The sequence below is a fragment of the Patagioenas fasciata genome, chromosome 5, assembly GCF_037038585.1.
Source record: "Patagioenas fasciata isolate bPatFas1 chromosome 5, bPatFas1.hap1, whole genome shotgun sequence".
NCBI lineage: Eukaryota > Metazoa > Chordata > Aves > Columbiformes > Columbidae > Patagioenas > Patagioenas fasciata.
Window position 1 is genome coordinate 23,299,842 of NC_092524.1, and position 144,179 is coordinate 23,444,020.

The following is a 144,179-nucleotide window of genomic DNA, read 5'->3' on the forward strand; positions in this document are numbered from 1 at the left end:
TGAGATCTGGATGTTGTTCTTCACCCTGAAGAGCTACAGAGGTGTTGTTTTGCCAGAGTATTATGTGAACTGATGGAAACCAGAAGTTTTTCTGAGGTTTTGATGGGTCTTTGAAATAATCCACATAGAAAAAATGTTTTTAAAAGTATGTTTCAGGTTTCAGGTCATCAGAATATAAGGTGGGAGAAAACTCCCCTGTACATTTCATTGCAACAATGAACAATCTACAATAGCATCACTGGATGTATTGAGAAAAAAAAAAGAAAAAAGACTTGTTATTTATGTAGTAATCGAATTTTGTGCTAATTCTGCCTTTCAGTGTGCCTAAAGAGTCCCAAGTGAGAGTCACATGTAAACAGACTAGAGCAGTAGAGAGTCCCTGGAGTGTGACAAGGGTGTGTAGGTTAAAAAACAACAACAAAAGCCCAAACAAAAAACAAACCATGTTTTATTTAAATGTGTAAAGTACTTGGAAGGGAAAAAGATTACATTGTACTATGGCAATACAGACAGAATATACCATAACAAGCTCATTCATTGTAATGAATTCAGGCTACTTTTTCCAGCCTCCTAATCCGCTCAGTCACACAAGTCTTTGGGAGAGGCTTACCATCAATTTCTCTAGGGGACTCCACAATACAGATTAATTTAAGTCAGATTTGCTGCCCTGTTTCTGTATGTCAAACTCAGAAGCAGAGCATCATCTTACCACCAGGGGAGACAGGCAAAATATGGCAAAACTTCTCATGCACTAAGACATTCTGTCATGGGTTAAGTAAAAGTAGCCTGATGGAACATTTGATCCTAGGAGAAAAACCAGGCTGTCTGCCTTAACCTTATCCCAGATATGGCTCATCACTGGGATGAGAAGCCTAAAGCAGCAGAGACTGAAAGGGATATGATAGTAATAAAATGCCATTTCCAGACAAAGCTTTCTATTTCAGGTTCTTCTCAATCCAGTCTTTGAAGGGAAGAGCTTTGGTGTAGCCACTGTAGAGTTCTAGACTGCAAGTTTTATCATAACCCCAGCTCACTAATCCCATCAGGTGCCACCTTAGCTCAGGAGATGCTTTTCCTGGCAAAGTTATGGCTGCAATCCCACCGGTCTCAGCAGGGCAGATATTAGAAAAGGCTGTGTGGTCTCGTTTGGCACAGAACATGCTGTCAGTGACACTGACTTGTATCCCATTATCTTCATACTGTTGCTCACACAACAGTGAGTCCACCATCTGAACAGCTCCCATGCGGATTGTGTCATTCTTGTATCCAGGATCTTTAATGTCAGCCAATACCTTCCAGCCAGTAACCATTATTTTTAAATACTCTGTGGATGAAGTCAAGTCATGAGAAGATGACAAGCAAATGGGTTGAACACGACTGCTGATTCTGGCTTTGTCCAAGAGTTTTATGATAGCTATGTCAGAATCAAGTAATATAGGGTCATAATTGGGATGCACTATGATGGCAGAAATCTAGGGACGAAACAGAGTAGGAAGAATTGTAGAGTTAATAGCAATAGCAAGTCAGCAGCACTCTCCATACTACTATAATGCATATTAGTTTATTTTGCATACTTAATCTGTACCCTTCACTCACAAACTGTTATGTCACCGTAGTGCTCACTGAAATGAGAAATGTGTGAAAAGATCAAGCATCTTCTGACTTTTTTTTTGGCTTGGGTTTCAGGACAGTTCTTATTGCATGAAACTCTTTGTAATGAAAAGTAGTCAAGGATATTTTCAGCAAAATGGGAAGTTAATGTACAGTTCAAGTTTTTCTACTGTTTACTGAAAAGATTTTACTTGTTTACCTGTTGTGTCATCTTAAGCATGTAGATTTTGAAGGCCTACTCTCCTTTTGAATTAAAATGTTATCTTCTTATTGAAATTCAACCATCTTCCCACCAAAAAATACATTACATAATGTTGGGGCCAAACCTTTACTGCTAGGTACCTTGATGAAACACTACAAGAACAGATAGGATTCCTAAAAGGAAAAATTGTAAAAAAATATTTCCTTACAGAAAAATCTGAAAAATCTGGAATTAGAGAAAGAAACTGAAAATAGGGGGAGGGAAAAAGAATCAAATTAACTATGATTTTTTGTATAAAATCCATTAATTAACTCACATACCCCCACTCCAGAAAAAGACACACAGACAAAATTGCTGTATTTCTCTTCATTTTGACTTCAACCTTTCCAGTTCTACTTGAAAAAAACAAACCCCTCTGGTGAGCCTGAGGTGCTATTTTTTGAGCTGGAGTCAGACATAAACTTATTTTGAGTTTAGAGCTATACAGCCCTGAGGCTGAGATGTGAAATGTGCTCATGGCATCAAAGCAGCATCTAGAGCACAAGTGTTTCCCTCATAAATTATACTGATCGTTTTTGACAGCAGCTGCCATCTCTTTCTACCTTTTTTTTTTTTTTTTCTGACAATATCACTCAAGTATGACTCATGTCATGGAACCTGAGCTGTTTTCTTAGTGATCTGTGTTAGGGGGTGAAAATATGAGTTGGACAGTGTCAGGGGAATTTCATAAACTACATAAGGCATATGCTCTCCTTGTGCCACGACAGTCCTATCAGTTGAGTCTTTAGATATGCATTTCAAAGAACAGTGTGTAAAACAATAAAGGTTAAGCTTTTTCTCCCTGTACAAGACAGATGTGATCAGCATCTGTCTTTGCTTTTCATTTTCTGCTCCCACAAGACTTACCCGCAGGTTCTGGATGGTCTTTTCATCCCTGTCATCATCTCTGTAGAATTTCCCCAGAACTACCTTGAGCTCTGCTGTCTTGAGCACAATGATCTTGCCAAGGTCAGTGACACAGTGAGCTGCCACCACCACAGTGCGCTCATTCACCAGGGCCCCGCTGCAGATAAGGATCCAGGCCCCTTTCTGAAGACTGTTCTCCTTCACCCCATTGGCCATCCGATAGATTGCAGCTTGCCAGGGCCACCTGATAGAGGTCACTGTCTTCTGAAGGGTGATGTTTTCTGCTTTTCCACAGACTGAGGAAACACAACACAATATGTACACAACAGCTATGAGGCCCTGGAATTGGACAAGTAAGCAGCTGATGCTGCTGATGAAGACTCTTCTGGGAAGGCAGAGTCCTCTAGACAACCTAAACCCCACATGAAACCCAACAAACCCATTAGAATCACACACATAAAGAGAAAAATAAGGGTAGTTGTCATAGGTGACTCCCTTCTGAAAGGAACAGAAGGCTCAATATGCCAACCTGACCCAACCCACAGGAAAGTCTGCTGCCTCCCTGGGACCAGGGTAAGATATGCTACTCAACAACTCCCCAGGCTGGTAAAGGTCCCCTGACTATTACCCGCTGTTGGTCATTAATGTTGGCAGGGAAGAGGTAGGAAAAATAAGTCTTAATACAGTCAAAAGGAATTTCAGAGCTTTGGGGCAGCTAATTAATTGTTAAGGTGGTTTTTTTTTTCGTCCATCCTTTCAGTAGCAGGCAGGAATATAGACTGGAACAGGCAGGCCCAACTAATAAATACATGGCTCCATGACCGCTGTCATCAACGGGATGGAAATTTGGGTTTTTTGACCATGGGTGGTCAGTTCTTCACCACATCATCTGACATCCAGTGGGATGCACCTCACACAGAAGGGAAAAGGGTGTTTGCTCAGGAGCTAGCAAGGCTGACTGATAGGAGTTTGAACTAGTTTGGAAGGGGGAAGGGGACAGTACCAGGCCAGTCAGTGATGAGCAGTGGGATGGCACACCAAAGCTTGAGGAGACACATGACAGTGAGATTCCTCAGACTGTCTAAATCAGCTTCTTCTTGACTGCATGGTTTGGTGCTTTTGTATTTCGGGTGTGAGCTGCGGTTTAAAGCAGAGGGAAGAGCAGTTTCACCATGAGCTGTTGCCAGGGTGATGGAAGAGTATCAGCGTGAGCTGCGATAGGAGCCTGCTCACTGCTGCAAAGGGGGATGCTGCTGCATGGTGTGACTGCCACACAGATCAGGTTGTGCTGTGTGCCCACCGCTTTTGTAGGTTCTTTCATTATTGTTGTTACGACTTGTTTGTTTGGTTGGTTGGTTTGGTTTTGGTTTGTTTTTTTTTTCTTTTTTTTTCCTTCACTGTTCTATTAAACTGTTCTTATCGCAACCCACGAGTTTTGCCTTTGTTTTCTGATTGTCCTCTTCGTCCCACTAGGGGCAGGAGGGAGGTGAGCAAGCAGGCCGTGGTTTTAGCTGCTGGCTGGCAGGGGACTGGGACTAAACTATGACAGGGCAATAACAGGCCAGTCGGTGATGAGCAGTGGGATGGCACACCAAAGCTTGAGGAGACGCATGACAGTGAGATTCCTCAAACTGTGCCATGAGGTGAAGGGCACAATCAACCACAGTTGAAGTGCTGCTACACTGATGCACTCAGCACGAGGAAAAAAACAAGATGAATTAGAAGCCTTGGCCCAGTCCCAGGGATATGATATAACTGGCATTAGTGAAACCTGGTGGGATGAGTCCTGTAACTGGTGTGCCATGATGGATGGCTACAGGCTATTTGGAAGTGATAGGCAGGGTACGAGAGGCGGGGTGGTGACACTGTAGCAGAGGGGCTGGAATGCATGGAGCCGGCAGTTTGCCATGGCAAAGTTGAGAGCCTCTGGGTAAGGATTAAGGGACAGAAAAATACAGCAGAAGTCGTTGTGGGTGTCTACTATAGGCCAGCCAGCCAGGAGAACAACTCTGGTGAGTTATTCTTTAAGGAACTAAGCAAAGCCTCTAAGTCATCTGCCCTTGTCCTTATGGGGGACTTCAACTTGGCAGATGACAACTGGGAATATCACACAGCTGGCACCAAAAGGTCCAGAAGATTCCTAAAGCATCTGGACAATAACTTCTTGGTACAGGTACCAAGGGAACCAACCAGGAAAGGTGCCTTCCTAGATTTGCTACTCACTAACAGAGAGGGTCTCGTGGGAGAAGTGGCAATTGGTAGCTGCCTTGGCCACAGTGACCACGAAGCAGTCAGGTACAAAATCTATGCTAATAGGAGGAAAACTGCCAGCAAGGCCTAAACTCTAGATAGGAGAAGAGCAGACTTCAGGTTGCTCAGAGAACTACTTAGTAAGATTTCCTGGGAAGAAGCTTTTGAAGGTGCTGGGGTCCATCAGTGATGGTCACTTTTTAAGTACCACCTACCAAAAGCACACGACCAGGCAATTCCAAAATGCTCAAAATCTAGCAGGTGAGGCATAAATCCAGCTTGGTTGAGTAGGGATCTTCTTCTTGAAATACGGTGAAAAAATAAATTATATGGTCAGTGGAAGCAAGGTCAGGCATCATGGGAGGACTACAGAGATGCTGCTCACCACTGTAGGGAAGGAATTTGTGTGGCCAGAGCTCAAATAGAATTGAAGCTGGCCAGTACTGTGAAGAACAATAAAAAAGGCTTTTTTTGATACGTTAATGGCAAAAGGCAAACTAGAAATAACATTGGCCCATTACCCAATGAGCATGGTCACCTTATTAACAGGGATATAAACAAAGCAGGGATATTTAATGCTTTTTTCACCTCAGTCTTCAACACTGAAGATGGACTGGAGGGCGTCCATAGCCCTAGGCTAGCAAACCATAGCTGCATGAACAATAAAATCCTAGTCAATCTAGAACTTGTACAGGATTTGCTACTCCAGCTAGATCCCTATGAGTCAATGGGGCCTGATGGGTTTCATCCAAGGGTACTTAAAGAGCTGGCTGATGTCATAGCAAGATCTCTCTCTGTGATTTTTCAGTGCTCCTGGGAATCTGGAGAGGTCCCTGATGACTGGAAGCTGACAAGCATCCCAGTCTACAAGAAGGTCAACAGGGATCACCCTATCAACTACAGTCAATCAAAGGAGGTGATTATCCTGCTCTATTCTGCACTGGTGTAGACTCCCCTGGAGTGCTGATTGCAGTTCAGGGCACCACAGTAGAAAAAGACATAAAGGTACTAGAGAGTTTCCAGAAGAGGGCTGCAAAGTTAGTGAAGGGATTGGACAGGAAGCCATATGAGAAGTGGCTAAAGCCACTTGGTTTCTTCAGCCTGGAGAAGAGGAGACTGAGGGGATACCTCATCATGGTCTACAGCTTCCTCACAATGGGAGGAGGAAGGGTAGGTGCTGATCTCTTCTCTCTGGTGATCAATGACAGAACCCAAGGGAATGGGAGGAAAATGTGCCAGGGGGGGTTTAGGTTGGACATTAGGGAAAGTTTCTTCACCGAGAGGATTGTGGAGCATGGGAACAGGCTCCCTAGGGAGGTAGTCACAGCCCTAGCCTGGCAGTATTCAAGAAGAGACTATACAACACCATCAGACACATGGTGTGAAATGTGGAGTTGTTCTGTGCAGGGACAGGAGTTGGACTTGATGATCCTTGTGGGTCCCTTCCAACTCAGGGCATTCTGTGATTCTGTGAACCAAGAATGAGGTACACCTTTCCCCCACCAATGAATCTGAATTTCACTCTTGATTCTTAATTAGCATGTGCTAAAGGGAGCCAAACTGCTAAGGTTAGCATGAGAGACAGCTTTCTAATTAACCTCTGTCTCCAACCTGCAAAATTTTAATATGATCATTTTATATAGCTTTTGAAAAACACCTTTCAATTTTTCTGTTATTATCTGAATTCTTGGGGAAGTAGGAATGTGGATTTAGCACTTGAGCAGGTGAATTTTCATGACAAACTTATCAAACTGCACTATAATGAGATGACTGTATAAAGAAATGGAAAGAACACCCCTGATTCTTGCTCATAATAAAACACCATAAAGCCAGCTGTGCACTAAAACTCACTCTTAGGCAGTCTCAGAGTAATTACAGGGTCCTCTCCTAGAACTGACCTTAGCACAGATGAGTTCATGCCCATGAGAAAAAACTTGTGTTACAACAAGAACCTGGAAGCAAATGCATCTATATCAACAGCCATCCTGGGGAAAAGAAAAAGCTCTGCTGTCTTCTAGGAATACATTACTCAGGCTCAGACCTGGGGTAAAATCTCCTCTATCAGGAAAGGTTTACTTCAGTATAAAGGTTACCTCATGTGGTCACATTTTTTGGTTAGTCTCCTTTAGAACTTTTTTTTTTTCCCTGGAATCTAGTGTGCACATGTCCATAGTGAAAATGATTGAATGAAATACTTTTCAATACCTGACATCATCTCAAAGCAAAACCACAAACAAGAACTCTCAATATTTGCTTGATGTTAGCATCTACTTTTCACAGTATGCCTGATGTCAGTAGTGGCTTGTACCAAATCTTGTGATGTTCCTACCCTGACTTTGTGCACTAGTTTTGGATGAGATTTTATCTGGACTTACAGATTGCAATATGAACCCTTCCTTAGCAGGGTATATTAGAGGAAGAGCCTATTTTAAATGCAGACTCTGCATTCTATTGCTTAAACTTTTATGCTTCTGTTAGCTGTGTGCTGAAGTATAGAGGTGAAAGAAAAATCACATTTGCAGTAAATAATACAGGAAAACATGAGGTGATAGTAGGAAAATATTTTCAAATCAGGAAAGAAACTCACTACACATTTTGTTCAATAAAAGACTAGAAAAATTGATGGCTGTCCTGGTTTTGTTAAAAAACAAATTTCTCTTTTAGTGAATTTGCCTGTCAGCGAAAGCCCTCATGTTAGCTGCACTTTGCTGGAGAACCAGAAACATGTTTTGGTAAACCTAGCAATGGAATGCAAACTTATTGATAAGCACGGATGGACATCTCATGAGAGGGACAACAAGAAACCAGTGACCAAGAAACTGACCAACTGTGTATAACATTCCATTCATGTGAATACTTCATATAAAAGTGGGAGATCACGAGGATCTCGTCCCTTTTCCCTTTCCCCTTTTTCCCTTCTGCTTATGGCCGACATTAAGAGAGGACCTTGCTAGTTGTCCCTGCGAACTGAGGCCTAGTGAGAGACTGAATCCAGCTCCAGTTGGCTACAGAGTCTAATCCAGGACTTTGGGGGTTGGCTCTGCAGTTGCTGAGACTTTCAAGGTTGGTTTTGTATATTTTGTATTATTTTCTCTATTCTTATTAGTAGCATTAGTAAAACATCCTTAATTTTTCCAGCTCTCTTCTCTCTGTCCTTCTTTCCCTCCCAATTGCCTGTCCTTAGTTGGGGGTGAGGGGAGGAGGTTAACAATACATCTGCCAGGGTTTTATTGTCATCCCGCAATCTAACTCTCAACAGATAATTGGTGCCCAACGTGAGGCGAGAGAAAGGGGTAAATTTGGAGATTTTTTTTTTGGCTTTTCTACTGCTCTGACGTACCTTTCAATTTTCTTGGCACGGTGCCAACTCTTAGAGTTGTGATACTCGCACGTCTGTTTGCTTCGGATATTATTTAGTGGTATTAAGGCAAAGTGAATGACATTGATTTAAAGATGTTATGGCATAAGTTGTATCAGTTATTCTCTACATTGTGCTCACTGATTCCTTATCTCTGTTGGTGTTTCCTTCTGAATCGAAGTATTCATTATATAACAACAAGAAACTGGACAGCAGTCATGATGATACTGTGCGGTTTGGCACTGGTTTATTTCATTATACTGAAGCCGCTAATGAATTTCTACTCACTTCTGCTTTACCTTGAAAAGCCTCCAGGAGAGATTAAAGAGCAATACGACTCTGTGTTTGCTAATTGGTCAAGCGAATCTTTAGAAAGGCTGACTAACCATACTTTCGTTTTTTCGCTAGGACAGTTTGCAAATGTTTTAGAGAGCTTTGAATATCCTTGGAGCTTTGATAGAACTGTGATGGTGTTATCTGATTTGCTGAATGTGTGTCAGTTTGTGTTACTGTTAAGAGAAATGAGGTTCAATAGGAGGTTTGCGTCTCTTTTTAGTCCTGAGATTTGTGGTGCACCTTCGGAAGTTTTAGCAAAAAGCACTCCTAGCCGCTCGAGAAAAAGCAAAACAGCGAAAGCTGCCACTGCAGCCACTGCCCCCGCAACCGCAGCTTCACAGGCTGAAGCTACAGCTCCTCCGCAGAGCTCCTCTGCCAAGGTCGCTGCAGATAACGTTACTTCTCCAGCCTCAAAGGCTAACAAGGCAGCCCCTCCTTCTTCACACACTGGTCACTCTTGCTGCTATAACCACAGCAATCACTGTGACAGTCATTCAGACTCTGGAAATGAGTCAAATGATGGTGAACCCATATCAGCATCAGTTGTCGGTTGTAAAAAAGTCACTAGAAAGACTACTCGTGCAGCAGGTGATGGCACAGGGCCAACATCAACCCAAGGGGCATCATCAGGACAGGGTGGAGACGAAGTGACCAACACTTGGTCCTTTTCTCCAGGTGAGCTGAGAGAGCTGCGAAAAGACTTTAGTCGTCGTGAAGGCGAGAATATTTTAACCCGGCTGCTCTGATGCTGGGACAATGGGGCAGAAACAATTGAATTGGAAGGTGGTGAAGCCAGGCAGCTGGGATCTCTGTCAAAAGATTCCACCATTGATAGGGCAATTTCAAGAGAGTCTAATGCCACTACCCTCTGGACCCGACTCCTGGCAGCTATGAAAGTCAGATTTCCCTACAAGGAAGATTGTATATCCAAGTTAGGCAAATGGAATACTATGAAGAGAGGTATCCAGTTCCTGAGAGAATTAGCTGTGCGAGAGATCATCTATTTTGGACCAAACAGCCAAGAGAGGACAGACCCAGATAGAATCAATTGTACACGACCTCTGTGGTGCAGATTTGTACAAAGTGCACCACCTGCATATGCTAAGTCATTGGCAGGAATGGTCTGGTCAGCTGGAGGTGTACAAAATATTACTGAAGTAATTGAGCAGCTCTGGGACTTTGAGGACAGCCTTGCTGGTTCTCTACGGGCTTGTGTCTCCACTGTGGAGAAACTGTGTGAAAAATCTGATGACCGGTTTGAAAAGCTGTTGCAAGAAATCAAAGAACTCAGAGAAGACACGTACCATTCACGACCTGTACGAACCTATGTTTCAGCTATTAGGAGAAGGCGTTTCCAATCTTGAGAGAGAAGACAGAGGCAGCGCACAAAAAGAGGTTCACTGTGGTTCTTCCTACATGAGCAGGGAGAAAACATGAATAAGTGGCATGGAAGACCTACCTCAGAACTTCAGGAACGAGCACGTGAAATAAAAGGAAAAACTCCTAGGAAGGTGGCTGCTCCAGTTTACAAAAGGAGCAGAAGAGATTCTGATGCTCTTGAAGGAACCTCTAACTCACACCCAGAGACTCTGCAAAACAGGAATTAGAGGTGCCCTGCCTCCAACCAGGTGGAGGAAAGGGATAACAGAGTTTATTGGACTGTACAAATATGATGGCCTAGTACAACACAACCCCAGGAGTACAAAGCTTTAGTGGACACTGGTGCTCAGTGCACTATAATTCCTTCTAATTATAAAGGAACGCAATCCATCAATATTGTTGGAGTGACTGGGGGATCCCAGGAACTGCCTGTTGTAGAGGCTGAAATGAGCCTAACTGGAAAAAACTGGCAAAAGCATCCCATTGTGACTGGTCCAGATGCTCCATGCATCCTTGGCATAGACTACCTCAGGAGAGGGTATTTTAAGGACCCAAAAGGGTATAGGTGGGCATTTGGTATAGCAGCTGTGGACACTGAGAAAATTGAACAGCTGTCTGATTTGCCTGGTCTTTCAGATGACCCTTCTGTTGTAGGACTGCTGATGGTTGATGATCAGCAGGTGCCAATTGCTACCACGACGGTGCATCGCCGGCAATATCGCACCAATCGAGACTCTTTGATTCCTATCCAGAAGTTGATCCGTCAGTTGGAAAGCCAGGGTGTGATCAGTAAGACTCGCTCACCTTTTAACAGCCCAATATGGCCAGTGCCAAAGTCTAGTGATGAGTGGAGACTAACTGTAGACTATCGTGGTCTGAATGAAGTTACACCACCACTGAGTGCTGCTGTGCCTGACATGCTAGAACTGCAATTTGAACTGGAGTCAAAGGCAGCCAAGTGGTATGCTACAATTGACATTGCTAATGCATTTTTCTCTATTCCTGTAGCAGCAGAGTGCAGGCCACAGTTTGCTTTCACCTGGAGGGGCATCCAGTATACATGGAATTGCTTGCCCCAGGGGTGGAAACAGTCCTACCATCTGCCATGGACTGATCCAGACCACACTGGAGCAAGGTAAAGCTCCAGAACACTTGCAGTATATTGATTACATCATCGTATGGGGTGAAACAGCGTAAGAAGTCTTCGAGAAAGGTGAGAGAATAATTCAGATTCTTTTGGATGCTGGTTTTGCCATAAAACAAAGCAAGGTCAAGGGACCTGCACGAGAGATCCAGTTTTTAGGAATAAAATGGCAAGATGTCTGTCGTCAGATCCCAATGGATGTGATCAACAAAATTGCAGCAATGTCTCCACCTACTAATAAAAAGGAGACACAGACTTTCTTGGGCATTGTAGGTTTTTGGAGAATGCATATTCCTGACTACAGCCACATTGTGAACCCTCTCTATCGAGTGACTCGAAAAAGAACCAATTTGAGGGGGGCCCTGAACAATGACAAGCCTTTAAACAAATTAAGCGTGAGATAACTCATGCGGTGGCCCTTGGACCAGTTCGGACTGGACTACATGTTAAAAATGTGCTCTACACCGCAGCCAGAGATAATAGACTTACCTGGAGCCTCTGGCAGAAAGCACCAGGAGAAACCTGAGGTTGACCCTTAGGTTTTTGGAGCTGAGGATACAAAGGATCTTAGGCCAACTATACTCCAACTGAAAAGGAGATACTAGCAGCATATGAAGGAGTTCGAGCTGCTTCAGAAGTGATCGGCACTGAAGCACAGCTCCTCCTGGCACCTCGACTGCCGGTGCTGAGATGGATGTTCAAAGGAACGGTTCCCTCTCCACATCATGCAACCGAGGTTACGTGGAGTAAATGGATTGCACTGATCACGCAACAAGCTCGAACTGGAAATCCCAATCGCCCAGGGATCTTAGAAGTGATTACAGACTGGCCAGAAAGCAAAGACTTTGGGATGTCTCCAGATACAGAGGAAGTAACACGTGCTGAAGAAGCACCACCGTATAATACGCTTTCAGAGACTGATAAGCAGTATGCACTGTTCACAGATGGATCCTGTCGTCTTGTAGGAAAACATCGAAGGTGGAAAGCTGCTGTGTGGAGTCCCACACAACAAGTTACAGAAGCCACTGAAGGACAAGGTGAATCCAGTCAATTTGCAGAAGTGAAAGCCATCCAGCTGGCTTTGGACATTGCTGAATGAGAGAAGTGGCCAATACTTTATCTCTATACTGACTCATGGTTGGTAGCAAATGCCTTGTGGGAGTGGCTGCAGCAATGGAAGAAAAGTAACTGGCAGCGCAGAGGTAAACCCATTTGGGCTGCCACACTGTGGCAAGACATTGCTGCTCGGCTAGAGAGCCTGCCTGTGAAAGTTCGTCATGTAGATGCTCATGTGCCTAAAAGTCGAGCCACCGAGGAACATCTAAACAACCAACAAGCAGATCAAGCTCCTAAGATTAAAGTAGCTGAGGTGGACTTGGACTGGCAACATAAAGGTGAACTTTTCCTAGCTCGGTGGGCCCATGATGCTTCAGGGCATCAAGGTAGATATGCAACATATAAATGCGCTCGCAATCGAGAGGTGGATTTAACTATGGACACTATTTCACAGGTTATTCAGGAATGTGAAACTTGCGCCGAAATCAAACAAGCAAAATGGTTAAAGCCTGTATGGTATGGGGGGTGATGGTTAAAGTATAAGTATGGAGAAGCTTGGCAGATTGATTATATTACACTTCCACAAACACATCAAGGTAAGCGTTATGTACTTACAATGGTGGAAGCAACCACTGTATGGATGGAAACATATGCCATACCTCATTGTCCTGATTTTGTTAAAAAACAAGTTTCTCTTTTAGCGAATTTGCCTGTCAGCTAAAGCCTTCATATTAGCTGCATTTTCCTGGAGAACCAGAAACATGTTTTAGTAAACATAGCAATGGAATGCAAACTTATTGATAAGCACGGATGGACATCTCGTGAGAGGGATGACGAGAAACCGGTGACCAAGAAACTGACCAACTGTGTATAACATTCCATTCACGTGAATACTTCATATAAAAGTGGGAGATCACGAGGATCTCGTCCCTCTTTTTCCTCATGGCTGACATTAGGAGAGGACCTTGCTGGTTGTCCCTGCGAACTGAGGCCTAGTGAGAGACTGAATCCAGCTCCAGTTGGCTACAGAGTCTAATCCAGGACTTTGGGGGTTGGCTCTGCAGTTGCTGAGACTTTCAAGGTTGGTTTTGTATATTTTGTATTATTTTCTCGATTCTTATTAGTAGCATTAGTAAAACATCTTTAATTTTTCCAGCTCTCTTCTCTCTGTCCTTCTTTCCCTCCCGATCGCCTGTCCTGAGTGGGAAGGGGGGAGAGGGAGGGGCAAAAGGGGCAGGTGGCGGGAAGAGGAGGTTAACAATACATCTGCCAGGGTTTTATTGTTACCCCGCAATCTAAACCCTCGGCACTCATGCTACAGCCTGAAATATTATCTTGGGCCTTGAAAAGCAAGTCCTTTGGCGACACGGTACGCCAGAAAGAATTAAACCAGACAATGGTACTAATTTCAAAAACAGTATTATAGACAATTGGGCCAAAGAACATGGTATTGAGTGGGTATATCATATTCCATATCATGCACCAGCCTCTGGGAAAATTGAAAGGCACAATGGTTTGTTAAAAACTACACTAAAGGCACTTGGTGGTGGAGCCTTTAAAAACTGGGATTCACATTTAGCAAAAGCCACTTGGTTGGTCAACACTAGGGGATCAACCAATCGAGCCGGGCCTGCCCAATCAGAAATTCTACGTACTATAGAAGGAGGTAAAGTCCCTGTAGTACACATGAAAAATATAGGAAAGTCAGTCTGGGTTACTCCTGCCTCAGGCAAAGGCAAACCCATTCGTGGGATTGTTTTTGCCCAGTGACCTGGCAGCACCTGATGGGTGATGCTTAAGGATGGAGAATTTCGGTGTGTGCCTCAAGGGGATTTGATTTTAGGTGAAAATATGTAATACTAAACTGCATGATGTGAATTGCCATATTAACAGTGTTTAATAAGTGTTTTTCAGATCAAGACAGCGATGATGAAACCAGAGCTAGCTTCTTTGAGTGGTGCCTGACAACTTCTTCGAAGTTGATGTCTTTAACCCACGAACAGTGGTCATGAGATGCACTTGTAACATTTTTCCTGCCCTGGGAGTCTGTTGTGGCAAAATGAACTTAATGAACTTTTTCAAAGGATGGTCCACTGATTAAGATTAATTACTCCTGTGTATATATGTACATATGTATATATATACATATAGTAGTGATTAATTAGATTGTATTGATAAATTGTATTGATAAGGTTTAAATATTCAGTGAATGGCATATTATAAGGGGTGGAATGTCCTGGTTTTGTTAAAAAACAAGTTTCTCTTTTAGTGAATTTGCCTGTCAGCTAAAGCCTTCATATTAGCTGCGTTTTCCTGGAGAACCAGATACATGTTTTGGTAAACCTAGCAATGGAATGCAAACTTATTGATAAGCACGGATGGACATCTCACGAGAGGGGCAATGAGAAACCGGTGACCAAGAAACTGACCAAACTTTCCCTCCCGATCGCCTGTCCTTAGTTGGGGGCAGGGGGAGGAGGTTAACAATACATCTGCCAGGGTTTTATTGTCACCCTGCAATCTAACCCTCGACAATGGCAAATTACAGTGCTGAAAGCTTGATCCCTTTACCATCAACTGGACAAGTTCTACTGATGGATAAAAAGAGCCTTAAAGCTTTATTGCTCCTATCTCCCAGCTGTAAGCATAGGCAGTCTACACCAATGGCACTCTCTAATTATCTAACATGAATATAAATCCTGTTCCCCTGTTCCCTCAGAGATGTATGCATTTCTTTTTCCCTTGGAGACTCACTCGGAATACACACAGGGGCTCTCCCACTCCATTTTCCTGTCTTCAAACAAGTCCTCCTGCTGCTACCCAGGCGGCGGTAGAAAGGAGAAATGCACTCATACTGAAGCTGAGTGTGCAGATGTTGGTACCCTGGGGGCAGGTCTCCAAATGGCAGTGCTGGCTTCTTGGTTGGATAGATTTCAAGCTTTTCCTTGATGACTGCAGATGAGTAAAGTTGATGCAAAGGTGTTTCCCTGTTTCAAGGTACAAAGAACACAAGCTAATAATAACAATAACAATAACAATAACAATAACAATAACAATAACAATAACAATAACAATAACAATAACAATAACAATAAAGCAATCATTATAGCATTATCATCAGCTGTGTTAAGTATCATTTAAAAGCATATGAAGTTTGCGTGTGAAAGAATAAGGCAAAAATGTAATTCCAACATACTTAAGCAATACTCCCATTTACATGCACCCCAGCTATTTAATTTACATTTATATACATACATGCATACATAAATACAGGTACATTTATAAATTTTCTGTTTGTGTCTCTTTTTTTTTCATTTCACAGTTTCCAAATTGCAACTAGTTGCCTCTAAGTGTAGAACAGCTTTTGCCATTCACAAAAAGACTGGAGATACCATGTTTTTAAATAAAGAAATTACACTGGAAGTTGGCACTGCTGTAATTAATTCTCACTAGAGAGGAGTTAGGCACATCTTTTCTCTAGTGAAGATTTTAACAGGCAGTATTAGGAATCATTTCAGGTTAAATCATGTTGGTAAAGTTGCTTGATTTAGCAATTAACAGAGATAATTGCCTCACCACAGAGATTTCATAATTGCAATAATCACTAAGCTTCCATTTAGATTTTGTACTGATTAGCTGAAACATGGCATATAATTTAAAAAAATAAATATATGCACCAGCCTAGATATGGGCCATAAGCTTGACTACAGTCATCTTCATCATTTAGAATGTGTCCCTTGTTCTAATGCTTAAAAGCGTGCATCTACAGAAAAAAAAAAAAACACAAACAAAAAAAAAAAAAACCACCACAAAATTACACAAAAAAACCCAACTATTTACATCTGAATAATTCAGCAGGAAATTAATTATCCTTGAGATTTCTGGTACTTTCTGCATCCAGAAAAGCCATAGGAATTTTTTTTTAATGTGATAATTTCATTTTTGATTACAGAGAGAGACAGACTGCCTCCATCATACAGAATCTGTGAGGCGATACATAACAGCACTCAAGAAAAGTACAATTATTAAGAACAAGACCAATGGCAAGTTTCTTGCATTTTGGAAGAGGGATAAGAGCTGCTGTGTTCATGCTTAGTCTGCCAGGGTTCCATTCCCTACTCACATGTGAACTTGCAATATTGCATCATGCACACTTTATCTCACCTTTAATCTATAAAACAGAGATCCTACTTCAAGGGAGAAAAACAATCCACAAACATGAGATGCCATCATGATGCTATGGAGGTGGGGGCATGTGTGTGCTCTTGTAAACTGGTGTTAATATCTGAAACATTTACCATAAAATGACCCATGTTCAAAAGTGAATTGAGAAATTTAAACAAGAAAAATCTCCTGATGGCTACTAAAGCCTCCTAATGGCTTCTCAGTGTCGTCTCTACAATCATACATAACAGAGCTGGACAGTGGGAGAGTATTAGGGAAGTGCTTGCCTAGTTCCCAAAGTCTTCTCTAGGCATCTGCTACTGGCCATTGCCAGAGTCAGGATATGGCTTGAGCTGGAACTTTATTCTGACCTGGTATGGCTGTTCTTAAGACCAAAGATGAGGACAGTTCTTGCACTATATCTAAAAAGAAATTAATCATGTACTGCAAAAAAAACCCCAACCCCAAGATGAGAAATTGCTACTCAAACAAAAATGAACCTGAACAATTCAGCATAACTAATTCAGATTGGGTTTATTTCAAGAAATCAGCAGAAGGGTAAGCTCAGATAGGGTATGATCTTTGATTTCTTCCTCTGCTCCTGCTCTACTTCCTCCTCTTCCCCGTACCCATACCAAACCCAAATTTATATCAATGGTGCTATATTGCTTTTGATGGTGAAACTTACTGGAAGCAGATTGCATTGCTATACACACTTCTCCCGTATGCTCTCCCCACTTATTTCTTCCCTAAAATGGCACATGTTCGTATTTTAAGATCCATCATTAACCCCAAGGAATTGTTCTCAGACTGTTCTTGTAGCTTGTCACAAGCTTGCAAACCTAATTCCGGCATTGTTCAGTACTTTGAACATCTCTAATGTCCATTGCTTCCTGGTTTCTTCCAGCAGCTTGCAAACCTGTGCTTAATCAGGCCTCCCCTCACAGCAGCTCTCATTGCTTGGTCATCTAGTGGAGCTGTAGGAATGGCTGCTCAGACAGGCTGAACACACAGGGTGGAAAAGAGAGGAGGGGAAAAGTAATCACATTTTTTTCTTTAAGCTGTAGTTGAGATACTGCATTCTTACCTTGACTGAACTTGCATTGGAAGCACTTTCTGTCTCACCAGGTCAGACATCTTAGGCTCTCTGCAAGCTAGAAAAAATACAATGTTGCACAGTACTTTTCCACATTCACAGCTCAAGGGTTATGTTTTATACACATTTCCACTCCTTCTCTCACTAGATATAGTGGACTGAAAAGAGGCAGTAATTATATGCATTAAGATAAAGACAGGCCCTGAAACCTAAAGCACTAGAAAAATATTTCCCCACAGACTGCCAGATCCATCCTGTTTACAAGAGTGGAAGCAACTGAGCATCTTCTGCACTGGCACTTCCAGACATTGAAGAAAATGTGTCCATTAGTGTGTCTGAATTTCAGATTTACACCACTACAGTTCACGGTTTGAAAATTAACAAGCTTTTGCAACAACAGAATTACATTAAAAAAATACATAATTTCCATCTGTGTAGCCACACACAGCTAATCCCAGTGACTCGACAAACAGAGCAAGGCTGCAGGATGTTACAGACTTCTAAGAATCTGTTTGCTTGTGCACCCAGGTGGAGACTCTGATTCAGAGGAACTCTTCAGAGTTACCTGAACATGCACAGAATAACAGAAGGGAGGTCCAGAGTTTCTAGTTTTGTATATTCAGTTTATTTAAGAGCAGGATAAAATATTCGGGTCTATCAGTTCTAATGACTGCCAGTATCTCCTTCTTGCTGCACACAGTGGAAGAAAAGGAATCTTGCATGATGGATTTTATGCCTGAACACTTGTATTCTGTGGGATTTAACAATATGTAGCTCTTAGTGATTACTGTACATGTTAACCTTTATGTCACTATCAAAGTTAACATGATGTTAACATGACGAAGTTAAAGATGCTTTCCCCATATTATTATAATCAATAAAGATGCTTTCCACAGATGATTAGACACCTCACGGAGAGAATATTTCCATCTGAAATAACAGAATAAAGCAAATTCTGCAGGGCACAGACATATTTCCTTATATTATCATTACTTCAGTTAAAAAACAAATTAAAAAAACCCAATTGCTGAGGGAAAATGAATTTGGCAGCTCCCCAGCACAAATTTATTCATCCATTCGAAGTTTCAGACATGCTTAGAGTAGCTTCAGGTCAACAGCAAAATTCCCTTTCTAGCAAAGTATTTAAAGATGTGTGTCAGTGTTTTAATGAATACAGATAGTTTAGGCATGTCCTCAAATAGTTTTCTGAACCAAACCTTCAAGGCTGTAATCTACAGGCTTGGCCTTTCTACTATCATCACTGGTCCCATTGACTTAAAAGTATTCTGAAAAGTGAGCTGGGCCCTATGATGAGGCAGTTATTTCCTTCTATTTCAGTTCCCTCCTGATCTTCCTTGATGTTGGTCTTATACAGGTTTGATTCTAGAATGAGGGTGATAAGTGCCTTAAGGAACATTTCATTCCATTTTAAAGATGGAAACATCTTCTGGAATCACTGACATCTTCTTTAGCTGATTTTATCAGCCAGTAGAGCTGCCAAACTACCACTCTCAGTATCAGGTGTCAGTCAGATGGCTTATTCTTAGAAAAAAAATATTGTTTGGCAAGTGTAAATTATATAAAATGAACTCCAGTAAAACCATAGCAGCTTTTGTGAGTTGTTGTAAAAAATTGTATACTACCTTTTATGCAGATTGGCTGCTTCCCTGACCATTCTCCATCATCTTGGCAAGTCCTCTGTTCATTCCCACTAAGAACATATGAGTTGTTACAAAAGAAAGCAATGACTGTGCCAATTTTTGCATAGCGTCCATTCAAGAGCCCAGTGTCTTCCACTACTCTTCTGTAGCCATTGAGGGGCCCACCAGGATCTGAGCAGTTTTTTTCATCTAGAACTAATAATAGGGGGAAAAAATAGTAACCATATTATCAAGTTCACAGCATTATTTTCACCCATCAGATTGTTCAACATTTTGTTCACATGTTACTACACAATCTACACTTTACTAAAGATCCCTTTTCAAGACCCATCTGGGATCTCTGTCTTCTGAAAGATCTGTAATATGCAGATATCTGTTTATAATACATACTTTAGTCTACACTGAAAGCGTAAGATTCTCAAATTCTTAAAAAGACCCTAAAACATACATGACAATCCTGAAAAAGAACCTTGACTTTACATGATGTTAATGTCCCATTAACATTAGCAGGGCTACTTCAAGAGCAAGTGCACTTGAGTTATTTGCAGGAAACAGGCCCTTGGCATTCTTTTCCCTTTTCTGTGTTTTCAATACTTCGCTGGACTTGGATAATAAAACTAGACAACTGAATTTTCTTTTATGTTTGGTTGCATTTTGGTTTCTTAGCACTGAGAGATCACAATAATCCAGGGAAATGGAGGAATGTAAAGAGAATATATATACACACACACTTATTGGTACTAAAAGCTCACTATGGAAAGCTTACTCATGACAGGTTCTGCCTATAAAACCTCTTTTACTTCCTTCTTCCCAATATTTCTCCCTTCTTTTTATTTGTTTTTGTGGTTTTGGTTGGTTTGTTTGTTTGTTTCTCTCAATAAGCTTGAATTTTTGACCTAAATCTGGATGACAGTATTTCCTATGTGGTCCTAATAAATGCTTTTCCCTATATTTTTCACTCCTCTGCTTTTTCTATTTAGCAGCTGAAACGTTACTTTTTTTTCTTTGGATTTTATCTAAGTTTTCTTGTCAGGCTGACAGTAGCATGCAATTCTGTTTCATTCCTCTATTTAATGTCTCATTTGATGATAACCAGTGAACATCTAGTTTGCACAGCCACCGTTGGTGCTGCTCTACTTATAGACGGTCAAGAAGACTGAGACATATCAATTGACCAAAAATGACCTCTTCATGTCATTGAGTCAGACTCGGATGCCTAGCAAGCAGGTCAGCTTCACAAGAGCACCAATATATAACAAAGCACTTAAACATTTATTTAAATCCCTGTGAAATCAGCACTATAATAGTGCATGGGTATGGCTCTGTCCTGTTCCCCTCTCTTCATGTCACCAGATAGAGTCCAGCTCAGCAAAGCATGTAAGCACATAGCTAACCTTAGCAGTACCTGTTCAATGAAGAGCATATGATCTTAGAGTATATAATTCAAGCTAAACATGCATTTCAGTGCTTTCTTTAACAACATTGGATTTTAGCATATGCTGAAGGTTGTATATGTACTTAAACAATTTTCCACAGGAATCATATTCAGTAAACAAAGATGTCCAAACTTCCTCGCAACCAGGAGAAAGGAAGAAGCAGAACCCTGTCTCCTTTTAATTTGTCTCCATTTTTCTTCTCTGTACTTCACAGGCTTTCTCACTTGTGAACCAAATCTGACAGCTCAATAGCAGGTAAAGACTACAGGGAATCACCCACAATATAATGCTTTATTTGCAAGTTGCTTTCTGCACTGATACCTAGTCTAAAGGCATCATCTGATGAGTAGAGTGTGTGTTTCCAAATGTACCTAGACTTGACCAAACAAGACAAGTCAAACAAGTCATCCTGTGCTTATCAGGAACTTGAACAGTAATTTTCTTCTTCCCTAAACTCAGGGTTATGACATTTTTAATGGACTAAAAACAAAGATAAAACATCTGGGAAGGAGAGACCCAAATTATACCACCTGGAACTTCAGCAATAGCCAAGTCTAGAGATGGATCTTTAGCCAGAAACTTAACACAGCAAGGACTTTAGCATAATCCTGATATTACATTTACTGCAACTGGACACATTCTGTCTAGATAGAAGAATGCCTATTGCTTGCTCTTTCAGATGAACTTATACATAGCTGTTTCAAAACACTCCCCTCCAAACTTACATAGTTTGCCACAACACACTTGTAAAAGCACTTTTCCAATTGATACAAATTATTCTGGAATATGGAAATAAATTTGTGCAATACAAAACAACTAAAGAAAAACTAAAAGTCTCTTTGGATGAGAAGATGGGGCTTGGAATTTCACAGCTGAATCAATGTGAATGGTAGGCATGCCAGCTTGCACAGCCAGAATGAATGGAAGTTTCCCTTCTATCAGTTTTTATCTTGGATGGGAATTTTATTGAAATGAGAGTATAGTCTTTGTGCATGTAAGCCCATCACAGTGCACCAGACTTCTGCAGAGAATGTATCAGAGGTATATAGTTATGGAAGCATCTATTCATTGTTGCACAATGTCCCTCACTCGGTTTTAGTCCTAGACATTTCCAGGCCGTGTGTAAGATGGATGTAAGGCTAAAATCTGAGAAAATTATTTTTCAGTCATTTGATGTTTCAGTCATACCTTTATATAAGCAGGTCTTGTAGGATGGCCTGTAGCAGAATAAAATGAGAATCCCTATTGCTTCTTAAAGACAGGAAGATGAAAGAACATCATGTTAAGCCATGCATCTACCAAATTTCAAGTGAGATTTGGATATTCTAGTTTCATGTGAATACATTGGTTGAAAAAATTGATAAGAATCAAAACTTAAAGTGACCTTACCACATTCAGGATGATGTGTTGACCAAGTCCCATCAAGCTGACAGTAGGCAACATGGCTGCCTTTTAAGCTGTAACCTGCGTTGCACTTGAAGTAAACCTGGGCCCCGTATTTAAAGTCATCTCCTTCCACAATACCATGAGCAGGAGCACCTGGAGTCCTACACATCACCACTGACAGTTCAGATATTTCAAAAAAATCCACTTTATTATAAAAACAGGACTGCGTTAGGATGATTCTTTATTTAGAACATTAAAAAACAATTAAATGGGCACAGGAGTCAAAATTACATGACAAGTATATACTGATCTTTAGAAAGTTGTTTAGATGTCAGTTCTACACACACATATACATCACTTTTCAAAACATATCTAGATCTATGCAATTCAATGGGATTACTCAGAAGTGTGAAGTGATGTGCAGAAGCGTTTGTGTCATTAGTGCTCATTTACTCAAAATATTAGTACTTAAAGCACTTTCCAACCTTAAGAGAGGTTTTGAATTAACTACCATGCTGGGTCAAGAAAAAAATTAGATACTTAAAAGCTTTATACTGAAATTTTTTCAAATTCTTCTTTCCAATTCTATATAGTTTTTCAGATAACCTCACAGAAATATTTTTTATCTTTATTTGTGTAGATCAAACATTATCGTAATGACATTAAAAAGGAACCTTGATATTTACGAAACTGTGATATTTACCCTTTCCACTGGGTTTGCTCTAATGGGAAAATACTTACATACAACTGGTCTATTTAACTACCAGAAGCAGTACATGGTAGATTAAACATTGTAAGTAAGATTTCTCTGACAACATCAAATCAGCCATGATAAATCAGGATAAAGGCCCATTCAGCACAGAAACCTATCTTCAATGGCCTAAACAGTAGATTTGATGGAAGAAATATAAAAATAGAGCAAGCATACAGAATACTTTCCTGGCATATTCTGGCAGCATTCATCAATCAGCCCAATTCAGCTGAAGGCCTATCTGAACTATAATGGTATTTTTGGTAAAACATACCCTGGTGATTTTTTTTTTAAACATTAATTTGTCTGAGTATTTTCTAAACTCACCTGCATACTTGGTGTCCACAATATCCTGTAGCAATGAGTTCTACAGACTGTTGTGTGAAAAATACACTGCCTTCTTTGGTTTGGTTTCTAGCCTGACACCTGGAAATTTTATTTGATGCTCTACTTTCTCTGTTATGAGAGACAGACAACATCCATGCTTTATTCACCTTTTCCAAGTTCCTTTGTAAGACCAGTTATCTGTATGTTAAAATCATATGTATGTATTTCTGTAGGTAGAAATTACAACTATGTAGGAAACACAGGTTTCAGTATCTACACAGTTATCCATCTCTCTTTGTGTCTCTGGCTTTGCCTGGTCATTTGTTGTGGAAAACTGCATAGGAAAGGATTCAGTGCAAGATTTAGAAATGTGTATTGGGGTTGTTTTACCTGGGAGCTATGGTACTTCACTGAAGATAGATAGGTGAATACAGATCATCCCTACTTTCTGCTTTTAGAATTTGACTTTTTATGTTTTGCCTTGTTGTTAGTTGCTTACTAACCTACAGCCAAATTTTGATGCTTACACTTCTAGAAGAAAATTTTTTCTAAAGCCTCAACCCTCTAATCCTTCCACAGAATACATATTAATGCATCTATTTATATGGATTGTGGGCCATCCAATTATTCACATAGGAAGAGATCCTTGAGCAAGAGTCCTAAAGCAGCAGCATTCACAAGAACAAGACTCCACAGAAATTCCCGTCATTTTACGGATTACTACAAACATCAAACAATGACTCAGCAGAACAATTCGTGCATTAGTAAACACAAGTCTTGGAAAGAAAAACTGTCTAACATTTAAGCATTAGAGAAGGGCTCAGACTCACTGTTCCAAATCAAAACATATCGACTTAGGGGAGCGCAACATTTCCTCTTGGTTGCAAGTGTCCTGCAACACTGTCATCTTTAGCGAAAGAATGATGATAAAAATACAACAAAATTAATTTCTAGCTGTTGTGTATTGATAAGGATCATGGCTGAAATATTGTGGCAAAACTAGTTCCTCCAGTCCCAGGACTGTCAAAGGCTAAAAGGAATCATGCCTCAAATACTGTAGCAGGAGATGACACATTCAGCAGAAGGGTAAACTGCGATTTGCATATCAACGACCAGCTAAAGAGCCACAGCCCAGGCTGTCTGACTGATACCAGGGGATGTGCTGGTATGCCCAGCTTGGCATACAAAGGGGAAAAGCTGAGACCCTTCAGCATGGCCTGACATTGTCAACACTTGTCGATCTTTTGCAATCACCCCTTCCCCCGACTTCTGCATGGCACAAAAGTGAAAAGCTGAGACCCTTCAACATGGCCCAGGACTTGTCGAGACTTGTCGATCTTTTGTAATCGCCCCTTCACCCCAGACTTTCCTCTACTTGGAAAGCTATAAAAAAGCTCACCTAAAACAGCGCTGGTAGGGAACCCACCATTCTGAGGACCTTCCGCCCACCAGCCTCGCCACAGAAAATGGACCAGACACTGGAGGACGCTGCGCTCCTGAACTACAAACCCCAATATCCTCACCATGGGACACCAGAGGCCATACATCATCATACAAGTCTTGTCATCCATGCTGCAGAGCCGTAAGAGTGGCTGGGTCCTTCACCCTCTTCTTTCTTCCTTTCTCTCTGCTCTTTCCTTCTCTCCTTTTTTTTCTATACCCGTATTTCTTTGTCTCTCCTTCCATGAGTGGTAATATATTACTCTCTCTCTCTTATACCTTAGTTTTTCTTCCCTCTCTACCATTCTCTTTCTCTCTTTTCCTCTTGAACATATGAGAGTAACATCATCTTAAGCTCTGCTGTTGGATTCTTGTTAAGTTTTGTATTATAGCGACTAGTGGTTGCCAATCCATTGCTCATGGAAGGACTTTGGCTGTTAATGTATTAATAAGTTCTGTAATATCATAAAATACTTTTGCCAAGCCACTATTCACTGTAATTAGTATTCCAACATGTACTTTTAGTAAAACTCATAATTAAATTGAAACCCTGGAGTGATTGTCTGTCATTCACCTGGCATAACTACGCAGAATTAACCCAGAATTAACTCACACCTGATCTCATCTGTTGAGTCAGGGTACGTGTCGCATTCAGAGTTAACTCATCCCTCACCCCATCTGTTGGGATGGGACACTAGCCCTTGACGTTTCTCATGTGAAATATAAGCGCACACACATATACATGCATATATATATCTACATATGTGTATGCACAAGCATATTTATTAATAATGAAAGGTAAATAACGGGAGCATAGATTTTATAGGTGTTTTAAAATCTCAGAACACTTCTCTTCCCAGTCATGATCTTTGTATTCCCAGTCACTTCCTCCATATTTTTCTCTGAACAGCAATTCAGTTTACTAGCTTTAAATTTGTCTCTTTCAATGTAAAGTCATATTCAGTTTGTCAAATGAGAAAAGAAGATTATTAGAAACATCTGTGTACCACTCAGAGTTCCCCTTTTTATCATAAATAGAGGTTTTCTGATTTGTTTGTGGTCCGGTTCAGTTCTGCAGAACAAATGTTTTGATACTTTTGTGTTCTAGGTCCACCCTGGAAAAAAGTCACCAAGCTACAGTTGCTTTTTTTTTCCCACAAACTAGAAGTCTTGGTTCTTGTTCTGTTTCCTAAGTGACTAAGAAAGTTAGTTTCTAGTCTGTTTGATTTGCTCTGGTTGCCAGACTTTCTTTGTGCCAGTGTGACCCAGCTGGAACAACTCTGTTTTTATTTATGATGTAAATTTAGTGTTTTGTGCACAGATTAATTTAGTACTGGAACTATGGCCTAGAGTACAGGATATGGAGGTAGAAGGTCATGAGATCTAATAATAGCTTTGAAACTGTGGCCAAGGGTAAGTTGCTTCATCTGCTTTACCTGGCAAATGAGAGCACCCCTCTCCTCACAGGGATGTTATAAGCATTAGCTCATACCCACTTGTGTCACAGAGTCACCATGGGTTTTTTCTGATGGAAACCCAGCTAAGTATTGTTAATAGATGTATCCCTTTTGTTACCCATGCCTCTTTGTGCTAATTGTTTGTTCTCTTTTGACACAGGATCTTCCCTCTTGGTCTGTCCTATTCTTTAAACTTTGCCACCAGAGGCACAGCTGCTCATTTTATTTTTTCTTTGAATCATTTTTTAAGTTAATTCTTTCTCTCTACAAATTAAATGTGGTTTTGAATCTTCAGGTGTTCCCTGCATCTCAGTACCACAATTGAGTTCTCTGTTTTCAGCTCTATTATTTAGCTTGAAATCTGCATACAGTTTCTCTAGTACCTGCCTCTACTCCTTTGGTTTGAGCGCTATAGTTTTTTTTCCCTCTTCAGTTTGATTTGCCTTTTATCCCCTTCATGTAATATCTTTCAGGCAGCTCTTCTGCACCTTTTCACTTTACTTGTGAACACGTCAAGCAACCAAGTTTTCAACAGTTATTGTAAAGGGAATCCTAGCCTCTGTGTGCTTCATCCAAATCTCTCTCATCTTTTTGTGGATAGCTTCCCATCAAGAGTGTGAATTTGACTTGTTCTTACATCTTTCAGAATATACAGTATGTTCCACTAAATTTTAGGACAGGCTCCTTTGTTTGACATATTTTACTAAAGTCTTTCAACATTCTCTCCTGGTAAGACTATATGCAACTCTCCAACAGACGTATCTCCCAAGCCGAAAAGAAAGGAAAAGAACATTTTGTAGATGTTATTCATACCTAAATCTGCCTTTATGTTCTGGATACACACACTAGCCATAAAATCCAGTCGCTGACCTGAGTCAATCCTCTTCAGTTTCTAAGTTCTCTAAGATATTTGATATGATTTCAAATTCCCTCGCCTAGGTAGGATGGGCCTTGATCCTGCCTCTACTGAGTATTCTGAATATCAGTCCTCCTTCTCTCTGTGGTCCAGCTTTCACAGTCATGTGGGCTGGATCCCCCTCACAGCTTTCCACCCACCCACACTCATCCCTACTCCACCTTATATTCACCCCCAGCTATATCTGTGCCTGGTCTAGCCTGACTTCTACAGCAGGAATAGTGCTGTGAACCATTTGCATAGCACTTCCTTGGGAAGCAGGTGATGGGCTGGCCAGGAGCACTCAATGGGCTTGAACTGTTGTTATGCCACTACTTAGACTGCTCTGCTCCACATGAAATAAATGATTCCTACTGCCCTGTGACTCTGGCTTCCTACCTTTAAGGTGTCTTGACATGTGATCTTGTGCTGTGTCTGGCTATGGCATTACTTGTCCATAGCAAAATGAGAGAGGAAGGTGTAGGAAAACCTCTCTTGATAATCCATGGGAGGGCTTCCTCACTGAAATGGCAGTGGTTAAAGAAAGAATTGGCATCATAGAATCTTAGAATAGTTTGGGTTGGAAGGGACCTTCAAAAGTCATCCCTGAAATGAGCAGGGACATCTCCAACTCGATCAGGTCGCTCAGAGCCCCGTCCAGCCTGGCCTTGAATGTCTCCAGCGATGGCACATCCACCACCTTTCTAGGCAATCTTTTCCAGTGTTGTTACCACTCTCATTGTAAAAAACTCCTTCCTCATGTCTAGCCTGAATCTCCCTTCCTTCGGTTTAAAACCATTACCCCTTGTCCTGCTACAACAGGATTCCTGCTAAAAAGTCTGTCCCCATTTTTCTCACAGGCTGCTTTTAAGTACTGAAATGCTGCAGTAAGGTCTCCCTGGAGCCTTCTCTTCTCCAGATTAAACAACCCCAAGTCTCTCAGCCGTTACTCATAGGAGAGGTGTTCCATCCCTCTGACCATTTTTGTGTCCCTCCTCTGGACCCTCTCCAACAGGTCCATGTCTTTTCTGTACTGAGGACTCCAGAGCTGGACACAGTACTTACAGGTGGAATCTCAGCAGAGGGGCAGAATCACCTCCCTTGATCTGCTGGCCACACGTTTTTGATGCAGCCCAAGATGCGTTTGACCTTCTGAGTTGCAAGCACACATTGCTGACTCATGTCCAAATATTGCTGGCTCATGTCTACCCACAGGCCTTATCAACATTTCCCTAGTGTTAGTGCAATGCCCTCTGAATAGCAGTCACTGCCCAGCTTTCCACAAAATTAATATCTTACGTTTTCTCTCAGTGTACTTTGCAAAGCAAACAGAGGAGGAAATGAAAGACAAGGTAGAGACCTTCAGAAAGAATTATCTGTTAAATGGACCATGAAATCAGCAATATTCACCCAAACTGTAAGGTTTGAGACAACCTACCTAAAGGTGGACTCACTACCTACAAGGTAGTTGGAGAGAGATTTTTTACAAGGGCATCTAGTGATAGAACAAAGGGTAATGGCTTTAAACTGAAAGAGAGTAGATTTAGATTAGCTATAAGAAACTCTTCACGACAAACTGGAACAGGTTGCCCAGAGAAGTTGTGGATGTCTGGAAGTCTTCAAGGCAAGGTAGGATGGGGCTTTGAGAAACCTGTTCCAGTGAAAGGTGCTCCTGCCCGTGGGAGGGGCTTCGAACTAGATGATCTATAAGGTTCCTTCCAACCCAAACCTTTTTATGATTCTAAGATTCTATGAACCCTGCCAAAATGGAACTAAGAGTGTCGGAATTTCAGGTTGCAGTGTTCAGTCTCTGCACCTTTCTCTCCACTAATAGAAGATCAAACTCACCAGGAAAAAGACAAGGTGGGTGCAAAATTCTACTATGAGATGGTAGTGAATAGCCAAATATGAATTACACTCTTTCAAGGTTTGCCAAAAAGAAGTCTGAGCAACCCAGAGACTCCATGAGGATGAGGCTGATCCCATTATTCATGCCATGGTGTTATCACATCTATAAAAATTCTGGTGAATTTGTATCTAGAAAACAATATGAAAACTGGAGAGATTTCAGGGAAAGGTGAAACTATAGGGAAATATAATCCTGAGAGTGATTAAGAGCTAAGAATGACCACCCTGCTCATGCAAAAGCTAAAAACTACAATAATCTAAAAGCTAAAACCAGAAAGGATACAGTAAAATATTTAAAGGAAGACAAAGAGACAGGATAAAATTAAGAACAGGAGAATTCTTATTTAAGAAAAACTCTGTAAAAGTCTAATTGACAAATGTTTGAAAGGCATAGTGAGATGTAAGGGGAAATTACGAGTCTCACTCTAAAATTTAAACTCCATCTAAAGAAAACAAAACAGGAACAGAGTTCAGAGAGAACAGGGCAGCACTAGCAATCCCATTATAAGTTGAGAGACTTTTTTTTGTCTCAGTTTTTCCGTATTTTCCTACACAATGTTATTCCTGGGAAGGTCCACAATTAATCTATACAGGCATATAGGTAACCCTTGTCACTTTAGGGTCTGAGACAAGCTTTGGCCTGATACAACTCCGCATAGTTCATAAGAGAACTAAGTAGGAAGGCATTAGACAAGGTGGCTACAAGCACCTCTGGCAAAAATGCTCAGTTGTGACAGTCCAGTTGTTAGAATAAAAACCAGAGCTGCCTCAAGTGTCTATATAAGTAACTCACAGATTCCTGAAAAAACTTATTACCCTTCTTGCCTCTTACTTTGGTGTCTTGGAAAAAAAGAATATTTCTGTCCCATATGAAACATTAAAATGGCTCTATATTTCACAGACAACTTTCTGCAATCTGAGAAACACTAGACTAGAGGAAGAGTATGTTCCTGAATTTTTAAGTAAAATGTTCCATTATTAATAAAACTAGTGCGAATTCCTCTCCCTTTAAAGTATATGTAAGAGTCATTCTTCAGTTTTCATGCCCATTCTATCACCAGTGAGATAAATTAGATGAGCTACACTTTTCTTTGTTCAATGTTTTTCAAATCCTACTTAATGGAATTACTATTTGCTTTTGTCCCACAGTTCATTAAATGAACAACTTTTTTTTTTTTTTTCCTGCTGCCTTCCTCTCACCTGGTTCCTCATTAAAATATATATCTCCACACACATATAATACATTATCTCTAAATTCTGCAAAACGTTTCATTGATATATTGCATGCCTGAAGCAAATCCATCTCTCACTGCTGGTACTAATAAAAGGTATACATTTCCATTTTTATCCCCCCTGAAATATTTGGCACAAGAGCCTGTAATTGTATGGAGTTTTGCTCTTAATTTGCTTACAGGATTTTTTAATACTGCTAGTGCTAAAGACATTTATCCTGTTGCATATTCCCAAGTCAGAGTTTGGCTTTCAGGCTGATCTGTGCTAATGTATATAGCACATTTTGACTACATAGTAGTGGCTCTAGGGAGCATTTTTCTATGTATTTGTAAAATTGCTTCATCATAAGGTGTGCTAGCATGCTCACTGGAGGCTAAACACTGAAAATGGCCATAGAAATTGCACTTGGTAACAAGTAGGGGCATAGAACAGCTTCTGCTGCTATGGATCTTAGTATATGTCTTCTGTGGTGAAAGAGAGCACTATGGACTTTGGGAATGCAGGTGCCACCATCCTAGTCAAACTAGTCTAACCACTCTCAGAGAAAGCCTCACAGAGACTGAAACTGAAGAAATTTAAACTCAGAAAAAGGACATTTTGTCAGGAGAAAGCCTTAATGACAGTCTTTTCTCCAGTGAATGCTATCATGACCCAGCATGCTGCTAAATTCCACAGCAGCCCCTGAGCTGTGCAAGGAACCTCAGCATCAGGATTTTGGATCCTGAGATTTGGGGTTTCCTTGCTACACAGCAGTGGCTGGCAAGTGCTCTGGAGTCAGAGAACCTGGAAGCCCCAGAAATCACAGCTCCAAAATGCTGGTGCTAGCAGAAGCACAACATGCAGAGTACGTGGAAGTAATATTTTTCTCCCTGATTAAGAAAATAATAATTAAAAAAAAAAAACAGCAGAAATATAAATTTCTTTGAAAATGTTTTGCTGTGAGACCACCCTAACAGAAAACTGTAAGGAGCCATTGAAGGAGGAATGTTGTTTTTGTAACTGTGGATCTCAGACCTGACCCAGCAGGTGGGGACTGAGGGACATCTGGCTATCGGACCTTAAATGTAAAACAAAGCCTCTTTGCACCCATCATGGAATGCAAACCAGTTCCTGTGGTCAAAAGTTAAGCTATGGGAGGAAGGTTAGTCAGAGAGCCAAGAAATCATATATTAAATAAATAAACAAACAAATAAATAAATAAATAAGGTAGTTAGAATTGGCATAGTGAGAGAGGTAAACTGAGGTAGACATTTGGGAAGCATCAAGTAGTCTGTGAACTCTGTACCCAACCAATGGGGAACAAAGGAGGGAATTTGCAGCTGGGATTACAAATAGTGGCTTTTGCCCTGTTCGGGGTGCCTACCTTTAGGTAGAACACGTGATTTTGCAAAAACATAAATAAAATATGCTTTGCTGAGAGATCCTGCCTGAACCTATTATATTGGCAAGATATTAGTTTTTTTACAAATTTCTAACTACATGCACTTCATGCAGAGTTTTGCAGTTGCTGCCTATGGCCAAGACTGCTGAAGTCAATAGCGGTAAATCCTATAAGGTTTGACTTTCGGCCTGCAAGTCTCTGATTTGATCACTTCTATTTCAAGGGGAAGTCTGACTACATGACTACTGAAGTATCATTATATAACAGTTCTTAAAGCTTATATCTGCATTTCCAAAGCTTTTTATAAAGTTGGTGTCTGTTTGCATTGTACTGCTGGGGAAGCTATAGCACAGAGATATCCAGTGATTTCCCTGACGGCAAACAGTGAGTGAGTGGCAGAGCTAGGATCAGTCCAGTCATCTGATATTCTTACTACCTTTACATTTAAACTGACCCAGCTTTGTACAGAAATCAGCATTAAATAATATATTAAATTATTAAATTTATATATATATATATTAAATTAAATAATAACATTACATAATCCACACATTATTCTCAGCAGCAGTGTTTTGTACAAAGGTGATGGAGCCATATGAGAGGATAAATCTCAGTGTGCCTGAATGCAAAACATGAGAGTTAAGGGGGGAACCAGCTGTGAACTTCTTAGTAGTTACTGCTGGGTGTTGTGATGCCGTTTGCAAATCCCTGTGAGTAAAGATCTTTTCTGAATTCAGACTTACAGAATTTGTTGTCTTCACTCATAACAGTGCTTTCCTAATCTTAGCCCATGATCTCTGTCAGTCCATGTAAATCTCTGATACCATTTATTCCTACACTTACCTCTTCTCTCCCCAGCATGCATCCACAAGGTGAGGATGTCCCGGGTTCTCACAGGGTTTTCTGGTAGAAAAGAACTGATGTGCGGGAGGACTTTGATGGCTCTCCTGAGACATCATCCCTCTGCAGTTTGGCATAGCAGCACAGAAATGGTTAATATCCAATACATAAGCCCATGAAGACTAACTTCAGCTAAAGGCATAAGGACACTGTTTGTCAAAATGTTTTTTGGAATGTCTGTGTCCTCAAGGATGGAATGAGGTGAGGGATTTCTGGAGGTCGTGGCTCAAGTGTTCAGGAGAACTGTTTTTTTATTCTTTCTCATAAACAATAAGCAGGGCTTTCAAGCAAGCATATGAATTTGGTGATGGATTTGATCATATAGCCCGCCAACATCAGGAGGCATCAGGCCATCCTTCCATCCTGCCATCCTGAGGCACCGTGTCTCTGCAGTCTCATCTGTACAGGGCTGCCAGACCTTGATGTATCAGGTCACACACAGTACAAGGCAAGAGCCCTGACTTCAGATTTATGCTTTAGGAGTCCCAGCATTCTTTTCTGGCTCCTGTCTGCCTTTAAGGTTCTCTGCATGCTAGAATCACATGCTGGGCACATCATAAGTCTGCTGATAACAACATTGGATTCGTGAGGTCCTGCAGCACCTCATAGAGCAAGCTGTATAAGTTGTGGTAGGTATGTTCTCTCTGACACTGCTGGCACTCTCCCTGAGCCTGCAATCATTTCAGCACAGGCTTTGTTCCTACAAGTTGTTCTATTCACAGTGACGGAACTTACACTCAGGAAAAAGTCTGGCATCTTCTGATGCGGCTCTCAAGGTCAACTCTGAGCTCAAGCTCCTCTGAATAAATGCTAGCAAACACTGTGGGATTCATCATAAAGACATTAACCTTCTTGCCACCACTTCCCTGAACCTCTCACCTCTCCTGTGCTGGAGATCACTGCTGACTAAGAAGCCACGCACTTTACAAGCAGCCCAGCTGTTCTCTCGTAGACCCTTGCAAGAGATGGATGTAAATGAGAGCAGGAGAGGCTCGATGGCATTAGCTTTACTACATGATCATCACCCTTATGGACAGTAGGAACAGACTGCTGGGAGCTGAAGCGCTTTAGAGGACAGGTGCTCTTGGCCAGATGAGCAAGGAGCACAGTGGCAGCTACAGTAAGTTCAGCTGCAGAGCACGAATCAAGGAGGAAAAGGGGGGACCCTGGAGTGAGGGAAACCCACATACAAGCAGAGAGAAAGGCCAGAAACTGGCAGACCTCATGAGAGAGGCTGATGCAGTGGGGGATTTGCCAGGAGCAACTGCAGGAGATTTAAATGGACCCTATGGAGTACAGCAACAGAGCAAGCAAGCAGAGGTGTGGCAGGTAGCACAGCAGTTTGCATGAAAGGGCATGCGGGAAGGGCAAACAGGGAGGACCCTGCCACTTTAAACAGAGGCTACGAGGCTATAACCCATTAGCAAGGAGCTAAGTACAGCAGAAGACATGGTATCCACCCATCAAAGAGCTGGGCAGACAGCTGATGCTGATGATGGAGACCCTTCTGGGAAGGAGGGGTCCTCTAGGCAACATATGCCCCACATGAAACCCAGCAAACTCATTAAAACTCCACATGTAAAGAGAAAAAGAAGGGTAGTTGGCATGGGCGACTCCCATCTGAAGGGAACAGAGAGCTCAATATGCATACCTGACCCAACCCACAGGGAAGTCTGCTGCCTCCCTGGGGCCAGGGTAAGAGATGTTACTCAACAACTCCCCAGGCTGGCAAGGTCCCCTCACTATTACCCACTGTTGGTCCTTAATGTCGGCAGGGAAGAGGTAGGAAAAAGAAGTCTCGAGGCAATCAAAAGTAATTTCAAAGCTTTGGGGTGGTTGATCGATGGCTCAGGTGCTCAGGTGTTTTTCTCCTCCTTTTAATAACAGGTAGGAATATAGAATGGAACATGGAGGTCCAACTAATCAACACGTGGCTCGGAGATTGGTGTCATTGATGGAACTTTGGCATTTTCGATTATGGGATGATCAGTTCTTCACCAGGTCTTCTGACATCTGATGGGAGGCACCTTTCCCAAAAGGGGGAAAAAGGTGTTTGCTCAGAGGCTAGCAAGGCTAATTGATAGGTGTTTAAACTAGATTGGAAGGGGGAAAGGGGCATGTGCTGGGTCAGTCAAGATGGGGTTAATTCCTACACTGCCAGAACATTCAGATAATATATGCAATATAAGGTTAAGATCAGTTATAAAGCCAAGAGAAGCCATGGGTGCACTCGCTCTCCTGCTGACTAGCGAACAGTGAGTGGTCCAGATTGGCTTCTCCATCAACAAGTTTGGTGCTTTTATATTTCAGGCCGGGGGAGAAAGCAGTTTCAGCGTGAGCTGCAGGAGGAGCCTGCTCACTGCTGCAAAGCCAGGGCTGCTGTGTGGTGTGGCCGTGCGGATCAGGTTGTGCTGTGTGCCCATTGTTTTTGTAGGTTCTTTCATCATTGTTGTCATTACAGCTTGTTCCTTTTTTTTTCCTTGGCTGTTTCATTAAACTGTTCTTATCTCAGCCTAGGAGTTTTGCCTTTATTTTCTGATTCTCTTCTTCTTCCCACTGGGAGGTGGGGAGGGGTGCACAAGCGGCAAGTACAGTCCTTTTTGGTGAGCCAGGCAAGAGAAAATAAAAGGGCTGGGATAACAACATAGCTGACCAGAGTGTATTAAAGTTTACTCTATTAGTTAAGTGGTCACGATGTTTCTTTGTCCACGTGGCTGAGCCACCTGAATTCCAATGTGCCCTATGTGTTCCATGAAGTTCTGTTTATTACATCTGGGGAAAGGATTTGGTTTATCCTATTGCTGCCCTGTATGATAAAAGCCTATGAGATCGTGATTTCATTTCTTACAAGCCTTTATTGGTATTTTTATAAGATATTATTGATGTTTCCATACCTCGGGTGCCACCTCTCGGAATTGATTAGTAATTGCACCTAGTCTATGGAGAAGATAGAGGGGGGAGGAATTTTCCCTCGTTTCTTCACCTTCCTTTTCTCCTCTGGCTTAGGTGCAACAGATTTTGAGGATTTTGGACACCCTGGGGATATTCAAGCTAACATGCTCTTGTTTCTATGTCTTCTGAATACGTGCCAGGTCATATACAGGTTTATAAAAAGATGCGTTAAGTATATCACGCATAGATTTGCCCTGAGGTTGGATGATCATGGGTGGAACGGTGTGTGGTTTGGAGTTTCACTCCAGAACAACTGCAGGAACCTGATGAGGTGACAGAATATTTAAAAGGAAAATGCTCTGGCTACTCCAAAGGAGCACAACTTACAGCACTGTGGTGGGCCCTGGCCAGTATATACCAAATGCTGCTCAACACCATAGAGCACCCCCAGTGTGAAGAGGCAGGTAACAAACCAACAGTCACTACAGCTACTCCTACCCTTGTGCCGAACACTGCAGCTGCTCAGACCCCAGTAACAGGCACTGTGGCTACCCAAACCCAGGCAGCAGATGCTGCAGCTGAATCAAAGAACCAACCTGTGTATGTATCAGTTGCCCCTCTCCAGAAAAAGAAATACATAAAGAAATCATTTTGCTTAGTGAGAGAAGATGATGACCCAGCTCCATCACAAGAACAGGAGGAGGCAGAACCAAAGATACTCACCTGATTTCTATCCCCAGGTGAGCTGTGAGATATGCAAAAAGATTTCGGCTGCTGGGATGGCGAGCACTTTGTTACTTGGCTGCTTTGATGCTGGGATGGAATAATGGTGCTGGTAGCATGGAACTAAAGGATAGGGAAGCCAAGCAACTAGGATTCCTGTCTAGGGATGGGGGCATTGACAAGGCAGTTGGAAGAAAGACACAAACCCTCAGCCTCTGGAGGCAACTTACGTCACGTGTGAAGGAAAGGTACTCCTTCAAGGAAGACACTACCTGTCACCCAGGCAAGTGGACCACTATGGAAAAAGGTATCCAGTACTTGAGGGAATTAGCTGTTCTGGAGATGATATATAATGACACCAATAATGGTGATTTACCCACAGATCCCAAAGAAATTCCTGTGGAGTGCACTATTATCCTATGTCAGCTCATTGGCAGTAATGTCCTGGAAAGAAGGCAAGGAACAAACAATGCATGAATTGGCTGGCCAGCTCCAATGATACGAGAGAAGTCTATCTTCTTCCCTTTGGGCTTGTGTCTTGGCTGTGGAGAAACTGCCAGATGCACTAGCTGAGAAATTATCCCAAGAGTTCCAGTATTTCGAAGACAAGTTCCACTCCCCATCTGTGTGGCCTAGGGTCTCAGCTACTTGGAATGAGCGTCTCTCCAATCAAGAGAGAAAATACAGAGGGTATAAAAAACAGGGCACCCTGTGGTTTTTCCTGCATGACCATGGAGAGAACATGAGGAGGTGGGATGGGCAACCTACCTCAGTCCTAGAGGCATGGTTACATGAGTTGAAAGGAAAGACAACCAGAAGAGGGGATTCTGTCAGGAAAATGCTGCCCCAGTTCCCATTGGGCAGTTCCCCAGACAGAGCAGAAGAGCTGATCTTGCTTCTGACCTTCTTGAAGGGACTTCTGATTCATTCTTGCAAAGAGGAAGCAGTGAGTACCAGTACCAGGATTATAGAGGCCCTGCCTCCAGCCAGGTGAAGAAGAGGGATAACCAGGTGTTTTGAACTGTGTGGATTTGATGGCCTGGGATACCAGAGTCACAGGAGTACAGGACTCTAGTGGACACCAGGGCCCAATGTACGCTAAATCCATCAAACTGTGAAGGGGCAGAACCCATCAGCACTTCTGAAGTGACTGAGGGATCCCAACACTTTATATTAGTCACTGAGGTGAGTCTGATTGGAAAGGAGTGGCAAAAGCACCCCATTGTAACTGGTGCAGATGCTCTGTGCATCCTTGATAAAAATTGCCTCATAAGAGGACATTTTAAGGACCCAAAAGGGTACTGGTAGGATTTTGGCATAGCATCTATGGAGACAGAGGACATTAAACAGCTGTCTACCTTGCCCGGTCTCTCAGAGGACTCTTCTGTTGTAGGACTGCTGAGGGTCAAAGAACAGCAGGTGCCAATTGCTACCACAACAGTGCACCAGCAGCAATGTTGCACTAACCGGAACTCTCTGATTCCCATCCATAAGTTGATTCGTCAACTGGAGAACCAAGGAGTGATCTGTAAGACTCACTCACCCTTTAACAGTCCCATATGGCCAGTGCGGAAGTCCAGTGGAGAGTGGAGATTAACAGTAGACTACCATGGCCTGAATGAAGTCACACCACCATTAAGTGCTGCCGTGCCAGACATGCTAGAGCGGCGATATGAACTGAGTTGAAGGCAGTCAAGTGGTATGCCACAACCGACATTGCTAATGCACCTTTCTCTGTTCCTTTAGCAGCAGAGTGCAGAGCACATTTGCTTTCACCTGGAGGGGCACCCAGTATCCATGGAATCGACTGCCCCACGGGGTGGAAACACAGCTCCACCATTTGCCATGGACTGATCCAGACTGCACTGAAGCAGAGCAAAGCTCTGGAACACCTGCAGTACATGGATGACATCATTGTGTTGGGCAACACAGCAGAGGAAGTTTTTGAGAAAGGTGAGAGGACAATCCAGATTCTTTTGCAAGCCTGTTTTGCTATAAACCAAAGCACAGTCAAGGGACCTGCACAGGAAATCAGATTTTAGGAGTAAGATGGCACTTGGTTTGTTCAGCCTGGAGAAGAGGAAACTGAGGGGAGACCTCATTGTAGCCTATAGCTACAAGGGGAGGAAGAAGGGTAGGAGCGGATCTCTCTCGTGACCAATGACAGAATTTGAGGGAATGGCAGGAAGATGTGCCGGGGAGGGTTTAGGTTGGACATTAGGAAAAGGTTCCTCCCCCAGAGGGTAGTGGAGCACTGGAACAGGCTCCCCAGGGAGGCCCCAAGCCTGGCAGTATTCAAGAAGAGGCTGGACAACGCCTTCAGACATATGATGTAAACTTGGGTCTGTCCTATGCAGGGACAGGAGTTGTACTCAATGATCCTTGTGGGTCCCTTCCAACTCAGGACATTCTATGATTCTAGGGCTCTCTGAAAAAAATACTTCCTGGAGGTGGTATATGTTTATACAGGTCATGCCTGTGGGAGCTGGTGATGTCTAGCATGCTTGCTTGTCTTCTTTGTTTTACTTTCTAGACCTGGCAGGCTCTGCATTTTAGGTGAAAAAAGGAGCATGGTTGCAATTTTTATAGCTAGAAATTAGAAGACATGTTTAGAGTGTTCAGGTTTGGGTTAAAAATTATTTTTTGTAAAGAAAGGCTCTCAAAGCAGAGAACAAATACATGCAAACGCTGCAGCAGATCTTGTAGAGGAAAGGGCAAGGAAACCACTGTGATAAAAAGGTATTCACAGTGATGGCAGTGTTTTCTGGAATAAGAAGATTCTCAGACCTTGAAGAACAAGAATGGTCTGAACAGCTACAGCTACATGCCCAAACAGCAGTGCTCTGCTTGGTCATGCCTGTCATCATAGGCTCAGCTATGAGCGCCTGAGGCTTTAGGTGGGTGTCTTCAGAGGTACCTCCAACCTCTATGTTATCACAGGCAATTTAGCCAACAAGGCTAAGATATAATTATATCAGCCTAGTAACTAAAAGAGCAAATAGGTGCCTAAATGTTACTTACAAACTGGCCTTCAGTATCAAATACAAGTCCTGGAGGTGTAACAAGGACTATTACCTAAGAGTGTCCCCCTGCATTGCAGTAGCTTTCATTCAGGTTGCTAGCAAGGGAAGATTTTGGATAAACTATCTCTGCTCTCACCCGTATTTCAAAAGGGAGGAAACTCTTCACCCTCCTTCATGCCCCTTGCAATGCCCCAGGGCGCATACGCCCAACTCCATGCCCAGCTTCAGCCACAGCTCATGCAGAAATACTGGGACAGACAATTCACCACAAAGGTTTTTTACCTTAATTTATCTCCCATACTCCGGAAGTTCAAATATCCTCTCATTTTTGCATTTTTCCAGTCGTCACATTAATCCTGGAAAAATGTCAAAGAAAACCATAACAAGAGCAGCTGATCAGCTAACCCCAAGTACCAGAGATAGCAGATTCCAGTCTTGCTTGCTGGGCCTCTTCACTTCTGTATCAGCTAGGAATAATTACACAAAACTATGATGTAACCTGTACTGAAATCCAAATCTTTTAGTTCCCTTCCAGCCAATTGGAACTCACCCCTGATGTTTTCCAGCTCCTTGCTTCTGTGAATGAGAACATATCCATGTAAAAATATGCTTGGATCACCCACTGTGATTTATTCATCCGGAGGCAATTTGGAGGTTGTTGCTTACAATTAGCCACTTGATCTTCAACAGCTTTGTTCCTAGCCCTTAGAAAGCTGCGTCTCTGGATACAACATTTCCGGTACTTGGATGGCCTATTTAATTACACAACTGGGCCTGTTTGTGCCTGGGATACTGGACTGAGTGAAATCCTAATGATCCTTAACATTCACTTTCTCTGTCAGTGGTAAGAATTAATACTTAGAAAAAGTTCCTCAATGTGTCCCTTGGAAAATATAACAATATCACACTGCAAAAGACAGCACTATCTGTTATGCTCATTATTATACCATATTACAAAGGAGAGTAAATCATCTTGAGGTGTTTCATTTTGGAGATGACAGCTTTCCAGCTAAACAGGGATAAGCCCAGGCAATGCTGGATGAGAAAGACACTCAAAAGAAATGCATATTGCTTCAAAACAATGTTTGTGAATGTGCACTAACTGTAACAGAAAAGCACCATTTAATGATACATATTGACTCCACTGTAGCTGACGGAATGGTTCATTCAGCCTTTTGCAGGGATCTGAGCTGGATTTCAGAAAGAAAGGAAGATCTGGCATTGCCTGTTTAAAACAAAGAGATGGAAATTACCAAGTATTAAGGTGAGAGTGTAGGGAAAAAGACAACAAAAGTAAGTAAAAAGCGGGAGAGTATTAAGGATGTAACAGGGTAATTTGATTGGCTGTGAAATGCAGTTCCTGAGCTCTTGAAGAAACTGAAGAGGAGTATGGGAGCCATAACAAAGAGCAAGTGGGATACTGCCTGGTTATTTGTGTCATAATTCCTACCACCTGGGGCCATTCTGCCTTGGCAGTGTTTTGCATCAGCTGCAAACAGCATGTAATCATGCCCACAAAGGGAAGTAAGGTAGCCTGACTCAGATGTTTGAGTGTAAAATCCACAAGGAGGAACCAAGTCTTTGAATGAACTTTGCGGGGAAAAGAATGAAACTGTCAGCATTTAAGCATGCTGGCTATTCTAGCAAACTTTCAAAGTAGTTTTAAGGTTACCCCAAAGCACTGCAGGAATGTGCATTCTGCACCAGCAGCCATGTATCAGTAGTCTTCAGAGAGGACTAGGAGTGGTTAGTGGCATAGATCCCAAATCCTACTCCAGGTCCTTATCTCATTTTTTCTAGCTCAAAAAAAACCCCAAAAGATATATCTCCTCCCGCTCAGCTAGGTGGCAGGAAACCTATCCATCTGCAACTTATAACCATATACCAGCCCCCTGTTATCTCTGACCTTTGCAAAAGGTGAGGGTGAGCTTAAAGTGTGCTAGTGATGCAGAATATTTTTTTTTGCCTTCAGGCAGTTATTCTGTGCTGAAGAGCTGATTTATGACACACATTAGAGCAGACCTGTCAGGGAGACTTAGTCTCCTAAGAAATTCAGTGATGAAATGAAAGGGAAAAGTATCTTTGTCCCATCCAGGGTGGCAAGAATACCTGGAATTTAGCTTGGTCCAGCCTACTCCTGCAACACTGATTTGTTGTTCAACACAGCAAGTCATATCAGGGAGAATCCCATGGATGTTTTTATCTCTAAGGCATGTTAGCGGACTGAGGAAAAAGCTCAGAGTTGTTTTCAGCTCAGACAAATGGAGATTCCCTGTGAATCCATTTAATGTGGTTTAGAAACACACCTCTTTTCCTATGGCAGGCCTGTCCTTGGATGGATTACTTTAACAGACAATTTCTGATCTGTTTATATTATAGCAATGTCTGGGGCTATGCTCTGGGCAGAATACCATGATTTTGTACAAGACATGCTTCACTTTCTGAAAAACTGAAAAAACTGGCTACTTAATAGACACTGAGAAAATAACAAAAGGATAAGAGAGGAATTGTCAATAAAACAGATGTCTCTTCTCTTTCAGCCTTGCTGTCATCTACACTTACTCATTGGAGTTTCAAAACACTATAAAAGTATAACGAATATGATGAAAATATACCAAACACTGCTAAATGGTATGAGCAACTTCCTCTCAGAAACTGTATGACTTGCTCAATTCAACAGACATAGTGACAGAGCAGTCCTAGAAACCAGTTTTCTGCAGGATGATTCACAAGCAGCAGTTGTTTAGTGATTGCTTCAGATGTGTGTAGTGATTTCCATCCTCAGCCATCAACCTAGTTTTCCTCTTAGGTGTTTCTGTTCTCCTATGGGGCATCTTGGCTATTTGTGTAACAGGAGCCAAGCAGCTTTAGTTTATCACTCAGTGAATTAAGACAGATCAAAACTGATGTTAGGTTACCTTTAAGCACCAGAAATAATGTATGGTGGTTTAGCAGTTGCTGTGTGAGCAGTTCCAGCATCCTTCTAACCAAGGGAGAAAACTCCAGGAAATATACCGAAGCGAAAACTGGTAGCAGAAATCTTTACCTTCATCTCAAGACAAGCCCTTCAAATTCACGCACTAAGCACTAAACAATACAGATCTCACCTCATAAACACATGGTGTTCCTGGAAAGCAGCATACTGTGGGGCAGTATGGGGCAGCAAGCATAATGTCCTAGCAAATGTCTAGCCAGTATCACAATGTTCTTCTGATCAGCTCAGGAGAAAAAAGAGAGGGGATTATTCTACCAGAACTGAACTCTGAAGGTGACTTATTAAAAACCTCTCTGATGAATGCAAGTACTATTTTCTTACTTAGCCCTGCAGAGATAGGTGGGTCAATGAATCTTCCTGTATGACTGCACTGGCCATGTCTTCACTGCTGCATTATCTCATTATAATAAGGACTGCTCATAAAGAGCAGTTTAACCAAGTAATACTGCTCATGGCACAAGTAGTGATACTATGTTGCCTCTCAGAGGGAGTCCCAGGAAGGTCCTGGAGAACAACTCACCTCTGATACCATACTGCATGACAGGCCAAAGGGTAGTACCGGCTTAAGCTGTAGCCCTAACCCCTAACGGGTCTGCAAAATATGAGAACTGCCACATTCCAGTTAAAGGCTTTTGCTAGTGTGTGAGTTTCAAGGCAGGTAAATCCTTGGATTGTGATAGTGAAAAAAGGCCACTAGCCTTTACTCTTTAGCAGCTACACCCACCCTATACACACAAGACTATAGTGAGGACAGTAGAAATGTGATGGAAAAAGAGTGGCATTAATCTCATCTCTTAGACACAAGTGGGGAAAAACTCCATCCCTTTAAAAAATCTGTAATAAGCTATTTTCCACTGGAAAGAATAAACAAAACCCAGCAACCAACCAAAAGTCCAGGCCAGAGTGGCAGGAAAGAGCTCAGGGGCAATTGGTTATATCTGACGTTCTCAACTGTAATCATGCAATGTAGGCATGGTCTAACACGTGGCACAATATATATCAGTGATTATAGACAGTGATTATGGCACTCCTTGAAACCTATTACTGAGAATCTCTCTGGCAAAATTTAAAAAACACTCCAAGCATTCCCTTAGAAGACTCTGCCTTAGATGGCCATGGTTAGGTAAGAAAACTAGGCTTAATGTCCAGAACCTTTCATCAATGCCTCATCTTTGACGCTGCTGGGATTAAAACCCAGTCTAGCCTATGCCAAACACTGATAGCTGAACCCATTTCTCCTATAGCAGAAAAAAGCAGGGGGTGAGGGAGTGCTAATGCTTTCTCCCTATCTTAAATGTCAGTCAATCCATTGAGGGTAAGGGCATCCCTAAGAACCTGCCCAAGTCGCAATTGTATGTGGCCAAGAAGGATGGAAGGAGATTATATCAGCAGTGAGGAAGAGCCTGAAAGCTATATTCAGAGGCCTGTTGGAACAAGTAAGGCCAGCCCTAGCCACATCAAAGCCTACAGCAAGGAGTTAGTTTATATAGCTTAGTCAGTTGGATTAGACCCTTCATTAGGATGCAGAACAAACTTCTTCTTGGCAGACAGGAGTGAGAAACAGAATTAAAATGGAAATCAGATCTGCGCCCTGAAATCCTTATTCAGCATGAGTTCCTCTTGTTTGCATAGGAACTCTAGTTCGCCTGGCTTTGTTTGACATAAAGATAACAGGAAATTTCAAGGCAGGATGAGGTCAAGGTCCCTTGCTTTGGGGCCAGCAAGCCCTGAGAGGACTCTTGAGTTAGGACACCCCATCCTAGGAGGATAGCAGGCAGAGGGGGAGAGCATTTGCCATGGCATGTCAGCAGTACCCTCTCTCTTCAGCTGCATCTTCAGCAGGCAAGCTCAACAGTGAAACTTTGGAAAATACTTTCTTAGTTGGAGTTGAACAAGTAGTTGTCAGACTGTCATTGACACTCTGATACTTGAGTGGATGCTTTTAGCATGCAGGGAAAGAGGATGAGGCCACTGGTCAGCTTGTTAGTTTTTCCCTAACATGCTTCTTTTGAGGAAGCTGCTGTTCTGTTTCAGGCTAAGAGAACAAGATGATCTGGTTTTGTTGTTGCTTTTTTTTTTTTTTTTTTTAATGCCTGTGATTGCAGGATTATTTGCATTAAAATCCACAGAATTCAGACAGAAAAGCCTGAGTTTGACCTCAGTTATGTCAGCATGGTTAAGGGGTCACCGAGAGGGGTATGCAGGGGTACTGAAAATTCAGTTTAAGATCAGAAAGAAGCTCAAGCATTTAAAATAGGAATTAGTTTTCTCTACTTCCTCTATCACTGCAACAAAGCATGTTTATGTGTAAGAAGCTATTTGTTGCTGGTCTCTAGAACTTTATTGTGTTTTAGGGCAGAAGAAAGAACAAAAGATCTCACTCTATTAGTTAGCATTTGCTTTCGAATTTTGTATATATATATATATATTTTTTAAAACAGTCTCTGGAGCGAAATCAGACATATTTAGATAAAATATTTCTTGCCCTGAAACATGACTGATGGAAATATTAACAACTGTTAGAAAGATAGATGCCTGCATTTCACTTTGTGCTGTTGAAGCCTTTAAATCACTATATTAGCCCCTTAAATGGTAAACAAAAATACAGTTTCCTGGCTACCACAGTAGGAAAGAGACTGCTATTTATAAGCAACCTGTGCCTTTAATTATTTTATTAATATTGCAAATTGTAACTGACAGAGCAATTAGGGCTGAATATTACCCCAGGAAAGCAGCTTGACTAATGTTGATCATCCTGTTAAATTGATGGAATTTAGTTTAACACAGGAAAAAATAGGTTCCTTGTGGTTTATCTCATTAATGTGATTTCCATTATTCCAATGGTGAGTCCCACACATTTAAACTAAACTCGGTAATGGACAGAAAGACAGAGCTGCTTTGGAATGGTGAGGGACTTAGAAAATTTCTGATTCTGTCATGAAATGTCAATTTTTGAATTTTTTTAATTTGGCCTTAACTTATCCCTCAATGAGATAATCCCACAGTGTCCCTTGCTCTGAAGTATGTCCCTTGGATTACTTTAAAACCCTCAGATCTATCTGGATACCTTCTGTTGCATCACCTCAAATCTACATGCACTTAACATTAAGGAGCTCTAATTTCCTTCTCTCTTATACTTACTTTTCATCAACATAAATCCATGGACATTAATGGGACTGCAGTTGACTTGCTCCAAGAAAACCAGACTGAAAGAATTAGACTCATAGTGTCCAAAGTCATACTCAATATTCTAAAAGTGACCATTTAATGATTGTTTTCTGCAGAAATGAATATATTTCCCTTGAATATACCTTACAAGACAGTGCTGTTGCTGCAAGACCTAACAGGCAGAAAGATTCTGAGCATGACACAATCTGCCTTTAACATTTAAACTGCAATGCTGTTCAGGAAACTACATGACTAATTTTTAAAGAATTACAGCCACAGATATTTTTTCCAGTTCTTCTGTTTGTGCTTATAAAAACAAATCAAACTTTAATTTTCTGCCTTTTGCCCTCCAAACACTGAGAAATACTTAGGATGCCTTTTAGCAAAACTAATGGAAATACCTCAAGAAAAAATTATTTTAAGACAGAGAGAACACAGATTTGCCATGATGTTTTCCCACTGCAAGGTTGGCTATTCACATACTAAAAAATTAAAAAAAAAAAAAAACAAAACAAAAAAACCCCCCAAATAACAGTCGACCTTTAATTATGTTGTGGAAGGTAGCCATATAGGTGCTGGAAAAAATGCTTCCTAGCATAAGCAAAAGTCAAGCATAAAGCCACAAACATAATAAAGTACCAGTATTTTATCCACCTAAACTTTTCTTTCACAAATCAAATTACAGGATTCCTGTCAAGTTAAAAATCTTACCGTATCTATTTTAAGTGTCTCTTCCCTTTTATTCTGTTACTACCTATACCCTTCATTGTTTACAGTAAGACAGAAGTCTCTCATTCTATTGCTTTTTTGCTACCTCCTCTGTTGTTTGCTGTGTGTGCTGCATGTGTGAAGTTCCTACACCGAAATTATAGAAGAAAACTAGTAAAAGAAAGTGAGCATCATTTCTTGCCTTGACTGTAGCATGGAGCCTGCCAAAACTAGGGTTGAAGTTTGCTGGAAATTTCATTAATTTTAAGTTTAGTCTGGTTCTGAACCCGATTGGAAGATTCTATTTTTTAAACTCTTTCTTAAAGACAGGAATGGAACTAATCTCACTGGGCAGTTGCAAAAAGCTTGGGAGTTTCCAGTCCCTAAATGACCTGCTAACCAACTACTACTTAGCAGAAGAGCCAGCCACATTAGCCCTGAGGTCAGAAACTCTCAATTTTCAGTAACTCCTTCCCTACAGAAAAAAATACCAGGAATCTGCAGTCTGGCAGAATGTGGCATGCTGTTCAAAACCAAAACTCTTTCACACTTACAGAAAATGAAAAACTACCTCTTCTCTGGTCTGCTGGGAGAAGAGTCAAGTTTTATGAGCTGTTTCTGGATCTGTAGAAAGTGAAAGGTCTCTTTGAAGAGAAGCTGCTAAATTAATGTATACAATTATTAAGTTACAAAAGATGTACCCATCATTAACCAATTGAAATGATAAATGCTTTCTAACCACCTGCAAAATGAGGGGATATTTTTCAGGTTTTAGATCCTTCTGCATGACAAGAGGGAGACAGAAAATTAAGTAATACAGTGTTTAGAAGCAGAGTGCTTAGCTTGTTTGACTAGTAATTAATAGATGTACTATAAGTAAGAAACTAATTATAAATAACTTCATTAAGTATTACTTAGTATAGGTACATTGTATGTTAGAAATTTCACAAAATTGTAACTAATATGTGATAATTGTGTGAATATGAGAAACGCAAGTGCGGCCAGTCGTTGGAGCACTTATGAAGAATAATTCCCAGAGCTCCCCAGCGCTGTCAATAAAGAACACCTGCTTAACAGTATAATTGACTCTTGCTGTTAAGTTTATTTCTCCATTTCATCTTATCTCAAAATGATCCATGCAAGGAGGTCACTATGATTTAACTCCTTCAGTGAAGTAAAAACAAATACAGGACAGAAATCCACTCCTGACAATGGCACACGTGGGGAAATATTTTGGCGAGGTTTGGTGTGTATTGGCTGCTCTGACACAGAACTCAAAACTCTGGAAGCAGCCTTACAGCCAGAATAATGCCTCAGCAGGGCACAGTAAGCCATGCTTTCTGTCTTGGGTCAAATATGATCCCAAATGGATTTTACTAGTATCACTGAAATCATCTAGAGTCAGCTGGAGCTCTAGCTCAGTGACTTTAAATATTGTACAATGCTCCTTCCAGCTAGTAGAGATTATATGGCCTTTCTTATAGCATATACTACACAGTTCTTACTCCTTTTTGGTCTTTCAAGACCTGTTAGATGAAGACATTAGCTCAGGCATGAAGAATTAAAACACTAGAACAGACAATTTATTTGAACGCCTTTGAACCTAGTTATTTTACGATTCACTTGGCAGCACAAAACCAGGTGTGTAACTATACATACAGTGAGGACCGCCGACACAGATGTGGACAGAATCTACCCTTTTCCAGTTTTTTTTATTCCAAGTCTATGTCATTCATGGTGCCAGAAATCTCTCTTTCAGGTGGCTGTAGTGAAGACAAACTTCTTAGGCCTGACTCTGGCTAGAGCATCAAGCACAGGGTTCCACTGGGGTATGTGCTTTTAGAAGAGAACAGCTGATCCACGCAATGGAAAATAGCAGGCAGGTATATCTCTGTCTGATAAGGCTAGTCCATTACAAGATTTCTTGTGTGCTGTTTCCAAGCTCCAATTCTATTTTACTTTTTTAAACACAGATACAAAGCTCAGTGCAAATCTTCACAAACTGCAAGCAATGTGTCTTAAAAAATGCCATAGGAAGCTCAGTGCATTCTCTGACACTGTGGCTGATGTAACCTGCATCTTATTGACACTCCTAACAATTAATGACCTACATCAGTGACAACCCTGAAGACTGGTCATACACACAGTACCCATACTCACAGTTTTCACAGCGATTCCCCGTATAGCCAGCCAGACAGGCGCATTTGTAGGTACTGCTTTTGTCTAGAATGCATGTTCCATCATGAAGACACGGAGATGAAGAGCAAGCTACAGAAGAAAAGCAAGATGTTCATGGTGTCTCACAAGATGGAGGTCCTGTCAATTTTTCCTCATGATGCTTGTGTCTTGTGGTAAATTACATATTCTGGTTAAAAGTTAGGAAGATAAACTAAAGGGCCTAATGTATGTCAAAAAGACTTTTGTTGTTCTTTCTTACTTCCTGGAGAGGGGATCTTATAGGGATAGGCAGTTCTTTTCCCAGCATTCATCACTAACTCTTACCATTTTCCTTTAACTGTATTCAAGTGGTGAGAAAGGTGTGTGGAAGAAAAATTATTTACAGTGACCTCCAACAGTGTTTAGAGCTTAGCCTAAATTAAATAAGTTTAATATCAACCTACATTTCTCCTGTCATTCATCTCAGAGTTTACGGATATGTTCTGGGATTCACGGTTCTGGCAGGTTTTTTAGGTCTTGGATCTTGTCATCCCAGATCTTTGGAGTTGCTTTGCCCCTGAGGAGCACTTCTTTGGTGTTGGGCTTAGAAAGCTCTAAGTGGTCATGGTGACCCTAGGTCTGTCAGGTAAGCTCTTGCACACCACAAGTCTACCGGTGACACAGATCAAACTGTACAAATTTGCATAAATTAGTATCAGAATGTGTAAATGTACCATTTCATATCAGCAAATTCCACTGTGCAATAACACACACTTTTTTTTTTTTTTTGTGCCTGCTCTAAGTGGAGGTGAGCAGAACATAAATTACTCTCAAAAATACAAAGAAATAATTTCCATTTAGATTATTTTCCAAACTGATTGTGGGTTTTAGCAGACAGGAAATAGAACCAAAAGTAACTTCAACACCTGAGAAGTTCAGGATCTGATGCCCTGCTTCAAGTCCATCTTAACAAAACAAGAATCTACAGCAAAGTCCACATCTGGATCCATATCAGAAGTTGAGTTCAGTTTCAGCTCACATTGACTACGAAACTCATTCCTTGCCATCTTAAAGAATTATCTTACCATGCCTGATGATTTATGGATTAAACTTTTAAATCAAAATTGCTAGAAAGGTTTGCGTTCTAGTTAATATATAGATTATCTTTGTCCTTCCATGCTAAATATACTGATTACTTTGGTTATAACAGAAATATGAAACTTTGTACCAGCTGTTGAGTGTTGCAAACACAAGCAAGTAGCCTAGGGGGATCTGTGGTGAGGCTGTATACTATTCACAGAATCACAGAATCACAGGATGTTAGGGATTGGAAGGGACCTCGAAAGATCATCTAGTCCAGCCTCCCTGCCAGAGCAGGAACACCCAGATGAGGTTACACAGGAAGGCGTCCAGGCGGGTTTTGAATGTCTCCAGAGAATGAGACTCTACAACCTCCCTGGGCAGCCTGTTCCAGGCTCTGTCACCCTCATTGCGAAGAAGTTCCTTCTCAAATTTAAATGGAACATCTTGTGTTCCAGTTTGTACCCATTACCCCTTGTCCCACCATTGGTTGTCACCGAGAAAAGCCTGGCTTCATTCTCGTGACACTCACCCTTTACATATTTTTAAACATTAATAAGGTCACCCCTCAGTCTCCTCTTCTCCAAGCTAAAGAGACCCTGCTTCCTCAGCCTTTCCTCATAAGGGAGATGTTCCACTCCCTTCATCATCTTTGTTGCCCTATGCTGGACTCTCTCCAGCAGTTCTTTGTCCTTCCTGAACTGAGGGGCCCAGAACTGGACACAATATTCCAGATTTGGTCTCTATAGGGCAGAGTAGAGGGGAGGAGAAACTCTCTGGACCTACTAACCACACCTTTTCTAATACACCCCAGGATGCCATTGGCCTTCCTGGCCACAAGGGCACAGTGCTGGCTCATGGTCATCCTGCCGTCCACCAGGACCCCCAGGTCTCTTTTCCCTACACTGCTCTCTAACAGGTCATTCCCCAACTTATACTGGAACCTGGGGTTGTTCCTACCAGAATGTAAGACTCTACACTTGCCCTTGTTATATTTCATTACATTTTTCCTGCCCAACTCTCCAGCCTGTCTAGGTCTCACTGGATGGTAGCACAGCATTCTGGCATGTCAGCCACTCCTCCCAGCTTAGTGTCATCAGCAAACTTGCTGAAAGTGCACTCTAGTCCCTCATCCAAGCCATTGATGAATATATTGAATAGTACTGGTCCCAGTACAGACCCTTGAGGCACTCCACTAGATGCAGGCCTCCAACTAGACTCTGCCCCATTGACCACAGTTCTCTGGCTTCTTTCCTTCAGCCAGTTCCCAGCCCACCTCACTACCCGATCATCACGTCCACACTTCCTCAATTTAGCAGTGAGGATGTTGTTACAATTAAAGCATTCTCTCTGCTGCAGTCCAGAATCAGGAGTTTTCCTTGCAAAGACTTCACTTGAAGCACAATCTTTGAGTCTCTTATATCCAGATAGATAGATAACACATATGGTTTTATCTGGAGGTTGCATGTGGTGATGTAATAGCAATTAATACATGGCTGGGCAACTAATATCTTTCAGGTCTCATTAAAGACTAAGATCTGGCTAAGGACAGTAATTCATTTGTTAAAAGGAATATATATGTGGCAATTATTCTGTATCGAGCTAATGTAAAAGCTGAGAAAGGGAAGGAGAAACAGAAGAGCTTGTACAGACTGATATTTTGTAGTCACTGGTTTGAAGCCAGTGAACTTTCAGCTTTGCCCTTGCCCCAGCCTTATTTCATGATTCTGTAAAAGTAAGCATGTCAAGGGAACAGGGGAAGTGCCATATACTGTCCTTGAAAACACCTGATATTCAAGAGCACAAAATATTTTTATTTTTAAAGGAGTCTTATTTTCCTGGCTTCAGTCAAACAACATGGGACAGTACTACAAAAGTTTAACCTATGTTGTGTCAAAAATTGCTAGCTTGGGGTTACAGAAAGTAAAGCATAATTGAAATTCAATTACAAGCTTTCATTTAACTAGATCCAGTGTATGTTTAATCCCTAAGAGACTCTGATGCTCTTTCATCTGCCCCCCATCCTTCTCATCTGAAGTCTGTCGAGTGACTTCTAGTCATTCATGCCATTCCATTTGACACTTGGTATGGGATGCAACCCAACACCTGCATCCAGACAAGGTGGGGCAGCAGGTTGTGTGGTTTCGTCCTACATATGCAGTGACTTTTCCTAAAGGGAATATAGGCTTTGCAGCTTATTTTGTAACAATCAAAACCTTTCTGGGAGTTAAACTGGTGACCTCTGTGCAGTCAGTGCCACTGCTTCAGCAAGCAACAGTCTTCAGTCCTCTCCATTACACCATTAAGGTGCTGGGGATATCAGATCAGATCTATGGCCTGGTCCATGAACTGTAAGCATAAGTGATGCTGCTGTTCTCACTTGCAGCACAGGAAATTGCTCTAGCAAGCCCTGTGCAATCTGTGTCAGGGACCTCAGCTTTTCCGTAGTGCTGTGTACAGAGGGAAATTTCAGAGGAAATGCTTCAGTTGGCAATGTGCTGCCAGAGCTTTCAATCCTGTGCTACCACCACTTTCAATTCTACGCTGCCTCATGCACACCGAATTCTTTCTCTAAACTGTCCTGCCGGCCAGGTTAATGCTTCACATAAAAAGACACTGGGAGTATTTTAAAAGCCTTTCACTGCAGCCACACATTACGCCAGAATAGACTCATAATAAACTGCACAATAAGACCTCACAAACTCTAAGAAGCCCTTTGACGTGCTCTGTGTGGATTATGATACCCAGCCTCAGAATAATTACAATGGAAAATGGGACGGAAATAAAGTGCTCAACAGTATTCAAGTACCAAGCGTTCCCTGCTGGGCAGAGAAAACAGAATCAATTCAGCTCACACTACATGAAAAACGTTACTTCCTTGAGTGCAGGCAGCCCTTATGCAACACAGCCCGGACCACATTCATTTGTTCTATATCACCTCTCCTCTTGCAAGCCGGGTGAACTATCAATAGCTACCTGCTCCTGCTATGTTACTAATATAACTAATGTAAAATTTGAAGAATAGGGAAGACTAAGAAATGGCATAGGCACTGCATCCAGCAGTATGCGCATTTCAGATTGCTAGTTACACTCCTGGTCATTGTTAACAGCTGATCCATTGTAGGTTTTTGTATTACCTCCTGAGCCAGATATAACCTGGATGACCTCATGAAATATAGGTCATCAGGATGTGCAGAAGGCAACTTCTGGTGAGTCTCAGATCTTGCAGGGTTGATCTAAGGCAAAGCAGCACATTCTGATTAGCCTTCTGTGTCAGGAGTACTGTAGACAGATTTGATCAAAATTCCCTACATAGCTAAACAAGGAAGATTCAGGAAGAGCGGAGAAGCTGCTTCAAATGCAACAGCAAAATGAGGAGCCAGCTATACTTCCAATGTTATTTTGCAGCCAGAAATAAATGATGGAAAGCAGTGTGGGGGACTCAAGTACTGAGTACTAACAAAAACACAAGAACTCTGAAGCCCTGCTTCTGACATTGATAGCACTGAGTTTATCACAGAATGGGAAATGCCTTTTTATTTTCTCAAATAAAATAATATGTTCTTTGTACACACTTTTTAAAAGTCCTAATGGTATAATATGTGAACCAACACAGGAGTCATGTTAGGGCATTTTTACAGAGCTAATTATTATGCTTTGCATCAGGTTTTTGCTAATTGAGACAGTGAGACATGCTCCTGCACACAGCATTAAGCAATTCTACAATTGCAGATACACATGCCCCTTCCTCTTTTTCCTTCTGTGCCCATAGTTCTCAGATTCAAACAGAAAAGCCTCACAAACCAGCAGATTTCCTGTGCTGGCTGATGTCCTTGTTCCTCACATGGGTAGAAGGAATTCAGTCTTTGTTGGAAGAGTCTCACATTCTCATGCCATCTGACAGCTTTTGAATCTTCCCTGCACTGACTTTGTGTAAGTTGCAATGCAGCGAGAGAGATTAGTGAAACCAAATTAATGAGAATGATGGCATGTTCCACTTTCAGATTATTTTACCTGTAATTTCTTCAAAGACAGCATGAAATCCATCAAAGTTCTTGGATCCATCAGACTGGAAGAAGACATGGAGTGAAGACCCAGTGCTTCGGATGGGAGGTGGCCTCTCATTTCCACAGAATTTCTTAATTATTCGGCTGTCCAAATTGTCCCCATCGCGAACTTCCACATAGTCATACTGGCACATGTAGTCAAATTCCAGGCTCAGCATGTAAAATCTTGGAGAACAAGGACACACAGTCAGGCTGCATACTCTGCACCCTGACTCTGACATTTAGTTATGTTAGTGCCTCTCCTCCCTCAGTGAATCAACAAGTCACTAACCACATGAAGTCCTTCTTGCTTCATCTTAATTTTTGCATCATGATCCTTGGGAGCCAACTCAACTCTACACAGTTGCTCCACAAGAATACTTCAGTGGCAGAAGGGTGAAGTCTAAATTGAAGTCATACAGTCTGCTCACGTGCATCAGGTTCCTAACCACATTACAATGTGTTCTGGTTTTGTTAAAAAACAAGTTTCTCTTTTAGTGAATTTGCCTGTCAGCTAAAGCCTTCATATTAGCTGCGTTTTCCTGGAGAACCAGATACATGTTTTGGTAAACTTAGCAATGGAATGCAAACTTATTGATAAGCACGGATGGACATTTCGCAAGAGGAGCAACGAGAAACTGGTGACCAAGAGACTGACCAACTGTGTATAACATTCCATTCACGTGAATACTTCATATAAAAGTGGGAGATCACGAGGATCTCGTCCCTTTGCCTTTTCCCTTTTTCCCTTCTGCTTATGGCCGACATTAGGAGAGGACCTTGCTGGTCGTCCCCGCGAACTGAGGCCTAGTGACAGACTGAATCCAGCTCCGGTTGGCTACAGAGTCTAATCCAGGACTTTGGGTGCTGGCTCTGCAGTTGCTGAGACCTTCAAGATCGGTTTTGTATATTTTGTATTATTTTCTCTATTCTTATTCATAGCATTAGTAAAATATCTTTAATTTTTCCAACTCTCTTCTCTCTGTCCTTCTTTCCCTCTCCATCACCTGTCCTTAGTGGGAAGGGGAGAGAGGGAGGGGCAACAGGGGGAAGTCGGGGGGAGAGGAGGTTAACAATACATCTGCCAGGGTTTTATTGTCATCCCCGCAATCTTAACCCTCGACACAATGTTAGAACTTTCACCTAGGGTCAGACACTGTAGGGGGCATGTTTCTATCATGGCTGTTTGCTAAAAATTGTTCTAAATGAAGTTCTAAGTACTGAAAGTAACAGTATCAAAGACCAAGGCTTAAAAGTTATTTACTTTGTGATGTTCAGAAGTCAGCAATTAGGGGTACAAGGAAAGCTTGGGGGATGTAACAAAAGCAGAAATAGGCAGAGAAAGGGAATCTGAAACACCATAGCACATTTTGCATTAGAAAGCAAAATGGTGCTGTGTGAGGCTATTGTTTGTCAACAGCAATGTTATATGATGCTGTTTGAATTCATTGGGGTACAGTGCCAAAGCATCCCACCAGAATATGAACAAGAAACAGAGTGAGAAACACCAAGTGCCTCTGGAGAATAAGCAATGGCCAGGGGCGCCTTGGCACAGCAGATAAGAATGAGAAGATTGGAGAGGTCATGCTACTAACTGTTCAGTAGAACATTTTATAAATGAAACTGGTTGTGTACTCAATCTTCCTGAGAATTTCTAAGGATGCAGACATGCGTATTTAGGATTAGGCTAAATGTCCCACATTGCCTATTCCACCATGGGCCTAGTGATTTGCAAAGACTGCATTTTCAAACCAAAGAGGTCAGACAAATTTCAGATCTGCTGCTGGATCCCGTGGTGTGAAGACACAAGACTATAATGGAGCCTACTTCTTGCTCTTCTCTTCTTGGGACTCAGGGCCCCAGGTTAGAGAGGCCCCCACGTTATGTGAAATTACCTTTCTTTGACAACTCATGAGCTGACTTAAGAGGCCTCTTCACTCAGTAACCTTTGTTCAGGTCATATGGTTGGTTTTAGAGCATCAGGAGTACACTACATAAAGAGAAATGAATGAGCAGTAGTAGGAAGCTATAGTAATGGAGCAGAACCGTTCATTTTTAAATCATCTAGTGGAATGTAGAGTAAGAAAAACATAACACCTGCTTCTAATATGCATTACAGTGAGATCAATTCAACTTAGCTTTGCATAAAGTGCATGTGTTGAATTCTATTTCTGTCAGGTTTGCCAGAGACATTCTCACAGGCATTATGTTATACACTACATCTTCAAAACATTCTTTCACTGGTAGATCATACCCCGGGGACATAGCCTTATGGAAGTTATAGAGCAATACAAATTAACTTATTCATTCTTGACACACTTTTCAGGTTAAAGTTTATCCTGACTCAATCCTAAAAATATTTACTGGTTCTCTGAACTGATACATTTCTGATTATAATTAAGCATGTGTGTAAGTACAAAAGGAAAATTTCTGGGATGCCCACCATGTAATAGGAGCAGTAATATTTACAGATGTAAAGGTAAACTCTGTGTAGCAGTGTGTTCCTGAATAAAGAATATCAAGAGATAAACAGAGTGAAGGCACAGAATGGAAGAGTCACACACAGAATATTGGTTTTAATTGTTTGCTTTCCCTGCTTTAAAAAATGACAAAAGCAAAGTGGAAGATGTAAAAGGCATGGGGGTTCTGATTTGCATTTTATTTAGCGTATCTTAGCATTGAAGCAGATACACTGACTGATGACATGGAAAACCACGATTAAGACTCAGAACAGGCAGGCAGGGAAACCTGCCAAAGCTTTTCAAAACCTCTTGGCTATGGCCCATTCGATGGGACCCTTCACAGACCATAAGGTCTATTGCTGTTTAAATCACAGGTACAGGCATGTCAGGAATGTCAGTTCCCTCACCTGTGAAACTGTAATGGAAATGCAAAGTATTGTATTGACTTCATCTGTGTCTGCAGTGTGAATACATTCACCAACCCCTCTGAAGAAAGATTCTAGCTAAAGGAAAATATTTAAAACTGCATTTCTGCTGAGGCATTAAAGAAAATTATTTAAAGTTGTGAGATACTTCTACTGTGGTACAACATCCCTGATATGGCTGAGGCTGAGGGAGCCTATACATCACAAGCCAAATTAAAAATGAGGCTGGAAAAAAAAACAGAGAAAACAAACTACTGCCACAATCTGGGCACCATTTATCAAAACAGCTCTGCTTAAACAACTCCCAAAGGACTGTGTGGCACAGCTTGAAGCAAAGGAATATGTATCTGTGCTCCTAAGAGTTTTACTCTTGCAGTCCTGTGTAAGCAGAGACAAACCACTTTGTTTCCCTTCTGTGTCACATTGTCCCCATCTCTGCCCTTGCAAGCCATCACAGCAAGAGGAAACAGGTTTTGTGCACAGAGAGAATGAAGAAATGAGTTATTTTGTTTGCAGTTGTGCTGATTCAGAGCAATGTTGGCTGTGCACTACTGCTGTAAGCAGAATTAGCACCCACAGAGGGGATCAGTGTGTTTATATGAAAATACAACGAAGGCAACGGATTCAGCATGATGGCAGACCCAGAAGGAAGACTGTGGTGGCCTGCTTAGTTGTACCTGCTTTTCTGTGTAGGAATGGCCTAAAGGAGAAGTTTTAGGCTAAATGTACCAGTTTTGCACAGTATCTAACTGCTGAAGTACCTCAATGGCCAGCTTTGAGGTGCTCCACTTCGAAAACCTCAGCTCATTCAGAACACACTCCAGGGTTGCCTAATGTGAGGTAGATATAGCTCCTCAAGTTCTCTATTTGCCCTGGAGGCTTCCTGCTGTGCCTCCTGACTTGCATGGTGGCAGGATTAAGTGTGGACATTCAGGACAGTTCCTGATCTTTCCCTAGAAGTGCTGTATCACCTGCTGGGATCTTTAGGCACCCAGACATCACAGTCAGCTCAGGCTGAGCACAGGGCTTTAGGCTTCTCTAGTGCTGTCCAGCTGAGATAAATGAAGTTGCTGACAACAGAAGGTTGGTAGCTCAGGGTTTCCTCTTGGAGATTTTCACAGTTGGAATGTAACATTATGTCACAACAAGGAGATGCCTAGTTTTGTGTTTGTTTAACTGTAGGAAGGATGGACACAGGGAGAAAGAGAAAGGCACTCTCTGAATTATGCCCCTCATGTTAAAGTATTGCATCTTCTGGTAACAACAAAAGGAAACAGAGTGAACTGTACAGATCTCATGTGAGACTAGCATATTCCTAGCATGCATGTGAGAGGCTCTCAGAGTCTAGAATGGAGGTCTGATTTCTCAACAGTTAGTACATCTGTTAGCTTACATCACAGCACTTCTCATTCCCCTGCCTTGAGAATCTATAAGAATCTCCTTAGTGCAACCACAGTAAGTACCGCTGTTATATCTAGTGTCCTTTGTTAAAATAGCCTTTCCTCCCTTTCTTGTACCTTGTGCTTGGTGCCACCTGGCTGTCAACTCTACACAAAGATAGGTGCATTCACTAGTGATTGTGCATGCACAGGATCCATTTCCACCGCCACACCCACCCTCACAAGAATGAAGACAGAGTGACAGCTGTAGATCCCGAAGCACTTTTTAAGACTTAGAATTGACAAACCCTTGTTGAGAAACATAAAAATACCAGATTACCATCTCCCTGAGCTTGTACTGCGCAGATCATACACATAGCCATCATCTTTTAAAAACAAGGTAAGTACACCTCATACTTCCAGACACTGATGCAAAGTTGTGTCATGAGAACAGAATCTCCTCCTCACAGCATTACTCCCATGTGTCACCTTCACATTTCTCCAGAGTCGAGAGTCTCCAAAGTTATCCAGGCAATAATTGCACCTGCTCATAACTACAGAGTAGGCTTGCATTTGCAAGTCTGAAAAAAGGGCACTAATGTGGGAATGCCACAAGCTATTCTATTCAATTGATTTATCTTCTTCTCATTAAATATTAAGTCTCTCTTTAAACATATAGGAAGAAATCTGTTTGTGTATCTAATATAGTTCTTTGGCCTGGTCTCCAAAACTGGTGAAATACTGATGTGAAAGCTTTAGCTGCTGTTTTTATTATATTAGCTAGTGGGTTTTGAATACAATCCCCTGCCAAGCTTCCTGCTGCATGTGTGAGCTCCCTGCTACATACACATGAAAAGAGTATTAATTACCCCAACTGGGGGCTCTCCTGCACTAAGCAGGATACTCAGTCAAGAACTGTAAGCCTGAGTCAGCAGGGACAGGTTAACAGGTCTAAGCATACACACATCAGAGGACCAATGACTTGCAGGAGAACCAATCACATCCTCCAGACATAGGAATGGTAAAACGAACAACTGAGGCTAGTAGTGAACAGGGCTGGTAAAAGGAGAGAAAGAAAAATAAGAGAGGGAAAATGTTTGCTAAATGCAAGGTAGGTCCTATCAACAACTCTCTCCTGGCATAAGTCATGATATTAAAATGTTTCTACAGCTTTTATTCAAAGAATATCTCAGGCCAGCCTAGTACATTCGTCAGAAAATACCAGGTGCTTTAGTGTCCAGGTCTTGAAGAGACATTGTGCCCAATACCTGAGACATTCTCCTTAGCATCCAGCTGTCCCAAAAGGGAACTGAAGGCACAGCACTGACGGTTTGTGCAGTGGCTGCCAGTCACAAGCTAGATGAGGGGAAAGAGCCAAGGCACCAAATGCAAAGTGGTGGCTCCCAGCTGTTGATCCTCAGTACTCTTGGTTATCCAAATGCCTCAATGACCACCTGAAACCAGTGCTGGCTAAAAGTCAGTATGACCCACCTTAATTCAATGTTAAATCCAGCTTGAACATGAATAGTCCATTCGCATCGTGCATTCAGTGGGTAACCCTCCAGCAAAATATGACCTCTAGAAGCCTGAAGAACCTGTCCACACCCTGGGGACCAAAGAATAAAAAAATCTGTGTGGGGGACCTTTAAGAGATATTTGAAGAAAATACATGGAGAAACAACACTGGAATGAGAAAACAGGGCGGCTTAGGAAGACACACACTTTTTTACATGGCAGTATATAAAATAATGGAACAGCCACACAATGATGACTCTATTAGTGTATTGACTAGGCTAAGAGCACTCCTAGAAAAGTTTTGTTGATTGTTTCTCCCTGCTTTGCAATGCAGCCCCATTAAGCCATTTCTTACAGCTTTCGTCCTACTCTTGATTAGCCCACCCACCCACTTGGCTGACACTCCAGCTCAGAACAGTTTTGCTGGATCTCATGGTGACCCACGTAATCACAGTATCACAGTATGTTTGGGATTGGAAGGGACCTCAAAAGATCATGTAGTCTAATCCCCCTGCTGGAGCAGGAACGCCTAGGTGAGGTCGCACAGGAATGTGTCCAGGCGGGCTTTGAATGTCTCCAGGGAAGGAGACTCCACAACCTCCCTGGGTAGCCTGTTCCAGTGCTCTGTTATCCTCACTGAGAAGAAGTTCTTCCTCAAATTTAAGTGGAACCTCTTGTGTTCCAGCTTGATCCCATTACCCCTTGTCCTATCATTGTTTGCCACTGAGAAGAGCCTGACTCCATCCTCGTGGCACTCACCCTTTATATATTTATAAACATTAATAAGGTCACCCCTCAGTCTCCTCTTCTCCAAACTAAAGAGCCCCAGCTCCCTCAGCCTTTCTTCATAAGGGAGGTGCTCCACTCCCTTAATCATCTTTGTTGCCCTACGCTGGACCCTCTCCAGCAGTTCCCTGTCCTTCTTGAACTGAGGGGCCCAGAACTGGACACAATATTCCAGATGGGGTCTCACCAGGGTGGAGTAGAGGGGAAGGAGGACCTCTCTCGACCTACTGACCACCCCCCTTGTAATACACCCAAGGATGCCATTAGCCTTCCTGGCCACAAGGGCACAGTGCTGGCTCATGGTCATCCTGCTGTCCACCAGGACCCCCAGGTCCCTTTCCCCTACACTGCTCTCTAATAGGTCATGCCCCAGCCTATACTGGAACCTGGGGTTGTTCCTGCCCAGATGCAGGACTCTACACTTTCCCTTGTTAAATTCCATCAGGTTATCCCCCGCCCAACTCTCCAGCCTGTTCAGGTCCCACTGGATGGCAGCACAGCCTTCTGGCGTGTCAGCCACTCCTCCCAGCTTAGTGTCATCAGCAAACTTGCTGATAGTACACTCAATTCCCTTGTCTAAATCGTTAATGAATATATTGAATAATATTGGCCCCGGTACTGACCCCTGAGGCACTCCACTAGATACTGGCCTCCACCTGGACTCCACACCATTGATCACCACTCTCTGGCTTCTCTCTTTAAGCCAGTTTGCAACCCACCTCACTACTCTATTGTCTAGACCACACCTCCTCAATTTAGCTGTGAGGATGCTGTGAGGGACTGTGTCAAAGGCTTTACTGAAGTCAAGGTAGACCACATCCACCGCTCTGCCATCATCCATCCACCTTGTTACATTCTCATAAAAGGCTATGAGGTTGGTCAAGCATGACTTACCCTTGGTAAAGCCATGCTGACTGCCCCTAATGACCCTCTTATCTCTGATATGCCTTGAGATGACACCAAGGATAAGCTGTTCCATTACTTTCCCAGGGACAGAGGTGAGGCTGACTGGTCTATAATTACCCGGGTCCTCCTTCTTGCCCTTTTTGAAGACTGGAGTGACATTTGCTTTCCTCCAATCCTCGGGCACCTCTCCCGTTTCCCAAGACTTGGCAAAAATGATGGAGAGCGGTCTAGCAATGACTTCAGCCAGCTCCCTCAGCACCCGCGGATGCATCCCATCTGGACCCATGGATTTATGGATGTCCAGACTATTTAATTGTTCCCTAACCCAGTCCTCATCGACTAAAGCAAACTCCTCCATTAACCTGGCTTCATCCGGGGTCTCAGGGGTACAGGGTTCCCCAGGACAGCCTCCAGCGGAGTAGACAGAGACAAAGAAGGCATTCAGTAATTCTGCCTTCTCTGTGTCTTCTGCCACCAGGGGACCCACCTCATTCATCAGTGGGCCTACATTGCCTCTGGTATTAGTTTTATCTGCTATGTATTTGAAAAAGTTCTTCTTGCTGTCCTTGACCCCTCTCGCCAGCTGTAATTCTAAGGAGGCCTTGGCTACCCTAGCTGCCTTCCTACATCCTCTAACAGCAGCCTTATATTTCTCCCAAGTAGCCAGTCCCTGCTTCCATGACCTGTAAACTCGCCTCTTCTGCTTGAGCATACCCAACAGATCCCTATTCAACCACGCAGGCCTCCTGGCTCCCTTCCTCGACTTCCTACGTGTGGGGATGCTCTGATCCTGAGCATGGAAGAAGCAATCTCTGAATGTAATCCAGCTCTCTTGGGCCCCTTTTCCTTCAAGCAGTCTTGCCCATGGGATTTCCCCCAGCAATTGCTTGAAAAGGCCAAAATTAGCCCTGCCAAAGTCCAGGCTTGCAATTCTACTTCCTATTCTGTTCCTGACACACGAGATGCTGAACTCCACCATCTCGTGGTCACTGCAACCCAGGCAGGCCTCAACCTTTACTGCTTCAACCAGACCCTCTTTGTTAGTGAGGATGAGATCCAGCAGTGTACCTCTCCTCGTCGGCTCCTCCACCATCTGCATGAGGAAGTTATGATCAATGCACTGGAGGAACCTCCTGGACTGTGGCTGGCTTGCTGAATGGTCCTTCCAGCAAACATCAGGGAAGTTAAAATCACCCACAACAACCAGGGCCTGTGACTGTGAGGCCACTCTCAGCTGCGCATAGAAGGCCTCATCAACTTCCTCAGTCTGATCTGGTGGCCTGTAATAGACACCTACAACAGTATCACCCCTGCCAGCCTGTCCCTTGATTCTGACCCATACACTCTCAACTCGTTCCTCATCCGCTCCTGGGCAGAATTTAGTACATTGCAGTTGCTCTCTCACATAGAGAGCAACTCCACCACCACGCCTGGCTGGCCTGTCTTTCCTGAAAAGGGCGTAGCCATCCATGACCACATTCCAGCCATGTGAACTGTCCCACCACGTTTCTGTAATTGCCACCAGAACATAATCTCCCGACCGAACATAGGATTCTAATTCCTCCTGCTTATTCCCCATGCTGCGCGCATTGGTGTACAGGCATTTCAGGGAGCGAGCAGAGCACACCAATTTCTCCCTAGGGGCACAGGAGGCCACCCGGTCCTCATCTGTTTTAGAATGCTGCCCCACTGGGGCAAGCCCAACTACAACCCCATCCCCCTTCGAGCCTAGTTTAAAGCTCTCCAAATGAGCCCAGCTAATTCCTGCCCCAGCATCCTTTTGCCTCTGCGAGATAAGCCTTTCCCGCATAACACTGTCTGGACTGGAGCTTTATAAAACCAGCCATTATCAAAAAAACCAAAGCCCTGCCTGTAGCACCAGTCTTGGAGCCAACCATTTAGAGATTGAATTTTCCCATTCCACCCCACATCGTCACTTGAAGAGGGAAGGAGTGAAGAGAAGATCACTTGAGCCCCTGAATCTTTCACCATCCTTCCCAAGACCTTGAAGTCATTCTTCATTCCCCTCAGACTATGGGAAGCAACTTCCTCCCCATCTGTCTGGAAGACCAGCAGCAGGTAGTAGTCTGTCGGGTGCACCAGTCTGGGGAGCTCTCTAGCAATATCCTTCATCCGGGCTCCAGGTAGACTACAGACTTCCCTAAGATGAGGGTCAACCCTGCATATTGGGCCCTCTGTTCCTTTCAGAACGGATTTTCCTGTTATAATCACCCTTCTATCTTTCTTATCAGAGGTAGTCTTCAGTTGTGTAGTCAACCGCCTCTTCCTATGTGATCTTGTAGGCAGGCTTGGCACCATCTCCTCATCTACCTCTTCTTCAAGATCCAGGGCCTCAAACCTATTACGGAGGGGCACCTGGGGAGGCAAATCAGGCAGGGAGGGGGGCTGCCTGTGATGCCAAACTGGAATAAACTTCCAACCCTCATCTTCTTTTAGGTCATTTACCTCTGCCCAACAGCGACAAGGGTGGGGCTGTCTCAGGACCTCCGCCTCTGTCCGAGAGGGCAGGAGGTCCATCTCCTTTTCGGGGGTACCTCCCTGGGGCTTTTGCGACCGGCACGTAAGGGTGTTACTCCACCAGTCGATCTCCCTTTCGCACTCCCTGATGGACCTCAGCGTCTCAACCTCCTCCTTAAGCTTCACAACCATGTCGAGCAGATCTTGCACCTGCTCACACCTCACACAAGTAGAGTGCTGGCCTCCCTCCTCTGGCAGCAGCAGGCTCTGGCACTCCTTGCAGCCGGAGACCTGAACAGCCACCGTTCGGGACAGAACCTCAGTCTGCGTTGCCACAGTCTTTTTGAGACATGCTCTCCTTCTGGAGGCGACCATGGTCATCAGCAGTCTGGGACGCTGGCAATAAGTCGGTGGGAATGACAAACAACAAGTGCTCTCTGCACCCCGCTGCGCTAGCTGCCACACCCGCTGCGCTAGCCAGTTGCTTCTCTCTGCACCTGATGGGCAGCTAGTCGCTGCCCTCGCAAAGGTTTTTTCAAGGCAAGGTGAGGAGGTGTGGTCGCCGTCACCGTGGGAACGCCCCCCGCGACGTCAGCCGCTCTCTCGCAATGGCTACCGGGGCGTCGGGGGGATCAGGACCGCCGGGAGTCACGCTGTCCCTGTACGTTTCCCTCTGGGCTTTCTAATCTCGGCTAAACCTCGTAGTCGACTGAACCTCGCCGGCTCTGGCTCTCGCTGCGCTGGCTCCGATCAGCTGACTCAATCACTGAAGCTGAGGAAGATGATGGGAAAGTGTTAGAGGTACATGATCACTTGAATTAGCTTGAGTGAAACAGTTAGAGCAGGAGCTGTTGCACCAAACAGCATCATTTCAGGGCCTTCACAGGGAGACTCTTGGAGGAAAAACAATTGATGTATTCCTAGAGGAGACATCTGTTAGTCCTCAGGATTCTCCACATCACCCTTACATGTTAATGCCACCATGCCAATGGAGACATATAACCATCACAGCTCCTCCACCAATTACTCGATGTAACACGTGTATAATATACAGCCCTTATTCCTTCCCTCAGGTTCATTCCTATCCTTTCTCTCTTTCTGTCTCACTCTGTCTGTGTCACTCTCAGCTTTTCACCATACTATGAAATGTACTCCAGTGCCCAGCATCAACAGAATAAGATGAAGTACTCCAGTCATTTGTGCCCAGTCTAAGAAAACCACCAGAGGACCTGAACAGATGGCAAAGTCATGTACTGAGGAAGCAATACCTCTTCCTGGCTATCCTGCAGCTGCCCCATGGCAGCTGTCCAGGGATAATTGTCCTAATTCCTCATGTTGGATGCTGAACATTTTTAGCCCAGAGAATCCTCTCACCTTTGGTAACCTCTCTCTTCCCCCAGCTATAAAATACAGATAATGGTATTTTCCTCTGTGGAAGAAAGTTGTTTAGTGATTTTTGTAGAGCCTTCTGTGATCTGTAAATGCAAGTGCTCGCAAAATGCACAGTTAAGTCATTACACACCAAACAGAGTTAATTTTTCACTTTCTACTTTCGTGACTACATCTTTCTGAATAGAGTCTTGTACATGGCTACATTCCCTGATAAGCTGTCACTTGCTTTGCTGGGGAATGAGACTGTATCCATGCACCAGAAATTGCAATTGAGTCTAACAGCATCACCGAACCAGGGGACTCTGGTAGGCTGCACACCACAGATAATAAGGATAAGTAAAAAGACAAATGACCCAAAAGACCTCCACGGCAACTCTCTTGCTGTTTTTTACCTCTTTAGTCCAACAGAAAGCCCTGCTCCTTCCATCTGTTTTCAAAGGGGAACCCTAAACTTTTAACAGGTAACACAATATGAATGTTTCCTACTGAAAAGCTGGGGTTTAACACTTGTCTCAGGACCCTTCCTTCCTTTGGGAAAAGAGGGTGATAATGATTTGATTTGGTGATATACCAAGCATCTGCAGTTTCCATTGATCTTAATGTCTGGAAATCAGTCCTGCTGCATCTAGTCTATAGGGAAATGTGAAAACTGCAGGTCGATTACTCCTCTTTCTTCTTAAGAAAATGTTGTTCAAATGAAATAACCTTTGTTCATTTACTCTCAGTTACCCTTAATTAAGTAAGACCCAAGGAAACAGAAATCCTGCTCAGAAGAGTTCCTCAAAAGTGTTTCATTGTCCTCTGTGGCTTGCTTAGTTCCCCTCTGTAAAAGGCAAGGATTAATGACTGTGCCCAGCAACCCCATTAGGATTCAGCTAGTACAGCAAGATCTGCTGTGGTGCACTATAATGCTTCTTCCCACAGCAAGAAAACAGGACCTTGTGCCGCCAGTGGCTCCTGCCTCAAAAACAACCTGAAATCTTCAGATGGTTTGACGGGGGCTTGGACCACCTCAAAAGAAGTTTCCTTTTTGTTCCATAGGGCTTTTGCGTTTCCAATGCTTTTAAGAAAGGAAAGCCAAAGAACTGATGCAAAGAGATACTTTTGTGCACAGCATACTAAACACACTCTTCTCTTTGCAGTGGTACAGCCTGAACTCTCTGAACACTAATGCCAAGGAAGTAGGTTTTGCCAGCAAAGCAGGTGGTCCAGAGACTAAAAAGGAGCCATTCAATGACTGCCTCCAAAAGAACATTCTCAGATTTGCTACTGCCCTTCTCCACATGAAGTACCTTTGCAATAACATCAGATCTGTGCTCCTGTATCTCTAGCCCTTCTAGCAGAAGTTTGGCTGACTCTCATACGAACAGTTCAATCATCTGTTGATCAAAAGGAGTATTTTCTCCTCCCATTCTGAATCTGTGGGGGACCTAGCAAGCTCTCAAAAACTAATTTATATCCTAAATACGAAAGCTGGAAAATTCTGCTTCATTTACAAAAAGATAGTCTACTTTGGCAGTGTCAACATCCTTGCTCTGTTCCTGTTCCTGGAAAAAAAGGCAGCTTTCAGGGCCACAGTAAGATTTCCTCTAAGGCTTGTTACTAACAGAAAACAAAACAATTTAGGACATCTCTGAGTTGCAGCCCACACAGACCCATGGGTCAAAGGAGGGAGAGGTCCTGAGGAGACCTCCAGCAGGAACTCATTATCTCCTGTTAGAGTGCTACAGCATAGATGTGCAGAAACTTTACTGGTATTCAGAAACAGGCTAATATGGGAAGGTAGCTGTGACTTGTCACACCTTGTTGCTACCTGTTACTTCCTGGTCACCAGTATTATGTGAAACACTAGTGTGTGCAAAATCTCTAAAACTAGAAATACTGTTATTTGTCATGGGGACCACATTTGGATAGCAAAGCCAAGAACAGCTGTTAGATAACACCGCTTTCTCTCCTGTGTTGATGGAGTATGTGTTCTCAACAACATGACAATCAGAGGTTGACGAGGGCTGTTGGAGTGCATGATAGAGAGGAAAAGGTCATCCAGGGTCATTTTTCTTCTGGTTTTAGATTCTGATGTGCCTTTTAGGGTATAATAGTTCAATCCAATAAAAAGTCCCATTAGAAAATGTTCCAGTACCAAATTAACTCTATTCACTGTGGTTTTTTTTCTAATAACATTACTTTGGACTACCCTATACCATCTGTCTTTTTAATAATTGATCCCTTGGCTGTTTTTCAGCCATGTCCATGCATCCAGCAATGCCACCAGACAGTATGAACAGGACAGCCTCACAGGCCAGACCATACTATTTCTTCCTTGCCATGGCCCTCCAGGCACATTGCCACTTTTTCTAGAAGTTCCAAGAAATCGCTCCTAGGAGCTCATGCTGCCATTTTGTTTGCAGGCAGCTCCTTGACTGCTGTCCTATGGCTGAGGCAGCACCACTAGCCCATGGAACTGGACAGTGCACCTCAGAGCTGCTGGGCTGACCTGCGGGCAGGCCGCACTGCTCTCCACACCCACCAGTGCGGTATTAAATAGGCATTAATCTTGCCTATAGGCTAAACTGCAGCTGTGCTCTTCTGCAGAACCGGCACTGATCCCCTTCTGCCTGCACTCGCGGCCGTTCTGCCATCTGGTTGACAAGGATGGGACCTAGCGCCTGAGACTTGGGTCGGCCTCCTCCGGGGCCTCCGGGCGCCACCTAGCGTCAAGTGGCGGTGGTGCCGCGCGGTGCCCGCGGGCAGGCCAGGGCGCTTTAGGGAAATGGCGCGATGGGAGGAGAGCAGGAGGGGAGTTCCAGTATGATCAGGTCGGGCCGGACCGCGCTCGGGGCCGTTCCTTAGGACGTTCCGGTAGTGACGGGATGAAGCTGGAGGTCTGCTCGCTCGCCGCCGGGACGTGTGCCCGTTTACGGCGGAGACCGTCTGAGCCCTGGCGCGCTCGGCCCCAGGAGCAGGAACCCGGGGCCGGGACCGGTGGTCCATGGCAACGCCTCCCGCGGCCCGCGAGAGGGAGACAAAGCCCAGCGTACCTCTGGCGGTTGTGGCGGTGGGTCCGCCCCGAACTCTGCCGGGTGCCCGGTGGCTGCGTGCCAACACCTCCAGCACCCTCCGCACCGCTCCCGTGGTCTGGGCAACCACCCTAACGCGTTCAGGCGTGGGAGCGGGGTGTGAATCTGCACACAAGTTGCCCTCGGCGTAGGGAGAAGGCAGACACGGGCCTTGCTGGGCGGGAGGAAGTAAAATCTGAGGAAGAAGCTTCATCTGGGGGCGCCTTGCGAGGGCAGCTCTGCCAGGAGGAGCCCTCTTTTCTGGGCACTGCAGCAACGCTGGTTCCCACAGCAGCCGACCTGTTGCGGAGTGAAGCTTTGTGTGCAGTTTGTGTGCATGACCAGCTTGGTCAGAGCAGGTCCCGTGGGTCATCCATGTGCTTGCTAGCAGAGGGCACCAGCATTTGCAATATAGGGTGAAGTATATAAAATACGTCCCCCAATTACTATGGTTGTGCTCCTGTGTGTTACTGGGATTTATTGGCACTCTACCACTGGCGAGGCACTCTGAGCAGGCTGCAACATTCCAGATGTGCCAAAGAGAGATATTTCCTCCTTAGCTTTCGAGAATGTATTGTGTTAGCACATCCACTGCTTGAGCAGTTGGTGCACACTGTTGTTCAAAGGCTACTCACCAGCCGTCCTCCAGACCCAAAGCCACATACATAGCTGTGAGCCTGCAGGCCATCACGGTTATAGGCTGCTTTCCGAACATGCAGTCTCTGCATGCCTGAGCAAGAAAAAAATTGAGATAGCCATGAAAACCAAAGCAAGGGAGCTCAGAAGTGTGCTGGAATCATAACTGTTCCCTGTGTTCCTCTTTAGAAATGGAAGAGAAAACAGAACTATTTGCCCATTCTATCCTGCCTCTGATACACTGCAGAACCTCACTAAAGAGTCCACATCCTCAGTGTCACACTGCTTCTCTCAAAAGAGCTGGTAGGAAAAACACTATAAGACAAAGCTCTGCAAAATTTCATTATTGCAAAAATGTCCAAATAGACTGCAGTGTGAGGGTGCATTTGCTTTAAAACAAAAGTTGGTAAAGCAGGCTGAAATATACTGTAGGCAGCTGATCTACTTAGGCAGAGTGAAGAAGGATTAGATAATCTAATGATTCTTTCTTGGCTCTTCTGTTATAAAAAGTGCCAGGGGAGCTCTAGCATCAACTCAGAGCAAATGAGACTTTAAAGTGCTATTGGAAATCACACTGTAAACTGCAAGGGACACGGTTTATCAGTTTCCGAAGCACCAAGGTTGAGTTAGCCCTGTTACTGAAACATGTTGATTGCCCATATTATGCTATTTGAAGCAATTATTTTATTTTGTTTACTTTTACCTCCTGAGTGGTCATAGGCTGTGCTGGGAAAGCAGGTTCAATTGTTGCTTTAAAATTAGTGACTAAGAGGATACAAGACTAAGGTGTGTAGAAGAACAGGGTAGGAAAAGTAGATTCTACTTTCATCCTTTTCAGCAATGTGAGCAAAGAGACATTCAATAAAAACTGAAAAAGGGTTGGTGAAAGCCTATACCTTCACCAGTGGGAAACTGGTAAAGGAAATACGAGTCTTAAACTGTATCCAATTAGCTTATAGAATTCATTATTGAAAGGTAGCATTGGGACCAACATTTTAGCAAAATCAAAGAAGCAGTACCTTTTGTGCACTGCCAGGAACAAAACTTTCAGATAGCACGACCAGAACATGAAACGCTGCTGTTAGCACTTGCAAGACACTGTTTTCCAGAGCTGTCTTGCAGTGCGTTGAGCTGTGTGAAGGAAGGAGGGGACACTGGGAATTCCTTGAGGCTGGTTCTGCAGCCCAGGGATTGAAGGACAGCAGAGGAGAAGCTCTTTGATATAGCTCTTGCCCTTATAAAAGTTTATGTTTTGCTGAAGGCCTCTGAGGAATTGATTATGCTGAAGTATGCCTGAGAAATGCAGAGAACAGATTTCCAGAGTCACAGTAGTTAAAGTTTCAAAATAAACCAAAACAAACCGGAAGTTTAGTACGGTTATAATCTCCCATGACTTGGGGCCTGGGACAATCCATAGCAGATGAGCACTGGGAGAGAAGTTTTTTCCCACTGTAGATATGCTTACTGCCTAGTTGTTTGCCCTCTTCTGCCTGTGACCTTTGCAAGAGTCACTGTACAGGGATAGCTGGAAAAGCACAGCACAACTCTCGCTCTGTCCCACCACTCCCTGTCCCCAACATGCTTCCCTGCCCGTGTAGGACACTTACTCATGCAGTCACCTCCATACCAGCCAGCTCTGCACTCTGCACAGTAGATGCCCTTGATATAGAAGTTGTCAAGCGTCCCTCCCCAGGAGCCATTGCGGCAGGACTTGCAGTTCTCAAAAATGGTGCAGCCTGAAAGGAGAGCCACTGCATTAGAGGAAAGCCAAAGTGGATTGTCCTCTGGGGAGAGAAGCAGTCTCTCTCTCTTTTCCACAAAAGATGCCAATAACATTAGTGACTGCTGTGGTGCTGACAGCTTCTCTGCTTAGAACTGCACCCAACCTCCACCCCAAACCCTAGGCAGCTCAGACGCTGAGATTTTGAGCCAAAATACCAGCTTGACTTGTCCAAACCTCTACATCTCATTGTTCTGACTGTAAATGCCTCTCTCAGAAGTCTGTGGATGCTGGTGCCACTTAGGCCCAGCCCAAATGATTCTGATGTTTTCTAACCTGTTCCTGTCTCCTCTTGCTCTCACTTTTCACTTTCCCCTTTCCTCCTTGCTACCAGACTTCCAGGTCACCTCTCCCTTCTTGCTTTGGGGATGCAAATCATCATTGAGCACGTACAAAACACTCCTGGTGTGAAGCCAGCTGCTATGTCACCTTTTGGCATTTCCCAAGCCTTCCCGAGATGCCCTGAAGACAACACTGCTGGGAGAAAGTGGGTTTTTTTCTGGCAGCAGTGCTACTTGCTGCGGGGGCACCTTGCCAAGTGTCTTTCTGCTGTCAGCAGAGTGGTAGAAAGAGTTCCTGAGGAGATACAAGGCAATCCCATGCCCCAGTGAGACGTGCCTGCCCTTGCTGATCCCCTGCCCAGCAGCTACCATTATGTGCTGATGCCTTGGCCAAAGATCCGATGTGAGGGCAGTGTAGCCCCAAGCATACCTGGGTGGATTAAGCAGGAGTCACACTCATTCTCCTCATTCCTGCAGCAGGGAATGCTATAGCCCACTCTTTCTTTCTGTCCTGGGCAGATGCACTGGATTTGGTCATATTCGCAGCACTCTCGGCACATGATATTCCACTCGGCACCCGGGCAGTTTTCATTGATCACTGTGTACTCTGCAAGAGGAGAACAGAGAGGGGGACACACAGAAAAGATCCACTGTCTGCCAAGGATTGACAGGATCTATTATTCAGCCATTTGTCAGATCATGTATGACTTGAGGATGGCTGAGGTCTTCGGCACAAGAAATATCAAACTACATGGTAACATTGGGGAGGTCCCATATGATTGGAAATTGGCGAATGTTACCCCAATCCACAAAAAGGGCTGCAAAGCTGACCCTGGCAACTACAGGCCTATCAACCTGACCTCGGTGCCTGGCAGGGTTATGGAGCAGATCATCCTGAATGCAGTCACACAGCACCTTCAGGATGGACAAGGGATCAGACCCAGCCAGCATGGGTTTAGGAGGGGCAGGTCCTGTCTGACCAACCTGATCTCCTTTTATGATCAGGTGACCCACCTGGTGGATGAGGGGAAAGTTGTAGATGTGGTCTATCTAGACTTCAGCAAAGCCTTTGACACTGTCTCCCATAATATACTCCTGCAAAAGCTGGTAGCCCATGACTTGGATAAGTGCACTCTCTGCCGGGTTAGGGACTGGCTGGAGGGCCGGGCCCAGAGAGTGCTGGTGAATGGGGCTGCATCTAGCTGGCGGCCAATCACTAGTGGTGTCCCCCAGGGGTCAGTGTTGGATCCAGTCCTGTTTAACATCTTTATTGATTATTTAGATTAGGGGATTGAGACCATCATCAGCGAATTTGCTGATGACACCAAATTGGGAGGGAGTGTCGACCTGCTGGAAGGCAGGAGGGTTCTGCAAAGGGATCTGGATAGGCTGGAAAAATGGGCTGATTCCAATGGGATGAAGTTCAACAAGGCCAAGTGCCGGATCCTGCACTTTGGCCACAACAATCCCTTGCAGCACTAAAGGCTGGGCACAGAGTGGCTGGAGAGCATTCAGGCAGAAAGGGACCTGGGGGTACTGATTGACAGGAAGCTCAACATGAGCCAACAGTGTGCCCAGGTGGCCAAGAAGGCCAATGGTATCCTGTCCTGTATCAAAAATAGCGTGGTTAGCAGGACAAGGGAAGTGATCCTTCCCCTGTACTCTGCATTGGTGAGGCCACACCTGGAGTATTGTGTTCAGTTCTGGGCCCCTCAGTTCAGGAAAGATATTGAAGTGCTGGAGCGGGTCCAGAGTAGAGCAACAAGACTGGTTAAGGGACTTGAACACAAGACCTATGGGGAGAGGCTGAGGGAGCTGGGGTTGTTTAGTCTAGAGAAGAGGAGGCTTAGAGGTGACCTCATCACTCTCTATAACTACCTGAAGGGAAGTTATAGCCAGGTGGGGATTGGTCTCTTCTCCCAGGCAGTTAGCAATAAGACAGGGGGGCATGGACTTAAACTCTGCCAGGGGAAATTTAGGCTGGGTATTAGAAAGAAATTCTTTACAGAGAGAGTGGTCAGGCATTGGAATGGCTGCCCAGAGAGGTGGTGGACTCACCATCCCTGGAGGTTTTTAAACTGAGATTGGACATGGCACTTAGTGTCATGATCTAGTAAATGGACTGGAGTTGGACCAAGGGTTGGACTTGATGATCTCTGAGGTCTTTTCCAACCTAGTCGATTCTGTGATTCTGTGAACATGCAGACAAAATGTCAGCTCAGTTTGGGTGTCTAAAGAACACATGGGAAGTTTTGCAGTGCCAGCCAGAGGAGGCAAACAGACCAGAGGGAAGGTATTTGTTCACTTCAGTCTTTTCTCTGCAAGGCCTTCTCACTTCTGTGGTGAGAAAAATAGTTTTAAAAAACCACAGAGTACGATGTCACATGAGCAACTCTTCTTGAGATAGCAGGACTGATTTATGGCCTCATATATAGTATAGATTATTTAAACTATAATAGCATGATTTGGTCATATTTCTGTTTGTGAATTTGCTACTCTTGAAGACTAGATTGTCCACTAGAAATGTCAAATTTTGAGGCTGGGTGTTAGCCGGTTTCACTCTGTATTTTCACTGAGAAGCACAAGATGTTACACTCCACTGCCAAAAGAAACAGGACTTTTCACTATTTTTAAAGATTCATTTTGTCTGGCATTTCTAGTATGGTAATATTATTAATATATTTTTGTTATTTAACATAGCCTCATTTGATTGTATTTAACCTATGCTGGAAATAGCCTTTTAGGAAAAGACCTCAGACTGTGACTCCAGACTGCCATAGAAAGTGCAGATCCCATCTTTCTCCACCAGCATGACTGACACTCAGTTGTGGTAGGACAAAGGGCAGTGGGTTCAAACTGGAACACAAGAGGTTCCACTTAAATTTGAGAAGAAACTTCTTCTCAGTGAGGGTGACAGAACACTAGAACAGGCTGCCCAGGGAGGTTGTGGAGTCTCCTTCTCTGGAGACATTCAAAACTCGCCTGGACACATTCCTGTGTAACCTCATCTAGGTGTTCCTGCTCTGGCAGGGGGATTGTATCAGGTGATCTTTTCAGGTCCCTTCCAATCCCTAACATTCTGTGATTCTGTGTGATACATCTTACCACACATGACTGAAAATAACTGTTTCTGTGGTGTATGGTTGTCAGGGGTTTTACTCCTTGCAGAAGGAGGACTCCCCAAAGTCTGAGTAGTAAATAACTACTCAACACTCAGGAGCTTTTGCAAAGTTTCCTTCAAATTTTCATGGTTCTCAACTCAAGCTAGGAATCTAATTTCTCTTAAGATTGCTAGGCTTGTTAATGAAATGAGTTGTAGCTCTAAGTTGCTCATGAGAAATTGCTGTCTGTAAAATGATTGAAATGTTCATAGGTGAAGCTGCATGTCTCCATCCTTGGAGGAAATCAAAACCTGGCTCTTGCCAGTTTGCAGGCAACATAACATAGCTTCCAGGTTAGTACTTATCTGAAAGAAAGGCTGGAGCAGATGACCTCCAGAGGTCCCTTTCAAACTAAATTACTCTATGCTTCCATAAAATACTATGCATGTGTTTATATGTGTGTAGAGTCTGTGTACATGTGCACATTTATCTTTATATGTAGAGTTGTGTACACAACAGGGTCAAAAAGCAGATGCCATACTTATTCTTGGTGAATCAAATGGGTATATTTGTAGCCTAAGTTGCATTTAAGGTAACATTTAGTGTTAAGAAGGGAGCAACAGATCTTGGCCATAAAGAACTGTAAAAATAAGTTTGCTGCCACCTGGAAATGCTGTTTGCTCACTTCTTGCCCTTGTCTCAACTAAGACAATGAAAATAGACTGTCTTATTTTACTGACAATTTAATTCCTTTTCAGGTTTTCAGGTACTGCAGTTTGGGCAACGTATGTAGCCTTGACAAGGAAATTTATGGATTTGAGATTTTTTTGAAGCCATCATCTAGAGTTTTCTTCACAGAAATAATGAAATGTATTATTCTGAACTTTTGTAGAAGCTATTATTTAAATAAATTTGTGTGAAGACTTTATGCACCTCCTTAATAACAGCAGGATCCCTTTTGTTTTGCCTAAGTATCTCTAGGTTACTAAACAAAAGGCAAAGGAAACTTTTCCCTCAGAAATTTAAGAGGGAGATGCACAGAGTCACTAGCATGTGTAATGAATATTTGTTTGTGTTGCTGAGCTCAGCCTGGACTCCAGGGAGGAAGAGGCATAGCCCCCCTCCCCCATGTGTGTTTGGGGAACGGCAACAGCTGACAGCTCCCCACACCCACACTTGGCCATTATTAGCCAAAACCAGAAAAGAATGAGGCAGAGAAGAGCAGGAGGAGATTTATTGAATGAGTAAAATACTGGAAGACAGGCCTTGGCCAGCTGTGGTAGAGATAATTGTGGCATACTCTGTGGTCCTGGCTTTTATAATCTTTCAAAGCAGGCAGTCTGACTTGCAGGCAGTGGCTGTGTCTCCCAGCACCAAACACAGTCCAGAAAGTGGTGTGACCTCATTTGGGGAGAAGCAGGAAGAAGCTTCTTAACAACCCATGCAAAATATTTAACTGAAAGGAACAAACAAGTCTCTGGACAGGCAAATAAACAGTGGATTATTTTATGGGGTTTTAATGATGGAAGAAAAGCCCATTAAATCCAGGCATAAACAGCACACATGGAAGCAGTTCCAGATCATAGAAACCGAGCAAGAAATGGCTGCGTTGGAAGGCACCTGAACCTCTGGGGAAGACACAGGAGGGAAGACCTGCTTGGTTTGGGATCCTGACAGAGCACAACGCAACATTTCACCTGATGCTTTTAATCCAGCCTGAGGGACACGTGAGATAGGAGGTGAGCACTGCGGCATAAGCAGGGTGGCTTGTAATTCTCATGCATTTCCATGTTTGGATGGCAAAACTTCATGCTTTTCACTGACATCCGCACCTAGCAAGACCGCCTAGTCCCTATGGTATATTTCAGATCCTAAAGGCTGTTCAGTAATTAATTTTGTAGGATGGTAGTAGGAGGGGATATTGCCAGTCAATGTCCTCCCTGTTAGCAGCATCACTCTGAGGGCTGAGTTACAGCAGTGGCAATTCATCACAGTGACCCTACCAACTCCCCTGCTCCCCAGTGCTGAGCCAGGGCTTTGGAGGAGCCAAGTCCTCGCTAACAGGTGGGCCCTGAGCTTCCTCTGTGAAAACTTGCATGCGGGTGGTTGAGCCACAGCAAGGAGCAGATGCAACAGGACCATGGGGAGAGGTGGGCTGGCTAATCCTGCTCTGGTCAGCTGAGCCAGCACTGGGAGCTGAGCTGCTGAAGACCGTATGGAGAGCATCTACAGAGGAACTGGCACTGAATGAAACGCACAGCCAATTTTCTGAGTAATTTAATGCTTACTGACTTCCCCTGTAAGTAACAGGACCTCAGTTTCTGCACAGATCCTCAAGACTGCAAAGGCAAAACTGTCAGCCTTTGCTCTTGGTTTTGACTCAGCTCAGTGACTGCCTTTTTAAGTGATGCTTGCTGCCTGCCTCTGTATGTTGAAACCACAGAAGCCAGTAAAGGGAAGGAGTGGAAGTAGGTTACTCCTGGTGCTGCAATAGCCTGAAGGGTAAATAGTTTTAATCTGATGGACTATCAAGCTTCCACTGTTTGGTTCAATACAAGGTCTGCTGGAAAGGATAGTGATGGATCTTGTGGGATATACAATGAGCCCAATCCAATCTCTCATTCAAGGGAAAAGGAGAGACCTGTCAGGGATGGAAAAAAGTCTGATCATTAAAGAAAGGTATGCCTCAGAGCTCAAGGACAAAGGAAGAACTGCCAAAATCCAAGCTGAATTTGACCTTGCAAGGGATATGAAAATAATAGCAAAAGGTTCTGCAGTCATATAAAGAAAAAAGAAGATCTGAGTACTAAGGGCCAGTACTCTTCAATGTCTTCATAAATTGCTTAGACTCAGGACTTGAGGGATAGCTTAGTGAGTTTGCTGATGGCACAAAACTGGGGGGGAGCTGTCAACACTCTTGAGGGCAGAGTGGCCCTGCAGGAGGTTTGGTCAAATTGGAGAACTGGGCAATCACCAAACACATGAAGTTCAACAAAGGCAAGTGCCAGATTTTGCACCTGGGACATGGCAACCCTGGCTGTACATACAGACTGGGGGATGAGATGCTGGAAAGCAGCTCTGTGGAGAAAGACCTGGGGGTTCTGGTCAACGGCAAGTTGAACATGAGCCAACAGTGTGCCCTGGCAGCCAAGAGGGCTAACTGTGTCCTGGGGTGCATCAAGCACAGCATTGCCAGCTGGGTGAGGGAGGTGATTGTCCCATTCTACTCTGCACTGGTGTGGCCTCACCTGGAGCACTGTGTGGAGTTCTGAGCGCCACAGGATAAAAAAGATATCAAGCTACTGGAGAGTGTCCAGAAGAGGGCTACAAAGTTGGTGAAGGGTTTGCAGGGGAGGCCCTATGAGGAGCGGCTAAAGTCACTTGGTTCATTCAGCCTGGAAAAGAGGAGACCTTCATCATGGTCTAACAGCTTCCTCACAAGGGGAGGAAGAAGGGTAGATGCTGAACTCTCCTCTTTAGTGACCAATGACAGAACATGAGGGAATGGCAGGAAGATGTGCCAGGGGAGGTTTAGGCTAGACATTAGGAAAAGTTTCTTCACCCAGAGGGTGGTGGAGCACTGGGACAGGATCCCCAGGGAGGTAGTCACAGGCCCAAGCCTGGCAGCATTCAAGAAGAGACTGGACAACACCCTCAGACACATGGTGCAAACTATGGAGCTGTCATATGCAGACAGGAGTTGGACTTGACGATCCTTGTAGGTCCCTTCCAACTTGGGACGTTCTATGAGCTGAAGGTAGGATGCTTGTTCCTATTGGAAACTTCCCTTTTCCTTTGTTACTACATTTCAACAGCCCTTGTTCCCTGGTGGTAAGCTCTAAAGTGCAAAATAGAGCCACACTCCACACATCCTGAGTCGAAAACTCTGCTTCTTTCACCATTTTCTTGTACCAAACTTTTATATTCCATCTTTTCCCTTCAGGGACAAGCTAGTTGGACCACAGGCCCAGAGAGCTGCATTCAAGTGTTCATGCCTCTACCACATTTCAGATCAAGTTCTAGTTTAAACCTCGTTCTCCTCTGCATACACCTTCCTCTTGCCCTCTAAACATCACACAGATTCCTTTTACTATATCTTTTTGTCATAGTTGGATTTAAATTACAGGCAATCTATGCCACAAGTCAGGGTGGTTTTAGCATCTAAAGCAACCTGAAGAAGTCTGCCCTAAACCTCCCCCTACTTCAATTTAATCTCTGTAATAATGAGTTGGCATTTGTGTTCTTATTGTCAGCACTGTGGCCTTGTGTCTTCATCCGAGAAGGGCTGTGACAGGATAGAATAGCCAGGGTAAGACTAAAAGTGAGAGGTTGACACATTACCTTTCAGGCCTTGATTTCTTTCTGGGGTAGAGGAGCTTATTCTGGCTGGAAAAATTATACTAGTGTGATCAGGAAGAGATTTTGTTTCTTCTATGCTGCAATACAAGGAACGGGAACGGTAATGAATATACTGACCTTAGAAGAAACAGATAGGTGTACTCTATTAATAAATGGCTCCATGACTGGTGTCACCACCACAATTGTGGCTTTTTTGATAATGAGTTGGCCTACATGGCACCAGGTTTGTTTTCACATAGGGACAAGAAGATCTTTACACACAAGCTAGCAGGGCTCATTAACAGGCCTTTAAACTAGATATGATGGGGGAGAGGGATGTAAATGGGCTCACCTGTGACATGCTGTGGGATGAGACAACAAGGGGCAAGGTTAGGAAGGCTTTAAAAGGATGAGGTTGGGGGTGGAGTCCAAAGTGGTGATGCTCACACAATCATGTCCAACTAGGGAATATGCCAGATCAACCAGAGCAGCAACAAATATTCATTATCTGCCTCCTAAGATGACAACCAGAAGGCAAACCACCTCAAGGGTACACATGGCTGCAGTGGATCTTTCTGCACCCTTCAGAGGAAACCCGCATGCTTGAGTACTTCCCTGGAGTGTCTATACACCAGTGTGCATAGCATGTGGAATAAACAGGAAGAATTAGAGATCTATGTGCATTCACAGGGCCATGATCTCATTGCTATTACAGAGACATGGTGGGACAGTTCACATGACTGGAATGTTGTCATGGAAGGCCATGTACTTTTTAGGAAAGACAGGCCAGCAAAGCAAGGTGGAAGAGTTGCATTTTATGTGAGAGAGCAACTCGAGTGTCTTGAACTCTGCCTGGGGGATATGACAAATAAGTTGAGTCTTTATGGGTAAAAATTAATGGACAAGCTAATACAGGGGACACTGTTGTGGGTGTTTACTACAGCCCACCTGATCAGGAAGAGGAAGTTGATAAGGCTTTCTACAAACAGCTGGAAGTAGCCTCATGATCACATGCCCTGGTTCTCATGGGAGACTTCCATCACCTTGACATCTACTGGGTGGGCAACACAGCTAAGCATGCACAGTCTAGGAGGCTCCTACAGATCACTGATGACAACTTTTTGACAGAGATGGTGGAGAATCCAATGAAGAGAGGCATGCTGCTGGACCTTGTCCTAACAAACCAAGAAGAACTGGTGGGAGATGTCATGGTTGGGGGCAGCCTCAGCTGCAGCGACCATGAGATGGTGGAGTTCAGGATCCTGCATGGAGGAAGCAGGACAATAAGTAGAACTAAAACCATGGACTTCAGGAGGGTGAAATTTGGCTTCTTCAAGGTCCTGCTTGGAAGAATCCCATGGGATAGGGCTCTAGAAGATAGGGAGGTCCAAGAGAACTAATACTCAAACATCACTTCCTCCCAGGCAAATTAGTTTAAAATGTAACACTGAATATATCAGACTACTAAACCCTAATCTGAAACATAAATCATTCAATACTTCCACTGAAACAGTAAATAATAAATTCTTCAGGGAAGAGATAATCTCGTGGTTCACTGTTTATAAAACTCTCAACACATGGAACTTCTGATGACTGGCACTCCAATTTAAACAATAACAATCTATTTTAAAATGAGGAAGATGTCAACAACCAATGGATCCCTATGAGGAAGAAATCAAGAAAAGGGAGTAAGAGGCCAGCATGGATGAGTAAGGAGCTCCAGTCAAAACTCATGTGGAAGAAGGATGTTTATGTAATGTGGAAAAAGGGACAGACCACTTGGGAGGAACATAAGGAGACTATTAGAGTATGCAGGGATGCGGTGAGGAAGGCCAAGCTGCTCTTGGGAACAAATCTGGCCAGAGATGTCAAGGACAAGAAGGGCTTCTTCAAGTACAGCAACAGCAAAAGGAAGTTTAGGGAAAATGTAGGTCCGCTGCTGAATGAGAAGGGTACCCTGGTGGCAGATCGCACAGAGAAGGTAGAGTTACTGAATGCCTTTTTTGCTTCCGTCTTTGCTACTAAAACCAGCTCTCAGGAATCCCAGACCTTAGAGAAAGAAGAGAAAGTATGGCAAAAGGAAGACCTTCCCTTGGTTGAGCAGGATCAGGTTAGAGATCGTTTACACAAACTGGAGAAGCAGCTGCAGTATTGAAATTAATGACCACCTAACATGCGAATGTGCTTGTGTTATAAACATGGAAGAGTAGTGCTGGACCTGTCTCAGGTGCTTGCTTGCTGTAATGGTGTGAGACCTGGAACATGTTGGGAGTTTATTTGTAGTTAATTTTGTCCACACAGACAACAGAAAAACCCCAAGCTTCCTTCTCAAATTTTACTCCTTACAGCTCTTCACAGTGTGTAGTCAAGCCCTAACCAAGAACTGTAGATGCCCTCAGGCTGCCAGCCCTCTGTTACTGCTGATAGCTTGTCTCCCTGCCCTATGGCCTCCTTCCCTTATTGCCTCTGCACCATGTCCCTGATCCCACAGGAAGGAGAGGGGTATCCATGTCCCCAGGGGAGCTCATGCTTCCAGCAGCACCCACATGGTCCTATGGTGGTGAGGGCCCCCTCTGGGCCAATGGAGAGCCAAATCCTGAGCACCAGCAGCCTTGTAGGGACTCCTGGGAGCCCCTTGAGGTGGCGTCAGGGTCAAGAGTGAGTAATGCCAGCTTTTCTCCAAAATAAAGAGCAAGTCTTTTTCCCTTTGTCCATGCTAGGAACCTAAACATGTGAACTGAACTAACCAATTTGGTAAGATTGAATGCATCTGGATGTGTCTGAGTGCATCTGGCCTCCACTTAACTAGACAGAGGCTGGATGGGGAGGGGAAGAGAGGTTGGAAAGGGTTTAGGCAGAAACACACACGCACATATACATTTTTAAGGAAATACGAGTCACTTGCACTTCAGGTTTACTCCAAAAATCAGTTCCCAGACCTCCCTGACTCGTGCCCCCAACTCTTGAGGCAGGCCCTGTGCAACTGGGTATGATAAATATGGATAAAAATTGGATACATCTGTGGGGAGGAGGCAAAATGATATTTTCCAACCTGCTAAGGCCACTGCACTTTTGCACTGCTCCCCTGTCTCTGGGTGTCCTTCCCACTGCTGCCAGAGTGGAGCACCTGGCCCCCTCCTCATGCTGCCAGCTGTGTGTTGGGCAAGTGACTGTGCCAGCTGCTCCACCAGCAGCAGGGCAGGTGAGGCAAGGAGAGGAAAAAGAGGAAACAAGGGGACAGCTTTCCTCCATGTGTCCCTCAGGCCCTTCCTGCTCTGCTCCTGGCATGTGAGAAGCTGGTGTCAGAGGGAACCAGCATCCTCCCGCCCAGTCTTGCAGCTCCACAGCACTTGTGTCCCATTGCTTGCTGTTGTCCTTCCTCCTGCCTCCCCTTATCACTGCTGCTGCAGCACCCAGCAGCCCAGTCCCCCTGACCCCCAAGCAGTCCACTGTACAGATTGGCTTCTCACAATGAGAGAGACATGCTGTTCCTGCAGCAGGAGTGGTTTGTTGCCCGCCTAGCTGCTTGACAGCTGCAACCCATGCCTAGGGCTGCTCTGTCACCAGCAGGGCTATTTCTGTGACACCTCAGCACATGCCACAGAGCCACCTTGCCTGGCCAGTGTGCAAGTGACAGGCCACTGTGAGGACAATTAGGTGCATGTGGGACAGCAGTGTGGAGCAGCTCTTTGTGCTCATGCCCCAGTGGGAAACTTTGGCAAGAGGCCAGTTTCTTGGAATGGCTGCAAGTGCTGGTGGCCAGCCTGGGAGCTAGACACTCCTGGTAACCACATGTCGCCTATATCCTGGGCCCCAAGGGGCCTGCAGAGAAGGGCACTACAGGGGCAGACCCTTTGCCATGGCCCCTGGGAAGCGAGCTCCGAAGCACCATCTTTGACACTAATTATTTGTAGCTGTCACAATCGGAGTGCCTATGTACCTGACATCTCCTCCAGTAAGAGGCACTTACCTTGCCAAGAGTGCTGCAATCTGTGGTGGCTTGAAGGGTGGGTGGTTTGAGGGCACCTCACCTCCCAGTCCTTAGGGCTGCAACTCCTGAGGAAGCAGCCTGTGATGCTGACAGCTAGCTGCTGCAAGCAGCTCTGGTTACCTCCAGGTGTAAACAGCCCACATTTGTGGCCCTTACAACAGCCAATTTGCACTCAACAGTAAATGCTTTTTGCTTAACTTTATCAAAAAGAAACAATACATGCTGGTTCAGCAGAAACTGGAGCGAGGCTTGAGTAAAAAAAAATAATTCTGTTTAACGAGGCTTTACTTTTGAAAGAATAACACTGACAGAAGTGAAGCCCAGATCGGAAACAATGTGTGGCTTTTGTTTTCTTTTTTCCTCCCTTGCCTCCATTCTTGTTGTTGGGGCTGGAGAGGAAAGTCTCTGTCTTGCCAAACTAAACAAATTACGCTTTCCATTTCAGAATTAAATACCTTCTAAAATCACCATCTCCTTAGCACTGAGCATTGAGAAAATAAAGCAGTAGTAAGCAAAGTGGTTGCATACCCTTTTATTGATGGTCATTGGCAAACAAATCCAGCCTGTTGTTTCTCTTTAAGGGTATTAAGTTTGCCTGGAAATCATCCCTGGGCAAACCTCCCCTGCCCCACACTCCATGCCAGCAAGAAAAAAAAATAAAGCAGAGCTGCTTCTTTCTATTATTACCATCCCTGAAGATCTCTCTGCTTCCCATGACAGCACATGAGATCAAACCCCTCTGACCACACTGAAGGAAAGGGACTCATTTGGCTGTGCTGGGAACACACACACTCACGGTACCTCTTGGCAAGCAGGCGATGAGCAGGAGCTGGAGGAGAGCGAGTCCTACATGTGTCCAGGGGGCTCGATCCATACTGCCCAGATCAGCGCAGCAGCGTGACTGCTCAGGAAGAGTAAGCAGACAGTAAACAGCTTTTACTGGGACCTCACCAGCTTCAGGCTGAAAGGGATCTCAGATTTCAGACCTCAGCTCAATCCCATCCTCACCAGAGTGGAACTACCTTCAAGAGATTTCTCAGGCATCCAGAAGCACGACGTCACCCCAAACCTCTCCAACTGCTGCCTTAACCCTTTCTGGACTCTGGCAGCTGATCCCTTTTATGATGGTTTCATTGGTTCAGTGTTCAGCTCTGAGATACTGATTTTCATCTCAGAAAGAAAGATACTGTGAAGGGGGAAGAAACAGAAATATGAATATCTGTTTATATGAGTCATCCCAGTTGCTGTGGGTGAGCTGAAGTTGCAGACATCTCCAGAAGGAGGCACATCATACATGCTCCCTTTGGGCTTGCATCCTGAGGTACTGCCCCTAACCACGGTGGGGCTAGGGATGGGGTGTATGCAGAGAGGGATTCCTGGCCCACACTCCTGAAAGGGCAGCCTGGCCAAGTGACACGTTCCACTTTACAACATGCTTAAAATAGCCACGCATTTTTTATTGTGGGGCAGATGAATGAATGAGGCTTACTAAAAGTTCACTCCACAGTGGATGAAAACCACAAACACAAAAGGAATCACTTAGCACACACACACATAAGCTAGTAAAAAAACTTTTTATGAAGTCAATTTCTGCCAGGAAATGCAATTTTGGCAAAACTTAAATGTTTTGTCAGAACATGTTGATATTGAGGAAATGTTCAATTCAAACAAAGGAGATCATTTAATTTGGATTTTACCTTTTTTTTTTTTATTATTATTATTTTCTATCAGCACATACTACTGATTTTACCTCATCTTCAGCCTATATTTCATAGCAGCATACTTTATTTTTTTAATAATTTTCTTGCACAATACTATCCAAAGGTAATATTTCACAGTTCTAAATCAGACTTTCTCAAGTTGTCTCTGAGTAAATGTAATGATGACACCAGGAAATATAATTGCCACCAGGAAATATAATTGCATTACTCTACAGTGCTTAACTTAGCTTGGCAGCTGGCAAAATCAGTTTAGTTGGTGGATCCACTGCCTCCTTACAGAGCAGCCAAAGAAGTGAATTCAGCCATGATCCCACAGATTTGCACATGTCCTGTTTACACGACTTGTCTGGTGGGATGTAGCTTTAGCCCCAGGAATGACTCCGGGCAGCTCACACAGTGCTCCTGTATGCACTTCTTGCATTCCTTTTAAGAGGCAGGGACCAAACCAGGCTGATCACACCAGCCAAATATTTCAGGCTGTATGTAATCCTCCATGAAAAAAAAGCAAAAAGCTCTTAACCATGTGTGTGTGTTGCTGAGGAATCTCACTATAGCATTTGGCTGCAAAGTTTGTATCTGCTCTATTGCTAAACATACTGAAGTACAGGCTTGAAAATTACATTCCACTGAAACTGAATTGTGAAACAGAGTGCTGCAAAAATTGATAGAGTCATCAGATTCTGATAGTTATTTTAAAATACCCTGTAATCAATTTCAACCTAGAGTAAAACAAGTCCTTTCATAATTAATAATTGACAATTGAGTGAATAATTAATGTGTAATTAATTCCACTGACTTGTATTTTTAATAATCTGCCATCATACCTGAGACATGAAAACACTGTGTGGTCCACTCTACAAGAACAGAAAGAGAACCATTTTGTGGTGTGGAAAAAAACTGAGATGCAGGGAGATGACTGAGATGAGATGAGATGAGATTCATATTGTGAAGAAGTGGCAGGTGAAGAAGGGTCAGTAACTTCACTCTCAGTATTGGAAGCTCTGGACTGTTCTGCTCAATGAAGAGTAATTAGGGATGAATGTATAGTTCTGAATAAAATCAATTTGGACTTGAAATAAAATCGCTGTCTCGACTTTTGAAATTTTAGTGAACTTTTTATGTCACCCCATTTTCACAGACCTCTGAGATATCCTGTCTCTGTTACTAGAACATTACCAGAAAACTTTCTTCTTTTGTGACTTCTGTTCAGATTATTCCATCCCAAATGGCCCTGATGATTTTCCAAAGCTCCAGAGGTTCTGCTGGAAGGAAATCTGTGATTTTCAACATTATTCATTTATGCCACTACAGATTGGTTGCCTTTGCAGGACATCCTTCTTACAAGAACATTTGGAGCTAATTTCTCTCTCTTCTCACATGCAAGATTCTCACTGAAACTGATGGAGTCTTCTGGCAAAGGAAGAGTTTAAACCATCTGAGCTCAAATATGCTTCCAGCAGGGTTGGTGGAGTTATGTCTTGAACTTTAGTGACTGTCCAATAATACCATTCCACTCAAACAAAATCTAATTAAACCATTTGAAAGACATTGTAAAAGAAGATGGACCCATTGAGAGGCTGGAAATGGCTTGTATTTCAGAGGGAAAATAAAATTAAAATGCAATTCAGACCTAGAGCTTTAAAAGTAGCAGCAAGAGCAGTCAATGAAAGATTAGCACCAATGCACAAAGCATTATTGTCAAGTAAGGGGTCCTTTTAGAGGAGAGATGACAAACTGTTTGCCTTTAGAATACAGCTTTTAATAGAAATCTCAGTCCTTACTGTAACATCTGAGGAACATTTTTAAAGTCTCTAGGAGTGTTAAGAGTATCCTTGGCCCTTTGGGCTTCAAGTTATGCCAAACGTGTGCAGTGTAATATCCAGCATTTATGAACCTCTGTAGAACTGTGGCAGCCTACCTACATAGGTGTCACAGTTTAACCCGAGCTAGCAATCACAACAATGTTAGCTGCTTGCTCACTAATCCTCACTCGCCCGAATAGTGGAGAGAATCAAAAGGGAAGGGAGAAACTTGTGGATTGAGATAAACACAGTCTAATAAATTACCAAAATAACACTACCATACCACTACTACTAATATATTTTAAATGGAAAATAAAATGTAAAATAAAAGATCCTCAGTGCAATTCCTCATGAACTCTGTCCACACTGAGCAGCCAGTCTCAGGAAGAGAACACCCTGTCCCTGAACAGCTGATCCCAGAGAGATGCAAACTGGCAGAATGGCAAAAGGCTGAACTAAAGGAACTCCTGAACAAAACTCAGTCAAAATGGAGCAGAACCAGAACTGGTCTCCATCTCTGCAGCTAGAAAATCTGACTCCTTAAATATGAAGCATGATGCTAATGGTGTGGAATATTCTTATTGAACAGTCTAGTTGTCAGTCAAGGTTTGCCCCATCTCTTCCCCCTTCTCAGCTGCCTCATGCGTGCAGGCAGAGAGTTCAGAAAAACCTTGGCTCCCAGACAACAGCTAAGATAATAGTAAGCTCTTACATTTTCTTTGTTCCAACTCAAAAGCACTGGAAAGTTACTTGAAGAAAAACATTATTCTGTCCTGGGTTGTTATCTTCTTGTTTTCAAACTAAATCCAAACAATGACCATGCTAGCTATGAAAAAGAATAGTTTCTAACTGCATGAAGAAAATTAACTCACTCTCAGTCAAACCAGCACAACTGGCACCTACAGGCAAGGGCACTTTGTGTACCTTTTCCTGGTCTGAACTCCACCAACTATTCCCATCTCTGTGTGGGATGTTAATCCTCAGTGAGACAGTCCAGAAAGCTAAATGGGTGAGAATAAGAGAAGCCAAAAGAGGTAGTGCCAGCACACATTGGGGTCCCTGACCTATGGGACTTGTAATGACAATGGTAATGCTTGTATTTGTTAAAAAGATTTTGTCAGGAAATTCAAGGAAGTTTTAAATTATTCCAAATACATTTCTGGGCAGATGATTAGTAAAGTATGGCCAGAAAAATATGGCTGATTAATTGCACCTAACAAGCAATATTTTTTTTTTTTCAGCTGTTATTTCATGTCTTAATCTGTCATGATGGGTTTTTTTAGTGAGGTGTTTCACCTTTTATGCAGTCTGTGATGATCTTCACTGTAGCAATGCATAAGAAAAGATATCGGTGGAAGATTTGGTTTGAAATTAAAACTAGCCAGTAGTCAAGCCTACTTAACAGTCAGTCAGACACTGATATTACAGTCTAAGTGGGTAACAAAAAAGGGCTGCAATTACATATTTCCTTACGTGGACATGAACAACCCGTAGATTAAGTCATTCTTATGATATACATTTTTGCTTCATAGATTAATAAATAAGGCTTTCTAGGATAATGAATGAAACTTTTAGTCTGTATAGCATATTCAAACTGATCACCAAAACAACAGAAGCACAGAAAACAAGCAACTGTTTTGATTTTATTGAAGTTGGGCTTATGTTTTATGGTCTCCGGTACACGCGAATCAGCATGGAAGCCAAGAAGAGAATGTGGTTTTGAGACACCTAACCATGCTCCACCTAGAAGGCCAGACCAGCATGGCAGCATGAAGTCCAGCCAGATTAATGGGTGCATGAAACAAGGGTCAGAAAAATGTAGGTTGGAAGTAATTGGTGGAAGGTCAGCTTTTCAAAGATGCTGAATGTCTGATTTTCGAAACTGAAAATGTAAAAGTGTAGCATTTCTGGAAATATGATTCACATGAGCTGTAACTGTGTTGCAGTTAGATGTAAGATGGAGTGATGTAGATTTGAGCAGTACTGTCTAACAAATTAAGAGCTTAGTTTGAAGTGCAGGCTTTTTGTGATCTCCTTTTCTCCTTTCATTGATCCCCATAAAAACTGAAATTAACGCTCACTTTCTCTGTCCCTGTAGGTCAGATTTGCCAAAATGTCCTTGTGAATATTCTGTGAGAAAGTCTAATTAGGAAAAACTGTGAAGTTCTAATTACAAGGAGTAATGAAATCATTCATCTTTTAAACAGTTGTCTTGCATGTCATACAAGTAAATAATCAGGACATATACAGTAACATGCTGTCGTGATTGGGATGGACAAACGACACAGATGAAGCTCTTCTTATGTACAAACAGCAGTCTCCACTTATTGCCACAAACACCTTTTTATATAGTCTTTACCAGCTCGTGTCTTTTTGTCATTGGTTACAGGCTGCAATAGTAACATATCATTGGCTAATTTTGCTATTGTGAATGTTACACTTTAACTCCCTTCTTTCTCACAGGTACACCTTAATATCTTCGGATACTCCTCTACTCCCATCCTTCTCATGGGTAGACCTTAATATCTTCAAGGTTAATCTTTGTTCCCATACCCTCCATCAGGGAATCCACAGACCCACCGCAGTCCCCCACAACATGCCATGTATCTTCCTGATGCATCTTTTGGGAGTTCTGCCATCCGTGATTTATTATAACACCCTCTTATGCTAATCAGTTTTTCTGTCCTTCTCCCTTAATTGACTTGACTGACCTTGACAAAGAGGGGGGGACCTGTATAAGATGGTAAAGACAATAAAAATAGAATTATTCAGAAAGAGAGAGCAAGATTGCTCAAACTAATTGATGAAGTGGCTGAGATCTTTCAGAGCAGTAGTCCATTCTGAGAACAACTGGACAAAGTCACCATGACATTGATGTACCCATCAAAATCTAAGGACAATATGCAGTTATGTCTTCAGTTTTATTCCAAAAAAAAAAAAAAAAAAAAAAAAGGTCATCAGCATCTTCAACTAGTGCAAAACCAGATGCTGAAAAACAAGTTGCTGTAAAGTAGCATCTTCTGCACATCTTCTGTCCCTATCAGACATTGATGTGAGAGTTGACAGTTCTGATGATCCTATGATGATCCTATTTCTACATATTTATTCTCCATGTCATCCTTGTCATCTTCAAACTCTGACATGCCAGACTACTATGGATGTTCCGCTTAAAAACTTGGAAAAAAAATTCCTAATAATTTTCTTTTATTATTTTTTAGGCAGTGATATTGGGATATGAATCAGAAAGATCATATGTTGCAACATACTGTCCCTCAGTATTTAATGAGCAGGTCCATAAGGATCCTGATGATTAGCTGATATGAATTAGTCTGAAATTGAAAGTCACGTTTATGCTATGTTGAAACAGAAACTCTGGAGGGTTTATGAGCCTGATTTGTTTCCTGTCCTGCATCTCTTGACTTACCTCTTGGCTGGCCTGGCCATACATGATCCTACAGATGATGGAAATGCTGCTCCAGTTGTGCCTCACCCTGAGGCAAATAGGCAATTCATCTCCTGAGGCAGTCATGGGACCATCCTTTGCAGGTAATATAGGCATAGTTCATATGAGTGCACCACTTCAAAGAACTTTATTATCTAGATTCATGTGACTAGGGGCAAAAATGTTAACGAAATACAATTTATCTTCCTGTATTATATGTGCTTATGAACAAGGATTTTCCCAAACACTATCAAAACAAACATTAAAAAGACATTTCCTGTATGGACTGTTTATGTCATAACTATCCAAAGTTGGCTTTTCTATGTCTTCAGAAGAAGCCACTGTTAAAGTCAGGAGCACAACTGAGTATGTCCAGCTATTTGATCTCTGAGGGGAATTATTTTCTTGTTGATGTCCTCAGATGTGTTTCCCAAAAGTTTTGGCCTGTTAAAGTTCATAAACTATGCATCTTTCCTGAGGAACCTTGTAAGCATTGGCTTTTAGACAATTAGTTTGTAACAGCAGTATCTCAAGGCCAAAGTCAATACCAGCACCTTGAAGTATTTAATTAGTTTTTACATGCAGCTTTTATCTCTCTGCTCTAAACAGTAAACTGTCACGCATATCATTATGAGTAAGAGATCTTGGGCAGAAGCCTACAATACCAACTCAATGATCCACTTAATGGGATTGTTGTGTATGGTGAAATATCACAATGCATAACTAAGGTAGAGAACAATCACATTCCTTTTCATAATATATGGTATTTCTGCTCTTTCAATGGGAGTCAATCAGAGAAAATTGGTTCCCCTGCCAATCTTCTATTACTGATCTAAGATGTAATTTAACTGACATGTTTCAGTCCTGGTCTCTAGCATTTTATACTCTTTGATGGGTCTTCCATTTCAGACATGAGGATAACATGCAGCTCACCAAATGTTAGATGATTTTATATAGATATCTGAGTTAGTGCTTTGAGTGTTCTTCATTATAATTGGAGACAACTAGAAACTTCTGGTATGTGATTTATTAGCACTCTTTTAAAAATCAGCATCAGGATGAGTTTTCTGTTCTCCTCTATGCACTAGGAAGGGATTTTGTAAGACTACCTTTGATGTAAACAGTGACATTTAAGATGTCTGATATTAGATAAGGTAAGCCCAAACCCAGTCTGGGGAATTTATGTGAGGACTGCATACTATATGAAAAAGTAAAATGAAATATTGACTTAGTCTGCAAACCTGTATTTCATGGGGCAGATCACACTGGTTTGGGCTGCAAAATATTGTCTGCTTCTGTGGAGTACAGATGCCAGAAGGGTGACATCTAAGTGTCACATGAGGATCTAGCCTTCATTGCCTGCCCTTCTCTGCAATTTTAGCAGCACCAGTTGAACTGCTTTAATGCTTTAAATGTTTTATGATTTTCTCAACCAGAAGTCACATCATGAATGAATAAGTGAGAACAGTAAGATGCAAATGACAGAGATCTGCACATTCCTGTCTAGCTGGGGTGTATTTAGTGTTATATCATCCACTTCCTCCATGTGATCCACAACAGTGGAACCACTGCTTTATTTTACAGCCTTTCCCTTTGAAGTGTGACACATCAACTGCAAAAAGAGGAGGAAAAGATAAAAAGGATGCCTTGATAAATAGTACTCCAAAGTAAGCTGATGAGACTTTTTTTTCCTCTGTACATAGGCACAGAGTAAACAGCTTAATCACTTTAAGACTCTTTTATAAGGTAACAGTGCTCAGTGTGATTAATAGGAGATGAAATTTGGCAGGTGATACATTCATAATGTGATATAATCATGTTTAGTATTGTGGGGAGGGAAACAAATAAATGAGCTGAGAGAGAACTGCTTGAAAATTGGCAACCTTGCAAATACTGTGACTTCCCTATGGAAATCTCATCAGAATGTTAAGCCAGCAGCTTTTCTGAATCTGTCCAGAATTTGTTCCTTTCAAAATATTTGTGCCCGAGTGACAATGGATGATTTCTATTACTGAATGGCTCTTGCAGTGCCCTTTGGGACTGACCTGAAGTGTCCCCTGCCTTTTCATTATTCCACTACAAACTGCTCTGCCAAAAGCCTCACTCCTTCCTTTTCTTTCAGGCCTAGCATTCATACGTCTGTTGGAATATTGTCACATAAACCCAGCCGGGCCAGATAAGATTGAGTATCCTCTTTGTATAGTGTTCTGCCTCCAAAAATGACCAAGATAGTATATTTCAACAGATATAGATAGTAAAATCATTGGGATAACCTGTTCCAGCTCATGGTTTTATCCTGTTCTCTACAAATAAAGACTAGCTCAACTCCTGAAGTGTTTATTGTTCAGCAATTATACTCTTTACCTCTTGCTATCTATACATGTGTCTAATACCCCTTTTTAACTTGCTAGTATCTTGCTCCCAGGGGTATACAATAGAAATGATCCGTTATCTAACTACATGTTACACCAGGAATCATTTCTCTGATCAGATTTGAACTGGCCACCTTCTGTTTCATTAAATTACCCCATGGTTCCTAAAACCCAAGGCAAACACTTAAACCATACCTCTCTATAATTTTCTTGATTCAGCAGGTTACTATTTTTTGGTAAGACAATACTCATGGCTTTTTAAATTGCTACCAAGAGACCAGTATACTTTTTTTTCTCTATCCCTCTCCTTTTCCTCTCCATCCTCTTAATTCCACAACATCCATTAGAAATGCAGTGATTGGGATGAGCTGAGTATCCCATAGGGGGCATCTCACTGATAAGATAAGCACTGCATCATCCTCTTGATCATGGTCTCTTTTGTCCATACTTTGAGGCTTGCTGGGATGCAGCTGCCACTACAGCCACTATGTCTTTGGCCTGCCCAGAGCAGGACCCAGCCCACTTGCCTGAGCTGATGATAAGTAACCCATCATTGAGGAGTGCAGGAGTAACTTACTCTTCTGATGCTTATATTGAACTCGGCTTGTTGTTTTATCTGCTTCCCTAGATCCTTGCTTAGACTACACTTGGATCCTTTGCAAGCACCTCATAGACATTCCTTGATCTGCACTGATCAGCTTAACCTTATGCTATCTGCGACAGTTGCTAGGTCTCAGCTCACTCATCTTTAGTACATGTATTAAACTACGTATGACTTCACATCCATGTTAGAAACCTCACTACACCTACATTGCCAAGTATGAGAAAAAAAAATAGTTCCTACTCTTCCTGTCTCCCAGACAGTTTTGACTCATATACTTTGTTTCTCAGTCATGATAGTTTAAATTCATTTCTGTCCTTCTATAAGGTATCTCAGAAGGGGCTGTAGAGAAGTCTAACTGAGCTATGGCAACTAGCTACCCTCTACTCACTGCTTTATTCTCACGTAAATTCACTATCTTTCTGTCTTGCATTGCCCATTGCTATTCCAAGTGCAGAGCTCCTCACAGTACCAGCACAGATGCCACTGCATCTGCTGCAGCCTCAGATGGTTCCTGCTGAACTTCTGTCTTCACCTGTGCAATTCCCTATTATTTACAATGTGGATGTCATTGTCAAGTATACGTACAGCCCTATTGGTATGAGTGATTGATGTGAGCATTGCCTACTTTTACCACAGGAATAATGATTTTTTTATATAGCTTCATGCACTTTTTTCCCATATGTTCAAATATGCAGGCATTAGGTCTCATTACAACATCATTATGAGGTGTCTCAATTTTGGACCAAAAAATTGCTTACATTAGAAATGAGAAATAATAGCACTGCTATCACTAAAGAATTCATAATTCTGTAAAGCTTTGGCAACATGACAAAGGACAAATGTTTAGGAAAAGATAATATTTTCCCGGTGTTAGTAAAATGTTCAACAGAATAAATATGAACTCCCTTGAGATGACAGGCAATGATCATCTAATTTCAGCTTCCACAGAAATGCGTAATTGTTTCTTTTACTGTTTGTAGTTCTCCAGAATAGGGGATGTATTTATGGAAGATTAATCTCTAGATAGCAGGTTTCCCAAGAAAGACATTTACCTTTTCTGTACTCCTTTTTGACTTTTCAGACACTAAGACTTATGTGTTCTGTATATGAATTTCTAGACAGTTATTTGGTCTGGGGTGCAGCCTTGAGTGCATACTATTGGAGAGATTCTTTTAGCACTGCAAATTGTCTCTGATTTATTAATCTTACCTGTTGTGCAAAATAACTTTTAATTTATGAAACAAAGAACTAAATAGGTGCTGGGCCAGTGTGACAGCAAACTCCATAGCACATTCTGTGATTACCTTTACTCGAGGCAGAAACCCTGGTTTGGAGCAGGTGCTGCAGTCCCAAGCATGACCCCTGGTTTCCAGAACTGCTCTGTCATGGAAAGTGGGCCTGTAGGTCTCTCAACAAGTGCCTGCCAGACAGGGAAGGTGTCAGTCATTAAACTTTACTGACAGCCTGCCTAAGGGAAACACTTTGAGAGGATGGGATGGCTACAGGTGTTCATTAGCTTTCTGCAAAAGAGGAAGGGGAAGTGGGAAGTGGCAATTGGAAGATGCCTAACATAAAAGCAAAAGACCAAGTGTTGGTGATGGGCTGTATACCAACTGAGGAATTCACAAAGGACAGGAGATCTTAGCAGGTGAGATGATCAAAGAAGTGTTTTCACAGCAGAAGGTCTTCTCCTCATGTGTGGGAGTAGGCAGTCAAAGCAAGCTGTTCTGTAGCAAAGAAAAAAAGAGAAGAACATGACTGAAGAACAAAGTAATTTTCATTTGTTGTTCAAGTCAAATGCCTGTCAGAGAAAACTAAGATACAGGCATTTTTCACTATTTGTCCACTACTTTTATGTACTTTTGCTTTTATTTAAGTAAATCATCGTATTCTGCAAGATTTTACATCCAGAGTGTTTACTTTCCCTGCTATGGGAGTTACAATACTATCCCAAACACCCTCCAGGAAGAGATGCTCCTGTTCTTGTACCCCACAGGACGGCAGCAGTAAAGATACCACAGTGACACTTCCATAACAGCACTTTGGGCACAGTGGCAGCCTGCTGAAGAGAGTAACCCAGCACCTATACAGACGGTGCCCTTGGACAACTGGGAAGAGAGGGCACCTTATGGGGAGGCCCAGTTATGACCTGGTGGAACTGCACCAGAAACAGGTGACCTCATACTATGGTGGAGCATATACAATCAAAAACACTCTCAAATGGGATGCTTATCTTCATAACAATAATGTTTACAATTGAATGAGTCCTTAAATGCTTTCTTGAGTGGGGATGGACTTAAACACATTGTCAACCATAGCTGTTGGCACTATCTTGTGGGGAATAACTGTCATTTCATGAACATCATCTGTTTTAAATTGACAAATGTGAAGCTTACAAAGTTTTCAGATGTCTCCAGAAGTGTAATTACCTGGCCTAAGGGATTAGCTGCTGTTTTTTTCTTATGATTTGCTTTTTCTGTCCTAACTCAGCCTCTTTAAACATATTATTGTGTAATAGAGGGAAAAGACATAAGAAAAATCACATGGCTAATACTATGGCACAGTTCACAGGAGAAGGAAAATTATTGATTAGGCCAAGCGATATAGCTGGGAAAAACAGACAAGTTTTCTACAAGACAGCATAAGTTAGCCCAGAAGCTTGTCAGTTTTTCCCAGACATATCATTTGGTATAACAAGAGCTGTTTCCACTCTCCGTGAACTAACTTGTATGGATCCTCTTGGAGCACAGCATGGAAACACACAGCTGGGTTCTTTTCCACTTGGTGACTCTGCAGTCGGAAACTTCTGCCTTAACTGCAGCTCTTTTCTGACATTTCCTGAGCTATAAGAAGCAGCAGAAAGGTGAAATGGCAAAAGGAAGTGCAAGATAAGTCTGTACTCTTCTCGTTCCTTTTTGAGACAGATTGAAAAAGGCCTGTTAAATCAGGACTTCTTCTCCCTCTCAGAAAGGCTCCATTCTCATTTTTAATCTTTGAAGCATCAGAAGGGTCAATGCTCATCTTCACTGCTGCTGCTTGTGAAACTGCATGGATATCTGTGATATTTGCTGTATAGAGCAGACTGAGCTGAATCTTTAGAAAATTTTTTTTTCCAGCTGTCTGTAGGGGCGTTACATTAAACATGTACTAACAAAACCCAGCATCTTAAACAGCCTAGATAAAAATTACTTATTCTCTCAGCTATTTGTGCTATACCTTTATCATAGATATCATAAGCCTATTTGTTCTCAAGCTGTCCAGAGAGTCTATCGGGAAAAAGAGTAGAGATGTTTCTAAAGTTTTCAAGTACAACATATCTGCTGAAAAGTTCTCTCAAAATATCTGTAAAATAAAAACTCTTTCAGGCTTTATTTATAGCTAGAAAATGAAAGAAAAGACATGGAGATCATGTCCAAATGTGGCAAAGGAGCTAAACTCCACTCAAATAAGCTCAACTCAACTCTTACCAGGATGCTGGGGCCAAGGCTGGCCTGACAGTCCATGGCCACCAGTTCTGACCTCCAACACCAAGGACAGCCCATTCACTGCAGTGCAAGAACCAGCAAGGCTAAGTGCTGGGTCCTGAACTTGGGTTACAACAACCCTATGTAATGCCACAAGCCTGGGGAAGAGCAGATGGAAAGCTGCCTGGTGGAAAAGGACCAGGAAGTGTTGGTCAACAGCTGACTGAATATGAGCCAGCAGTGTGCCCAGGTGGTGAATAGCAACCTGGCTTGTATCAGAAATACTGTGGTCAGCAGGACTAGGGAAGTGATCATCCCCTTGTCCTTAGCACTGGTGAGGCCCCGCCTTGACTACCGTGTTCAGTTTTGGGCCCCTCTGTACAAGAAAGACATTGAGGTGCTGGAGTGAGTTCAAAGTAGAGCAATGAAGCTGCTGAAAGGTCTGGAGCACAAGCCTTACGAGGAGCAGTTGAGGGAACAGGGGTTGATTAGCCTGGAGAAGAGGAGGCTCGGAGGTGACCTTATCACTCTCTACAATTATCTGAACGGAGGTTGTAGCGAGGAGGGTGTTGGTCTCTTTTCCCAAGTAGCAAGTAATAGACCAAGAGGAAACAGCCTCAAGTTGGACCAGGGAAGGTTTAGATTACATATTAGAAAATATTTTTTCATGGGAAGGGTTGTCAAGCATCGGAACAGGTTGCCTGGGGAAGTGGTGGAGTCACCAATCCTGGAGGTATTTAAAAGACATGTAGATGTGGTGCTTAGGGACATGGTTTAGTGGTGGGCTTGGCAGTGTTTGGTTTATGGTTGGACTCAATGATCTCAAGTGTCTTTTCCACCCTAAATGATTCTATGATTCTAAGGGTTTGCTGATTTCTCCTGCTCTGAGTCTGTAAGCTGCTTTCAAGACACAAGAGGCACACAGCTGACATAGTGAAAGACAGAAGCCTTTCAGTATTCAACCTCTGATCTCAGTGAATATTATTTAAATATTTTTTTTAAATGTTGGGCTTTACCTCTATGCAAAATGTATCAGGGTTGCATCGCGAAATAGTGTCACAGAGGTTTCCATTGAGCCTTGAGCTCAATGTTTAATACAGACAGAACCTGTTCACATCTGTATGAAACAGGCAGGCAAGTGAGGCTGAAAGCACTGGAACTATGTTGTCCTCTAGGAGCTGGTATAAGATGAAAGCCCTAGTTCTGAACAGATCTATGTGAAATGTGCTCAGCTGAAACACAAAATGGCATGGAATGAATGTTACACTCTTGGAACTGAGATTTTTGGTCAAAAACTGAGTTTGGTCAAAAAACATCCCTTTGTCTTGAATGTACCTGGCAGCAGTTCTGAGGAAACTCGGTTGAAATCGTAAAAACGATAAACTGTTCTTCATTGTTTGGTTGGGGTTTTTTAACTTGGAATTTCCTGAAACTCAGAGAACACAAATCCACTGAGACAGAAGCCAAAGAAAAAGGTTGTCATTATTCTCATTTACCCTTGTATGTACCTCTTCATGACGCCTTGCCAGGACACACATTGAGAAGTTTAACAAGTCCTTGAATGAAGCAACACAACTCTCCTTCTGTACAATGAAAGTAGATATATTTCAGTGTGACACCAGAGAGAGTTATGCAGCAATTATATTCTTAGTACAAATGAGAGACTTTGTCCAAGAGGAAGATGGCTGCAACATTGATAAAGCTAATAATCTGTAACTTCTATATGAAGATTTTCCTCCTTGGATATCAAAAGACTTCTCAAAGGAGGGTATTCTTATCCTGTCATTATAGAAAAAGAAAACTTATACAACAAGAAATTAAGAAACCAGTCCCAGCTCAAATGGTAGATCAGAGGAAGAGAAATAACCACTGTCCTGTTCCTGTCCCCCACAATTAGTCTGTCCCGTGAAACACACTGAAGGTGAGAGTTGCTTCCTCAGTCTGCTCTTCAGAGGGAGGAATTTACACTAATGAAATTTCATCTTCTCCCTTTACTGCTGCTGCTGCTACTCTTTGTCCCCTCTTGTCACCTTGGCACATGTTTTCTCCAAACCTTGGGCAGCCTGGACACAGAAACATCACTAAAGAGAGAGGAGGTTTGCTGTGACTTTCCTTGCTTTGCTGTGCTGTGGTCAGTGCTACAAGTAGTGGCTACACAAACATGTATCAGAAAGAACATTTGGTTTATTTTTCTGCCCCACGTTGGAGCAGTCAGGTGCAGGGCTGCATGGCAGTTGTCCTTGGACAGCCCAGTCTGCACACCTTAATATCCTATTACTTGATCCTCCTCTTTGTTGTTCTTGTCCTTTGCTTTCTCAGCTCAATTCCCTCCCACATAAACAACTCCCTCCATATTACAGCTTCTCTACTGGCTCCAGTTTTGATACATCAATACTCAGGTTTGGTATTTCTGACATCATAGTTACCCATACAATCTCTGTCCTCTATGCTACTACTGTTGCAGTTCCCAGATTGCTGCTGGCCTGGCAAGAGTCGTTCCCCCAAACATTCCCAAAGCTCCCCTCTCTGTGAAGTTCAGCCACTTCTCACATCTCTGAATGGTCTGTGAAACCCAGCCAGCTCTCATGGTTCACAGGGACATACACAGGGACAGTTCACATCATGCACACTGTGACCCACAGCAGCCTTGGTGTGTTGCAGTAGGCTATCCTGTCCTCAGAGCAGCAGATGTCCAGGCCATATGTCTCTTCCTTATGACTCCTCACAGCCTGGGACAGGCTCACAGTAAAGGCCTTGGGGTAAGGGCAAGGATAGTGAGGAAATGCAATATCACCTTATAGGAGGAGAAAATTGGTCAGTCTGGGGAAAAGACGGTCAGAGCAGCTGAATAAGAGATGGAGTCGCCTGAAATTCAGATGTCATTGCCATTCAATGCTGAGAAGCACAGTCTTGTGATGGCATTTTTTAAATTAAAAAACCAAAACCAATTAAACAAACCAACCCAAACCAAAACAAAAACCAAAACAAAACAAACCAAAACAACCAGTTAAACACACAGTGGAGAATTGCTCTTTTTTTTCTTTTACGAGAAAATATGTCTGTTTCACAAATATTACTTCCAAATTACTATGCATATGTTATTATGACCTCATCTTTGTAGCAGCTCCAGGAACACAGAAATCCAGGCGCTGAGTTTTGCAATGCAGTGTGCTACAACGGAACAGCCTGTCAATACCTTACACAACAAGTTCACCTGGTGTTTATATGGAAGTAGCTTTTCCAGGTCTCAGCTCAGGTTGAAGCCTCATTATGGTGGATGCTGTACATGCACACGGGAGAGATTCCTTAGCCCAGATAGATTATGGTCTCTCTAACATCGATACTTCAGAACTTGAAGGCATAGTGAAAGGAGGTGCCTTAACAAGGATCTCAAATGAAGTTTGTGGCAGAAGTGCAAACACATTAAATTCAGATCTTCTTGGCTGAAACCTGTGTCCTTCCAGAAGCCCCTGCCTTCCACTGAGCACTTTGCAGACTACTTTTTACCTGTCTGTCCTCTCCAAATGTTTACGGGAAACTTCTGTGCCATGATGGTTAGAGATTCAGATCTACAGAGGAAAAAGAAGAAACAAGAGAAATATCTTTTGGGGTGCTCTGGATAGAAGTCAGAAGATTTATGTATGGAAATTATCTGTCTGCCAGGGATTTAGAAGTTGAAGTGAGAACTATGAAGTGTTGTTGCTAAGGCCAGGGTGAACTGGGACAAAACCCAGCATACCCTGAACACATACATCATTTTCAACAGGGAGCTGTCAATTAGCACAGAGCAAGTCAAATGTCATTGGAGAAAAATCTCTGCTCTTTGGGGAAAGGAGGAATCTGTCTGTGGCTGAAAAGCGAATGGTTTGGCAGCAGAAGCTCAGCCAACTCCTATCACTGGATTAACAAATTACACAGATATGTTCCTTCCTTTGTATTTACAGCACATGACTGGTAAGAAGGCTCAGGAAAGGGGGATAATGTGAGAATAGTTCAGTTTCCACATGTAATGTCAGCTCAGTGGTCAGAAGGGATTCTGATGAAAGCCAGCAGCCTGCAGCAGGACACAGCCTGTCTGTCTACATCTAGCAGATATACTTTGCTGTTTAAGGGCATAGGATCCCATCTCCTCATCCCAGATAAAACGTAGCATTATAAGCTATGGATATTTCCCTCTTTGTACTTCCCAGCACTTAAATTAGTGCTGAGCCTGTGTCTTTAAGCCCTATTTGTTGTTTCTCTTGTTGCCATAGCATTTAATGTTTCCTTGTTGGAGATTTCCTTTTGTGCCTTTTTTTTTTTTTTTCCCAGACTTTATCCCTCAGCACAGTTCCAGACCTGGGATTCCAGCCACTTTTGACTAAATGGAAACTCATTTTTCTTGATATAAAAATATCAAGCCATGTAAATGCCTGTGGTTCAGATTTAGGTCCATGAGTCTAGAATAGCAGCACAGCTGAGAGTGAATGAGAGAGAAGAGGAAGAAGCAAACAGACCTCTGTGCATCTCGTCTCATTCCTCTGAGTCAACCTGTCCTCTCAAGGACAGGGAGAGGAATAGGCCTTTGCCATCCTCTGGCACAATAGCAATCCCTATGGCCTGGGGTGTTTTTGGTGTAAAGGTTGCTTGCCCCCAGGTTGCACCTGCAAGAGAGATGGCCAAGGCCAGTGTGCCCCATCTGAAGTGCTGACTCATATATAAGGGCCTGGTCTAAGCCATAGCTGAGGGAAGGTCTCACCCACTCAAGAATACAATGACTCAACAGCAAAAGAAATTGCTCAGTTTGGGCCTGATCCAAATTCGAAGAAAGTAGAAATTCAGCATTTAAGAGGTGCTGGTCCGTGGTTAGACCTAGCATCTCACTAAGATCTTTGCAGGCATGCAGTGGACATGGAAGAAAGCATGACACCAGGAGGCCTTCCTTTGCTACATCCCACCTTTGCAGTCTGCAAAAATCTGGAGTCAAGACTGCTCTCTGCACTCAGGGATGAGTGAGATTAAGGGTCCCTCAAAAGATCAGAAGTGGTTGGTGTAAGAGGAGAGGTAAGCTGAGCCTTGTGAAAGGAACTGTCTTTTCCTGAATACCAGAGAGTTCAGAAGGAAATTTTGGCTGGGTAGAGTATAAATGCTGTGTTGCTTCTTGTGCTGGACTGCTGCTGCATCTGAAAACTCCTAGAAAACAATGGTGTGGAAAAGTTATGGCAGTACCTGTAAAATGCAGATCACATATATTAATGCTGTCCTGAAACCTGTACTAGTCTAAGCCTCTGGTTACCTATCTGGAAAACAGAAGTAATGAATGAATTGTCTTAGTAAAGTGTCTGCTGATATAGGGAAGGAAAACATGAGCTAAGTACCTCTAATATTAAGCTGTTTCTTACAGCACTATTAACACTGCTTTCTGCAAATCATTGCTGTTGACTCACCCTGGCATTCAAGTTATTTACAGTGCACAAAATGTCAGTCTGTTACATTACAGCACAGATTGAAAGAATAAGATAAAATACTCTAGGGAATATGGCAAAAAGTTTTAACTAGCTCTAACTAACAGCTACTGCTAATTATTAAAATTATACATTTCACCAAATTACATTAAAGTAATAATAAATGTTTCAGCTACTGTATTATGTCATATTATAATCTATCAGAAGCAGCAGTGCGTGCCAGTAATGTATCATGAAATTACATTTTAAAAATGGAAATAATTTAAGAAGTGGGGAAAATTAAATTAAATTTGAAGTAAAATTGTGATGCAAACCCAAACATTTTCCATAGTGCTTTTCTAATTTTGAACATTTTTCATTCAAATTCTCTTCATGAGACTTCAAGGAGAAGCAAATCCAAGGTCATTTCTGGAACTTTTTGTGAGATGAAAATGGCAAGTGTGGTGCCAAATTCAAACAACTTTCCTGGGTTTTGCACACTTGTATTATCTTGTGGTTTTGGATTAATACTTCCTGTCTAATACTCATGGGTTTTGCTGCTGTACGGGGAAAACTCCTGAAAGAAAGGAATTTCAATAAAAAGCTTGTTAGCCATACTACCATGATTTATTTTTATTATGACTGGAAGTAGTATCGGGGCGGGGGGGGGGTTGATTTGGGGTTTTTGTTGCTGTTTTTGTTGTTTTATTTTGTTGTGTTTTTTTTGTTTGTTTGTTTGTTTGGGTTTTTTGTTGTTGTTGGTTTTTTGTTTTTAATTTTGCACACAAAAGGAAAAAAATGTTTCTGACAAAGGGCAAACTAGTAAAATCCTGATGGTGAAAGTCTCTTGATTTTCTTGAAAGCCCAGGAGAAAAGAGGGCTAATGACAGCAGCATGAGTGAGGGAGCTGGGTAAACCATGGTTAGGGAAGTAGAAAATGTTGATCAGCCACGCCATTCTACTCTCCAAGCCTCGCTATCAAAGCACTGTGTAACCATACAGAAACGTGCTGCAGCTGCAATGAAGAGCCACTGCTCTGAAAAAGCATAGGCTGACTTCCCTATGGACACTGTTCAGTTGAAGCTGATATGCTCTGGCATAGCACAAAGTGGGTCTGCTGCAAATCAAGGATTACAGGTATATTTGTTGGGCAGTCCAGACGAATGACTGGTTGGCAACAACTGATCTTCCAAACAGATCCACAGCTGGGATTTCTGTTACCTGAACAGTTCACATTAATTGTATCTCTCTAGCTTTGCCAGGATCCATAATGAAGCCTATTCAAGTAGCCAACAAGAAGCACAAGTAACTAGTGAAGACTGAGAGCTAAGTAAGACAGTCTGGATCTTCTTTTCCAAGCACCCTGGCTGTTAGTGAATATGCCCATTTCCAGGCAAGTATAATTAGAGCCTGTGGTAAATACCAAGGGGGATATAAAAACATTTGTAAAATCAAGATACACATCCAAGCAATACTGTCTGACACTGCACCGCAGAATTGCAATCGTGAAAATCAAATTATGGCTTGAGAGGGGAAAAACTTAAGTTGCATCTAAAACCCTAAGGAAGATCATAAAAAAGATCCATAACAGATGGAGTTTCACAAAGATTAGAGACATACAACCATGTACTGAAACTGTGCATAGGAATGCTCAGTTCAAGTTTCTTTTTAGTGCAGGGCTCCTGACTTGGGTAAGTCAGGGTGGTGGCAGTCCCAGATACACCTTCTCTTTCCTGAGCTCCCTTCTGTACATACCAGGCTACAGATTATTTCTGTTCCTACCTCCTTGCCAGCCAACCTAATTGCCCCCTCACCAGCCAAGCTAAATTAAATGATGTTTGGATTTTCATCAAGAGAAACATTGGAAATATAATAGCATGACTCTTCCCTTACCAAGGCTGCCTAAAAGCAACTCCTACAGGTAAACAGCTTTCCTGAAGCCAAAGATTGATTCCATCTTTTGTTTATTTTAAAGATCCAGACCTCAGACTGTATCATCATTTTGCCAATTACACCCCTGTCAGCACAGTCAACTGCATCCAAAATACAGGGTGTCAAAGGCTCTGAGCTCAAAGAAATGTTTCAGCTAGCTCTTGGCTCCTCCCCTTGGCTTCTGGATACAGTGCACATGTGCACAGAAGCAGTCACTATCTCATATCAAAGCTGACATCCCAATCTGTAGAGCTATCATTATGAGGATTGATTTAGATTTTGACTTTCCCACACACAGTGATAGCCCCATGTGCCACAAACGCAGATCCTGTGTAAGCTGCATGTGGTGGAGGTATGATCCAAATTCTCGTACTGCTTGTTTGCAGCAGACCCTGACCTCCCTTTTTTCTGTGACTCCTTCTAGCTCAACATCTTATTGATTAAACACTTCGTTTCCATGTGCCTTTTGCATCTTTGACTGCTTTTCGTCTGGAGTGGGGAAGAAGTCTCATATAGACAAGTATTGAGAAAGCTGAGCTGCTTACTTCTATCTTGGTATTCTGACCAGTGAGCCCTACTAAAAACACTGAATCATGGAATAAATTGCATTTAAGTAGAAACTCTTAGTGGTACATGGACAGCATTTTAACTTCTTTGGACATTACAGAGCGTTTGACCATAATCGGATTCAACCTTGAAATTTTAAGATAACAAAGCAATTAAGATGGGTGTTGCACATTAAATATTATTTTGTTTCTTGAGCAGAAATCATAATATAAGCCCATCTGAGCATGTCACAGCTGTAGTCTTAAGCACAGCCTGAGCATCATCCTCACACTGCATATTTAAGCTAGTCAATATTGTGCTTGCTTTGGTTTTGGCAGCAGGAGACAGGAAGCTCTCGAAGTCCTCATGTGGGCTCCTGAGAGCTGCAGCTCCTGGTGAGAGGATATACAGAAGAAAGTCTAAGGTCTTCACATAGGCTTTGTCCTTGTTGTCTTTCAGCCTAGCAGGCAGAGGAGAGAACACCAAAAGTCATTTTACATAATTGGTTTAGTGCCACCCTGTATCTGAGGAAGTTCAGTTGCCTGTTCAAATCCATCTCAAAGCTTAAAAAAATATATGTAGATTTTCTCCATTATGACTTTGTTTGTGCTGTCTCTTGTTACCTCCCTGGTCTGTTTTTTTGTGACTCAGTGGAAAATTAGCTCCTGTGACAGCTAACAAAGAGCAGAAGGAAGAGAGAGCTCACTTCAGTAACTTGTGACTATGTTTATTTTACTCTTCGTTGGGGGATTTATCTTATGACTCTTTCTAAACTGTTTACAGAAAGTTTGACAGCTAGGCAGAAAGTAATTCGCAAGGAAACTGGGCTCAATTAAAACAAAAATGTTGGCCAGTTTCCCAGAGGAAAAAGAACTCTTTTCTGTAGTATCTGTGCTGGTCTTCCTCTTCACTCACATATTGGGAAAGTCCAAATGTGGTAACAGCAAGCTAAGCAGGGATAAAGACTGAATGAACTGTAGCTGGCCTGGAAGATGAGGAAGCTCATTTATCCCCCAAACTTTTTTGCTTTTTTTCTGATCTTTGGTTTGAGATCAATGAGAAGGACACAGTCCTACAGAAATCAGGAGTTATGTGAAATGACAATGTATAGCAACAACAAAAATAATAAAGTTCTACTGCATTGACTTTCTTGAGTGTTCACCAGCTCCTCCTAGCTCTCAAGAAGAACTCAAAGACCTCTTTAGACATCATCAAATGAATTATCTTCACAGCATGCCACTCTGTAAGTGGAGAAACTGAGGCACAGGCAAGCTAAGTGGCTCACCCAATGTTGCAGAAAGGAAAAGCACTATGGCCAGTTGCAGAAACTAACACCTACATTACCTGTCTTGCTAAACTCTTGGATATGAGAAAGGCTGAGGAAGAGACTGTTATGCTTTTGTATTTCATCTTTTCCAGAAAAAAGACACACTTTGTGCAGCACATGGTAAGCACAACATGGAGCATTGCTTCTTACTGCTGTGCTGTTTAGTGGCCAGCCATAGGTTTTGCAGGCTGAGGAACGAAGTATTGTTTTGGGCCAGTTAAGCTATGCAGTAACTGAAATGCTTTCTTGTTTGTAGATAAGGCATTTGGATTTCATTTAAACACATTTTGATTTAACAAAGCATTATGGTATTTTTAATAAAGCCTATTGAATACAAAAATGTTTAGATATGGGGCAGATTCTGTTCCTGCAGTCCTTAACCTCTGAAGGGTACTTTCCCCGTTCGTTTTATATCAGTTGAATCCTCTTAAATGCAGTAACTATCACTTGCTTCTGACTATTTAGTCATTCCTTAAGAGAACGCTAGTTAAATACCAGATGAGTAAATCAGCAATCAATAAGACATTTATTGAATGTTAATGCTGTGTTTAATAAGGATTAGAAATTTAAACGGGTCACATTAAGATGTGGAGTGCACAGCAGGGCAACTTCACAAGGTCACCAACCCCAAACACCGAAAAATCATGGGCTGGGACCTTCAAAACTAGGACACTTTTTTTGTGACTCAGATGTGTCTTTTGTTTCCTGCTTCTCACCCCACCAGTGGGAAGGCTCCTGACAGAGAATATCTCCACTGCAGAGCAGACCATGGTGTAGGGATCACTGCAGTTGCAGAGACCCACTTGAGTCTTAATTTAGGCTAGTCAGGAAAGTGTGGCACCTTTCCTGTGCTAAAAAGCTGAACCCAGGGCTTCTGAGTTCAGACAGGGACCTTGACTAATGCAGCTAGATCACATCCAGGCTCAGCTGCCTTGCCTTCAGACAATTTGGCTGTCCTTACATACAAGGCAGACTCTATTTATTTTCTTCAGTGAAGACTGAGAGTATCAGTCAATAACTTGATCCCAACAGCTGGAATGTGTAGAAAAACTGTTACAATAGGAATTGCAGCAACAGCCAATGCTCCCAGAAGAGACATCTGCTGGAAAGAGCTAGGAGGGTTGGAAATCTCATCATTTGAGTCACTTGAAATTGAATGTGGAGGAATGAAGAGCCCCTACAAGCAAGGAGAGAGCCTCAGTGTGGCCTGATGCAAAAGACTATACTGTCACCTGAGATGGGACCATACCTGTCCTCAGTAATACACTCGCTCCCCATATGTGGATAGAGGTCACATCCTGGAGTGCATGGGGTGCTACATATGCTGATGTGTATGCTGCTGGTTCAGCATGCTATTGTACAGTGCTAAGTGACTGAGTATCAGGCCAAGGATGCCTGTGTGGGCAAACTACAGGCTCCCTGGTGCACCTGGTATGGGTAAGAGATGGGCAGAGCTGAGAAACCATGAACCATGCAGGCACAGTGCAAAGATGACCTTCTCTAGCAGGACCCATGGCCGAAAGGAAAGAGACGGGTACACTGCTCCCCATTTCTCAGTACCTCACCTCTCAGCTTCATGCAGAGGCAGAGGACACCTTTAAGGAGGGGAGGGACTAGGGGAAGAAAAGCAAAGGTCCATTGAATTCATATATTTCTTTCTTCTGTGTCTTCCCCTTCCAGCATTGCGGGCAGCTGGAGGGGCTCCTCTGTCCTTGGAAAGAATCCAGCAACCTCTCAAGGCAACACAACGGAAAGAAGATATTAGGGGCCTGTAAAGCAGTTTTGCTACTTAAGCTGGTCCTTTTCTCTGCTTCATTTAGAGAGAATTGAACAGCTGCCTTTCCACTGGCACAGCTGGGCTTTTTATCTTAAGACTAATAAGAACAGTTTCACTGGCAGTTCAAAAGCTGCACTTTATGACTTTCCCAGTCATAGATACATCTTGAAGTACAATTTCTTGGATTTGCAAGATAGGTCTGAAGGAATTAAGGTCTATAGGCTGTTATCAAGGTGCTTTGACCTTTTCTTTTCTGGAAAGACACTGAGTTTGGTTTTCCCTTCTGTTTTCTGTTATGCTGTACCATGGCAGGTACCTGGAATTACTGTGGACTGTATTGAACAATATTCTTCACTCTCATATTCTGGCAGCCACAGGAAGGAAAAGCGAAAAGCTATTAATATATGTGACATGAATATGTAGGCCACGGTATCTGACCCTTCAGGAAACCCTACCTGAAAGCAGAGACTAGTACCCAATGCATTATTTATCCTCTCATGTGATAATTACCTTTTGGCTCCCTGAGTCGCCTCAGCAGTTTCATTTGAAGAGGCGTCTGCAACCACTTTACTTCCTGGCCTAAAAAAAAAAAAAGAAAAAAAAAGTAATGGACACAAATGGTTACTGTGTTTCCCTCCAGAATGGACTGTATTTCAGGGTGAGCAGGAAGCAGTGACTTCCCAGAACTGTTCTAATGTGGATGCTGCAAGTTTCAGTGAGCTGCTCGCCACTGTGCAGCTTTGCCATTTCAGATCAGCCAAGGATCTCACTCCAAGTCATGAAAACCAAGGTCATCATGCCTGATGTTGCTTATTTGGAAAATCCTCCCAGCTGAATCAGCTGTCTGGAGAGGCTGGGTTGTATTTGTATAATGGATGTTGCTGACCTAGAATTTCAATATATTTCTTTCATGACTGTTCTGCAGACTTTGCTTGTCAGAGGTCCTGAGAACATCAGTACAAATTTCTTTCCATCTTTGCAGATTTCTTTCCATCTTTGCAGATCACCTTTAATAGGAATGAGAACAATTTCCCTAACTGAGCATCATCAGGCACCTGACAAGTCTTATGAGTATTTTCAAGAGCCAGGTACAAGACCTCAAGCACTTACTCATTTATTGCTTTGATATTAAGAGCAGAGAGTCACAGATGTTAAAAACAGAGAGTCTCAGAGTACAGGGGAGATAGGATCCATTCTATGTACAGAAATCACCTATCTTCATGCTCTACATGGTGCTTCAGTATTCCAAAAAAAAAAAAAATCTTTGTAGAGTCCGTCTGTCTGGGAGTTTTTCTGCAAAATCAATTATGGAGGCAAAGCAATAGAAAAGGTTCCAGATTTCTCTATTCTAGGCGGAGACAAGTTTGTAAATACTTCCAGAAATCACTTGCAGGTCAAGGTCTCTAATGTTCACCTCGCTGCTATGAAATGCAGAATACCTTAACTTGAGCCTTCCCCCAGTCACAACCAGTTGTAAATCCTGCCCTTTGGTTGCCAGAATATCTCATCATGAGGAGTGCTTTTTTTGGTTGTGAAATACAAATCCACCTTGACAGAGCCGTAGTCAGGCATATACATGGGTGTTGCTCATATATTTGTACAAAGCTCTCCTATAGTGTGGAAATAACTTGTAGTGACAGTAAGCACATAACATTTTTGCACACTAACTTTTTGCCAGTAGTTTATTCCAAAATTCCCACCCTTCCCCAAGAGAAACATGCTATATTAGCAGTAGCATTGTTTTGATGGTAACCCTGCATCTGTACAAGACAGGTTTGCAGGCACAACTCTTTTCCACTAGCCAGCTAGTCCAAATAACTTCCTTGCGAAGGAAAGAATTGAGACACACAGACCACATGGACAAAGGGCTCTGTGCAGGGGCTGCACTTCTTCCAGGAGGCTGCAGGTTCAGGTAGTGCAGAAGGACAGTGTAAAACACTCTCACCAAGTAAGCTGGCACCAGGCAGGCTGCATCAGGAAGACCCTGTGATCAGCAGGAGTGCTGTGATTCAGCCATTCTAGGTTACTGGGATATGGAGAGCTGATCCTGCCTTGATGGATGGCTCCCGAGGCCCACATTTTCACTGATCCAGTAGCTCAAAACAAAAAGAGAAAAAGCATGGAGGGACATGTAGCACTGAGGAAGCAGGGGCATCATTTTGCTACAGCCTGTATGCATCGGCTCTCACATCCTCAGGGCAGACCCCAGTTCCACCAATGCAAGCACATTGCACCATGTGCTCAGTGCCCCTCTCCTGACAGCAATCCCAGGTGGTTCCATTAAAAATGGCTATCACTAGTTTGAGAGCTCGCTGGCACCAGCTCACTGCCAGAAGCCAAACCAACCTACTAAATAGGGCTGGGAACAAGCTGCTCAGGGACACCTGGGGAAATGCTGGATAGAAACAGAGGTGTTTGGTAACCTGATGGATAAAGAAGGAAGAGTGCAGATAGAGCTAAAGTACTCAGAGTGGGAACAAGCTGTATACAAAGTTTTAGGAGAGTGAAATCTAGAAAAATTATGCTGGACTGAAGCAAAAAGCCCCTATTCTGACCCCACCCAGAATCTGGAACCACAATTCAGAGTAAATGAAGGACTTGATGTGTTGTGCTATTGAGAGAGATCACCACAAAGCAATAGCTCAGGCTGTCCCACTACAGTTTCCAGAGAAAGAGCTTACAGCCCTGATGAAGTTAATGTGGCAGTCACTAGACTCAGTAACTTGTCGTTGAGGTGAGTTAGATCTGGCATTGGGTATACATCCAAACCAGTAATGAAGAGAAAGTGTCAGCACTCAGTGAAGGGAGAGAAATTTCCATGAGCCTGGGAAGGATTTGGAGGGGCTAGTCTTGGTAGTCCAAAAAGGTTTTTGCTGGAAAATAACTTCCATGCCAATGTCTCTGTAACTTGGGGGTCGAGGGGTTGTACTGAAGCTTTGAGCTGTGAGAGAATATCAGATGAAGATATGCAATGCTACCACAGGCCAGAACTTCCCTGAGCCAGAGTGCCAATACATGGCTGTTGTCATCCAGCAGTGGGCTGCAGCTGCATCCCCTCTGGCAGCTGCAGCTCCAGCCATGAGAGGATACTCTCTCCAGCCCCGGAGAGCACTTTGGAGCTGTTGATAGTTTTGGGCTCTGGTGCAAATGGAGCCTTGCTCTGCACCTGTTTTGCTAGCCTTCTTTGCCCAGCAGAGATTGTTAGCAGAGGCAGGGCTCTTCATGTCCGGCACAGGCAAGCTGTATCCAGAATAGTAAAGTCTCCATCTGCTTTCCTGTAATCCAAACCCTGTGAAAGCCCATTAGAGTTCAGCTTTTGACTTGAGTATGAAATAACTTCCACTGCAGGGAAGAAATCTTGAAATCTCTATTCGGTCCCCATTTCTTCTACCTTTAATGGGAGGAATCACTGCTGCCTGAAATTACAACTATCTCACATCACCAGGAAGCTGTGTGCTGGGGGTCAGGAGGGGAATGAGAACAAGGCCTTCACTTGGCTAAAATCAGTGTTAAACACTAGCAGCTAGGTATTCTATGAGCCTAGCTTTGTCAGGCTGCTAATATCAAGTTAATATAAGAAACAAAGCAAGGAAACCAGAAATTATTTTGTTATATTTTTACATGCTCAGATTCTGGGTCTGGACAGTGACCATCTCTCCCTTCTCCAGTACAGGGCTGAGAAGCTTGGAGACTGTATTTCCTTTATCTTCAAGCTGCTCATTGCAATGAAAAAAGCAGTAACAAGACATCTGATTGATCCAAATGTATCAGTGACCACAGTTTCAGGAATGTTTAACATGCTGTAAATTGAAGAGCACATCAGCTTGGCTGATGTTTAGCCCTCTACCAATCATCTGGTTTTAAAAATATTCCAGCTTATAAGCAGGACTAAGCCAGTGGGGTGACTCAGCAAAACTCTGGTTTGTTCTTTTTCCAGATAATATAGTCAGAGGCAGAGTATTTCAGGGAAATGGTGTTTGCCCAGCTATTGATTTAAGGGTGTAGTCACAGTATAGCTTACAAGAGGCAAGCTGTAATTGAAATGAATCTCATGCATAACTTGGAGCTTATGCTCACCTTAATTACAATAAATGTAATGTCCTTATTCATGATAATGGTACTTCTCCAAGTGGAACTTCCTAGTGTAGGCACTGGCAGTTGGATACGCACTAGAATTCATCCTGAAAGAAATGCAAATAATTCACTTAAATCAAAATAGCTGTGAGTTTTCTTAAAGCTATTTCAAACTGGAAAATGGCAGAGAAGCGAGATAATTCTGTGCCATTTCTTTGGTAAAAATATTCAGCCTTCTGTTGGATAAAAGCATCCTGCTTAGTCTAACGGTACTGTTCTTATTGGCCACCATGAATTATAGCAATCACCAGTTCCAAGTCACACACCTGGTGTTCACCATGTAGCTCATGTGGTTTCAAAGGATGAAAGTGTAAAGCATCATCTGGTAGTAAGGCCTCAGGGTCAGAATAACATGAGATCTGAATTCACAGGTAACAATAAGAATTATAGCTTCTATTGCACTTAGGGAAGCCAGGATGATTACTATTTCTCATGATTTCAGCAAGTCCCTTGTGCATGAGAGACCCAAGAGCACTAATGGTCCCAGTTAAAATAGTCACAGTTAGATGTGAGGTCTTGCTGTTAGAAAAAGCATCAGCCGCAATTTTCTACATGCACTAGCTTGTCCTTTCCGTGCCTGGCACTCCTATTTCTCGCCATGAGACCCCTCCACCCAGGAGTGAGCCCTTCACCAAATGTCTTCCTGCAAGTCGGTCTCCTCGACCTGGGCCCTGCTGGAGTGACGGGGCCCGACTGTCCGGGCGGTCCGGTCAGTGACAGCAGCGGCGGCTGCAGCGCGGCAGCGTGACCGGCGGGAGGAGCTGGTACGACACGACCGCTCGGCTCCCCAGTGGAGCGAGAAGGGCTCGCTTTGCTCCTCTTACACTATGCGGGCTCGGGGCCGCCCTCCACTGTGTGACCGCAAGAGATACGCTGCCGTCCGCAAACTCTGCGATGCCGCAGGGCGCGCTGGAGGCAAGGTGGACTTAAGGCATTGGCATCTCACAGCCAGAGCTTCCCCAGGAAGACTGTGAAGTCCCAGTTTAAAGGGGAATTTGAGGGAAAAGCCAATTAATTCAGTTTTTTTTTTTTTTTTTTTTTAAGTTGTTAAGGTGGATTAGGAGAGTTTGAATGGTTTGTAACAGAATCATATCAAAGAGATAATTCCTTTTTTCTTATATTAAAATAAATTGCATTCAATTCAACCTGGAAGACTGTGGAGTGGTTGGATTTTTTTTCTGTGATGTTTTAAGATTCTGTATGTGGTGGTTTTTCTTCCCTGATCCAACTCAAATAACTACTCTGGAGGACAGCCATGGCACTGATTGAAGAAGGGAGAGGTGTTTTAACTTGGCTCACAGACATGTCTTTCCTAGGAGAGGTCTCCAGTAAAATACAGAAAGTGCAGAGCTAAGCTTCCTTGCCTTGGGAAGGCAGGAAGCTGGAAAAGAGAGACAGAAACAGGTGCTCCTGTAATCTTCCAGTATACACCCTAACGTCCTCAAAGAGACAAAACTTGTAGAAAAGTGCTGGCTGTGGCTCCCTTGGGCACGAAATCCCTTGGGGTGGGGCTTGAAACTTCGCAAGCTTGAAACTTCCTCTCGGAGGATTAAAATACCAGGAAAATCTAGTCCGCACCGCAGACGGCGTGACGCACCTCATGGGTGAGCTGGCTACACACATCGGTGTGTACGGACGCCGACAGCGCTCCCCTTCGTACACACGGGCCCCGCAACAGCTGTCCCGTGCCGCCGCTGAAGTGGGAGAAAGCGGCGGAGGAGGTTGGGCTCTGTGCTGTCTTACGACCGCGCCCTGCCCACGGTCAGCGACAGCCCTGCCTGGCAAGGATTCTCAGCATCAAGTCGCGACATCCCGGCTTGGTTCTGGAGTGGCGCCTGTCCTTCAGGCGACCCTCTTGTGCAACCAGCTGCCGGCTCCGGGCCCCGCTCCCTGACCCCAGCGCCGGGTGGAAAGCGGAGGAGTCACCAATCCGCCGGTGACCGCGGCGCGACCCTGCCGTGCTGGTCGTGGGCGGGAGGCGGCGCGACCGCGCCCGGGGGCTCCGGTGGAGCCCGTGGACCGGCACAAGGGGCGACTACACCGGCGCGCGCCCCTCCTTCCGCTCCCCTCCCTCTTTTTCGCTGTGTAGGCTCCTTTGTGCTGCATGCAGCGGAGAGGAGGAAGTGGCGCAGCCGAGCGCCTCCGCTGCAGCACTCTCCATTCCCGCCAGCCGGCGCGGCCCCCACGACACTCCCTACATTTCCACCACCGCCACTAGGGACGTCGTCGCTTTAAGCCCAGGGCCACGCGGGAAGAGGGGGCGGGCCGGGCCGGGCCCGCCCCCTCTCCCCCCCCCGGCTCCCCCACGTGGTGCGGGTTGCCTGTGGCTCTCGGGTGCTGCTGGAGCTGAGAACATACGGGGTAGGTCTGTGGGGGGATCGTCTGCTGCAGCTGTTGCTCCCCGGGGGTCTGGTCCTGTCCGGCCCGGCCGGATCCGGCGCCATGCGCCAGCGCCGCGTCGAGCGGCCGAGCGGCGGGGCTGCGGTGCCGCTGTGTCCCGCGGCAGCGGCGTGAAGCGGCAGGAGGATGAAGAGGGCGAAACGGGCCGCGCCGGGCTCCCTGCCCGTGCTGGGGCTGCTGCTGCTGGCCGCACTGCCGGCGCTGTGGACGGTGCTGCTGCGGCGGGAAGCGGCGACGCAGCGGGAGCTGGATCTGGAGCCGCGCTCGCCCGTGGGGCTGCCCCCCGGGCGGTGGGGCTGGGGGCGCTCCTCGGCGACGCGGGGCGAGCCCGGCGGCGGTGGGCAGAAAACTTTCCGGGCGCTGCTGGCGCTGCCGGCGGCGGACCAGGAGGAACAGGGCGGCGAACGGCGGTTCGCTGCGCCCGGCTCGCAGCCGCCAGCCGACGTCGCCTCTCCGGTGGAGCGGGGCATCTTCTGGAGCCGTGAGCTGGAGAAGCAAGTGCCGCCGGGCTTCGCGGAGGAGGAGGCGGTCGCGTGGCTGTCGGCCGCGCGTGCCGCCCGTGTGGCCTCGCTGGAGCGGGGCGGCTGCGGGCGCAGTTCCAACCGGTTGGCACGGCTGTCGGACGGGAGTCGCGCCTGCGTCCGCTACGGCATCAACCCGGAGCAGATCCAGGGCGAGGCGCTCTCGTACCACCTGGCCGGGGTGCTGGGCATACAGGAGCGGCTGCCGCCCATGGCCCTCGCCCTGGTGGAGGCCCGCGGGCAGCAGTGGGAGCCAGTGCGGGAGGAGCTGCGTGGATCGCACTGGGTCGAGGGTGCCGTGGTCAGCCTGACCCGGTGGGTGGACAACCTTACTGCCGTTGTGGCCCCCGCGCCCTGGGGAGCCGAAGCGGGCGCCGGCCGGTGGCTGCAGCCGCTGTCGGCGGGGGAGCTGGGCGTCCTGCCGCCGTCGCAGCTAGTGGAGCTGGTGCAGTGGAGCGATCTGATCCTCTTCGATTATCTGACGGCCAACTTCGACCGTCTTGTCAGCAACTTCTTCAGCCTGCAGTGGGATCCAAGGGTGATGGGCCGCGCCACCAGCAACCTGCTCCGTGCCCCTGATGGTGGGCTCGTCTTCATGGACAACGAGGCGGGGCTGGTGCACGGCTACCGCCTCCTCGCCATGTGGGACCCGTACAACGAGTCACTGCTCCGCTCCATCTGCGTCTTCCGCGAGGGCACGGCGCGGCGTGTCGCTGAACTGCACCGCCGCCGCAGCGCCGCCGCCGAGCTGCGCCGCCGCTACCGGGCGCGGGAGCCGCTCTGGGCGCGCCTCGGCTTCCTCTCGGAGCGGCAGGCCGAGCTGCTGCAGGCCCGCGTCGACTTCGTGCACCGTCACATCGCCCACTGCCGGGCGCAGGCTGCCATGCTCTGACGGCCCCAGGGCGGGCAGAGGGTGGCGGCGAGTGCCTGTTGCCCGTAGTGTCCCGATTTTTCTCTCCTCCGAGGGAGGGGGACTTACCCCAGTGGCCGCCGAAGACTAGGGTGGGCCCTGCCCGCCACCTCGGTGCTCGGTGCCCTGTAACTGCCACGACTGCCGGGGATGGCGGGAGGATGCGGCCGCCAGGGGCGGATGCTCACGCTCAGGTGCAGGTAATAGCAGAATACCAGCCTGCCGGGGCTGTACAGAGGAGCAATTAATTAGCGTTTGTCAAGATCCCTGAAGATGCAGAGTGTGATCAGTGTAACTTGCCGTGTTCCACTCCGGGGTTCTGGTTCTAGAACTTGAAAAAATTAGAGGATTCGGCATTTTGAGTGCTTTCCTCAGGTCTGTTGGTGCACTCACCCTCATAAGAGACCCTGTAGGAAAGCAGTTGGCTTTGCCTGGATTGGGGTCAGCTACCTCTTCCTTCCAAAGGAGGCAGGTGGAAACATTTCCTTATATATTATTCCTTTTGCAGCAGCATATTTAAGTATGAATGTTGATATTCATAGACCAATAACTGATTGCACAATAGGGGAGTCCCTAACTAGCTTAACCTCCCTGTTCATGAAGCTTGTTCCTTACTGATTTTCTCTAACGAGAGTGAACCTTTCTACTGATTGTTAAATCTTGTTGATTGGGAAGTGTACAGGAAACCTGTACTCTGTTAGCTCTTATTCTCTTTTTGTTGATGCAGCGGGTTAAACTGTTCTGGTTCTTAAAGCATTTGTAGTCATCACTATAGTTGTTTCATCTGACCAGTAAAGTAACTGACTAATGAGCTACGCAAGAGGATGTCCTGGGTTTTAAAAACGTTGCTATGTGCTAAGACTTGGATACAACAGTTAAAGTGAAGGAAAAACTTTCATGCACTTTACTTTGACTTTTAAATTTTTTATAAAAGAGGACTTTTTTATTTTACAAAGTCTGCCTTTTATGTACATTGTATATGTTTGTAAGCTTTTCTGTAACATACTAAAGAAACTGACATTTCAGTAAAGCGTGTTAACATTTTGCTGCCTTTGCCCTGAATGTTTGCATACGGTTTGATAGGGAAGCATGCACCTGCTTGGTCTTCCCTAATGGACAACAGAGGCCACGTCTTTCCAACTTCTCACTGCACCAAACTGAACAAACTTTTACTTGCTCCCTCCGAGGAAAGGAGGGGTAGAGCTAAGCTTTCAAATGCTACCCTTTTCTCTCTCTTTCCTAGCTATTGTGTCACTAGAAGGGCAAAAGTTCTTTGAGTGGCTAAAATAATGTGCCTATTGCATACTTCAGCTGAATACACTTTTGTGTGTTTTTTTAAAGCAAACCTTGACTAGCACTGAGAAAACTGAAGCAGTTAGTTTCAGCTTACAGATATAGATGGTGTGGGCTTAGCTACCGTCAGCTTCTTTGGGTGCTGGGACTGGGTACCAACCTCTAAATACAGGTTACGTCAAGTGTTACTGTACCAGGAACATCCCTGGAGGTGGCAGTTACTTCCACTGGATGTTTATGCTGGTTCTCAGTTCTCTCTTCCCATTTTGGTTATCTTTGAAACAGAGGTTGAGGCAGAATTGAAGAACAGGAAAGCTTTTCAATCTTACTAAAATAATTGGTAGGTTTTCCTACCAAACTTGTGGCTCAAAATACAGCCAAAATAAGGATAAAGGACAAACTAATCCTCTTTAAACTGCGAATGCCACTATATATCCTGCTATAATTAAACAACAGCATAATCCCTTCTACATCTGAACAGGCACGTCTTGATGAAGGCAGCAACCTGCTCAGTGGCTGCTATGCAAGTAGGTGCTGTCTTCAGTATGTCAAACACTAACCTTCCCCTGAACTCAGGGCCATGTATTCATACCTGCAGGAGTTCTTGCATCTGCTAATATTTATTTAGATTAAACTTCACATAAAGACAATTTTCTTTGGCCATTACAGTGTTTGGATTTTTTTTTTTTTTAATAGGACAAGATGACAGCTTTAGTAACAAAATTAATGGTTGATTAGTTAGCTAAATTAGATATTGCAATTGTGTGTATGAGTATTTATTTTAAAATGTCCCAGCAGCCCTCAAGAATAGCTTTCATTCAACTGTTTAACTGACAAGGCTCTCTATTGAATTCATATTAATAGTTCACCGCATTTCTCTCTGTGAACAATGCATAGAATCCCATGTGACAGTCCTTTGCCATTTACATGACAATACATGATTTAACTGAGTAATTCTTAATTCTCCCTTAGTATTGCTTTGTAACTTGAATGTAGCAGCTGTGTTGCCTTCATCTAATGAAAATACATTTAAATAATAAACTACTGGCATAAATTTTAAACCACTGTGAGGAGCAAACTGCTGTGCCACAAACTTCTAAAGTTTAATTTCTGTTTAAATATTTCTATAAGTATGGCACAACTTTGTTTTTGATGGCTAATGGAAATAAATCTCCTTTGCAGTGTCTTAGGGCCAGAGCCTAGATAATTACACCTTTCAAGAAGAAACACACTTTTCTATTTGGTGACTGGTAACTACCTAGGTTACGTGTTCAAAAGTGATGTAGTTGCAGATTGATGTGAAACTAGAGGTGCTGTGCTAGAGCATCTGTGCCCTGCTGGGAAATACGTTTATTCAAAGAATATGGAGAATGGATTATGATATTTCACTTCTTTTGTTCTTTTAGTGCAGATCATCTGCTTCTGTGCTGGACAAAGCTTTTAATTATCACATTAAGGAAAACTTACCTTCTATGTGATTTCTTTAAGGTAAAGAGTTCATTGTAAATTAGTGGTCTGGTATACACTTTGCATGCCATTTTGCTGTAAATGCTGTCTAATGTTTGACTGTCTTCTAGGAGAACCAATGGGTGAAACTCTGCAAAGCTTTTTGTAGTATAGTTTCAACAGCACTTCTCCAACTGCTTTCTTCCAGTGGAGTTCCCTTTCAGCTAAAGTAATTGGACAGGCAAGCAAGACCGTTGCTTATTTGAGAACAAGAAGACTTTAGGACCTGGAAGAGATGAGTAAGAAGGTTGTCCTGTGCATTGCTGGCAGCTCAGCAGCACTTAACTGAGGCTCGAGGAACTGGCTGTGTAACTTGTATCACAATGGGGCTGTAGTGTTTTAGGTCTCACTCAGCAGAACACTTCTAGTATACACCTAACTTCCCACCCCTTTTCACAGGTTATCAGTGAAGTATGTGTTTACATGTTGGCTGCACTGGTGCATCTGTCCAATGTGGACTGTTGAACAGATCTGAGAAGAGAATTGAAAAGGATGGGTGGGGTTGGCAGCATGCTTTTTGTCCCAGATGTGAACCAAGAAGTCTGGTTTTCAGCTCTGTGGGAACTCATGTGCTTATCTGATAATACTAGCTTCAGAAAACAAACAAACAAACCAAACCAAACCAGGAAAAAGTGTTCAGAGGATTTTGTAATTTGAATGCACTTTGTTCAGTCCCATATTTCTGTATGTTTCCATGATTAAATTCAGAATGCCTCCCCCAGATTTTTTCTTTCATTGGAATCATCTCAGGAAGTGTATAGGGCACGCTACTCCCAGCTTGAGTTTATAGTGACTAGGATGTTACCTTCAAGCCCTAGTAGTGTGAGAGGAGGAACGAGTTCACAGTTTCCAAGAACTGCCTATGAGGTATCAAAGTTGTGTTTGCAGTGGCTGCTGCAACCCCAGGGAGCTCTGGACAGCAGAACATGGGTGAACTCAGTGGACTTTCCACTTAGTGTAAAAAGGAAGACTTGTATTCGCAGCACAAATGTCCTTTGTTTTTATTTGCTTGCATCTGGAGTAATTTCCAATGTGTATTTATTTTAATTGTGGGTTTCCCTTTGAGACTTTCCCTTGCTGTTTGGGAAGCTCTTCTCAGAAGGAGAGTCCTCTCTCCTTTCATGCAAAAGCAACTGCCCTGAGGATAGAGCCAAGTTGACCGCTGGTGCCATACTTCACTGTCTGTCTAAGGCCATGTCAGGCTCTTTAAATATTCTGGAAATAACTCGGGCCTAGTGAAAGACAGCAAAAATATAGTTAGTTATGCTTTGACTTATTTGGCATATAACATGTTGGCATCACCAGCATAGTTTTTGTACCCACAAACCAACCATGTTTTCCTTTTGAAGTTTGATGCATTTGTTTTTAATGGTAATAATGCTTAGAATTTTCTCACTGATGTTACTTGGCGGTCCAGGACTAACTTGGATATGAGATCATATTAAGACTTAATCCCATTTTGCATGTTATTCCTGCTTTGCAATCACAGCATAAAATTCAGTCACTCCTTCAGAGCTGCACTCCCTGTGTTGAAGGTGGCGCAACAAAGCTCCCGTGAGATTGGGCTGGCCTACACAGTAAGCAGTGCCTGCTGGGCACCCACACAACTGCTGCGACTCTCAATGACCTAGAAAACCTTTTGCCTTGCTGTCTTGGGTGCTAATGTAGCTCTCCCACTGAAGTAATGTGCACTCATCTGAGCAGAAGTTATTTCCCAACCTGCTGATTTGTATCTGCAAAGAGGATTTTGTTGTGAATCAACTGGTGTTTTAACAAACAGTATCAATCCCACTCTCAGTGTACTTTGCATATAGGGCAGGAACAAGGTATTATACCTGTAATGTCTTAACCCCCTCTTGTGCTGTGGCTTTCCATTACCTGCTCCAGGTGGAGGTGTAGGATCAGCTTACAGGAAAGAAGCACCCACACAGGCCTACATGGATCAGGATTGCTGCTTTGTGCAGGTGTGAAAGGAACTCTGCAGATGATGAGGAATTATCCCATCTGAAAGCAAACCAGCACTGCACTCAAGGAAAAGAGTACCAACTGGATTATTGGAGAATGAATGACAGCAACTGGACGACAAAGAGGATCTGATTCTGCAATTGCACTGGCTGGTTATGAGTGATCCTGTTATTCAACCACTTCTTGTGGATTTTTGTGCATGTGACACTCAGACCATTTCTGCAAGGGAAGAATCCCAAGGGAAGACTGGAAAATGCAGCTACTGCCAACGCAGGGAAAACTGAGCAGATATCCAGAAGACCCAGACCATTCCAGTTCCTGTTCCAGGCAGGGAAACAGAGGTAGGAGAATTTCAGGTGAGATACAAGCAGAATGCAAGCTGGAAGAAGAATAAGTTACAGCATATTGTAATACAATTAATACAGGCAAATTTAAATTGCATTGTTACATGTACTGGTAGATCATCATGCTTGTCTACCCTCTGTTGTCTGACCGTTTTAAAGTGTCACACAGTACCAAGCCAGTCTTTGGTGTCAAGCCAGCAGAACAAGTTTTGAAACAAGTAGTCAAAGGCATGAAAGTTCCAAAAAAGAAACAGATTTTGATGCACTTAAAAGTATGTCTGCAGCAATGAGACATGTTCAGTGAATTAACATGTGCACCTTGCACGGTGTAGACAGACACAGGAACGGAGGGGAAAGCCCTCCAGAAAAGGACCAAGAAGCTGTTGAATCCTTGAGGATGGCAAACGGCAAACATCCTTTGAGGAAATTGCATGACTGCAGAGGCAGTGTGTCCCCTACGACCCCTTTCTCCACCTTCAGTGACAGGACTTCAGCTACAGCCTCTGAAATGGGTCTTTTCTAGGTAGCCAGTGTCACAGAACAAGGAGAAAAATGTGTGTACCATGAGGCTTTTGGCACTTGAGTACAGGGGGCCTGCCCTTCCCCTGTGTAGACTACTGACAATTTGTGATCTTGAAAGCACAGGCTTGTTTTCAAAACTTGTCATTAAATGTTTTTGTTACCTGATGGATTTCAGCCTGCATAACATTGTGTATGTTCAATAATTGTCACTGCCCTCAATATTTAATTCAATCCATTCCAACCCCAACCAACTACCCCTTCTTTAAGGTCCCTCTTCTGCCAAAAACCTTCTCCCCTCATAGCTAGGATCTTAAAAAAATTCCTTGCCATGAGGACAGACAGATACTTACCTCAAGTACACACAAATGCAACCTGGTGATGAGGTAAGGAACAAACACATTTTGTATCAATATCTCCAACTCCAGCACAAAAGAAGAGGGGTGTTTTTCTGCATATTGTATGTTTCATTTAGAGGAATCATAATTTTTTAATGCACCTGTCTTGCCGGTTTCCTTTTTGTGTCTTGCTATGGAGGAAAAGGCATTAATAAACTATGGTTTAAAGCTGCTGGTTTTAAATTTTTTAATCTGTACATAATTTCTTGTACACAAGCTAGGAGTCTGCTCACTAATTTTTTTGCGTGAGTAACTGCAGTTAGTCAATTTAGTTTAGCTGGGTCACTTTCATGATCCCCAAAGTTTTCAATGCCTTTTGGTATGTTCAGGCTAAGGAAAAATAGTGGTTTCCTTTCCTTTGTTAAAAGCACACAGGATTTGTTCATCTGACAGAGTTATTTTTTAACAGTGCAGTGCAAATCAGATGTCATACACTATGGATGAACCTGGATGCAAGGATCTGGAGGGTATTAATGGCATTATTTCCCTTCACACCAGCTACCCAGCAAGTCAACTGCTCAGCAGAGATATTCCTGGTTTGATAACCACCAGAGATCAAAAGTAGACTCTCTGTTTGCAATTTGTTAAATGCGAGTAACGGGCTAAATTTTTTTTCTGATTTACAGCCCTGCAGGGGTAAGAGCAAGAATTTGCCTACCATTTGGATGCAAATACTGATGATGGCTATATCCATGATGAGAGTTATTTAAGATACCTTTCATCCTGCTTTCATAAATGACAAGGGGAAGTGACAGTGGTGCTCTTGCTCCTTTCTTTACTAAAAGAGCCAGAAGGATCCCAGCTAACCAAAGCTTGCAGTGAGAGTCAGGATGACTGTGCCTCTATCAAGGAATATTTCAAGTTACGCAAAAAATGAGGCAGTCATCTTCTGGCTCATAAAAACAATCATCTGTGTAGGATTTTATCAAAAGTAGCAGTAAATAAGAAAGAAAAGTTTAAACTGGGAATGTCACACTGAATCCAACTATGTTACTTTCAAGGCTCATTAAAGTGGTTAGTAGATAGCATTGAGTCATTCCTTTCCCAACAGCATGGCACAGTGCAAAGGGGAAAGGAAACAACCTGGGGACCAGCACAGCACACTACATGGAATGCTGTGCAGTGACAGAGCCTGAAGCTCCAGAAATTTTAGATTATAAAGCCCAGTGCAGTCAGAGCTGCTAACCAGGCTCTTCAGGTGCCTGTCAGCTGTAGAATGAAGGACAGTAACTGATGACTGGCAGTTTTATTACTGATTTGTCATTTATTATGAAGCTGATGAACTGACTGACTTTATGAAGATGAGTGGTTGGAGCTGATACAGATGCTTCTAGGTTCAGTCTCCTTTAAGAAGAAAATGAAACCATTTCCCTTCTTTATGCCTTTATTAGTGCTTCAGATGATTAAAATGAAATTAGAAATGTAATAGTGAATAGTCTAGATAGTTATTGTACTTGTATTTTGCTCCTCCTACTCAAGGCACAGAAATTAGGCACTTTTTGTCAATAATGGGTGTCCATACAGTTACATTTCTAGACCTCTCCAATGCAATCAGGGCACTGCAGTAACTGTGCTGTAGACTCTACAACACCTTGAAATTAAGCTGTTCCCATAGAAATAATTAAAATTATTTCTTCATGTATTTTGTAAGAGATAATATTTAGGACTTTTTCCTTGTGAATCCTAACAAGACAGGCTACATTTTTTCCTTCTTTCAAACTGTCAGGTTTAGCTCCTTTATCCCAAAGGGAGAGCAAATGACTATTTCATGTGGCAACATCTATTTCCTATAAAACAGCACAGCAATCCCACCTGTCTTAACAGTGGTTTTGGTGACACCAGGAAAGCTGTCTCTGATCAAAGAGGCATAAGACAGACAGGTTACATACTGATCTAAGACTGGTTGCTTCATGGGTGATGTACTGATACTTTGTGAAGGTATGGACAGTTTGGGTTAGCATGTAGATCATGGATGCAAATGCAGTGTCATCAGTTGATATGAATTGGGACACTGATGAGTGCAAGTGTCAGAGAGGCTTTGTTTGGCCCTGGGAGAAGAAAACTCCCAAGATCAGCACCAGTGCAACCATCTCCCTCCTCCTTCACCTCCCACCCCTTTATTTGGAAACATGTTTAAGTCACAGAACAACATAAAGTGTATTTAGGTAGGTTCAAAACAGGTGGCCTATGAAACTGCAAGATCTGTGCTAGCTCCACTGATGTGAGTGTAATCCATGTTGGCAGAGTAGCAGCTGGTGCAGGAGATAGAACCAGGTTCTTCCAGGAGCAGTCACTGTCTGCCATGAGCACTGTGTCATGGCTCTGTGCTCCAGCTGGCCTCAAACACAGCCAGCCCCGTAGTTACACACGTGCTATGTCACTGACTATGCTCGGGGCAAGGAGCCAGGGCAGGCACAGCTCCTGCCTGACACAAGTGGAAAACCCAACACATGATTTCTAGCAGACACCAAGTGGCAAAAAAAAAAAAAAAAAAAATAAAATTCTTTATATTTGCTAGTGAAAGCTATTGCCTTGCTCCAGACTTGGTGCTTCTCCCTGCCAGAATCATTCTAAGTACTTCAGCAGCTAAGGCTGGTCTTCAGACACAGGGTTCGACCTTGAAGCTTGGGAGCAAAAACAGAAGGATCTGTCAGAAAGCAGGGAGAGGGGTCCCTCAAGATGAGGCTACAGCTGAGTGCTGCTCAGCCAAGGTTCACAGTCCATGCTGATGGGAAGGCTGGGACAGGGCAGCACCACAAAATGGGAGTGGGATGGCTGCTGCCACAAGAGACGCAGCAGAGTCCAGCCAGCAGGAAGGAACATACTCCAGTGAATTTGTCTGTTCCAATGACACTTAAAATGCTTAAATCCTTATTTGTGACACCCTGGCACGTTTGAGTGCTGTGGTAATGACCAAATGCCACCTCTGGAAGGGGAACTTGAGCATATTGACCCCTCACCCTATTCAAACTGCTCAACTCCTTTTCTTTACCATCTAGATAATTTTTGCTTCTGTCCACACTTTGCAGCAAGTTCTCAGACATCACTAATATTCACACATGATGGCACACATTATGCCATACACAGATAAGTCTGCCCACCTTGTGGGACATGCTACCTCCTCTTTACTGCTTTGGGCTGGGGAGACCTACCTGTACTTACAGATAGTGCCCCAGAAACACCAGCTAGGGTGGTAAGGAACATGACATGCTATTCTATGATGAAATGCAAATAAGTGCTTTCTTCATTGTGATTTTTTCAGTCTGCTGTCAATTTAATAACATCCATCCATTTCTTTCAGTTCCAGAAACTATCAGTCTGTTAACAGTCATCAAGACAATTTCTTTTCGAAAAGGGAAGTGTATTCACGGAACAACTTTAAAAATTATCCTGCCTGATACAAATTACTCACAAGGCTCACTAACATTTCAGTTCTCAGTTTGCGTAATAGCTGAAAAATATAGGTGTGCCAGATAGAGCCTTTTGTGCATTAGAAATGACAGAATTTTTGCTTCTAACATTTCAGATGTGTATACATTGTCCTGAAATCATTGGGAAAGGGCAAAGATAAGAAAAGCGTTTACAGCATCTCTGTACAACTGTCAAGAAGCTGAGATATAACATGGGTAGATAATAAATAATAATGCTCATACTTAATGACACAGACCGTTCAGAGGTAGCAGTACAATAAATACTGGGGCAATATTGTAGATGTACACTCATGCTTTGGACTTATGCAGAGCATTTCATGATGGATTCACAGCACTTTACAAAGATGAGTTAGGCATCACAATGTTCTTGTAGTGAATCTTTTATAGCCATTATGTTACAGAAAGAAAAACAGGAATTGTGAAGCCAAGGGCATGTTGCATGGTGCTGGCAGAATCAGAACACCTAACTTAGCAGGAAAGCAAGGCCAGTGATGGGTAAGCTCTAACAACTATTGCATTGAAGGTGGAGGTAAGCTAAGGCAAACCTTGCGCCAAAGTGGAAAGCAGCCTATAGACTCAGAGCAGGAGAAATCAACCAACCCTTAGAATCATAGAGTCATTTGGGGTGGAAAAGACCCTTAAGATCATCGAGTCCAACCATTAACCAAACGCTGCCAAGCCTACCACTAAACCATGTCCCTAAGCACCACATGTATATGTCTTTTAAATACCTCCAGGGCTGGTGACTCCACTACTTTCCTGGGCAGCCTGTTCCACTGCTTCACAACCCTTTCCATGAAGAAATTTTTGCCAATATGGAACCTAAACCTTCCCTGGTGCAACTTGAGGCTGTTTCTTCTTGGCCTATAACTTCCTACTTGGGAAAAGAGACTGACACCCTCCTTGCTACAACCTTATTTCAGGTAGTTGTAGAAAATGATAAGATCTCCCCCAAGCCTCCTTTTCTCCAGGCTAAACAACCCCAGTTCCCTCAGCTGCTCCTCATAAGACTTGTGCTCCAGACCCTTCACCAGCTTTGTTGCTCTCCCTTGAACTCACTCCAGGATCTTAGTATCTTCCTTGTAGTGAAGGGCCCAAAACTGAACATAGTAGTCAAGGTGGGGCCTCACCAGTGCCAAGTACAAGGGGATGATCACTTCCCTAGTCCTGCTGGCCACAGTATTTCTGATACAAGCCAGGATGCTATTCACCACCTGGGCACACTGCTGGCTCATATTCAGTCAGCTGTTGACCAACACTTCCTGGTCCTTTTCCACAAGGCCACTTTCCAGCCATTCTTCCCCAGGCCTGTAGCATTGCATGTGGTTGTTGTGACCCAAGTGCAGGACTCAGCACTTGGCCTTGTTGAACCTCATACAATTGGGCTCAGGTCATTGATCCAGTCAGTCCAGATCCCTCTGTAGAGCCTTCCTACCCTCAAGCAGGTCAACGCTCCTGCCCAACTTGGTGTCATCCACAAACTTACTGAGGGTGCAGGTGATCCCCTTGTCCAGATGATTGATAAAGATGTTAGAAAGGACTGGCCCAAATACTGAAACATGGAGAACACCAGTTGTGACTGTCTGTCATGGAGGCACCCCAAAGTCAGTTTTAGGTGGACAACAAGTTTCAAACCAGACTTTATTCTGGCTGGAAAAGTACAGCCAATAAACTGACTAGAAACAGGGTTTATACAATTAGTTAGCACTCTGACAACATAAAATACAAGTTCAGATATCAGTTGAGGAGATTACTGGGGTACAGCAAAATTAGAATAATGAGGATCCACAGCGTGCATGCGCACACTCACAAGAAGCAAAACCAGAGCCCTCTGACTCCAGGGTACCCACAAGAAGTAACCACTCGCCTGGGTTAGGCAAGGACTCACACTTGCCTGGGTTAGGCAAGGACTCATTCAAGGATATATCCAGTAAATAACCACTCACCCAAATGAGGAGGTGAGGTGCTCTCAATCCCAGCAAGTCTCCTTAGATGGCGTTCCAGTCTAAGGAGGGGGCTCCAGTTCACAGACCTGCTGCTCCAAGAAGACCACTCCAAGGGGGCCTTCAGTGGGAACTCCATTTTATAATCTGGTCAAATCTGGCTGTGGGCGTTACAACATGGTCCAGAAGCTTTGCGGCTACTCTGGGCACCTCCTCTGCTAACAACCGGGTCAATTGACTCAGGGTCCTGTTAAGGACCCTGTCAATTGGCCAAGGGTCTCACCCTTCCTGTCCCTGGCGTAGGGGAGGTAAAGTCCCCCTGGGTAGGGGAGGATGTGACTATCAGCACCTTGGTACCACCTTAGGGGTGTAGGTGGGGACAGGCACAGTGGGGCACAAAAGGTGCTAAAAGAGCCATCAGCTGCCCCATTGAAGGCTCCAGATTTCAGGGGGGTTGTGCAACTGCCACACAATCCACCCCATGGCCACAGTCACGATCTGACAGGCTACTTTGGAGTGGTGGCGCAGTCACCTCTTGCCTCCAAAGTCAAAAGGGGGCACTCTGTTGGTGAGTTTTAATGCCCACTGTCGTTCATCATACCTTATGTGTCATTTTCCTGTTATACATTATCATTACAAATGAACCTACTAGTAAACAATAGAATAGTGCAAATTACAACAATTACAGTTATTATCAAATATTTGAGAAGGCTGGTTAGTCATCCTGATAAGGAAAATAAATGCATTGAAGGTGTTTTTCACCAGTTGGTCCCCAGTACAGCAACAATTACCCCTGAGTCCTCTGTTATTTGTCCTCATAGTGGTTCTTGTAATGGCACCCAGATGCTCAGGATGTAGACACGGCTTCCTGTATACACCTTTTTCCTTCAATAGGATCAGGTGCAATATGGCCTGGCTTTGGACAGGCTTCTGTTTTCATGTTGCTGATGATTCAGGGAGCCTATGTGATGTCATGCATTAGTGTTTCCAGTTGCAGGCTTGCCTCCTGAATAGTCTGTTGGTGTCGCCCTGGTGTGACCTTCATTCCAAAGACTGACTCTAACCACCGCCCAGTCTCAGCTGGAGCTTCATCCACCCTTCCATATGTCCCTTGGTAAGAGTGCTCAGGATTGTCCATCTTCCTTTTGTCCTGCAAGAGAACACAAAGATGGGCCTTGGTCCCTTGGAACCAGGCTTTTGGAGCTAGAAGTCCAGGACTATCCACCAGACACTAATGTCATGGGTTTTCCCATTTTCATCAACGGCCTCCCAAGCGTATAGCCCTCTAGGTTTTGCTAAAGTCATGGGCACAATACCAATGGAAAGCAGTTTCACCAGGACAGGCTGGCCCCACTTGTGTTCTTGAGGGCTGGTCTTTTCCTTTGTTTGTTATAGAGTCACTATCTGTTGGCAGCATCTTGGGGCAAAATGCCCTGATTTTGGGGCTTCCACGGCTCCCCCAGTGGTTACTGACAATGAGGACAGCTTGTGCCAACTGTGTGTCCCATCTGGGTCGCAAGATGTCGGCACGTTTTTTAATCAAACCATTGGTCCATTCTGCAATCCCTTTGACTTGGGGGTAATATGGTGTATGAAACACCCACTTAATAACTTCCCCCCTAGCCCAATCCTGAACCACAGCAGCTGAAAAATGTGTGCCATTATCACTCTGGATATTCTCAGCGGTGGGTAGAACACTAAACCACTCAGACAGTGCTCCAGTGGCAGTGCTGACAGCTGTAGCCATTGATAGTCCTGATACCACCTTTACTCCCACCAGGATGTATTTCTTTCCATGAAAGGGTTTTAAAGGCCTGACATAGTCAACTTGTCAGGTACTCCAGAGGACCTTGCCCTGTCTGATATGTTGGACTGGGACCTGATTTGGGTCTTATCTGGCACTGTAGAAAGGCTTTAAGGACTGCTTCACATGTTCCCATGGACACTGGCCATCCCCGAGACTGACATTCGTAATACAGATCCGCTTTCCCAGAGTGGCCTTGCTTAATGTGTAGCCATTCAGGTAAATGTGCCCACTCCTTTGGTATGCCTTTAGCCACTCTAATTTGGGCTAGATGGTCATCCTGTTGGTTCCATTTGGCAGCTGGGGTTCCAACTTTCACATGTCCTTTTACCCAGCTGACACTCAAGGGCCATGACCTGCCTGTCTCAAATAGTTTCTGCCAATCTTCGGCTCTCCACACTCTGGTGTGACTCACTTCCCACCGGTTGGATTCCCATTGGCATATCCATTCAGTTGCACCCTTATAAGTTGCGTAGGAATCAGTGTAAATCGTGGAGGCTTCTCCTTCTGCTGCTAATAAGAGAGAATGCAACTCCCCTGCTTGAGCACTGCCTTCCCCCTCCTCTGTTATTGTTTTTCTGGTGACAATCTCCAGTGCTGCTGCCTTATACTGTCACTTTGTCCCTACCTGATGGGCTGATGCATCAGTTAACCAGACCCCTTGTGTGTCTGAGTCCTGGGTTTACTCGGGTGCTTCTTTAATTGGGAGGGCTTATAAGGCAGGCCCAGCAGGACTGGGTCAGCATTTACAGGTTGTTGGAGTTTTGAAGTTTTGACAGAACCCTCTTTCAATGGCAACAACTGACCAACTCCCTCCAAGTAGACAAACCACTTCTGTACTGTTGCTTTCTGTGCCACCCCCTCGGGGCAGGGATTACCCGTTGAGGATTGAGTTTAGCAGAGGAAAAGGGCCTTGCACAATAATGTCCTGTGACGTACGCAGTCTCTACCTCCTTAACTGCTCAGGTGTGTGAGAGGAGTCCCTTTTCCCACTCTGAATATCGTTGTTCCATTTCCTTGAATGTGGTGGAAGAAAACAACAAGGGTCTGGCTGGCCCTTTTGGCCCCCTTTGGAATATACCACAATAGGAACCATGTTCTGCAAACCCCCATTCCACCCTTAACAGGTCTTGTGGGTGCAGTGGGCCCAATTCCTGGTAGGTTTTAAGTTCATCTTTTAGAACATTAAGGGCCTTTGTATGCTGTAAGTTCCAATCCTATCTCCTGTTTTTTCAGAGTAGGTCATATAGGGGGTGGGCAATCACTGAAAATCCTGGGATATGCTTTCTTCAGTACCCTAATGTGCCCAATAGGCGTTGCAAATCTGCTTTGCTGTTCAGCGTTTGTCTGTTTTCTATAGTAGTTAGGGCATCATCAGGCACTGCTATAGCTCCCACTATCCACCAAGCCCCTAGGAATTTAACTTCCTGCCCAGGACCTTGGCACTTGGAAGGTGGAACATCCAATCCATTCTGTGTCAATAGGTTCCAGATAGTCTCCGCTACCTGGCCAACCTGTTCCTTATTGTCTCCACCCACTAAGATTTCATCTATATATTGATATATGCCAATGCCCAAGGGCACCTTCACAGTGTCAATGAGTGCGGCAAGGGCATTGTTGGCAATGGTAGGAGAGTGCTTGTACCCCTGAGGAAGCCAATTAAAGGTGTATTGTTTCCCTTCCCAGGTAAAAGCGAATTGTGCTTTGTCTTCCTCCCTTAGGGGAATAATGAAAAACGTATCTTTGACATCTAAGGCAGCCATCCATGGATGGGCTGCTGCTTGTATTGGAGTCACCACCGAGGATATATTTGGGATGGCAGCTGTTAGGGGTGCAGTGTTGCTATTCAGTTTGCGATAATCAATAGTTAACGCCACCACCCATCAGGCTTGCAAATGGGCCAAACTGGAGAATGATAGGGAGAAAGGGTACAGCTGATTATTCGCCTTTTTTCAAGATTAATAACCTCAGTAATGCCCCATTTTGCTGCATTTGGCAGGGGATGTTGCGGAGTGCAGGTTATTTTAGATAGCGGCAAAACAGGAGCAAGTTGCAAAATCCTAATGTCTGCAGTTCCCTTGAGCTGCAGTGGCACAGAGGTAAATGGCAAGATCTTAATGCAAGCTGCCTCTGCCCCGTGGCTCCTGAAACTCCAAATCTCACCATTAGGCAAGCACCACCGTTTACATGCCGAAATATCAAATCCCAATATATTTCCCTTATAAGGGCTCAGAACCACTTCCACAGCCATCATCCGCTTCTCCCCAGGCAGCCAAAACTGAGTTTGAACTAAAGGACACCTTTCTGCTACACCCGTTACCCCTACTGTATTGATGGCCTTCCTCAATGGTTTAATCCTGAGTTTGTCAGCTTGCTGCTTGTTCAAAACACTGATTTGGGTGCCTGTGTCAATAAGAAATTTTGAACTTATCTGCTTTGAACTGACAGGGATGTGTATGTATGGTTCCTTATCAGCAGACCATTGGCAGGAAAGTACTAAGTGGGTAGGGCAGTCCAGGTCGCTATCCACAGCTTCTAGTTTTATGACTCCTTTGATTCCCTTTGTGAGGATACAAAAGGGTTAAGGTTTCGTCTCTCCTAAGTTGGGGATGGGGGGGGTGGGCAGGAGGGCAGTTACCCGTGCTCTCTTTTGGTTTTCAGTTTTCCTCTCAAGCAATTCCACTAGCTCCTGTGTATGTTTGGTGGAAAGCTTGTGCAGCAGCATTTGGGACACCCCTAAGGTGAGTGCTTGGTGCCACAGGCTGCCCCATTCCCACACCGCCGGTGCAGGCTGACCGACTGTGGAAGGGCTTAGGTTCCTGGGGCAGGGGGAGCCATCTGGGGAGAGGCTCACGGCTCGTTTTCTGGACCCTTCTGCTCCCATCTCTGCTGCCATCCAGGTTCACCCATCCCATTTCACACCCGTAGGTGATGACTATATTGTGCAGGATTTTGGGCCAGGTTAATACATGTTCAGGAGGATTTCTGGGGTTCTGCTTGTTACGGTCGATAGCCTCCTGAATTCTCTCCCTGAGGGACTGGACATATATCTTCAAAGTGTCCGGCAGCCCTTTGATAAGTGGCCGAAGGTGGATCGGATTTACCGGCGCAGCCAAGGGGATTCCTTCCTGCCCTCTCTGATACATTGCTTGTATACAAGCAGCCTTTTGAATGCCCTAAGCCAGCTCTGACAAGCCTTTTATCCTAATGGTGATGGGCTCCCCACTTTCCTTGGGATCCACGCTGCCAGCCCAGTAAGCCACACGAGATGTTACAAGCTGATCACCATCCGGACCATCACTTAAAAACACACTAGATCCCCAGAAGCCTGCAGCTTCCTCCTTACTCAATAATATCTGATCACTCCCCATAAGTGAAACACAGCAAAGATATTCAGTTTCTGTTTCACCTGGCTTGTGTGAGAATTTAACTTGCAAGTCACTGAGCTCAGGTCCTGTTCACAGGGTAGTAGACACAGCAGCACGGGGGTTTCTACCCCATGGACTACTCATCCAAACGAGGAGGTGAGGTGCTCTCAATCCCAGCAAGTCTCCTTAGACAGCGTCCCAGTCTAAGGAGAGGGCTCCAGTTCAGAGACCCGGTACTCCAAGAAGACCACTCCAAGGGGGCCTTTGGTGGGAACCGCATTTCACAGTCTGGTCAAGTCTGGCTGTGGGCATTACAACATGGTCCAGAAGCTTCGCGGCTACTCTTGGGCACCTCCTCTGCTAACAACCCTGTCAATTGACTCAGGGTCCTGTTAAGGACCCTGTCAATTGGCCAAGGATCCCACCCTTCCTGTCCCTGGCGTAGGGGAGGTAAAGTCCCCCTGGGTAGGGGAGGATGTGACTATCAGCACCTTGGTACCGCCTTAGGAGTGTAGGTGGGGCAGGCACAGTGGGACACAAAAGGTGCTAAAAGAGCCATCAACTGCCCCATTAAAGGCTCCAGATCTCAGGGCGAACTGCCACACAGTCCACCAATTGGATTGTTAAAATTCCATTCACTACAACGCCTTGGGCCCAGCCACCAGCCAGTTCTTTACCCAGCAAAGAGTACACTTGTCCAAGACATGAGTAGCCAGTTTCTCCAGGAGGATGCCATAGGAAATAGTGTCAAAGGCTTTGCTAAAATCTACATAGACAATAGCTACAGCCTTTATGTGATCCACTAAGTGGGTCACCTTGCCATAGAAAGCAATCAGATTAGTCAAGCAGGACCTGCCTTTCAAAAACGCATGCTGACTTGCCCTGATCTCCCAGTTGTTCTGTATGTGCTGCATGATGGCGCTCAAGATGGTCTGTTCTATAATCTTCCCCAGCACTGAGGTCAGACTGACAGACAGGATCCTTTATTGCTTCTTTATGAGTACTGTTGCAACCTCTCTATATTCCCATTTACAGATAAATCAAAAGAGAAATTCAGAGCATTAATTTATCAGGTACTCAATGTGTATTCAAGAGAACAAATTTACCACCTGCACGTGCAAGGACTGAGTGCCCCCATAAGCTGCTGAGCCTCTGACTTTATTGGTGGCTGTGGAGCATCCAGGAATATCTGTCATACTCCAACTTCTTTAACAAGGATGCAAAAAAGCAATGAGAAAAATGAATTGCCTGTGCAATTGCATTTAATTTTCATTCTAGCAGGTTTCCTAGTTCGCTTGGCAGCTATTCTTGCTTGCTTTTTTTTTTTTTTTTTAATTTTTCTAATTCATGCTTGCTTTTTTTTTTTTTCCCATTTTTTCTTGATCCTTCTGACTTAACAAAAGCAATCTCACAAAGGCAGGCTAATGTATTCATCATTTTGCTGCAACTTGGCTGACAGAATAAGTGGAAAAATTGCTACCTCCCATTGTTCACTGAGAATCTTTGTTGTGCTTTGTGGAGTTGAAATAAATGTTGTCTAAGTACCCTCTGCTCCCCATCCTTACAGAACAGAGCCTGTTGTGTGGAAACTTTTCAGGCTGAGAATTGTGGAAAGGGCAAAGTTCAAGTTCACAGATCCACAAGTAAGTTTTAGAAGCGATTGCTTGTTTGAGCATTCGCTTGCTTGCTCTTGCCTTTCATTCTCCTTGATCTAAGTGCAACGTATTGTTAATGCCTATCTGAATGTTGCATTAAGCTCTAATTAATCCTGTTCATCAAAAAAAAAAAAAAAACACAAACAAACCAGAAAGCAAGCTTCTAATGTGTGTGATAGAAAGTCATATTTTCCCCCTCAATTTTCTGACTATGGACATATAACTGGTAAACATGGATTTGTTGTTGGTTTTGTTTGTTTATTTATTTTTCTCTGACCTGCAAACAAGTGCTTAATGAACTTATACCAGTGTTCACCTTAAGGGCTGGCTTTCATTATAAAATGGTTTTGGACAATTATCACATGAAATATCCAGACTTTGCCAGGCTCTAGCTAAGATCGTACTGGAGCATTGTAGAGAAGTCAAATTTGTTCTCAGTTTTTCATGCAATGTCAGAAAATGCTAGAAGTAATGTCATCAAGAGGAGTGAATATGACAAAGCTGCCTGGAAGCTCTTTCTGGAAATAGGAGAGAAGGTGGATCCTCTATTTGACATTGGAGCAAGAGTCATCAATTGTCACCACTAGTGTAAATCCTAATTTGCTACACTGCGGCGATTAGGGACAACGCATACCAGGGCAACGAAGATGATTAAGGAAGTGGAGCATCTCCTGTATGAGGAAAGGCTGAAGGAGTTGGGCCTCTTTATCTTGGAGAAGACGAGACTGAGGGGTGACCTCATTAATGTTTACAGATATATAACAGGTGAGTGTCACAAGGATGGAGCCAGGCTCTTCTCAGTGACAACCAATGATAGGACTGCAGCGATTAGGAATGACACATACCAGGATGCAGACAGAAATTCACGCAGAGGCAAAGATCTTGTTCAGGAAGGAGCGCAGAGCCTGGCCAAGCAGAGAGCTGACCTAGGCCACCTTCTTTATTAACTATTGACAATTTATAGGATTTACAGGTACAGGCCTGGACTAAGATGTTTAGAAAAGGTGTTCTTCCACTAAATGTTATTAAGAACACACTATGCTCATGTGATGTTTGTCTCACTTGTTTTTCCATTCATTCACAGACCAGGCCCAAGGACATTCGCACATCCCATGCACTTGGGTGCAGTTATCCGGCCCGAGATATCATTCTTGTGAGTCTGGGCTATAACTTTTTACAATTATGAGAAATGTACTTCAAAATAATCTGTCCAAGGCCCTTTATATATTATTATGTTAGTATTATGTCTTTGACCGTCCAGATGGTCATGTTAGTATTGATCTTCCTTTATCATCCAGGTGGCTGGAACTGCACATCTTGCTTTCCCACATTTTACTTTCCAACACTAAACAAAATTAAAACCTGAAGTATCAAATGGTGTGGCTTTGAAGCTTCCACTGAGGCATCAGGAATGAAGAAACTAGAGGGCAAAGCCACAGCCTACTATTACCTTTTTATAAACAACCACAAAAGAAGAGAAGTGGCTTCTAATCCACAGCATATTTGTAAAATAAAGCACAGTGGTGATTTTGAGATTACAGTATTTTTTACAAAATCTTTTCATGACTGTAAGGAAAAACAAATTGGGATAACACATTACAAAAAAGTCCCAAACCTCAAAGTCAGTAATAATCTTCCTTTCAGGAAAACACCAGAAGTTTAGCTGCTTTATTTTGATATAAATTGAACAGTATAAAATAATAGTATAAACCAGAGACTAGAGTGATTGGCGAAGATACCTCAAGAGGTCTTTCCCATCTCTAACCTTCAGCATCCATGTTTCTGTGGAGTGCAATGATGATTTCTGCCCTTCTGAGCTGCTGAGTCACATACTTTAGTGCTTGTGCAGTTTGCATCAAGCGCAGAAGTTGTATAGCAGCAGCAGTGAGGCAATGCTAGACATCTGAAAAGCTGTGGAGGAAAGTTGTGACTGAAGACATGCAGTTCCTAGATAGGCTATCCTGGCATGTGGACCTTAATAAGAGATCTTAGACAAATTAAGATTTAATACTGTGGGTAGGAAAGGGTGACAGCTCTGCCCTAGCCTGACCCATTTCTCAACGTGCTTTTGTGGCTGCTTGATTTTCCCCCCTTCCTTTCCCTGCTGTAATCCTTATTCAAAACCTACCCCAGCCAGGAACAAATAGCAGCTTGTCCTCCGGATGCCGTGTCCTTGTTGGTGTGCTCAGGTCCTGTAATCCTTCTGCCCTTTGTTCCTCTGTTGCTTTTTTCCCCGTTCTAATACAACAAGACTTGATTAATCCAAATACTGAAGTGTCTCAAGCACTGTAGTTATTTTTAGCATTAACATTACAGCTCTGCAAAGGGTGGCTAAAGTTTTATGATTTTGTTTCCTACAAATCTCGCAGACTTTCCTTTCTCTGCTACAGCTTGGATGGATTCTAACAACCCTCCCCACCAATGACCAAAATTGCTCTTTATTTCATTCATTAAAGAGCTGCAAGGGCCAGCAGTCTTACCTCATGACCATGAGGCAGAGTGGGTCCTGCATCTCTTCTGGAGTTCAGCACATCTAGAATTTCTGCTTTTCTTTGTGGTCATTAAAACTTTGTAAATTTTCAACCTGGAAGGAGCCTTTTTACCACTTCCTGTTGCAAGCTGGGAGAAGAAAGGTTGCTTAAGCATGTGAGCACTCAAACAGAATTTTCAAGGTGGAAACTTGCTTTATTTTCTGCTTTAATGTTTTAATCCACTCTTTCCTCCTGCAGCTGACATATCCATGCTTGACTTCAGTGGGCGCCAAGATTGCCACTGTGAGAGCACAGGGAAAGAATATTTCTCAGTAAGAAATGTCAAGAACAAATTTGGATCTCTCTGCACTTCTATTTCATGCGTTACTCTCCTTCCTGGGCTCTGCACATCACAGCATGACTGTGGTGCTACAGTCTGACCAGGATGCAGTTGTTCCCACAGATTTTTTTTTTTTTTTTTTCCCCAAGTCAGGTGTGCCATATACCATAGCTGTTTCCTGGTGTACCTAAGCCTAGTTTCCAGTTTACATGTCAAAACCGCACCTAATTTAATGCATCAGGAAAACAGTTGTAATTACCATGTATTTTCCAAGATGTGCTTAGGCATGCAGGTGTGCCCACTTGCACCACTTGGGAGCTGCTGTTTTGTCCCTGTGTCCTCTTCTTGCTTGCAGTGTAGTTCCCCATACATCGGGGGAGCTGCAGGATATGCAAAAGGCTTTCAGCTGCCGGGATGGTGAGCACATCGTACTTGGCTGCTCTGATGCTGGGATAGGATAACAGGGCCAGTAGCTTGGAATTAAAGGGTAGGGAAGCCAAGCAACTAGGATTCCTGTCTAGGGATGGGGGCATTGACAAGGCAGTTGGAAGAAAGACACAAACCCTCAGTCTCTGGAGGCAACTTAAGTCACGTGTGAAGGAAACGTACCCCTTCAAAGAAGATGTTATCTGTCACCCAGGCAAGTGGACCACCGGGGAAAAAGGTATCCAGTACTTGAGGGAATTAGCTGTTCTGGAGGTGATTTATAATAATCCGAATAACAAGGATTTACCCACAAATTCCAATGAAATCTGGTGTACACAACCCATGTGGCGGAAGTCCTGCGGAGTGCATCAACATCTTATGCCAGCTCATTGGCAGTAATGTCCTGGAAAGAAGGTGAGGGACAAACGGTGGATGAATTGGCTGGCCACCTCTGGCAATATGAAGGAAGTCTATCTTCCTCCCTTTGGACCTGCATCTCTGCTGTGGAGAAACTGCCAGACATGTTAGCTGAAAAATTATCCCCAGAGTTCCAGCATTTCGAAGACAATTTCTGCTCCCCACCTGTGTCGCCTAGGGTCTCAGCTACTCGGAATGAGCATCTCTCTGATCAAGAGAGAGAATTTAAAGAGTACACACAACAGGGCACATTGCAGTTTTCTCAGCATGACCATGGAGAAGACATAAGGAGGTGGGATGGGAAACCCACCTCAGTCCTAGAGGTATGTGAGTTGCAAAGAAAGACAACCACAAAGGGAGATTCTGCCAGGAAAAAATGTTGCCGCAGTTCCCAGTGGGCAGTTCCCCAGACAAAGTAGAAGAGCTGATCTTGCTTCTGACCCTCTTGAAGGGCTTTCTGATTCATTCTTGCAAAGAGGAAGCAGTGAGTACCAGGACTAGAGGGGACCTGCCTCCAGCCAGGTGAAGAAGAGGGATAACCAGGTTTATTGGACTGTGTGGATTCAATGGCCTGGGATACCAGAGTCACAGGAGTACAGGACTCTAGTGGACACCAGGGCCCAATGTACGCTAAATACATCAAAACATGAAGGGGCAGAACCCATCAGCATTTCTGAAGTGACTGAGGGATCCCAACACTTGACTATATTAGTCACTGAGGTGAGTCTGATTGGAAAGGAGTGTCAAAAGCACCCCATTGTAACTGGTGCAGATGCTCTGTGCATCCTTGATATAGATTGCCTCATAAGAGGACATTTTAAGGACCCAAAAGGGTACCGGTAGGATTTTGGCATAGCAGCCATGGAGACAGAGGACATTAAACAGCTGTCTACCTTGCCCGGTCTCTCAGAGGACTCTTCTGTTGTAGGACTGCTGAGGGTCAAAGAACAGCAGGTGCCAATTGCTATCACAACAGTGCACCAGCAGCAATGTTGCACTAACCGGAACTCTCTGATTCCCATCCATAAGTTGATTCGTCAGCTGGAGAACCAAGAAGTGATCTGTAAGACTCACTCACCCTTTAACAGTCCCATATGGCCAGTGCGGAAGTCCAGTGGAGAGTGGAGATTAACGGTAGACTACCGTGACCTGAATGAAGTCACACCACCATTAAGTGCTGCCGTGCCAGACATGCTAGAGCTGTGATATGAACTGAGTTGAAGGCAGCCAAGTGGTATGCCACAACCGACATTGCTAATGCACCTTTCTCTGTTCCTTTAGCAGCAGAGTGCAGAGCACATTTGCTTTCACCTGGAGAGGCGCCCAGTATCCATGGAATCGACTGCCCCACGGGGTGGAAACACAGCTCCTCCATTTGCCACGGACTGATTCAGACTGTACTGGAGCAGAGCAAAGCTCTGGAACACATGTGGTACATGGATGACATCACTGTGTTGGGCAACACAGCAGAGGAAGTTTTTGAGAAAGGTGAGAGGACAATCCAGATTCTTCTGCAAGCCTGTTTTGCTATAAACCAAAGCATAGTCAAGGGACCTGCACAGGAGATCTGTTTTTAGGAGTATGATGGCAGGACAGATGTCGTCACATTTTGATGGATATGGTCAAAAAAATATCAGCTATGTCTGCACCAACTAATGAAAAAGAAACTAAGACCTTCTTGGGGGTTGTGGGTTTTTGGAGGATGCACATTCCAAGCTACAGTCAGATTGTGAGCCCTCTGTATCAAGTAACTCGGAAGAAGAATGACTCTGAGTGGGGCCCTGAGCAACTGCAAGCCTTTGAACAAATTAAGCAGGAGATAGTCCATGCTGTAGCTCTTGGGCCAGTCTGGGCAGGGCAAGATGTTTAAAATGTGCTCTACACTGCGGCTGGGGAAAATGACCCTACCTGGAGCCTTTGGCAGAAAGCACCAAGGGAGACTCGAGTTCGACCCCTGGGGTTTTGGAGTTGGGGATACAGAGGATCTGAGGCCTTCTATGCTCCAACTGAAAGAGAGATACTAGCAGCATATGAAGTGGTTTCACCTGCTTCTGAAGTGGTTGGTACTGAAGCACAGCTCCTCCTGACGCCTCAGCTGCCGGTGTTGGGCTGGATGTGCAAAGGGAAGGTCTCCTCCAGTCATTATGCAACTGTTGCCACATAGGGTAAGTGGGCAACATTGATCATGCAATAGGCTTGAATGGGGAACCTTAGTCACCCAGGGATCATAGAAGTGATTTGTGGGTGGAGACGCTGTGTGCAGTCCCACACGACGAGCCACAGAAGCCACTGAAGGACAAGGTGAATCAAGTCAGTTTGCAGAGGTAAGAGCGATCCAGCTGCCTTTAGACATGTCTGAATGAGAAAAATGGTTGGTGCTTTATCTCTACACTGACACATGGATGGTGGCAAATGCCCTGTAGGGGTAGTTATAGCAATGCAAGAGGAACAACTGCCAACGCAGAGGCAAGTCCATCTGGGCTGCTGAATTGTGGCGAGATATTGCTGCCCAGCTAGAGAATCTGCCTCTAAAAGTGCCCTGCATAGATTCCAATATGCCTAAAAGTTGTTCCACTGAGGAACATCAAAACAACCATCAGGCAGATTGAGATGCCAAGATTAAAGTGTCTCAGGTAGGTTTGGACTAGGAACACAAAAACACATTATTTATAGCTCATTGTGCCCAAGATGACCTAGGTCATTGAGGAAGGGATGCAACACATAGATGGCCTCGTGATCAAGGGGTGGACTTGACCATGAACATTATTGCACAGGCTATTCACAATTGTGAAACATGCTCTACAATCAAGCAAGCCAAGTGGTTAAAGCCTGTGTTGTATGTGGGGCGATGGCTGAAGTATGAATATTGGGAGGCCTGGCAAATTAACTATATTACAGTCCCACAAACCTGACACAGCAAGCGCTATATGCTTACTATGGTGGAAGCAACCACCAAATGGCTGTAAACATGTGCTGTGCTCCATGCCACTGCCTGAAACAGTATTCTGGGCCTTGAGAAGCAAGTCTTATGACACGCCAGAGAGAACTGAGTCAGATAATGGTGCTTATTTCCAGAACAGCTTGTAGACACTTGGGCCAAAGAGCATGGCATTGAGTGGGTATATCACATCCCCTTTCATGCACCAGCTTCCAGGAAAATCAAATGGTGTAATCAGACTACACTAAGAGCAATGGGTGGTGGAACTTTCAGAAACTGGGATTCAAATTTACCAAAGGCCACCTGGTTAGTTAATACCAGAGGATCTACCAATCGACCTGGCCCTGCCCAACTGAAGTTTTCACACACTGTAGAGGGGTATAAAGTCCCTGTGGTGTGAATGAAGAATGTGTTGGGGAAAACAGTTTTGGTTACTCCTGCCTTGGGCAAAGGCAAACCCATCTGCGGGATTGCTTTTGCTCAGGGACCTGAATGCCCTTGGTGGGTAGTGCTGAAGGATGAAGGAGTCCAATGTGTACCTCAGGGAGGATTTTGGGTGAGAATACTCCCATGATGTGAATTGTATGATGTTAATTGCTGCATAACACTATACACCAGGCTAACAATATTCAGTAAGTATCTTTCAGGTTAATGAAGAATGAACTTCAACAAAACTCAACAAATTGCAGCAATGATGGAACCAAAGCTTGCTCCAAGAACTTGGAGCAAGGTTGACACCTTTGACCTGCAAAACAACACTCCAACATGACATGCCATCTTTCCTACGCCAGGAGACTGTCCTCATAGATGAAGTTCAAAGTCATGGACTCAATCAAGATTTCAAAGGAATGAGATTATGCCATGAACTAAGGGATAAAATATCTGTGTGTATATATGTATATTTAAAGTGGTAGTAGTTAGCTGAAACGTATGAGTAAGTGTAAGACCTGAGTATGACATAAATGGTATAGAATAAGGTGTGGAATGCACTGGGTTGGCTGAGATGGGATTAATTTCTAGGAATGGAATGTGCTGGGATGGCTGAGGTAGAGTTAATTTCACCACTGCCAGCATGGCTGACCCAGAAATAAACAAAGGGGATGTTGAACACTATATGAGGTCATGCTTATTTACACAACGGACAAACCCTGGTGGGTGGGCTTTCTGGCTCTGTTTGGCTGTTGGGTCAGCTTCTCAACCACAGGGCCTGGGGCTTTTGTAATTCAGGCGCAAGTCATGGCTCAGGGAAGGGGGAGAACTGGTTTCAGCCCAAGCTGTGGATAGGGCAACAGGAGAGTTTCAGTGCGAGCTGCATTGGGAGCCCACGTAGTGCTGCAGGGTAGAGTGGTGCTGCTGCGGCAGGGCTGCCATATGGTGGGACCGCCACGCGGATCGGGTTGGGCTGCATGCCCATTGCTTTTGTAGGTTCTTTCATTATTGTGTTTGTTACTGTTTGTTTGGTTTGGTTTGGGGGTTCTTGTTTATTTGTTTTTCTTTGCTGTTCTGTTAAACTGCTCTTGTCCCCACCTATGAGTTTTGCTTTTGTTTTCTGATTCTTCACCCCATCCCACTGTGGGTGGGGGAGGGGTGAGTGAGTGGCAGGTGGATTTAGCTGCCGGCTGTGGTGGGGCTGGGGCTAAACTAGGACAGTCAGTAATGCATCTACCATAGGAAAAAAATAGCACTATTAGTATTGACAAGTCTGTGCTTGTATTGAGGAGGAGATGACTGTATTTTTCTGAAACCGTGGTGAGCTGGATCAGTGCTGATGTTGCTCTTGCAAAAGTAGGTCAGGCTGGTGGCTCGAGGGAGGAGAGGTCAGTGACACTGTGGCAGGTTTTCCCTTTTGGGGAACACAGGCTGCACTTTCCTGCAGGGTGTGATGGAAGGGCAAATGACAGGGAAAATATGTCTGTGTCAAACTTCGTAAGACCTGAGGTGATAATGCTATGGCCCTGGCTGCATCAAGTCAGTAGTGCTTTATCCATGCAGTTCCCCTCTCTGGTGCACTTTCACAGACTGGCATATCCCACTGTGCCTCTCTGCAGCAGCGGAAGTTAGACCTCATGGTGTCAATGCCTCAGGATCTTAAATGCATGAAGTGTTTTTTGTGCCTAACATACACGTTATCTGTCCTGCCCTCTAACTGCACCCCAAGTCCTGGAGCAAACAGACCGATTCACCTGGCAATCTTTTGATCCTATACAAGGTGGCACAGAGACCATTCTTGTCTCAACAGATATAGGGACACAGTGAAAATTGAACTGATTTATTTTTATCCTTTGCCTTTCCCCGTTTAAAAAATACCCCATTACTGGGGTAACACCAATCCTTTGTCACTTGTGTTAGCTGAGTGGGGAGAAAAAGCCATGGTGAGTCATGCTTTTAATGTGGACATTAAAATATTAGTCATGAGTATGTGTTGGAGACAGTACTTGTATTACTGCTGGTAGAAAGGAACTGGGAGGGAAATTCTTATAGAAAGAAAAAATGCTTTACAGAGTCTTTGGGATCTAATATGCTTCCCATTAAGAAGTTATATACCCAGTCTTACAGCAGAGACTAGAAAGAGTAGATAAGTGGTATTTGAAGTCATTCCATTTAAAGTGAGTTGATATGGCACAGTATGGGGGAATGGATACTCTCTGAGCAGAACAAATAGTTTAGAAATAGTGCCTGATTGCACAAAGGCCCCCAGCTCCTTGTGTCACTTTCAATCTCCCACTTCCTCTATAATTGTCTGGAGTGCACTTGTTTGTGTACAACTTTTAGCAGCTGATAAGACAGCTGTTTAAAAACAAACAAGCCCAAAATAAACAACAACAACAACAATAATAATAACCCCCAAAGCAAACCAGAACCAAACAAAAAAACCCACAATGCAAAATTGTTCTGTTATTCTTGGAGAGTCCTAGGGCTACTTTAGGACCTCTGTGATGGAGAGGGTCTGTAGTTGTTTAAAGTGTTGCTAAAGCACAGTGAAGAGGTAGCTCACTCAGAGGGGAAATGCGGCAAAATGTGACACTGGTGCATACCTATATTCTTGGAACCGAGAAAAAACAGTTGGGACTACCCATGACCCCCACCACCAGTCCATATGGTAAAACATCTGAGTCCATTCTGATGCTGCTTTTTTGTACAATTTCTGTGTTTTGTACAATCTGTGTCAAGATTGCTTAGCGTGGCTACAAGGGCTTTCCATATCTTAGCAGATAGAGCTGACCATGGGATGGCTGGCTGGGCTTGCCCTACCTTGCTCAAACCTCACTCAGGAGTTGGTCTTGATCGACCACCACCTTTTTGCTGAAGCTGTTGCATGGCATACTTTGCAGTGCTATGGAGGAGTAGCTCTTGACTGTAGCTTAGGCTTTTACACATGATAAATCAACCGTGGTGATAGTAGGACCTGTTGTGGTGGGGCTTGGAGAGGCCATCCACCATGGGTTGTAACCACTGCCACAGTGACCTGTTGGTGCTGCCAGAACAGAACACAAAAATGCACAAAAAATGCAGATGGAAAGATCCTCCAAGGAGCATAAAATTCTGCCCTTCCCTCAGGCCACTATAATTTATATCTGCCATTTCCAACAGATGTTTTTCTAACTTTGTAATGCAAACCTGTGTTTTCCACAGACTCTTTGGAAAGTCAGTGCAAGTCTGTTACTACCCTGAGCATTAGTGTCCTGGTTTTGTTAAAAAACAAGTTTATCTTTTAGTGAATTTGCCTGTCAGCTAAAGCCTTCATATTAGCTGCATTTTCCTGGAGAACCAGATACATGTTTTGGTAAACCTAGCAATGGAATGCAAACTTATTGACAAGCACGGATGAACATCTCGCGAGAGGGGCAATGAGACCAAGAAACTGACCAACTGTGTATAACATTCCATTCACGTGAATACTTCATACAAAAGTGGGAGATCATGAGGATCTCGTCCCTTTTTCCCTTCTGCTTATGACCAACACTAGGAGAGGACCTTGCTCGTCGTCCCTGCGAACTGAGGCCTGGTGAGAGACTGAATCCAGCTATGGCTGGCTGCAGAGTCTAATGTAGGACTTTGGGTGCCAGCTCTGCAGTTGCTGAGACTTTCAAGATTGGTTTTGTATATTTTGTATTATTTTCTCTATTCTTATTAGTAGCATTAGTAAAACATTTTTAATTTTTCCAACTCTCTTCTCTCTGTCCTTCTTTCCCTCCCGATCGCCTGTCCTGAGTGAGAAGGGGGGAGAGGGAGGGGCAACAGGGGGAAGTGCTGGGGGGAGGAGGTTAACAATACATCTGCCAGGGTTTTATTGTCACCCCACAATCTAAACTCTCGACAATTAGAAAGCTTTTCCTAATGTCTGTTTTAAATATTCCTTGCTGTAATTTAAACCTATTGTTACTAGCTCTTGAGCACTCCTACCACTACCACCTTCCATTTTTCATTAAGAATAACTATTCCAAGTATTTATTCCTTATTAATAAGCAGCTTGTTCAGTGTTCCCGCTTACAAAAATGCTTCACACCAGAAACTCTGGCACGAATTTCAGATTAATTATTAAGTAAAATAAGGGAGGCTTGGTGGGATCTGGTTGAAGCGATCTAGAATAATCAGCTATGTTATTAGTTAGAAAATATGTCAGGCCATAGAAACACTGCATGATAGTGCCATTTATGAAATAGCAAAGCAGAAAGAAGGCATTTGCTAGTTGTTGGTGTAATGGCACAGACTGCTGTAAGATTTTTCATTGCCTGAGTGAGACAGCAAAAAGGAGGTGAAGGGGCTATTGAGCTGCAGGAAGAGGTGGTTTTGAGATGGTTACCTTATCTCAGATGCCTGCTGGTCACTGAGTTTTTGCCGCTACAAGAGTCCTCTAGCATGAACTCTGAGCTGCAGGAATGCTAAGACAGTGCTCTGCTGGAAGGCAGGAACTGTCAAGAGCAGATGATACACGTATATCTTACTTATTTCTGGCTCTGCAGCCAGGATGGTGTGCCAAAAATGAGTGAGACCAAAGATCAAGTGAAGAGGTCTAGACGAGTCTTTTACCACTTGATACAGCCCTTTAGGAGCTATGACTCACGCAATCAGAGATGATGCTTTAATTTTCGCTCTAGATCTATATAATTCTGCTGGTGTGAACAAATTACTAACAGCAGCATTTGCAGAGATGCATCCAGCTGTCTTAACTTGCACCCCCACTCCCTTTTTCTTGACTGAATATTAGCAATTATGATAATAAAAGAGAGTTCTTAGATTTATTTATATTATTCCTTCTGGAATAATCTTGAACCCCTATTTAGTGGGGAGAATAGGCAAAGAAGGAGCAAATGAAGGGGATGAATGGTAGAGTTTATCTCCTTACTGGGAGCTGGACCTCGTTAGCAGGACGTAAAGTATTCTGTGTC

General features: G+C 43.7%; 2 protein-coding genes across 7 annotated transcripts; one reads left to right on the forward strand and one right to left on the reverse strand.

The window, feature by feature from the left end:
* Positions 1 to 425: 425 nt before the first annotated feature.
* Positions 426 to 82,758, reverse strand: PAMR1 (peptidase domain containing associated with muscle regeneration 1). 6 transcript variants are annotated; one of them, XM_065839538.2, is made up of 13 exons: positions 82,583 to 82,758; positions 82,398 to 82,497; positions 70,597 to 70,773; positions 69,713 to 69,841; positions 58,828 to 58,942; positions 53,039 to 53,256; positions 47,948 to 48,055; positions 21,990 to 22,160; positions 19,147 to 19,359; positions 17,495 to 17,561; positions 14,998 to 15,230; positions 2,720 to 3,015; positions 426 to 1,472 (listed from the first exon to the last, which is right to left on the reverse strand). In XM_065839538.2, the coding sequence occupies exons 2-13, from the start codon at positions 82,468 to 82,470 to the stop codon at positions 936 to 938; spliced, it is 2,337 nt and encodes a 778-aa protein (XP_065695610.2). In that variant the 5' UTR covers positions 82,471 to 82,497; positions 82,583 to 82,758; the 3' UTR covers positions 426 to 935. The 6 variants fall into 6 exon arrangements, with proteins under 6 accessions (XP_065695610.2, XP_071665191.1, XP_065695612.2 ...); XM_071809090.1 differs by having other exon boundaries at positions 82,605 to 82,623; XM_065839540.2 differs by lacking the exons at positions 53,039 to 53,256; positions 58,828 to 58,942 and having other exon boundaries at positions 82,605 to 82,623.
* Positions 82,759 to 111,758: 29,000 nt separating this feature from the next.
* FJX1 (four-jointed box kinase 1) lies at positions 111,759 to 115,015 on the forward strand. The gene has a single exon (XM_065839629.2). It carries the CDS (start codon positions 112,667 to 112,669, stop codon positions 113,951 to 113,953), a length of 1,287 nt encoding a protein of 428 aa, XP_065695701.1. The 5' UTR covers positions 111,759 to 112,666; the 3' UTR covers positions 113,954 to 115,015.
* The last annotated feature ends 29,164 nt before the right edge of the window (positions 115,016 to 144,179 follow it).

Bases quoted from the DNA above. Each gene is read 5' to 3' on its own strand.
- FJX1 (XM_065839629.2), top strand. From the start codon at position 112,667: ATGAAGAGGGCGAAACGGGCCGCGCCGGGCTCCCTGCCCGTGCTGGGG.
- PAMR1 (XM_065839538.2), bottom strand. From the start codon at position 82,470: ATGGATCGAGCCCCCTGGACACATGTAGGACTCGCTCTCCTCCAGCTC. The intron at 69,842-70,596 runs GTATGCTTGGGG...CTCTCCTTTCAG, and splicing joins CTCCTGCTTAATCCACCCAG to GCTGCACCATTTTTGAGAAC. The intron at 19,360-21,989 runs GTAAGGTCACTT...CCCTATTATTAG, and splicing joins AACACATCATCCTGAATGTG to TTCTAGATGAAAAAAACTGC.